Genomic DNA, 144,179 nt, shown 5'->3' with positions numbered 1-144,179 from the left:
GCTTCTACTCTTCCATAGGATGGCAAGGGGTTTGAAGAAGGAGCCCACAAAGGAATGAAAGAAGGATTTGTTTGGATGGGGAGTGGCAGACAGTCATCTTTGTGACGACATGGAAGCTACGACCCCTCCCCAACAGATTACATTTACCCTAAAGCTCATGTTTCCACTTTCCCTAATCGTGGGCATGAAGGCTCGGGCTCCTCTTTCCATTGTCTCTATTCCTGGGCATGAAGGCTTCCTCCTCTATTTGGAAACAATCTGTTGGATAGAGCATAACATCTCACATCCCATCGAAAGGCATCGGGGTGATAATGGCATGGCTCAAGCAATTTTGCAAGTTGTATAGTCATTGGGGTTCCTTTTCTGGTTCTTGAAGGAGTTATATATAAATTTATTTTGTGTATAATTCTCTCTCTTTCAAATGATTAGAATAATGAGATTTAACTTTTTTCATTTGTTGCATTGTTATGGTGTATGTAATTTTTCATTTAATGCTTCCTAATCCTATTATGCACAGGAATGCAAAATTTTTGTTAGTTTGGAATCATATTAAGGATTCACCTCATTGTAATTGGTGGGCGGATTATAGACATAGTCATAGAAGTTACAACACCTCCATATATATTACATAAACATCCATAGCATATAAAATCATAAGAGTATTAAGAATGAAAGTATTAAACACCACAATAGATAGGAATACAACATAATTAGTAAAACATCAAGACAACAGACTAGTGCCTTATCCTAGGGCATAGAGTCACTTACAATTCAAAGACAATCTAATAATAAACTTCAATAAGATTCATTTGCAGATAAATAGGAATGAAATTATGAATAATGCCATAATTGCCTTTACATACACAGCCCAGATTCATATGTAAACTGAAAAACCCTTGACCATTCAATTCATAGTGAAAACATAAATTCAACAAAAACATAATTATGTGAAATTCTCAAACTACAAATGATATTGATATTATATTCATAATAATATCAGAAAGTAAATTCACAATGCGATTCAAGTTTTCAACTATGTACTTATCAAATTCTTGAACAGTTGAGCTATTATAAATTTATAACTATATAAGAGTTTTCAAGTTCAACATCAATAAAAGTGGCCAGCTGGCCATCCCTCTCTACCGATCAAAAAGAAAAAGTGGCCATCCCTCTCTACCGATCAAAAAGAAAAAGTGGTCATCCCTCTCAAATTAATCTTGGAATCCTTTTATAAGATGAGGATTCAACAAGCTTAGGATTACTGTGAGGAATCTTGGGTAGCAACCTCAACCTGAGATTTCTTCTTTGGCTTTAGCATGGCTTGCCACCTGTCCACCTCTTTGTCTGTTGGCCAACTGAATGCCTTTACCTCTTCCAACTTTGCAACTGAATCTATCCATCTGGCATCTGTAACTGCCCTGGACTCAACAATAAATTTTGCATGGTCAACCTCAACCTTGAACAGTGAATCAAGCATATCGTTAAGGAAGTTAGCATCAACCTGTTCATTTACATGCTTGATTATTTCTTCTTGCTCCAGAATCAAATCAAATTCACTGGTCCAATCAGAAACTGATTTCAAATGTCCATTACTACCATAAATTGAAGGCACCAATTTACTATAACCTTCCCCAAATGTCTGCAATTTTTCATTTATAAGCACATCCTTCCCTGTGAAAAATGCATAAGTTGCTTTCATTACCTCCACCAAGTCTTTGGTGTCACTGATCTTGGGAGGGAACTCGTCACTATACATCATTGCAATATCTAGCTTATCCATTAATCTGCTTCTTCCTGACCAAACATTGAACAAAGGTCCAAGAAAAGCGACAGCCTTAGAGGATGTTTTACTTGCCTCTTTCAAAGAAATGTGCAAATCATGCACTACCATCAATTTTCCTTTCAATACATTAATCTTGTGTTTCAGAATTCCTGACACAATAGAGATAGCCTTGACATTTTGTTCCTCTTCAAGCTTTTCAATTTTTCCTATGTATTCCTCCATTTTTACTGTCACATCAACTGGTATTTCTTGTACTTGTTCTGTAATTTGTATTGGAGGGGGCTCATTTGCAATTTTTTCTTTCAACTCCACTAACTCTTCCTCCAGAGCACCCTTCTTCATCAGTGTCTCTTCATATTTTTTAGACAATGCAATCAATTGGGTATATGTTTCTATGTATCTTCTTGACAAATCCTCTGTTTTTGATAAATTCATGAAAGAAAATTGAGTAAAAAAAGAGGCAATCTCCGTGTCAGTTGTGTTTTGCAAGTTCCAGATCATTCTGTCAGCTTTCTTTTCTACTTGGATATTTAGAAGGTGGGGCTTTTGAGTGAAAGGGGCCAAAGACCAAGCAGCAAGTGTCTTTGACTTAGGATTAAATCTTGATCCTCTTATTACATCTCCAATTTCAAATTCAGTTTTGAACATTGGGTCCTCTTGCTTCCTAATCTAATCAATAATAAAAGTATACTGGATATCCCAATCAGGCATCATAATCATACCAGTACTCTTAATCAATTGTCTTGCCTGTTCCACAAATATTTGCTCCTTGTCAGGATCATATTCCTGTAGTGCCTTGATGATCTCCTATTTCTTTTTTTCATTTGCCTCGTCTATGATCAGATTTTGTCTTAGTTGTTTTTGTTTCAATCTTGACAAAGAACTTTTAAATTCATCTAACTTAATAAAGTCATCGTCTTTCATGAACTCATTTGACAACATCACACGCTCATCAAAGCCTTGAGCAAGGGCTTCGTTTGTTTCTCCTTGTTCTTCATTCTGCCCTACTTCTCTAAGATGTGTCCTTATTTGATGAAAGTATTGTCCTTGTTCTGTAACAATTGCTCTAGCAGGGTCTCTCCTCACAATTGTACCAACCTCATTGGTTTTTTGTTTCTTTGCAGTTGGGGTAGATTGAACTTCATCCCCACTTTCTACGTCATCAGCAGACGCACTAAGTGGCCTCTTGCCATGTGAAGAATGTCCATCTTGGGGGTCTTGCTGCTGAGCAGCCACTTCTGAATCTGGAATTTGAGGCATTTGTTCCATAAGAGTTTCATATAAACTCAGCATTTTCTTAATCCTCTCTAGGTACGGGCTATCAGGGCAAAAACCTGAGAAACTAGGGTCAGCAGCCTTCAATTTTGCTTCAACTCTCATCAAATTTTTCCATTTTCTTCTCCTTTCTTGTACTTCATCTTTTATCAGCAAATTTCTAACCACATCTTCATCATCCAATGGTTCATGGTCCTTTATTGTGGCCCAAGGTGTCATTTTTGGCATTGCAATTTTAATAAATTGTTCCGGATCACAGAATCTAGACACATCATTAACCAACCTATATTGTTTAAGGAAATTGTTTACTTGATCAAAGCAACTCCTACCAATGGTAAAATCAGACGCAACCCAAAGCCTAGGAAGAAGAGAACCCTTCCTGTGTTTATCAAGGTATTCTTTTTCAACTAGGGTCAATTGCCAGATAAACTCCATAAAAGCAATCCTAATTGGAACAAATTTTGGTAAAATATGGGGAGGCTGAGGACACCCATAGACTTTAATCACAGAAAAGATCAAAAAAATAAAAGTCCCCCCAATTATGTGAAATAGACCAATTTGGAACAAATTGGTAAGGTCTCAAAACTCTCCTAACATCAATTGACAATTGTTCCCTAATTATTCCTAGCATTTCCATAATTGGCGAAACAATCCAATTTTCAAAGAAAAGGAAAGAAGAATGGGGAGAACTACTGTCCCAAGCCTAGGTCCATCTTTGTATTGGCATTAAGACACTGAATTCTTCTTTGAAAATATCCAATTCTTTATCCAAAAACTCAACATTATAGAACAAGATTAAATGCATCAACAATGAATAATGCTTGAATGTAGGGTTGGGTGCACCACTCTGAATTTCAACTAGAGCATTATGAATTTGTTCAACCACATAGCCCACATAATCGTAATCTTTGTTAACATCTGGGTGTTGAATGTCCATAGCCATCATCAGTAATTCAGCTGACACTGTTGAATCTCCATCAAAACCCGACACTCTGCATAATACATAGATTGTACAATGCATATAATGGTGGAAAGGTGTGATGTCAAATGGTGGTTCGATACTCTCTAGAATTATAACCGGCTTCCTATTCACCCTAGGCATGTATCTTGGGATTGCATGCTTCTTGATAACACCTTTGTATTTGTCATAATCCTCTGCAATCTACTCCAAATCTATATCTGTACATGCAGCATCAGTAATCTGGAAAGCTTCAACAAAGCTAGCTCTGTTAATTGAAACTAGGGCAGACTGGTTCTTTCTTTTGATTACCCTAGATACTGGGCAATAGCGTTTGGCCAACTCTTTGATCAAATCCACATCAACATACACATCTGACACAATTAACTTTGCCATATTAAAATCCCAAGGGTTTGACATCGGGACACCCTTCACCCTATTATTCCATAAATAATTAAACAGAGCAGAACCAGTCATATTAGGCATGGTAGGGTTTCTGCATTGGCTCCACAAATCTCTCCATGCCAAATGATTTGTATTCAAAGCAACAATAGTCCCTGGCATCAAATCTATAAATTCTTCTTTGTATTTCTTAACCATCATTTCCTCAGTAGCAGTAGCCTTGGAACCTCTAGGTCCTCCTGCTCCACTTGTCGTGGCCTTGGGCTTGGGCTTGGGCTTGGGCTTGGGCTTGGACTTGGAACCTCAAGTACCACTCGTCACCTGCCTCATTTTAGCTGTAGGAGAAAAACTTAACCAATTTTCTAAAATTTTCTCACACCCAACACTCTGAATTCTCCAACATTGTTGCAGAGATCAATTCACTGGATTACCTCGAAGATAGAATGCATTAATGCAATTATACAAAACCTCAGCTCAATCATGCAATTTATGGTATTTACTATTTGGGCGTCGTCACTTCTAGTTCTCTCAAGTCTCAAGTCTCATTAATTGCCACACTTGCATGAACTAGCTATTGTGGTATTAATTCAAACTTCAAACTGAAGTACTCGAGCGAAATTTGAATTCATGCCCTTCTATTTGATTGGCGATTGGCATTTAAAACTTTTACAGAACCCGGCAAACAAGTCCACGTGTTAGCGAGTTAGCGACAATGCTACCAAATCCTCTTAATCGCAAGCTCGCAACCCCTTTTACGAACCCTCAAAGAATCTCGTGAGTGAGTGACAACCGTTGATCTAACAAAACAACTTATTTCATCGCAAGCTCGCAACTAGAAACTTAACTTGACTTAAACCCTTGCGATCCCGCGACAACAAGACACTTAATCGCCATCGCATGCTCGCAACACTTTTTGACTTAAGACTTACAAACCCGCGAGCATGTGATGACCACAAAATCAGACCAAAACTTACCTGTCGCCAGATCGCAACTTAAAAATGCTAAACAACTTTAAAACCTACGAGCAAGCGACTTAACTGCATCGTATGATCGCAAATTAAAATGAATTAAAATGACTTAAATTGTCAAACATGAAATTTATTTGTGAGTTAGAGATGAAACATTAAACATGTCTGACCAACTGTTTGACCACACTTGATGATGACATGGACAAATAAATAGAGGACAACTCAGATTTTCAACGCACGACAACTTCGGTTTACTAGCCAACTAAGACAAAAAAACAAACACAAAACCCTAATCGCCATAAACATCATTTTAGCATTTAATGTAGAACAGTAGAAAGGTTCTAGCAGTAACAGTTATGCAATATGAATAATTTTATGGATCTTGTGACACAAATTGTTGCATTTCATGTTCAACATAATATAGAACCAAATACCAATTTACTAATAATTCAATTGTTTAGTAATAATTTAAATTCACAATTTAAAATATGAAATAAGTATCCGTTCTACTTCTGATTGACAAATTCAAGGAATACAATATCAAAAATCATCAATGACAACTATAGTATTGCAATTTTGCAAATTGAAATTGTAATATGACTCAAGAACTGTAGTATAATTATAAATACCTATAAACTAACTACTAATTCACTTCAATGACTCAGTCCGACTGTCTGAGGCTTCTATATCCCAAATGGACTCAAGATCTGGAAACTGACTAGTACTAACAGGTTCATCTTCATTCTGAGTCGAGTATTCAAAAATGTCTTCGTCTTCATGCTGACTCTGAGTCTACAATCCATCATATTCATTTGTCTCAGCACTAGCACTAGCAGTAACACCACCAGCTTTTAAAGTGTTGCACACCCCTCGTCTTTCACGCATGGAATTCCAAATTGCCAGTGCCCTATCATATGGAAAATCTCTAACATTATACTGGGATACAAACAACCTCAAGCAAGTTTCCAAATTCTTGTCTAATTTGTTTCTGATCTTTGATTTCAAAAGCCCTAATGCACTAAAAACTCTCTCATCTTCCACCGACCCCAATATCATTGTTTGACATAAATCAGCAAGTTTCAAATATTATGGTATTGCAATACACAATGATTCACTTTGATCTATCCTTTTCCAAAGCCTTATGATTGATCCAGGTTCAAATGGATTCTCCAAGTTAACCAACTGCTGTTTCATAACCAATGCAAATTGTTTACATTGTTTTCTAAGATGATCTGAATTTAAAATTACTTCTATTGGCTATCCATTGCAATATGCATCTTTTGAAAATGTCAATATCAATTCCTCTAGTTTTTTATGATACATCTTTGCATCATTTGGATTATCTCCAATTGAATGCCAAATTTGAGGATACACACAACCCATGGCTTCAAGTATTTCTTCTCGAGGGAATGTTTCACGAATCTTAGTTGAAAGTTCATATGCAATAGACTTCAAATTATCACTAACAGATTTAACAATCCTATCAAAATCTTCCTTTTTAACTGGTAGTGCTCTGCCTCGCTTGCCCGTCTTAGATTGGTGCATCGGTATCTGAAATCCTTTTACAAAGACACATAGCTCATTTTTGGTATTGAAATGTAAAAAAATTTCAACATGATTCAAATTTGTAATTATCTGCCACCTAAAAAAATTTGGGCTTCGCCCTGTTAGATCTAAATATAGACCATCTAGGCTCAAGCATGTCATTTTACGTAGATTGCTATAATCATTGATATACATAGTTCTGTCTTGGGCTTTCTTAACAAGTTTGTTCATTGAATCCAGCATGGGGAGAAGACTAGCTAAAGTTAACAGAGTCTCTATATCACTTAACTTATGTAAGAGATTAGGAGCTTTGTCTACTGTGAGGCGTTGCTCATACATTAGACTGATCAAGGATTGATATTCTGTTAGAAATCGTTCCGTTGGTCCATGCAAGGAGATCCATCTGGTCTCAACATCCCTAAGAAGCTTATTTCCTCTTGTTACTCCCTTAGCAAAAATCTGAAATTCTGCAAAACGTTTAAGACTTCGGCAGAAGTATGAGTGGAGCTCGAGGACCAGATCTTCAACTTTTGACACTGTAGGGAAATTGCTTACAATTCTATATGCTAAATTCATTCGATGGGCCATGCAGTGAATGCCAACCATGTATGGTGCAATACTAGTTTGTAATCTTGCGCAAAGACCGATACTTTGACCTTGCATTACTGCAGCTCCATCAGCTCCAACACACACCAACTTCTTGGCAATTGTCAAGTCATCCATACCAGCAATTTCATTCAAAGCTTTCTTAACTTCCAAATATAAATTTTCTGCTGTTGAATTGCGAGATTCTTGATAAGGGTTATCTTCTACCTTTAAATGATAAGGGTTATCTTCTACCTTTAAATGATAAGGGTTATCTTCTAGAATTTAAAAGTGGAGTGTGCGAGATTCTTGAAAATAATGGAGAATTAATTGCTACTGGAAAGCAAAGAAGAGGTAATCTTTTTCATCTGAATATTAATGTGAATAGTTGTTTGGTGGCAAAAATTGAAGACAGTTGGTTATGGCACAAATGATTTTGTCATGTTAATTTTGACAATTTGATAGAGGTTAGTAAATCAAGTATTGTGAGAGGTTTGCCCCACCTTGTTAAACCAGATAATGTGTTATGTAAAGACTGTAAGATGGGTAAGATGACTTCTGTATCTTTCAAGAGTAAGTCTTTCTCTTCAGAAAATATCCCTGATTTGGTTCATACTGATCTTTGTGGTCCTATGAGGACTAAGAGTTATTTTGGTGATAGATATTTCATGATTTTCAATGATGATTTTTCAAAGATGATGTGGGTAACTTTTCAAAGAGAAAAGTCAAAGGCATTCAGTAAATTTAGAGCATTCAAATATTTAGTTGAGAAAGAAACCGGGAAGAATTTGAAATGTTTAAGATCTTATTGGGGTGGAGAATTTACTCCTAATGAATTTGTGCAGTTCTGTGATGAACAAGGAATCAAGAGGTAGATGTCAGCTCCTAGAACTCCACAATAGAATGGGATAGCAGAGAGGATGAATAGAACAATTGTTGAAGCTACTAGAACCATGTTGATTCAAGGTGAAGTACTGGAAATGTTTTGGAGAGAAGTAGTTAGCACTGCTATTTACACTTTGAACCGGGTACTTGCCAACAGAGGTAACAATAAAACACCTTATGAATTATGGCATGGCAAGACTCCTACTGTAAGTTACTTTAAATTTTTTGGGAGTGGATGTTTCATTAGACGTGATGATTACACTGGAAATTTTGATGCAAAGTGTGATGAAGGTATTTTTCTTGGTTACTCTACAAAGAGTAAGGCTTTAAAATGTTATAATAAGAGAACAAAAAATATAATTGAGATTGCTAATGTGAAGGTAGATGAACTCTTTGAGAAATCTGATGAGACCAGCAAATATAAACCTAAGAAAGATGAAGATAAACTTGTGTTTATTGAATCGAAGGTACAAAAGAATGATGAGCAGAACAATGCAGAAATAGGTGCTCAACTGGTAAATGAAGATAGAGATGAAGAAGATGAAGAATGTGAAATAGAAGGCACAACACCAAAACAAGTAATACCAAGATATGTCAAGCTAAATCATTCAAAAGAACAAATTATAGGAGATAAAAATGCTAGTGTACAAACAAGAAGGAAAATCAGTGAAAACTCCTGTTTGATTTCAACTATAGAGCCTAAATAGTAAGAGAGGCATTGAAGGATGACGATTGGATTAATGCCATGAATGAGGAATTGGATCAGATTGAGAAGAACAAGACATGGACACTTGTTCCCGGACCAGAAGACAAGAATGTGATCGACACTTAATGGGTCTTTAGAAATAAGTTGAATGAAGAAGGCAAGGTTGTGAGGAATAAAGCAAGGTTTGTATGCAAAGGCTATGCACAAGAAGAAGGAGAAGAATATGGAGAAACCTTTGCACCGATGGTGAGATTGGAAGGAGTCAGAATGTTACTTTCTTATGTTGCATTTAAAGGATTTAAGGTCTACCAAATGGAAGTTAAATCTGTTTTTCTTAATGGCATCCTTGAGGAAGAAGTGTACATAGAACAACCAGATGGATTTGCTTTAACTGATAATAAAGATATGGTTTACAAGTTTCATAATGCACTCTATGGATTGAAGTGGGCACCAAGAGAATGGTTTGAAAGATTGCATGCACATCTGATCAAGATAGGATTCCAATGTACTGGTGAGGACAGTAACATATATCTTAAGACTGATGGAGACAAAATATTGCTAGCTGAAGTATTTGCAGATGATATAATTTTTGGAGGTGATGATGATTTATGTATGGCGTTTGCTGAGGAGATGAAGAAATAATTTAAAATATCTCTTATTGGTGAAATTAAGTTTTTCATTGGGTTGCAGGTCCAACAATTGGATGGTGGAATATTTATCTATCAAAGTATGTAAAGGAAGTGTTGAAAGCATTTGGTATGGAGGATTGTAAACTGGTTGATACTTCGATGGTGATAGGTTGTAAACTGTCTAAGCAAGATGATTCACCCTTTGTTAATGAAAAGGAATATAGGTCCATGATCGGTAAGTTGCATTATGTTGTTCACAATAGGCCTGATATTGCACATGTTGTTGGTTTGGTTGCTAGATTTCAAAAGGATCCTAAGGAGATTCACTTAGTAGCGATGAAAAGGATATTCCAGTACTTGAAAGGCACAATAGACTATGGTTTATGGTATCCTTATAAAAATGATTTTTCTTTGGAAGTGTTTAATGATGCATGATTGGCATAACTAATGCAGATCAAGAATGGTGGTTGAACTGGTAAAGGACTGTTTGTGATGGAATTATGATGAAGAGATTGAGATTGCATGATCGGATGACATTGATCAATTATTTGCATTGTCATTGATAGTAACTAATGTTTACTATGTTGTATTTTGTCATCTAAGTCTTTTGGGTCTACCAGAAATGCCTTACCGGTATTATAGATAGTGAACTAGGAATTAGGACCTTAACCAGTAAATGAGGAATGTTTTGATTTGATCTAGCGATTGGTGATGATTGAAGTGTTGTGGTTTGGAATGTGATCTTGTATCATTGTAATATGTATTTGATCAGAACCGCATCATGTTTTGGTTATCTCAAATCATGTTTATGATTTCTGTTGTATTTTTGCTAGGGTTTAAGGACCGGTAAACAATTCTCTTAACCGATAATAATTTTTGGTTTGGCGGTGATCTACATCGAGTTTAAATGTTGGTGATGGCATGGCATAAACCCTGTGAAGTGTTTGAAAGATGTTTTAGTGCATTTGGAGAGCGAATTTCTTGGGAAAATGCAAAGTGCTTAGCGGAGTGTTCTAAGGGTTTGACTTTGTATCAAATCGAGATGTGATGATCGTTCAACGGTTGTAATTGATTTATAATTGATTATAATGATCCATATGATGATCTGTAATGAGCTGTAAAAGATTTGTGATGATCTATGTTGTAAGTCTTAGGGTTTTGTAACTGACTAAGTTGTAAAGGTTATTTATGTCGGTACATTTTATGTTTTGTGTGTTGGTGGTTTTGAGAGAAGTGTGAAGCCGAACCAAAGTATGAGATCTACCAAAGAGTAGTAGATTTGGAGCTTAATTGGATCTGATCAAGCAAGTAGTTAAGTGTTGTACCCAAATCATTCACTGTTGTTCTCTAACAATTGCAGCAAACAAAATCCCTTAACCGGGTATGTCCTAACAGGCCTTACATTGTAAATCCCTTAACCGGGTATCTCTATATTAGAGTGTTAAATCCTCTTGCGAGTTTGATCCTAACAAGTCAAAGCTCCTAACAGGGCTTATCATCTAAATCCCTTAACCGGGTGACTCCTAATAGGATCTGCTCCTAATAGGGCATCATTGTAAGCTTCTAACTGGGCTAGGCTCCTAATAGGGTGCATTACAAAAGAGTGCACAATATTTTGTAGGTACCAATTCCCACCATGGTTTTTCCCTATTTGGGTTTCCACGTGAAAATAATGGTGTTCATATGGTGAATTTTTTTATGTGCTGTTATATTTTACTTTCAGTTTATGCATATTGATGAACACTTAATGAGTTGTTCTGATAAACGGGTTTAACAGTTGGTTATCAGTGATTATCAGTAATGGTAAAGAGTTTATTACTGGTTTATGTTTGATTTGAAGAAGTTTTATAAGTTCAATTTTTAAGATTGAAATTATTGTTAATACTGATTCACCCCCCCCCCCCTCTCAATATTAACTGGATCTTCTAAGATTATCAGTCCAAATAAGAACGATGTATCCAAGATAATGAACAAAGGTTGATATGATCTAGTTTCGTGATAAAGGATTTATTGTATCCTGATAAGAAACTGATGATGACAATTTTGCACTTGAGATGGTTGAATCAATAACTTGTTGAATGTTTATGATTATGAAAGCCTTTGGAAATGACCTATTTGATTGATAAACCTGATTGTTTGACTAGTTTGAAAGTTTGTGACAATTGAAAATGAATCTCCTTGAAAAAGGGTATCTGAAACTGATGTTGAAATTTTGCTTTGATATGGGGAAATGCTCGTTGTTACCGAAGTGCTGAAACAGATACGCTACCATGTTGAATAGAAGCGTTGTCCTGTGCAATAAATGTGTTGTACTGTGATAGTAAAAGCATTGCTCTGTAGTTGTAAAGGCGTGAACCCAGAGTGTAAATGTGTTGTCTATGTTGCAAAAGCATTGTCCCATTTTAAAATTGTGTGATCCTATGATTCAAATGCATTGTACTATTGAGTAAAAGCGCTATCCTAATGTGCAAAAGCACTGCTCTACATTGCAAAAGCGTGATTCTCACTATTTTGATTGAAGTTCTTAGTTTTCTAGCAAGTTATCAGATTTTTTGACTCATTTCAAGATGATGATTTTTCAAGTTTTTGACCATTTTGAGAACATTTTGTAGACACAAAAGACACAATGTTTTGAAAATCAAAGGGCACAAGCAAGTACAAGTCCTATGGTAGGCCGAGACAATAATTGTTGAATCTCACGTGGGGTTTCCCCCAAGGCTACGCTATTAAAAGAGGATATCTATGTGCTTGATCCCACTAGCTCCACCCTCAATACTCACTTCTCTGGGGTAGCCAAGCACCAGTCTCCATGAAAAATCCCCATGGCAAGCTGCATATCTCTACTAGGATTCGTATGTGTGTGAGCTGCTTCAGAGGTCCGACCTACTATGCCAAGAATTAGAAGGATTTTGGAAACTAGACAAGATGGTTTTTAGTAAGGGTTTTCGGTCATGTGGCCATACATGCGACACTTATTACACTCTGTAAATACATAAGGTTCCCAACCTATAGAGTTTGAGCTCTATAGGGTTTATGGGGAAACACAGTGTCAATATGAACTAATCAACACATGTTGCCCATGATTTTCATCATAGACACGATTTATTTAAAGTGGATTGGAAGGACTCAGTATTATCCCATTTTTCACTTGGTCATTCCCCTCTCACTGGCCCCCTCAAGGCATCTTGGGAAGGCAGACCCTCTAAAGGTAACACATAAGATAAAAGCAGGTCTAGCTTTTTGATCATTGTATTAAGGTGAGAGCATACTCACCTACTACTTTTAACAAAACATGGTAGACAATGATTCTTTTTAACGTTTAAATCATCTATGTGCAACTACCTTACTAAAAACACACAATGCAAGTTTACATGTTGTTCATTAACCCCTTAGTTAAGCTAGATGAAAGATGTATGACCTTTTACTTTCCAAAAGAACTCCTAGTTAGACTAAGTGAGAAAATGTATAAAAATTGCTCAAAATAAAACCCTGCATGCACACAAATCAGTAGTTTGCAAAAATTGAGTCTTGGACAGTCAAACCTGCAAAGATTTGTTAGCTGGCAAATTGTAAAATTCCAAAATTTATAGAAAATCAGAATGAAAGTGCTAAAATAGTAAATGCGCTATTCGAGAGTATAAAAGCGCTACCCTGCAAAATAGAAGCGTTAACCTGAGTCATAAAAGCATTGTCCTACAAAGTTATGAGTGATTTCACCAACACAAGCACTAACCTACGTAATAAATGCATTAACCTTTGCAATAAAAGTGCTAACCTATTGAGTAAATGCACTGCCAAATTGCACACAGACGTGAAACTGGCTTATAAATGCATTAATTCAATTATTACGAGAATTAGATAGGATATTAGAAGGAGATGTGCGAGGCCTCAACCCCACTGTGGGCGCCAAAAATGTGTCGACTTAAGTTTTCACCTCAAAAATTAACCTGCAACTTGTTAGTCCATTATGAAAAATAAAAGCTGCAGGAACTCAAGCTTCAACCAATGGAACAACATGAAATAAAGTAAATAAAACAAATTATACCTTCATGGATTGTGTCTCATTGTGTCCTAACCCCATTGTTCTTGTTTGCAGATTAATGTTGCTCTCAGACAAGCACTAGTAGCTTCCAAGATGGCAAGTGTGGAATGGACTGATAGATGATATGCAAAAGCTATGTGATAATATGCTAAAATGCTATGAAAATGATTTATGTTTTTTTGCTCAAAAACTCTAAAATTCTTAAACAAATGAACTCACGGATGCAAAGATTAAGACTCCTAGTTAACTTAGACTATTGGACATTGGGCTCAAAATGCACTAGAACTCCTCTATTTATAGATTTTTGAGTGCATAAGCCTAGGTGGCAGAGATCAATGGTCATGATTAAATCTTGCTTTTTGGATGGCTATGAGCAAGAGGCTGAAGGTTGAGAGAAAGGGGGGAGGAGAAGACAAGTGTCACTCATCTCACCTTGAATGAGGGGAAAACTGAGAGAATCTAGGATTGGTTGGAGAATATTTAGGGATGGGGGGACAAGTGGAGATGGACTAGGTTTAGGTGGACAAAACCTCCTCCAAGAATATAGGAGTGTTGGAGAAAATATAGGAAGGTTTCAAAGATTATGTGCACGTACACATTTTCTTCATGAATATGGGAGTTGGAGATAAGTGGCTCATAAATGATTTATTTGTATTTGATTTTATTGATTTAAATTAGCCACATGATGGATGAGTTGGCAAAGGTGGAGATGAAGGGTGAGTTGGAAAGTGGTAATTAAATAATTATGAAATTATTTAATAATGGAACTATAGGATAGTGAATAGTGCACAAATATGATAAGGGATGATAATTAAATATTTAATTATTTGGCTTAGAAGAAAGGGGGTAATAAATGAATTAATTAAATGTTTCAACTCAATTAATTAATAAAAGAATATTAAATACTAATGAATTAAATAAATTAATCTTTTCAAATTAATTATTTAATAGAAGAATAATCATTAATTTTAATTGCTCATAGCCAATTTTATGTGTATACAACTATAAATTAGAATTTTGTTGCCATTTGTGGGGATTCACACTCATAACAGTTCTTTAGCTTTGCAATTCAGACTTTGGTATTCTATTTTACATTTTGACATTTGGACTGTGTCTGGTCTCGACCTTTCTGTATAACTCTTTATGCTTTATAATATGCATTATGTCATTTTGAAAGAAGGGTAATATTCTATATTTGTTTAGCTTTTTATAATACTGAGCATAACTTCTACTGGTTGAATCATGTTTTAAACTCTTTTGATTCAATTTTAATTGAATTTTGGAATGCATTATGCTATTAGTGAATCTAGAATAAATGTTTTGATAATGGAGGATAGTTTAGCCTTTGAATTATGCATTTCGTGTATTGTTTATTTTGCTTCTCGAGTTAAGTTTTAAATTCTGGCACATCGCCTGGATTAGTTTAATTTTCAGCATTCTCTTTCCCATGGATGAAGAGTCAGCTTCTAAAATCCTAAAGGTCATTCATTAAGGTGCAATAGGTCCCCTGCTTAATGAACTTCCCATAAAGTTGTTGTCTTAAAAGCAATTTTAGGCATCAACAATTATTATCAACAATAGGTGGTGGATCCAATTTTGTAGAGGATGAAATAAGAGATGTGGATGTAGGAGGTTGACAATTAGCCTCTTTTTGTAACCGATTTCTCATATCATTATTAGCCTCATTTGTATGGATCTTGTTGTTATGTATTAACTTTGTATTTTGATGAAGAGTAGACTGGATTGCCCTTGTGACATGAATCCACAACTTACCAAGAAGAATATTGTTTGAAAGACCTTTGGGCATAACATGGATGAGAATAGGTAAAGTCAAGGATCCTATCTTAACCAATAGTGTGATTGTGCCTAATGAATATCAACCCACATTATCAAAGGCACAAATAGAAATAGGTTCGATTTTAATGAGAGATGTATCTACACCAATCTTACTTAAAAGGTCTTTATTACAAATATTTTGATCCATTATCAATTAGAGTATGCTTTATTCTAGTTCGAATAATTATGCTCATAATCATAAGAGGATTGTATTGTTGTTAAAATTTTGGGGAAGGTAACTCATATTGTGAGGAGATGATGTTCAAACTTTTCACATACATATAATATGATATATTTGTTACATCATTCAATCCAGTATAAGGTGACACAATGGCCCTCTATTTAAGGCCTCCTTGAATATTATGTGGTATGTGGATGAAGTTTGTATCAAGTCCCAAAGTGAGATCATAGTTAGAGTAGCATGAATTTGTTCAACAAGATCATGCTCTTTACTAACATGTTGTAAAAGATTGGGGAGGGGGGGGGGGAGAAAAGGTTGAGAAGGAAGAAGAACAATTGGACCCTATTTATTATTATGATTCTTGTATGTGTGAGTGACCACATGGTAATGAGGTGGTTGTGACACGTAGATTAATGTTATTATTTTAAGTTATTTTACAGCATTGAAAATGTAACCCTAAGATAGATGTAAGTTCTTAGCACCTCTAACAATAATTATGTCGAAGGTGTTCCCTTATTTGAAACGGAGGACCTGATCTCAGCCATCAACGATGTGTAATAGATGAGGAGGGTTGCAAGACGATTCAATCGTTCATGGCTGTTAGATTTTTTGAGAAGTTTTTTTTCACCGGTTTTATTGTTTTCGTCGCTACCGTACATCGGTCTTTGCCCTTTTTCATCCTCGTTGTTATTTGAGTTAATGTGAGTTTTTCACCGTCCTTTCACTTACCTAAATTTTTTTAGTGCATTTATAACACACTATTGTTGCCCGTATGAAAACATTCTACGTTGCACTTAGATCCAAGAATTAGGGATGATAAGTCCATCCCGTGGGGCCCACTTAACCTGACCTATCCGTTCCGATCATTTCCACTTTTCCATTTTCTATAAATTAGTTTTTGTTATCTATTTCATTCCTTCGTTTTGGCATCAACCGTTTATGTTCGAATGGCAATTTCTGTTTGGCATTAATTGTTTCTGTTCGAATGGCAATTCAACACAGGTTAAAATAAGATGGAATATATTTCCTATAAATGTTTGACTACATATTTTTAAATAAGGGTAGTTGTGGAGGCTTTTTCTTAAGGTATGAAGCCATAAATTACTATATCGCGTAAAGCACACAATAACATTTTTTTTTCAATTTATCATATTTTGTTGCCTTTAATATTAGGAGATGGATTGTTAAGCATAATATGATTAGATCTAAGAATAAATAAAACTTATATCCATGACTTGAAAAAAATAATAAAGTAGTATGGTATTTAATTTGTTTTATAATATAGTTAATTTTATTTTATAAAATAGAATAACTTTAAAACAATTTTTAAATAGAATCAAAATCATAAAATAATTTTTGTAAATATTTTTTGAGAAAATAAAAAATTAAAGAATTTTAAATAGTTTTTTTTTTAAATGTTTTTTATTTTGCAAGGTGTGCGCTCTTGGTCTCCTTGTGTTGTGCAGTGCAACGCTCGGGTTTGTGACATGGATTAACTGCCTCCTATGGATTCTATAAGTCTAGTGGTTGTATCGAACATTAATAGGTCGATCTTATGGTGCAACGGCTAAGTGTTGAGAACTGCATACCGAATCAAAAGAATTTCTAAGGCTCCCCCTTAGACAAAGAATTTTGAGAAGGAAGAAGAACAGTTGGACCCTATTTATTATTATGATTCTTATATGTGTGAGCGACCACATGGTAATGAGGTGGTTGTGATGTGTAGATTAATGTTATTATTTTAAGTTATTTTACAACATTGAAAATGTAACCCTAAGATAGAGGTAGGTTCTTAGCACCTCTAACAAAAATTATGTCGAAGGTGTTCCCTTATTTGAAGCACAGGACCTGATCTCGACCATCAACGATGTGTAATAGATGAGGAGGGATGCAAGACAATTCAATCGTTCATGGCCGTTAGATTTTTCGTGAAGTTTTTTTTCACCGATTTCATTGTTTTCGTCACTATCGTACATCAGTCTTTGCCCTTTTTCGTCCTCGCTGTTATTTGAGTTAATGTGAGTTTTTCACCGTCCTTTCACTTACCTAATTTTTTTTAGTGCATTTATAACACACTGGCGTTGCCCGTACGAAAACATTCTATGTTGCACTCAGATCTAGGAAATAGGGATAAGTCCAGCCCGTGGGGCCCACTTAACTTGACCTATCCGTTCCGATCATTTCAAATTTTCCATTTTCCATAAATTTTGTTTCCGTTATCTATTTCATTCCTCCGTTTTGGCATCAACCGTTTCTGTTCGAATGGCAATTTCCGTTTGGCTTCAATTGTTTTTGTTCGAATGGCAATTCAACACAGGTTAAAATAAGATGGAATATATTTCCTATAAATGTTTGACTACATATTTTTAAATAAGGGTAGTTTTGGAGGCTTTTTCTTAAGGTATGAAGCCATAAATTACTATATCGTGTAAAGCACACAATAACATTTTTTTTTCAATTTATCATATTTTGTTGCCTTTAATATTAGGAGATGGATTGTTAAGCATAGTATGATTAGATCTAAGAATAAATAAAACTTATACCCATGACTTGAAAAAAATAATAAAGTAGTATGGTATTTAATTTGTTTTATAATATAGTTAATTTTATTTTATAAAATAGAATAACTTTAAAACAATTTTTAAATAAAATCAAAATCATAAAATAATTTTTGTAAATATTTTATAAGAAAATAAAAAATTAAAGAATTTTAAATAGTTTTTTTTAAAAATGTTTTTTATTGTTGCAAGGTGTGCGCCCTTGGTCTCCTTGTGTTGTGCAGTGCAACGCTCAGGTTTGTGACATGGATTAACTACCTCCTATGGATTCTATAAGTCTAGTGGTTGTATCGAGCATTAATAGGTCAATCTTTTGGTGCAACGGCTAAGTGTTGAGAACTGCATACCGGATCAAAAGAATTTCTAAGGCTCCCCCTTAGACAAAGAATTTTGAGAAGGAAGAAGAACAGTTGGACCCTATTTATTATTATGATTCTTGTATGTGTGAGCGACCACATGGTAATGAGGTGGTTGTGACACGTAGATTAATGTTATTATTTTAAGTTATTTTACAACATTGAAAATGTAACCCTAAGATAGAGGTAGGTTCTTAATACCTCTAACAATAGTTATGTCGAAGGTGTTCCCTTATTTGAAGCACAGGACCTGATCTCGACCATCAACGATGTGTAATAGATGAGGAGGGCTGCAAGACAATTCAATCATTCGTGGCCATTAGATTTTTCGTGAAGTCTTTTTTCATCTGTTTCATTGTTTTCGTCGCTACCGTACATCAGTCTTTGCCCTTTTTCGTCCTCGGTGTTATTTGAGTTAGTGTGAGTTTTTCACCGTCCTTTCACTTACCTAATTTTTTTTAGTGCATTTATAACACATTGGCGTTGCTCGTACGAAAACATTCTACGTTGCACTCAGATCCAGGAATTAGGGATGATAAGTCCAGCCCGTGGGGCCCACTTAACCTGACCTATCCGTTCCGATCATTTCCACATTTCCATTTTCTATAAATTTTATTTCCATTATCTATTTCATTCCTCCGTTTTGGCATCAATCGTTTCTGTTCGAAAGGCAATTTTCGTTTGGCATTAATTGTTTCTGTTTGAATGGCAATTCAACACAGGTTAAAATAAGATGGAATATATTTCCTATAAATGTTTGACTACATATTTTTAAATAAGGGTAGTTTTGGAGGCTTTTTTTTAAGGTATGAAGCCATAAATTACTATATCGTGTAAAGCACACAATAACATTTTTTTTTCAATTTATCATATTTTGTTGCCTTTAATATTAGGAGATGGATTGTTAAGCATAATATGATTAGATTTAAGAATAAATAAAACTTATACCCATGACTTGAAAAAAATAATAAAGTAGTATGGTATTTAATTTGTTTTATAATATAGTTAATTTTATTTTACAAAATAGAATAACTTTAAAACAATTTTTAAATAAAATCAAAATCATAAAATATTTTTTTAAGTATTTTTTGAGAAAATAAAAAAATTAAAGAATTTTAAATAGTTTTTTTAAAAATGTTTTTTATTGTTTTGGATTTTTTTATATATGATAGTGACATGAAATTTTGTATTTTATATCATAGAATTCTATCAATCTAATCATTGCAAATCTTTTTGATATATATGATCTATTTATATTTAAAATTTGTTTTACAATAATTTTTTTTACTTTATTAAATCAACTATTTTAAGCACAATCAACATATATTTTACTTTACACAATAAATAATTTTAAACACAATTAATATATTTTTGGAAAAAAAATAAAATTATAAAACAACTTAAGTAAATAATTGAAATTATAAAACAAATTCAAGTAAATAAAAAATCAAATAATTCTTAGATAGTTTTAATTTTTTTAATATTATTTGGTTGTATTTTGATTCTTTTAGCTTATATATAAATATTAAAAAAAATAGACATAAAATTCATAATATATATATATGGACGCTTCCACAGGTACTTAAACTAGATCAAATACTGATCTAGTTATCGATCTCGAACTACTTCTGTTGCTGGGAATTGCCCGCTTATAGCACGACGCGCTGCTTCAATGGCTTGGTATGAGATACGACCGCTCGAGCATGCTTTCTGGAATACTCGTTTCCTCCCCATGGGGGACTATCGGCCTTTTGGAGATGGGCTAGCCATAGCAAGTTGAATTCTGTAGAAGATCTAGGAGAGATGCAATGGTAGCCATAGCGTCAGCGGCTTGATTCTGATCTCTGGGTATCTGCTCAAAAGTGATAGTAGTAAATGATGTTTTTAAATTGTCCACCATTTTTTTGTACGGCATGAGTTTATCATCCTTGGTTTGATATTCATCGGTTACTTGTCGGATAATATATATATGTGTGTGTGTGTGTATAAAAAAAAATTAAATACTAATTGTATGATCACTTGTCAATTTATAATTATATTAAAAAATATTGGACAAATATTATATTAAAAAATATCTAATAGTAATTAATATAGATATATTAAATACAACTTTCCAAAAGATATTGAAAGATATAGTCTCATCATATTATACAAGTATGGCCATATCCTTTTTGAAGAACTATAAACAATTATAATGTAAGGAAAAAATTTAATATTGATTGTGCATGTAATAGTCCTTCCCAGTACTAATTAATATTTTTCATTTGTTGAATTGACATTTCCTATACTAGACACAAGACTCTATAACTAAATTGTGATGTCATTGTCATTCCCTACCTTAATAAATAATTCACAAAAGGTTTTATTTACAATCCGTTCACATAAGTTCCTATCACAAAACGTTATTAATAGAGTTCAACACCTACAAGGTTTTAAGAGACTAGCATCCATCATAACATCATGCTAGAGGATTTTGTTAGATGTTATTGATGCAATTTGAATTATTAATCTCTTTAGATGAAGTTTTAACTATTAATCTCTCCTCTCTCAATGTCACTTTTCCTTTATCTCTCTTATCTTTCTCCCTCTACCTCTTCGTCTCTCTATCTCTCTAATCTATTTATCTATATCTCTCTCTCAATGTCACTTTCCCTTTATCTCTCTCATATGCCAATATATCTCTCTATCTACCTCTTTCGTCTTGGATATCCCTCTCCTTCTTAGGTCCTCTCTCTTTGTTCTTTGTATATCACTATAATTTTTCTTCTATCTACTTACCCTTTCTCTCTTGCAAACATAACATGAGCCTATTGATTATCTACTCATTCAAAGGTTTTGTTACAGACATATTTCTATCCCTATTTCAAGTAGCATCACTACTCCACTAAGACCTTTGTTGCACAAAAATCACTTGCTAAATGGCCTACCAATTGACCTTACATGTAATCTACAAATTTATGTAATAAATAAACCAATTTTTACCTAATTGACCTTCCACACCTTTTCGGCATACTTATTGCACACCAAGGTGCAATTGCTAGGTTGAGGAGAATCAAGACAAAGATGAACAACAAGTGGAGGTTTCATAGGTTAATTTGTATGACTAGAAACATAAATTCTATTGACTATACTTTGATTGGGCTCTTTATTAACCAATGCTTTATCTCTAGAAGGGAGAGCATTGAGAAAAATGCTAATGATACAATCCTCTTGTGTCTGAAATATTGTCTTGAGTAGAATAAATTTTGGGAGAGTTACAAGCATGATCCATATCAATGAAAAGAATTGTTCAAGGGATTTATAATCAAGAAAAGTTACCCACATCATCTAAACATAACACATGCAATAGAAATGTATAATCAAGTAATCAATGCAACCATCTAATTAATTTATCAACAAATTAGATCAGATATATGCATGTACATTTGAATGCAATATAAATCAATCAGAATAATTGCAAGCGTGAGCTAAGTTAGGTTCACCATAATGTAATATGTAAAACTGCTCCTAGGTTAGCATGTGCATGAACCTAGGTCAAATCATTCTCCCATACAACATTAGAGATGTGAGTGGGCTTGTCTTACCACCCACAAGGAAGAACTCAACGATGTCTTGGACACAGCTTTATTGATTGCACATGATTGGTATTGGTTGTATGTGTGCAAAAAACTAGGTTAAAGAAGGCTAAGTTGGACAAGTTTTACAAAATACAAAAAATATAGAAGATAACTACAAATCTAGAAATGAGATACAAAGGAGAACTTGATGCTAAGATCTAGTGTTGATTGTGTTGGACTAAATTTCTAGATGCTTCTATCATGAAGGTTGTTCTGACACAAGTTGTTATCAAAAATGGGGTTAGGAGGCTATTGGGTTTCTATCCTCCAAATTTTAGGGAAAAATGTCCAAACACTAGTGCCCAAATCTATTGTCCTATGGCTTTTAGTTGTTCAAAATTTGAGAATATCTGTCACTATCTACTTTGTCCATCTATATTGAATTATCTTGATTGCAATCCTTTGGATTTGCACCTACACACATTAATGAGGGGAAAAGGTTGTGTTATATAGGGGCTTGCTTAATTCAAACCCTGTGTTAGTGGTCCCACCTCCACAACATTGAGGATGATAATGAAAACTATTGCATGCCCCCTTAGGAGTAGAGGAAAATAAATAATGTAAACTAAAATGTTACCTTGGGCATGAAACCCTTGTTTGAATCTCATGTAAGGTAATCTGACTTTCTCCCACAAAGTCCTAAAAGTTAGTAAAATATGACAATAGTTATAAATTATAAACAATAAATGATACTTAACCACAAATCCATGTATTCTTGATAGTGCCTTCAGATTTCCTAACTTGATCGATCTTGAATTATTAGGATTAGAGAGAGAGGGTCTTTCAAATGGGAAATGGAGTTGCTTTTATGTGCAACTAACATCTTATTACAAGATTTTTCTTGGGAGAGGTTGACATAAAATTATATGCATTAAGGGCTCAAATTTGAAATCTAAACTTTTGAATATGGGGCCAAATTAAGAGGACATTAGTGTTGGGCACTAGTACATAGAATTTTTGGTAGTTCAAGGGTCTAAATTGAGAGGAAACTAGCTCCTACCTCTAGTTCCCAACCCAAATTGATAGTTCCAAGGGCCAAACACTATAGGATTTCATCAGGTTTACAAATCTAGTCCTAAGACATGCACATTTTCATATGATTAATCATAAGAGTAAAAATGAGTGCTAAGCAATATGTGAAATTGTGAGGGTATACACTTAATGATGCTACAACAATGACAAAGAAACTAAATATCAATTAAGGAATATAAATAAACAATATCAATTCATAGAAAGTGAAAAGACTCAATCATCTTCTATATAAGTCATTTCAAAGCATACTATAATGGAAAACAGAGACAAGAGAATTCAAACATGAATGACAACTCTAATGGTTGGGCTAAAAGAAATGTTGATATGATGACACAATTGCTTCACAAGATAGATAGTAATATTAATATGCCTAGATAGTCAAATTTTAAAGCAAGTGCTTTTGAGGGTAATAATCTGGATTCCACTCACATCCACGCATAAATTGTTGTTTCAACTACAAGACCAACCTAACCTACCTTTATTGATAAAGAAATTAAATCTTTGGATTTTGAGGTTAAAAACCACTAATTGATGATATTAGGGCTTGTCCTACAAAATATAGAGCTCTTCCTCAGGAGATACAAAGTAAAATGTCACTCACTAATTATATGAACACCAAAAAAACCCATAATTACATACTTGATCCTAGGCCATGATTATTTTAGAGAGATTTGTAACAAAATTTGGGGAAGTTGACACCCTCTCCTATGATGTATCTAATAGATGATCAACTTGTGTGTGGGTGTAGAAGCTAGACGGATGCCTATCCCTCAAACCAATTGACCAAAGATGAAGCAATCAAGTTTGCCACCTCACATTTAGAGGGTACTACACATGAGTGGTTGTACCATGACCTAATTACTTAGGTAACAAATCCATCACCTTATATGTTGAATTTTGTAGAATTTTGATTGAGAGATTTGATTAGAAGGATCTTAGAATTTACTTTAAAGGTCTGTCTTAGCTCAAATAGTGTAGTTTAGTGGAAAATTATATAACATAGTTTCAAAATTTGTCAGTGATGGTTCCTAACATCATAGAGAGAAAATTAGCTATGCCCTTCACAAAGGTTAATGAATATCTCAAGGGAATGGAAATTAGCTATGCTCTTCACAAAGGTTAATGAATATCTCAAGGGAATGGAAAAGGCTCTTGAACAACCTACCCTACAAGAGCCCACCAAGTGTTCTTGGGCACTAAAGACTCCCATTCCAAAGAATAAGTTCCAAACCAAAAAATTTCATTCCAAAGAAGCCTTTTCACAAAAAAAGTAGAGAAAACTAAGAGTTCCCATTAAGATCAAATATTTAAGAAAGGACTACATTTAAAGGGAAGAAGTTATGATTCATTTGAAAGGAGCCAGTCACCTAGACATAAATACCTTAGGAAATGACAAATGCATTACACTAAGGTAAGGTTGTATGATGAATTAGGGTCTCAGGAACCCAATCCATAGAGTGAAGAAGAACCCAAGTAGGATATGGGAGAAGAAAAGGAGAAATCAAAAGAGGAAGGGGTTAGCTTGGGACGAACTCCTACAATGTTCTTTATTACTTCAAGATACAATCCCTTCAATATTCATGGATTCTAGTGAGGTCAAAGGTCATCTATACGCATTGAAGCTAGTGCTAATAATAACTTAACTGATGATGGATTTGTGGCTAAGTGAGGCCTCATAATAGAGGAATTACAATGATTTTTTGTTATGGTGGCTAACAACTTCACCATCCAATATAGTAGGAAGATCTCCTCGCTAAATCTTAATACAAGCTTAGATTTAATATGAATGATGAATTATATTTTGTTAATATATAAGATAAAGATACGGTCCTCGACATCAAATGGCTACACTCATTAGGAGAGATGACATAAAAATGAACCAAACCATGGAACTAAGGTTTTAGTTAGAGGGAAATAAGTGGTATTGCAATGAATGATAAATAGAGTTCCAAGGATTTTATCAGCTAAGAGAATGTAGAGAAATTTCTATCATGGGTAAGGAACATGGGAAACAAAGTGTTTGGTGACTATTTAACAAAACCCATGAAAGTAAAAAAGGCATATCATATGGATGTGCATAGTATCTTGGAAATTCATAGTAAAGTATTCAACAACATTCCTCTAGGGAGACCTCCAAAAAGAGGCTTTGAGCATAACATTGAGTTGGAGGAGTGTGCTAAGTCGATGATCATTACTCCCCATTGCCACCTTAGGAGACACAAGGAGGAAATAAAGAATGAACTTAAGGAACTACTAGAGATGGGGAACATCACATACAAATCAATCCCTTTTCTTGCTTTGTGATTTTGGTGAAGAAGAAGGATGGCACAATGTAGATGTGCATTGATTGCAAAGAATTGAATAATAAGACTCCCAAGAGCTGATCCACCATCCATAGATCAATGAATTGTCAGATGAGCTTCATGAATTAATCTATTTATATAAAATAGATCTCAAATTAGGATACTATTAAATTAGATTCTAAGAATAAAAAAATGTTCACAAGATGACTTTTTGGTGTCACTAGGAACACTATGAGTTTCTAGTCATATTGTTTGGTTTCACAAACACTCCATAAAATTCCTAATCATGCATAATCAATTTTTTAGAAATTAATTGAGAAGGATCCTCCTTATCTTATTTAGTGACATTTTAATCTATAAAAGAGCATGGGAGGAGCACCTATACAACAATGATGAAGTAAGCAATTTTGGAAGTGCAAACATTATATGCCAAGGAGTCAAAGTGTAAGTTTTCTATGACATGGACATTGTCTTGAGATTATCCTCCCACATGAACATGACACAACTATGATGATTCTTCAACCTTTATAGCTATTCTAGGTGATTTGTTAATGGTTTCTCCCAACTAGTTGTAACAATTGAACTTAAAAAGAAGGGATCTTTTGCATGTACTTAGGATGCACAATGAGCATGTTTGATAGGCTAAAATAAGTAATGATCTCATGTCTTATATTATCATTTTATATTTTAATCACTCTTCCTTTCACATTAGAATACATTTGTAGTGTCATAAAATTTTGACCCTTGCAATTTTAACCACATTTGGGGTCCTCACCTTGGCGACGACATCCCCTTCCTTAACTGGGACCTATTTCTACATTTTCAACCTTTCCCCCTCCCTCCTTCATGCCTTGTATTTGCTCTAGATCCTGTTCGAGCCCCAAAATAGGGCAGGATAAGGGTGTGACACCCTTTTCCCCCTAAGACAATGGTGTGGCACCCCTATCCCCATCTCCTAGGGTGGTCCTATGTGTGGGTTGCCCGATCTCCTATGCACTTCTGGTCTTCAGGGTTTGTTATTCCTCTTTGTTGGCCTTCAGTGGTTGAAAGTTAATCCTTGAGGCATGTATAAAAGGGAATTCAATAGCCTCATTCATGGACGGATGGTGGATGGATAACAAAAAGATAGATAAGGAGCATAAGGAGAAGATACAAGATTTCAAGGTCATCATCAAGCATTCAAGTCTTCTTCATTCATCCATTGGAGCAACATTACAACATTCATTTGCAAGTATTTGCGTGTGTTAGGGTTGTGTCATGTTACATGCCATTTCATACAACATTTGTGGTTACATTCAAGAAGCAAAGCAATCATCATCAACAAGTTGCAAATCTACAAGGTATACATCTCCATTGTTTACATTCAAGCATTTGCAATTACTTTCTTTCTAGGTTGATTCCTCAACCGGGGTTTGACTAAGGCAAACCCCTATCCACAACCCCCTTTTCTTCTCTTTCTATGTGTAGGTTGTAGGTGCACAACTGTAATTGCAGGTTTGGGTTTCATTTGTAGAGACATAATTGTAGGATTTGAGAAATACAAATCCACATAACCCAAAAGAAACCTGCATGCAAGAAACCTATCACAGAGAAAGAGAGAGAACGAATACAAGGGTTTTGGCTCTGACAAAGAGAAAAGATGTATTATCAGAGAAAAAATGAATCAAGAATATGAATAATACAAGAGATCAATCCTTATAAAGGAGATCAACAGCAAAAGGAAAACCTAACCCTAAGGTGTGAGCATTTAATAATTAAATATTAATTATTAAATGACTAATGTATGCATAAAGAGAAATCTTAAGAGGAGAGAAAAGTTAATTAATTACTTTACTCTAACACCCCCCCTTAAGATGAGCTACAATGCAGCTACAAACAATGCAGAAGAAAGCAAAGGAACTACAATGCAAAGGAGGGTCCCGACAACAAGGCCTGATGAGGTACACGAATACAAGAAAATCTCTATAAAGTGGAGTAAAGGAGAAAACCCAGTGGGAAAAAACTCCTCTCCAAAAAGAGATAAAGAATCATGCTGAAAAGAAAACATGAAGGAAGGAAGGCCTCACTGAGACCCCCCAAGGACAACTTCCTTCACCCCAAGCATTGAGCGCAACTGAAGATAGCGTGGAGATGCCAAAGGTTTAGTGAAGATGTCTGCAACCTGCTCCTCTGTAGGAATATACTCCAAGATGAGAGAACCATCCTGAATCAACTGCCTGATGAAGTGCATGTGGATTTCAATATGCTTTGTCCGCTGATGCTCCACTGGGTTGCGAGAAATGTGAATGGCACTCTGGTTGTCACACCAAAGAACAGTGGGACAATCTGGAGGAAACCCAAACTCTGTCATCGACTGCCGAAGCCATAAAACCTCCTGACTGGATAACACTGCTGCTCGGTACTCAGCCTTTGTAGATGATAATGCAATAGCGGACTGCTTCTTGCAAGACCATGTAATAGGACCAGAACCAAGGCAAAAAATGAAGCCAGAAGTAGACTTCCGATCATTGACATCACCAGCCCAATCGGAGTCAGTGAAGCCAATGATATGAGGGGATCCTGAAGAGTAGTGAATGCCATAATGTGTGGTGCCCCGAATATATCTCAAAATACGTTTGGCTGCTTGCCAATGGCTCTCATGAGGATCATGGGAGAACCGAGAGACAAGGCTAACCGCAAAGGAAAGATCAGGATGAGAATGTGTCAGGTACAACAGACTGCCAACCAACTGCCTGTATAAAGTGGGGTCTACTGAAGGAGTAGAGCAAGTGGAAGACAAAACAACACCTGACTGAAATGGAGTGGGGGCAGACTTGCAATCAAGCATGCCAAATCGCTGAAGCATATCAAGAGCATACTTCTCCTGAAAAATGGAAATCCCATCCGAAGACTGAATAACCTGTAGACCCAGAAAGAAGTGCAAGAGACCAAGATCTGTCATCTCAAACTGCTCCATCAAAGCTCTCTGAACACTCTGAATCATGGAGGATGAGCTACCTGTAATGATGAGATCATCTACATATAGCACTAGAATAAAAAGATCACCCTCCTGACGCTGAATATAGACTGTGTGATCGGAATGACAACGTGTGAAGTGCGAGGAAAGCAAGAAGGAGTCCATCTTCTCATACCAAGCCCTGGGGGCTTGTTTGAGACCATACAATGAACGTCGAAGTCTGCAAACCAAAGAAGTGTCCTGCACAAAACCCTGAGGCTGCTCCATATAGATCTCCTCATGTAGGTCTCCATGCAAGAAAGCACTCTTCACATCCATCTGAAACACTGTCCATCCCTGTGAAGCTGCAAGTGAAAGTACCAGGCATATAGAATTCATCTTGGCGACAGGAGCAAAGGTCTCAGAGTAGTCAATACCCTCTACCTGAGAAAACCCCTTCGCAACAAGACGAGCCTTATACTTATCAATAGAACCATCTGCAGCATACTTGGTACGATACACCCACTTGCACCGAACCAACTTTCTTCCCTTAGGAAGAGGACAAAGATCCCAAGTATGATTCTTCATCAAAGAAGAATACTCCTCATCCATGGCCCTATCCCACTCTGGGTGTCCTGTCGCCTCTGAAAACTTTTGAGGATCATCTGAAAGGGTATGACTCAAAAGACTAGAACTAGATGTCTGAGCACGAGTGCGACGAGTATCTGAAGGATCACCTGCCAAAGAACCAGCTGCTTCAATAGTATCACGGGCCCACTTCGGCAAAGACGGAGCAACTGGTGGTGGTGGAGATGGTGGATCATGATCTACATCATCCTCAAGAGATAAGTAATCCTCAAGAGATGAAGAGGAAGGAGTAGGCAATGAGGGAGAAGTCGGTGATGGAGAATCCATCTGAGGATAGCACTCATCAAACTGGACATCCCGCCGAAACAAGACCTCTCTGGAATCAGGATCAAACAACTTGTATGCCTTAACATCCTCACAGTAGCCAACAAATATGAGTGGTCGGCTCTTCCTCTCCATGGCGTTTCGTTGAGCATCAGGAATAAATGCCCAAGCCTCACTACCAAAAACTCAGAATGTAGAAACATCAGGCTTGACATGGGTCCAAGCCTCCTCAGGAGTCATATGTCGTAATGCCTTATGGGGCATCCGATTCTAAATATAATTGGTACAATTGACTGCCTCAGCCCAAAATGAAGAACTCATAGCTCGAGACTGTATCATACAATTTGCCATCTCCCGTAAGGTTCTGTTCTTTCTCTCAGCAACACCATTCTGTTGAGGGGTATAAGGAACTGTAAACTGATGCTGTAAACCATGCTCAGTGCAAAAATCTTTGAAAGCCTAATTTACATACTCCCCCCCATTATCTGTGCGTATCCTCCTGATAGAAAGTCCAGATTGCTTCTCCACAAATGTCTTAAACTTCCTGAAAGAGTCAAAGACATCAGACTTGTACTTAAGAAAGTACACCCATGTACGTCTGGAGAAGTCATCAATAAAAGTGAGTACATAACGGGCCCCTGAAAAAGGAGTCGGAAAGGACATAAGATCACTGTGTACCAACTCTAGGGCTGCCCTAGCACGAGAGGCTCGACCCTTAGGAAAAGGATCTCGATGATGTTTACCAAGGACACAACCATGACATACACCATCTGTACAAGAAATCTGTGGAAGCCCAATCACAAGTGCCTGTGTACTCATCTGCTGTAGATATCTGTAATTGACATGACCAAAACGCTCATGCCAAAGCCTGCTCATTGAATCTGCATGTGCTATAAGAGAGGAACCAACAGTGTCTGAACTCTCAAAGCCATCAAAACTATATAAGTGAGATGCAGAATCCACACTCCTAGTAGCCACAACCAAGTCAGGATCATGAAGATCTCGAATAACCACATCATGTGGAGAGAACTCAACTGTCTTACCAGAGCCAGAGTGGCAAATCTGATAAACGGATAGAAGGTTTGTCGAAATGTCAGGAACCAAAAGCACATCCTGAAGACAACCACCATCCAATGAAACAGTACCAGAACCCTGAACGGAAAGTTGTGCTGAGTCACCAACTGCAATATGTCTAGTGTCTGTAGGAGTAAGAGCAATGACCAAATCCTGTGTGTGTGTCATATGGTGAGAGGCACCAGAATCTAGAATCCAAGTGGACGCTAAGGACAATGCTCGTGCAGAAAGAGCATGACCTTTCCCTATGGGCTGTGAAGGAGGCTGTGGTGCACTGATATTATGCTGCTGCATGGCTTCCTCCAAAGCCTCTAAACGTTTCCAACACTTGGAAACAGGATGTCCTTCCTTGCCACAAAAACTGCAAGGATCACCTGATTTCTTCTTAGTCTTGGAGGAAGACTCACCAGACTTTGAAGATTTGCCCTGTTTAGAATTGAATTGTGGTTTTGAATCAGACTTAGGTGGTGGCTTGGAGGGATTCTCACTAGCCTCTGAATCTTTCTTAGGCTTTGGTTTCTGCTTCTGTTTTCCTTTGGAGGACTGGGCTACCAATGCTTGGTTCTGTGAACCTGAAAGTGAATCCAACTGCTTAAGCTTAGCTTGCTCACGAGTCAGACGATCACAAAAGACCTCAAAAGAAGGCATGACATGTCGAGCACCCAAGGCATCCATGGTGGAATAGAAGGTCGAAGAGAAGATCTGAAATGGACCCCGAAGCTTGGAGAGAATCAGGAAAATGCACTCTGTATCAGTCTTAGTCTTACCACAACCCTGCAAGATAGATCTTTGCTATTTGAACTTCATCAGAAAGTCCTCAATAGAAGGAAATGAATTAGGTACCAAGGAAGTTAACTTTGCCTCAAGCTGCAAAGCTCTGAACTCGTTGACAGTACCAAAAAGTCCCTCAAACTTGGTCCAAATGGCTCGAGGAGTGATACAACCCTCAAGATGAAACTGGAGACTGTCGGAAATGTGTAAAGCCATCAATCCCATAGCCTGATCCATATTGTTCCTGTGCTGCATAATCTCAAAAGGACGCGTCAACTGAGGCTGAACCTCATCCAAACAGGACCATAACCCTTTTGACTGGAGAAGAGTCATCATGCGACCCTTCCAAGTGTGGTAATTATGCGGTGTGAGAGATTCAATAGGTCTGTCTGCCATCCTGTGAACTATGCCTCAACTGGTCTGAATTTTTAATTATTATTAAGTGGTCTTTCAGAACTAGACAGAAGATGCAGAAGGGGGTTTGATTTTTTTGTATTGGTGTTTGTAAATTCTAGTTTTCTGATGTAAATAACAGAAAGCAAGAGAAAACACCCCCCCACAATGCAAAAAACTAATCCCCAGTACAAACTGAAAGCCAGAAAATGATAGAAAGCAATAATGGGTTGAGACAAAATTTGGAGCACCTGAAGAATTTTATGATGAAATAGACTTTAGATCTGGAAAGAGCACAGAACCACCTTTCCGATGCCTATTCGCTTGCGAAAAACAGAGTCCGTATGTAAAAGATATGGCTCCTGGAGTGCAAAAAACTTGTTCTGACTTTGACTGGCAAAAAACACTACAAAACGACAAAATCAGAAAAAAAAATCCTCCATTAATTAGATCAGGCTCGAAACCAGCTTTCCAACGCCTATTCGTTTTCGAAAAACGGAGATCGGACGCCCAAGTTATGCCCGATTTTGTAAAACTGCTCCTAAAAGGACCCAGATGGGCCTTTAAGCCCTCAAGGGCTTAAAAAAAATAAGCCCCTGGTCCTCTGGGCGACCAGGGGCGGGCGTAGGGGGGCGGCGGCGCGGGGGCAGTGTTGTGGCGGTGGGCAGCGCGATGGCTGGGCGCGGGTTGAGCGTGGGCCGGGCGCGGGCTGCGGGCGGGTGGCTGGCTGCGCGCAGGCGGCAGGCGGCGCGTGGGCGGGATATCGCCGGCGGCGGTGGACGTCGGGCTGCTTACCGGCAGCGCGGCGGTTTAAACTGGCTGCGCCTAGTTTTTTTGAAAAAACCGTGGTTTTTATTTTTATTTTTTGATTTTTTTCGAATTTTTGCCTCGGTTTTCGTGCCCTAGGGTCGTACGGCCTTGGGGCCAAATTTTTTTTGCCTCCTGGTGCAACTGTGTCCAAATCGGACGAATTTTATATGGAAATAAGGGTTTTTGGGCGCTACGAGCTCAACGGTGAGGTCCGTTTGGGCTCAAAGTGCACCGAAAAAAAATACCCCTTATTCCAAAATAAAAAACAGAAGACAAAAACAGATCTGATGCAACCAAAACCTGGATCTCAAAATCTTTCAAAAGTCTGAACAAGCTGCAACAGATCTGGCTCTGATACCATGTAGGATTTGAGAAATACAAATCCACAGAACCCAAAAGAAACCTGCATGCAAGAAACCTATCACAGAGAAAGAGAGAGAACGAATACAAGGGTTTTGGCTCTGACAAAGAGAAAAGATGTATTATCAGAGAAAAAATGAATCAAGAATATGAATAATACAAGAGATCAATCCTTATAAAGGAGATCAACAGCAAAAGGAAAACCTAACCCTAAGGTGTGAGCATTTAATAATTAAATATTAATTATTAAATGACTAATGTATGCATAAAGAGAAATCTTAAGAGGAGAGAAAAGTTAATTAATTACTTTACTCTAACAATAATAACCCTTTTCGTTTTGCAGATTTTGTGGCAAACCATGTACATTCCTGCCACAATCCTAACGACTTTTCTCCAAATTTGCAGGATAGATCTGCTTTAGTTTAATTAGCTCAGATCCGAAGTTACAGTGTGAGCCTGAACTGGTAGCACCTCATTTCACTCATTTCGTCTCTCTTTTCCACATAGTCAATAAGTCAACTTTCTCATTTACAAAAGAGGGTAAATCACACATCAACCACTTGCAATCCACTTAGTATTCAGATCCTTGTCTCTCTTGGATTTGGATCTAGTGGATTCAACCCCTCTTTTGAATGTAAAGTTCCTCCCAAGTGAAAACCATCCTAGTGGCTTCCTTTTTCTCTCCTAGGTGGGGAGTCACTAGGATCCAATTTTCCACTTTACAACAATACATTAGACAAAGAAATTAGGGGCGTTCTCATGTAGAATAAGCACCTGATTTTAATTTGAGAGTCAAAAGATCATAGAGGTGCAAATATTAACCCTTGCTGGGCGCGGGCTGAGCGCGGGCCGGGCGCGGGCTGCGGGCGGGTGGCTGGCTGCGCGCAGGCGGCAGGCGACGCATGGGCGGGATACCGCCGGGCTGCTTACCGGCAGCGCGACGGTTTACACTGGCTGCGCTTGGTTTTTTTGAAAAAATCGTGGTTTTTATTTTGATTTTTTGATTTTTTTCGAATTTTTGCCTCGGTTTTCGTGCCCTAGGGCCGTACGGCCTTGGGGCCAAATTTTTTTTGCCTCCTGGTGCAACTGTGTCCAAATCGGACGAATTTTATATGGAAATAGGGGTTTTTGGGCACTACGAGCTCAACGGTGAGGTCCGTTTGGGCTCAAAGTGCACCGAAAAAAAATACCCCCTATTCCAAAATAAAAAATAGAAGACAAAAACAGATCTAATGCAACCAAAACCTGGATCTCAAAATCTTTCAAAAGTCTGAACAAGCTGCAGCAGATCTGGCTCTGATACCATGTAGGATTTGAGAAATACAAATCCACAGAACCCAAAAGAAACCTGCATGCAAGAAACCTATCACAGAGAAAGAGAGAGAACGAATACAAGGGTTTTGGCTCTGACAAAGAGAAAAGATGTATTATCAGAGAAAAAATGAATCAAGAATATGAATAATACAAGAGATCAATCCTTATAAAGGAGATCAACACCAAACGGAAAACCTAACCCTAAGGTGTGAGCATTTAATAATTAAATATTAATTATTAAATGACTAATGTATGCATAAAGAGAAATCTTAAGAGGAGAGAAAAGTTAATTAATTACTTTACTCTAACAATAATAACCCTTTTCGTTTTGCGGATTTTGTGGCAAACCATGTACATTCCCGCCACAGTCCTAACGACTTTTCTCCAAATTTGCAGGATAGATCTGCTTTAGTTTAATTAGCTCAGATCCGAAGTTACAGTGTGAGCCTGAACTGGTAGCACCTCATTTCACTCATTTCGTCTCTCTTTTCCACATAGTCAATAAGTCAACTTTCTCATTTACAAAAGAGGGTAAATCACACATCAACCACTTGCAATCCACTTAGTATTCAGATCCTTGTCTCTCTTGGATTTGGATCTAGTGGATTCAACCCCTCTTTTGAATGTAAAGTTCCTCCCAAGTGAAAACCATCCTAGTGGCTTCCTTTCTCTCTCCTAGGTGGGGAGTCACTAGGATCCAATTTTCCACTTTACAACAATACATTAGACAAAGAAATTAGGGGCGTTCTCATGTAGAATAAGCACCTTATTTTAATTTGAGAGTCAAAAGATCATAGAGATGCAAATATTTTTACCCAACTATGATAAGAAAATATTGGCTATCACACATGCTTTGGCCAAATTCAATGAATGCTTGGTGGGTGGCTAATTTGTGGTTAAAATTGATCACACTAGTTTGATATTTTTCTCAACAAAATATAATTGAATGAGCAACAAAAAAAGTGGTTGGGCAAAATTCGAGTATATAATTTTGATATTAAGTATGTTAAGGGAAAAATGAAATATCATTTTTGATGTAGTATCTAGATGTTGGAATCTATATTTTATGTCTTAGATCTTTGTGAATTGGAAGATTAAAATATAACAAAGTATGCTAAGAGTAAATTCATAGATGATGTGTTAGAATGGAAGCTAACATATGATAGGTACTCCATCTATAATTAACTCATTGTCTACAAGGGGGGAATCCACTTTGTGCCATATATAATAATAGAAAGGAGGATTTTGATACAAATTCATAATACTCCCTTGGTGGGTCGCCCTGGGAATTTCAAAACCTATAAATGGACCAAAGAAATATTTGCATGAAGAGAACTCAGGGATTAAATCCTTACTAACATCAAAGAATGTGTTATTTTTTAGAAAAATATATTTGATAAAATATTATCTATAGGCCTTTTCTAACCCTTACCGATCCTTGAGCAAAAGTGGGAAAGTGTTTCAATTGATTTCATCATTGGCCTTTCTAAAGTACAAGGTAAGGAGTGCATATAAGTTGTTGTAGATAGACTCATAAAAATTGCATATTACTTTTCTATTTCTATATATTTCAAGGCATTGTAAGTTGCTACTCTATTCTTTAAGTGTCAAGATTCCATGGATTACTTAAGGGCATCATAAGTGACATAGTTAGCCACTTAATGGGCTCGTTTTAGCAAGATTTTTTCCTATTGGCAAGAACTAAGCTCATTTGCAATAACAAATACCACCTAGAAATATAGAGACTAAGACCGTGAAATTATGGGTAAAAATTTATTTAACAAATCTTGTTAATAATCAATAGAAAACTTCAATCAAGTGGACTCATTTGAGGTATCATTATTACAACACTGCCTACAACATGTCATTCAAGATGACACCATTCGTGGCTTTGTATATGTATGAAGATTGAAGCCTCATCGATCTCATTCTAGCGGATAACATGTTACCAAGAGAAAGTGATGTGCTCAAACAAAGCCAAGACATTCTAACATCACTCAAGAATAATCTCTAGCAAGCTCAAAACCAATAGAAGATGCATGTATACCATCAAAGGATCAAAAAAACATTTGAGATTAGTCACACAGTTTTTGTGAGATTGTATCCATACAAGCAATCTTTTGAATAATCTCTAGCAAGTTCAAAACCAATAGAAGATGTATATATACAATCAAAGGATCAAAAAAATGTTTGAGATTAAATACATGGTTTTTATGAGGTTGTAGCCATACAAGCAATCTTTCTTGAAGGTAAGTTGGGTGAAAAAACTCAAACCATATTTCTACGGGCCTTACTTGAGAATCATTTGCAAAGTGCCCAATCAATTGGAGTTATTGAAGGGAATCAAGTTACACAATGTCTTTGACATGTCTTACTAAAAAAAGGTGCCAAGAAAACATATATAGAACCCAAACATATGAGTTAACTCTAATTGATGATGGCAAACTAGGTTTGATTATGGAAACAATCATATATGTAAGGGAGATGCAAATTTGAAATATAAGCACCAAGGTGTACAGATATAATAAAAATATATTCTAATGGGTGATGCAATGTGTGAAGCCCCAAAGATATTTAAACATCTAAACTTGCAATTGCTCGAGGATAAGCAATCTTGAGCAAGGTGGACCTATCATATCCCATTACTATTAATCTTTGTATATACTAGGTCTATACTTGTGCCTTCTCTATTTTCATTTGTTGCGTGTTTTCTCTTCCTAAGTATGCCTTCTCCAACATTACTCTTCCCTTATTCTTGTCAAAGTTTCACAGTTCTCCAGCATGTCATGCCCCTTACTCAACCCTTGATGCCTTTTCTTATAGTTGAGTCTCATGATATAGTCAAACCCTAATTTTTTAATTTTTATTCCCTTATTAACTTTCCAACACATTTATTATTTCCAGTAGTCTATTTTTGGTGCCATTATTTTCAAAATGGAATTTTTCCCCCTCATGACCAATATTCAAATTTGAATTTGTAGGTGTATTTGGTAGCAAACTTGTTTTACTTGTGGAGGGTATAAAAGAATGAATGTTTCCATCCAAGATTATCATCTACACTTGATCAAATTCTTTTCAAAATTAATTTTGAGCACTTAGTTTGAGTATGGGAATCCTAGGACAAAAACCCTAGTTATTTCAAAGGATGATCTAATATCAATTTCATATTTGAGCTTCATTGGATGTAGAATCTATTCATAGTATATTGACATGCATTACCATAATTGTCAGGATGAATTCTTGTTGTAGTAAATCATATTTTATAACTATTTGAATGTAATGCAACCATTATTGTAACAAGAAAGTGATAAGGATTTACACCTATTATTTGTTGAGTTGTTATTTAAAATGCAATGGTAATAATGTGATGTAAACAATGACTAAATCTAAGTTTGATAAGATTCAAGTTAAATGCTAAAACCCAATATCACTTATCCCAAATACTTAACATTTGAAAAGGGTTAAAATCAATTAAAGTCAAATTTACATAATTATGTTTGGATCGAGACATTAGATTGCATCTGCCTTAGTAGACATGTATGCAAAATGTGAATTCTAATGCCAATTTCAAGCTTGTTAAAAATGATAGAGGAATTTTATCAAATATTAAACTTGCAATTTTACTGGTATATTACTTATGGAACTTACAACTACAATTTGTGCAACTTGTAACTGTAGACAATATAAAAGATGTAGTAAAACTATATATTGATTTATTTAGCCATTTCATTGATCTTACATATATCTTTAATTGACTATAAACAAACATTAATTTTTCTCACTTAATTTCCCTCCAATTCAAAAAGAAATTTTGAATCTCTCAACAAATGAATGCATTTTATCCTTGTACAACTTTCAAAACAAAGTAATTAAACAACAATAAAATACACTAAAGACTTTAATATCAATATGTAAACCAAACATTAATAACTATCAATATCAACAATACTGCCATATTATTTCAAACATTCCACCACAACTAATCCCTACAGAAACCTTATTTTTAAAAAAAATTCATAAAATTCAACCAAATTCTATTCTCAATCTAAATATTGGTCAAAGATTTGGTGGCCAAGCAACCTGACCGTTAGTGACCTTTTAATACCTTTGAACTTCTACACCTCTCTTGATTCTTTGTTAAGTTAATAATTTCTTCACGTGCCACTCCAGACAAAGGCTCTTTCTAAGCCCACATGACCAGGCGGCTACTTTTCACCCGCTAAATCTAGCAGGCGCTGACAAACGGCATATCAAAGTACACCTTAAAAAAATCAAAATCTAAGATTGTTATTGCAGGTGGAGTGATTGCGGAATTCGGTCATGAAACCTAACAAGCTGAAAATGCAGAAGCAAATCTTTCAGAGCGTATTCGTAGGAGTGGCGGTTCTTCTGCTGCCTCTGTTGCGTCCACATCTTTTCAATCCGCTTGGAAATGCTATGCCTTCACTTTTCTCGGTATGATTCTGCTTAATTTTTCTTTTTTTCTTTTCAAGCCATTTCAATTTTCGCGAGATTTGAACTCCCGACCTTGGCATATCCTCTGATCCGCGAAATAGATAGTTACTGTAGTGTGTCGAAATCGCCAAACTGGGAGGATATTTCTCTTTGCCTGGACCGAGCTAGAATAATCCCAAGGCAAGGTTCGATGAAGCACATTTGTGCTTCTAATCCCTTTTTTTTTCTTTTCTTTTTGGGTTATGGGTACTTAGCTAAGAGATGCTGTCGCAGTGGGTTAGGTCGTGGTTCAAACCTGTTTCAATACGATAAATTCTGTAGGATTTATTGCTGGACTACAGCCTTCAGGTCCTTTAAGTTATGCCAGTACTAAACACCTGGTATTGTTATTTTACATGGACTGCCTAGAACTAGAACCTGAGGACTTCCCATTACTGCGCTGAGGCACTCTACTAGTGAATTGTCTGGAGTGTGAATTGTTCTTCCAATAGCAATCATAGATTTTGCTACCGAATTCTCTGTAATTAATATTGTAGTTTTTTTAATTTACTATTAAATACGAACTGTCAACCGCCTATTAGCATCCTGGGGCACTCTATGACACGCAGGTACTGGGCCCTCTGCACTTTGGAATGCTGATTGCATTTTCAAAAAAAGAGTCACATAAAATTCCCAAGTACATTATTGATTCCGTTCCTCTTTGGACAGTAGAATATGAACACAAGCTCCAATTAGCAATGTCCAAACAGGTCCGTGGCATGTATATTTTGGAATTAAGTTTTTGGCAGAAAGACATTTGCCAAAGCTCTTCTAGATAACGCGTGGAACTATACAGGTTATCCAGACGAGCTTTTGCAAAATTAGGATGCTAGCTTTTCCATGTCGAGGAAACAGGGCAAAGCTGTCTTTGATAAACAGAAACAAAATCTTGCTCAGATATCTCAAATTCGTAAAAGTTATTTTCCCTCAGAAAAAGAAAGCACTTAGATATCAAAAAAGAGGCATGGCTGGACAGTTTGGTAGGAGAATAGAGAAAATATGATAGTACAATGCATACCTGTTACTTTGAAACAAAATTCAGTACAACATTGGGTTAATTAGTGTACGACAAGACTGAAACCCTTTCTCTGGCATGCGTCCTTGACAGCAGCCCTCTCTGCTTTGCGTCCTTTAACTGCATCTTTTGGCCCTGGTTTGCATCTTTCACAACTATCCCTCTTTCTATATACTTACTCTTCTCCTTCCTATTTCAGTTAACTAAAGCATAAAAACAACAAGAATCCTAAACTTGTATTGTAAGTAACATAATAACTATCCTTATTGCTAATGTAGTTTCCAGTGACAAAATGGCAGACATATCATATCACACAGAAGCACAACATTCTGATGTAAATTTACAGGAGTGAGGTTGTACACAGTTAAATTTGAGATCGTTCTTTTTTGGGAGGTTGGATCTTCTATGTTCCTTTGCCTTAGCTAGTCTCTCTTCAAATGCTTAACTGTCAAGTTGGCATATTACAGAAAATTTAAAGGAGTGGAATTTTTTTGGAAGTGAAGATTAGAAGGTGAATCTATTGAGCTCAAAAAAGACGAAAACGTAAGAAAACTTGTGTATTTAAGCTAATTCTGAGGACTTATAATTTGGCGAATCTAAAGAGGATATAATTTTGTATGGAAAGTTAGCAAACATTATTTGAAAAATTTGTTGATTGGCGTATTTATGTTCTCAATATCACTATAGGCAAAGTGCTTTATCATGCTATGCTATTGTAGCTTCACCAAAGGTGAAAACAAATAAAAAATTCTATCCTTTTCATCCTTAGGTATTGTATATCTATTAGTCTGACATTTGAGTTGGTCTAAGATAGTTCTCAATCATGCTCTCAACCATAGTTCATAGACTCAGACTCAGAGAGCACTCGGCAAGCCCAACGTTTTCAACTTCGCCCAAACTTGGCAAAGACTCGGCAAAAACCAAGGTTTATTTGAGGGGCAAATTCAAGGTTTTAAACTTTAAGAGAAAAAATCCTTGTGAAATAGGCATTTTAATTTTTAACCCATGTTTTAACTTGCTACAACACATTTTAACTTGTTCCAACATGTTTTAACCCACGTTGGCACATTTCAATCCCACATCGTAATTTTTCACCTCTGAATAGCTTGAAACCTGACAAGTACTCACAGGGTTTTCTATTTATGCTCCCAACATCATCATCTTCCACTTGATTTCCACCCTTATAGAAGCTTTATGATTGTGTTTAGTATTTTTGTTTCCTTCCAAGTCTCTTTGTCCATGTGGTTAGCCTGATTTATATTTTTGTTGGAGGATTTTGTATCAAAACCACAGAATCATTTTAGCTACCCAATATGGTAGAACGAGCCTTAGACTGAAACCTCTTCAGCTTAGAGGCAAGGACTAAGGGTATCCTTTCTGCCAAAGTCATCTAAGGCACAATCTTGACCTCATCCCTTATGGTATCAAGGTTTTGCACTCACCCACACTTGATCCTAGGTGGGCTCATTTAGAACCATTCAACTTTACTAGTAGACCACGGGCCCATTGACTGCTTGAATTTTTCTATTACATACTTCTTGATTTTCTGATTTTATTGACAACATAAATCTCTCTGTGGGCATTGACATATTAATTATTAACAAATTTATTTTTATTGTTTGAATAAGTGGTAAGTTATCTGCAATCGGGCAAATCTTGTAATGTTGTAGACTTGAGGTGGTAAGTGTTTAGTCAGAAAAATTCAAAATTGAAAGCAATAGTGGACAATTTGCTTAGGTAAGCTTGGGAAATTTTTCTATTACATACTTCTTGATTTTCTGATTTTATTGACAACATAAATCTCTTTGTGGGCATTAACATATTAATTATTAACAAATTTATTTTTATTGTTTGAATAAGTGGTAAGTTATTTGCAATCAAGTAAATCTTGTAATGATGTAGACTTGAGGTGGTAAGTGTTTGGTCAGGAAAATTCAAAATTGAAAGCAATAGTGGATAATTTGCTTAGGTGAGCTTGGGAAATGCTCTCTAAAATGGGGCCAAAACGAGTTCAGTTTCATTTTACAAACTGGAGATGATTAATCTATATAGCATTTCCTTTTTCTTCTTCTATGAGATCAAAAATCCAATTAGTTACTCGAGAGCTTCCCTTCCCTTATAAAATTTACAGTTTTCTCTAGAGTGTTGTTGGGTGAATATTTTGTCACTAGCGTACCAATGACAAAATATATAATTCACACACGGCTGTGTTGAGAAATTAATCTCTCCTCTCAGCAAGGGGAGGTTCCCTTTGAAATTTCTTCTCTAATTAACAAGAAACTAAAATCCGTGGGTAAGTTTCGGGCATATAACTCTTTTTTTTCGGAGTTTATGTATTTTCCCTCCACTGTTACAATTGTCTATCACTTATGATACTTAAAGAAATGAACAAACTACTCCAACAAATTAAACCAAAACTTACAATCAAGAAGCACAGAGTCTTTCTTGAATGTAATTCTAACTAAGCTAATGATTACAAATGATAAGAAATTTAACTTGCAGCTCAAAGTCTTCAAGTATAATTTCTCAATCCCTTAAAACTACAAGTAATAGTAGCAATACAAAGCCTATCACTAATCACTTAACATCAAAAAATTTCCCAAATATGCAAATAGCACTAAGTCTACTTATCACAATTGGAAAGCTCTATTACTCACATAAACAATATCACCAATACCAAGGAAGTAAAGAACATATATAAGCAATGAACATAGGAACATTAACTCATATAAACAATCTTTGATACAACACAAAGTTTGAGATCAAATAGTATTGCTTTCTTTATTTTCTTGATTGAATCTTTACAACAAAAAGCTCAAAGTCTTAATTGAGGCAAAAATTCGGCAGAGTCTTGCTTAGCATAAATAAAAGATAAATATTTACAAATAAGGGTCCCCTTTATATAGAAAAAGAGTGGAGAATAATGTGGGCACGATTGATTAATTCAACTACATAGTCCCACTTGACTACAACTTATGCATAAAGAAAATGTGCAGCTGCGAGTTTTCTCGCAGCATCTAAAAATGCAACTACATGAAAACTTAGTGTCGATGTGACCACTTTATTCTTCTTTCCCCTCCTCATTACTTTTCTTGAATTCTTCAAACTGGGACAAGACAACTTCTATTTCGGCTTTGTTCGGCATGATGGTGGAACTGGAAATGGCTTACTGATTATTAGAAGAATAATATCATTAGGCGAGATGAAAATCCAGAGTCAAACGGGACTTATGAAAAAGATTATAAAAAATTAGCAGGTCAGAGAAAAAAGTCCGACATGTCAATTAGAGGAATAAGGCTCACTGCATGTCGGACTTTAAAGTCCGACATGTCAGTTAGGGGAAAAACTCAGTTTGGTAGGTCGGAGAAAAAAGTTCGACTTGCACTCTAAAGGTTTGGGAAATTCTATTGACACATCGGACTTTAAAGTCCGATGTGTCGACTAAAAGTCAGTCGGTTGACATGTTGGGTTTTAAAACCCGACCTGTCAGTTGAGAAAGTAACAAAGGACTGACATGTCGGGTTTTAAAACCCGACCTGTCAGTTGAGAAAGTAGCAAAGGATTGACATGTCGGGTTTTAAAATCCGACTTGTCAGTCGAGGAAGAGCAAAGAAAAACCCTCGCATGTTGGGGTTTATAACCCGACATGCCGGTTGGGGGTATTTCGCTCGCATGTTGGGGTTTATAACCCGACATGCCAGTTGGGGGTATTTCGACCTCACATGTCGGGGTTTAAACCCCGACATGTGAGTTGGGAAAGTGGCAAGACTATGCACATCGGACTTTAGAGCACAAACTAACTCCTTGCAGGTCGGACTTTAAAGTCCGATTTGCAGGCAAATAAAAGCTACCCGACTGCAAGTTGGACTTTAAAATCCGACCCGTCAGTCACTTAAAACAAGGGAAACTGACACATCAGACTTTAAAGTATGATATGCTGACATGACTCACTGAAGGTCGGACTTTAAAGTCCGACCTGTCAGTCAAATCATAAAAACTTTCTAATTTCTAAACGACCAAACATAAAGACAAAAAACGAAAAGCGACTAATCGACTAGGTCGATTAGCCTGTCCCAAAGCTCGTGAGGTACGAAACAGATGAGTTTCGTAGGGTTGCTTCATGATTTTGGCCGCGCCAAAATCGAGGACAACAAGTGTTTCACTTAAGTTGAGAAGGAAGCTAACTTATCACACTATCATAACCCATGAGGTCTAGGTTAATTGAAAACCAATTCTTCTGGCATTAAGGCAACCAATTTACCATTCCATCGTTGCTGATCTGATTTAGGATTTGTTGAAAACTTGAAAGCCACCTCTTCTGCTAAGAAGGTACCCTACTCACAACACCATCGCAGTTTGGATCTAGCACTCATTAAATTGTACTGTACTGTTTGAGTAGGTAAATTTTGCTGCTGGTTGCTGTGTATTCTCATCTTGACCTTTTTGGTTCATGGATGTTTAATTACTTTCTGAAAAGTCTCTATGAATATGATTTTTGTCTTTATTTTCTTCATGCCTTTGTAATTTAAGGGCTTCTCAATGTTTGCAATTTTTCTAGAAGAAAAATGTTTTGGATATCAAAAGAGTAGCTTTGCCTACAATTGGCTCACTTGTTCATCTGGTTATACTTCCTGATGGGGCTTCAGTCTTCCCTAGCAAAAGTTTGAGGCAGTTGCATAAGTATTTCTAGCCAAGTTGGTCTTTTGATTAACTTGCTGTATGATTTTGCAGGAATGGAAAGCACCTAAAGCTAGATATCCTGCTTTACTGGAAGCTGTTTCAAAGTCTAGACTTGTAAGCATGCAATTTGGTAAACTTTAATTTCTTTGTAACTAAACTTCCTTAAAGATGTTAATAAGTTCCTGAAAGTTTTTTGGTTCTTTTCACTTAAAGTTGGAGGGGGAGCCTTCTGATCTTTGGGAGACATTGCCAAATCAAGGCTGGCAACCTTGTACTGAAAGATTGACCTCGTCCAGTAAGTATTGTAGAGTGTAAAGTAGTAAGCCTTTGTGGAAAGGTCTGGAATGCATTATTTGTGGAAACAGTTGATTTGCATTGATTGACATATTGATAATTTAGAATTTACAACTGTTTCAATCAAAGGATTACAGACTTGCAGTTGACAATTTTTTAGTGGGTACAGTAATGTTTCTGGTTGTACTTTATTCCATTATAAGGGCATTGATGTGAAAGACTAATGATAGTGAATATTGCTGCATAACTCGAAATAGAACCTCCTGGAAAGACGCAAGGATATCTCCAAGTTTTCCTGGAAGGGGGTCTCAATCAACAACGAATGGGGGTCAGTGTGCTATGCTTGCAATTAATTTGTCTATTGTGTAGTTTAATTTCTATGATTAATCTCTGAAAGCTATCTTTGGTTATTTTTGGTCAAAGGCTGGCATAATTATGTTACAAACAGAGTGCATAAAAAATATTCTCATTTGTTTCTTGTTTGTTATGAAGATATGCGATGCAGTTGCTGTTGCTTGTGTAGTTTAATTTCTATGATTAATCTCTGAAAACTATCTTTTGTTATTTTTGGTCATAAGCTGGCATAATTATGTTACAAACAGAGTACATAAAAAATATTCTCATTTGTTTCTTGTTTGTTATGAAGATATGCGATGCAGTTGCTGTTGCTAAAATCTTGAATGCTACATTGGTTGTTCCTCATTTTGATATGAATCCTGTTTGGCGAGATTCAAGGTATTTTGTCACTGTTTGTAACTTGTTTTCTTTTACCCTTACAATTAAGAACACAAATTTTAGACATTTGTGTGGGGGTACATGTGCATTTGCACAAAAATTTATTACAAATAATGAGGGGAAATGGTCAAGATGAAGTCCATGATGTTTTTGCAGCTCATTTGCAGATATTTTTGATGTGGATCACTTTATACAAACTCTAAAGGATGATGTGACTATAGTGAAAGACTTACCAAGAGAATTTCGCTGGAGCACTCGAGAATATTATGCAACAGGAATTCGAGATACAAGGGTGAAGACAGCACCTGTCCATGCTCCAGCCAACTGGTTTCTAGAGAATGTGCTTCCTGTATTGAAGAGGTAACAATGAAATATGGAATGTCTTAATGTGTACTGTTCTTCTGTTCGTACGGTAAGAGTATTTGTTTTATGATTGTAACCATGCCAATGATTGAAGACCAACACATTGTCTGCATCTAGCAATAAACAACCTTAGCTAGACATCATTGGTGACCTTGTCAATAAAAGGGGTTCAGTTAACAGAGTCTTAGTTTATCAGGATAAATTTTAAACCAATGCTTGGCTACATCTTGTAATCAGACAACCTTGCTAGACATCATTGGCAACCTTGTCAATGAAAGGGGTTCAGCTTTAACAGAGAGCCTTAGTTTATTAGGAGAAACATTTTGTTGCACCACCAATACCATAGGTTAGCAGATACAATTTTTTCATTAGAGTCCTTATAGTTGCTCTTAGTAATGAAAAGCTAAGTTGCCAAATTGGATACAGGTATGTAGGTACAACAAACTTTCTGGGTGTGTTTGGGTACGTCCATAGAAAGACATATATAAATCATAAATATATACATATTTGTAGCCTGAAAACAAGAATTAAATTTAGAATACCACATATCATGCATATTGTAATGTCCCCTACTAGGAGTAAGCCTATTTCCCATAATTAAACCATATTTCACTGCACTTATCATGCCTTCAATCCAATTATTGAAACTAGAGAGCAATCAATTATTCATAATACGATCATTAATTATTTTTAGGCCTCATTGTTATTTCCTCCTAACCCTAACGAAGGACAGGGATTTACTGTCATAGCGCTTGGAAACCAGTCTACAATAGGTTCCCATAAGGTTTCAGGACTCCCTCCATACCCCATCTTGGGCTTACCTATCTTGTGAGGATTTACTCCACCTCTCACTACACAAACCAACCTATCCTCTCACAGGCAATAGCGAATGATTAAAGTCTAGGCTATTAATATAATAGTTTTTCATGTACTATGAATGTATATGAAATTAAGTATGACTGTCATAGATATTGCAGTCTATATTAATATTACTATTAAATTCTGCATAAGAACATTACCAGGCTTCATATATTAAGCATACATGTTAAGCACATGCCCACACATACTATTGATGTGTTTTTTATGCACTATGCAACATTGAATAAAAACTAAGTATTCTATCCTCTCTTGAACAAAATCTTCCCAAGTGCTAAATTGTGTGATCAAATGGGATGACTCCAAGGTTTTGAATGTCAGGTCTTGACGTGCTCTTAGATAGACTCAGTGTATGGGATGTGATATTGCTGGATGCACAAGGGGGACGTATGTTGATACTTGAATGTTTGAATGCTGCTGGAACGTAGAAATTCATTTAACTTAAAAAAGATAAAAAGGATGAGGGTTTAGGAAGCTAATCTAATCTTAAAAATGTAAGAAACCACAAATGACTAAGTGAAATTCAACTAGACTTTGCTTTGCCATGCAAAACAACAACTCCACAAAGTTTAGTGCGATCTTCTAAGAAGAGCAAAATGATGTTCAAATCGCTACTGAGGACATAGACACCATCTAGACGATGCATATCATTGAAGAAGTAGCAATTGAAGTTAAGCTCCACTAATGAGTTTAGTTGACTACGCAAGATACTTCACAATCAATGAAATACTAGTAGTATGAAAATAAGAGCTTCACCATCAATCATGCACAAAAATCTTCCATCCATGTAATTATCACCATATAACATGAGGATATAACGAGAAACAATGCAATTATGTAGAAGAAACAACACATGCCACCATAACTTCAATGAAAAGGATGTTTATTTACAAACTTGGCAACAATTTCTGCCTTCTCCTCCTCTACTTCTAACTTCTGCTCTTGATCTCCTAACTATTGAACTATTAACCTGCTATTAACCTTTACAAATGAGGAAGTGAAGCCTTATATAGTGCTCTTATTACAATTGAATGACTCAGATTGATTCACAATCAATGGCCAAGGTTACAAGATGAAAACCCTAATTAGGGTTTGTTACACCCATTACAAAGAATTTAATTCTCGACCAATGATAAAATTACAAATATAGGACACACCTTGAATGTTTTTGACCAATGAATGATGAGGGTAGGTGCATCGAACTTTGTGCCTTCATGTGGTAGTCATCCAACTCGTTGGATGAGCTAGGTGCATTGAACTTGGACACCTTATCTTGAAATGATATGATTGGATAGGTGATGACTAGGTGCCACCTCAGCTTGCTTTTGTAACTCATCACAAGTGGTAGGTGATTTAGGCATATCTCTTGATACTCAACATTTCCAAGCTCATTTATGAATAAGACAAAGGTAGGAGATATTCCCAAATTGCATCATCCTTGGGGATCAATCTTTCTAACTTTGATTAACTCTTTTAGAACTATCTCATATCTTGATCACCTTTGCATCCTCTTCCTCTTCTATAATAATTCCTTCCTTATGATGTCTTTAACTTGTCTTTGAACTCTTCTATGTGGCGAAATCTCTCTTTTCATGAAGCTAGCTGGCATCCTCACATTGCATATAGCTCCCTAGCTTGAAGTATAATGTTTGGTATTTTGGTCCCCTTGTTTTCCTTCTTTGTCTTCCTTGGTTGGTCTTTCTTTCTTCTTTGTTTTGTTTTTTTCCCTCTTTTTTGTTTTTGTTTATCCTTGTTTTTTTGTTTTTGTGTTTGTTTTGTTCTTTTTGCTTTAACTTTGGTTCTTATATATATATTTATTTGCATTCAGTTTGCTTTATTTTTGTTTATTTTTTCTTCCTCTTCTTAGTTGTAATTGTGTTATTTGTTGGTTCCCCTTTTGGTGTTTATTTTATTTATATTTTTTTGGCTCCCAGTTCTTTGTGCTTCTGTCCTTGTGCTTGTTCTTCCATCTTTTTTATCTTGTAGGTCTGCTAATATCCTCATATTTTGTTCTCTTGCTCTCTCACTTTCTCTTTTGCCTTGATGATGGATCATGGTGTTTGATTCGAAATGTTGGCAACATTAAAATCTACACGGTCGAATCGAGAAGAATAACAAGCATATTATTATGGATTGTCAAAATTTAAGGAATTCAATGTTGAAAGAGTGAAGTATATGTGTTAGCTTCCTTTGATGTTGTGCCCTACACTTGCTTTATAGTGTCACTAGAGGGTCGGGGATTTAGATCCCAATTGGAAGTACCTAAGAGATGGCCGGTCTTTTTAAGGGTCATTGACCGTGAGTGAAGGCAGGCCGGGGTTTTGAGGGGTCATAGGAAGTGACCTCTCTTGTTCAATTTCGTGAGTTGTGGCACTTACCTTACTCATTTCAAGGGTCCTTCATCATTAACCAAGCCTCCTGATGATTGCCTCAGCCTTCACACTGATTGGCATTCATCAAACATCTCAATTCTTATGACTGACCTCCACACTTACCCCTATCATTTCTATCTCTGATAATGATGATCAAATGAAATGATGATCAAATATCATCCATTGCTAAGGCATTGAAAAGCTACATTGAAAAGCTACATTGAACTCAATTTTACTTAAGAGAGGATGATTTGATTACTTCCTGACAACTTGGGGCACTATATTTCCTTAAGTAAAAGGTAAATAGCCAAAGACACTACTAGATGACTAAACTAAGACAACTAACTTAGAAAACCGAAAAAAGTGAGGGTCCCCATTTGCAATGGGGCAATGTGTGAAAGCATCACAACATCTAGCGCCACCTTGAACAAATGTTTCTGAACATTTCAAAGATTAATACCCAATTCACTCTTAGAACCTCCGGAAATTCAACCCAATCTATCAAAAGACTAGGAAACATACTCAAGGTGGAAGAAGAATCTCGAACCAGATCAAGGCACTTAATCTTTGATTACCCACATGTGTGCAAATGCATTCAATTTGACTCACAAGAACATTGCGACTCGTAGAATCCTCCATGACTAGCTACATAGTTTATCCTAACTTCATAAGCATCTTGGATAGAGCCTTGCTGCCAGCGAGCGTCTATAGCCTTGACGAGGTTATTGCTGTAATCTCACGAATATTGCTCCATTGCCAATCGGGCGTCCATAGCCCCGATGGAGTTACTCGCATATTCCCGAAGCCAAACACTTTGATATTTTATTTTCATTTCATTTCTTCTCTTCTTTTGATTTTCTCTCTTTTTTTTGGTACTTTTATCTTTTCACATATTTTCCACATTTGGCTTGTAAGCAGTGAAGCTCACTTGGGTTTGAGAAATACAATGGCGTTGAAGCAAGATTTTAGATTTTTCACTAGCCACGATTTCACCTAAGAAACCACAATGACTTAGAGAAATTGATTAAGTGTGTAAAATATGGTAATTGAAAGATGTCGGTATCAAGACGCAATAAATGATTCTCTTCCAAGTCAAGTACAAGTCCTAACCAAATGATAAAGTTGAAGAATGACCTCGAATTCTAAAGCACTTCATAATTAGATATCTAGGAAATGGACCAAACATAAGATTCAAATGAGCCAGCATGTGAGAAAACAATGCAAATGCCTTTCTCACAAATGAAGGCTCCCACTTATGACACCTAAACTAAGCAAATCGATCAACTCTTAAGAAAACTAAAACTAAAGCAAACTAAATTAAGCTTAAAGAAAGCTAATGACTAACCTACTTGAGCCACCGAAGACTCTTAAGTCAATTGACTCAAGGCAAACTAAGAACCTGGCTCAACAAAGGCAAACTAACTAAAACACACAAAAGAAAACCTACCTAAACTATATACAAAACTCCTAGAGCGGAATCGACTCAAAAAAGCGAAATATATACATCTTTACATAATTTCTTAGGATATGCATCAAGAGCATGGTGAAGGTGTTGGTTTGAAGACGGGAAAACTCATCCTTAAATTTAGAGAGGTATGCTCTCACAATGCAAGTCTCATACTCGGGCAAAACTCCACTCAAAATGAACAGTTGGGGTAATTCATTAGGTCCATGATCTATCCATATGCAAGTTGTTTTCCCAAAACCCCTATAATCAAAATCATAATAAATTTCAAAACTAGGATTAAGGAAAGAGACAACTTGATGTTGTTTGTGCTCGGATGGAAATTCTTGTTCACCCTCTACCAGTGCATTACAAGAAGAGAGATCATTAGCCACTTGAGGAGGTCACCATTGGTGATGGATTACTCCACTTACATTTTTGACATGTAAATTCTTACTTGCTGGTCCCCTTTGAATCTTTAGGAGTGAACTTAGCACAACCTCGAATTGCTCTTCACCCTTCACTTCCATGGTGACAATAGGCCCAATATCTTGCATAAACCAAGTCTTTATGAAACTCCATAAGCATATGTTTAAAAATGAGTGTCTCCTTAAGTGGTTGATCTTCAAAAATTTCCTTTGATGGTTGCTCAAATGCTGACATTGATGGTAGCACCACCTCAAAGTGCCTTTCGCTCTTTAGCTCCATTTGTTCATCTTCAAGGATGCCTGAATGTTCTTCCTTTAGGACAGCTTGAAGCTCATCTGATTCCTCTTCTTGTAGCAAGGATAGATGCTTATTTGAATCTTCATCAAGGGTTACTTCCTCTCGAAGTTTATTGAAGTCACTTGTTCTTGGAATGGTGAAATGTCAAGCGATTGTGAATCGTGATGCTTCTCTAAGTATCTATGCCTTCTGCTATGTTTTCCTTCTCAACTTCCTGGTAATCTTCACAAGTATCCATGTTTTGTAGAACTTCATGCCTTGGTGTCTCCATACATTGGTCTTCACTTACCACTATCCTGCTGACTTGAATGTCTTCCACTTTTTTCTTCAACTTCCTTGGAGACAAGGTTACCGTCAACTATGATGTCTTGATTACTTAGCTCATCAATACCATCTTCTTGCAATTCATCCAATAATGCTTTAGGAGGTCAAAGTTGATGATGAATCATGCCTCTTGCAGCAACTCGCTTGTCTTGGAACAATGTCGACAGTGACTCCTCTTGAACTTCTTCCATGAGATCCTTTAGCACCCCCTCAAATAGCATGATGGTGATGAGTCTTTGAGCTTTCCTCGATGTTCTTCATATTTGGGCTCACTTGTGATGACTCGTAGTTCTCCATTCAACATCTCCATTTGATTATTTTCTCCTTCAAGGCTGCTACTTGAAATTTTTTGCAATTCATTCTCAAAGATCTCCTTTTGTTGCATGAATGAAAATTCCTCAAGGAATTCCTCCTCCTACAATGGATGTGAATCACTGTCTTCCTTGATTGCCGAACTAACAAATTGGTCATCATTTACCACTATCCCACCAGCTTGAACATTCTCAATTATTTCTTCAACTTGCATTCCAACGTACTCCTCTTTAGGTGCAAGGCATGGAAAGCTATCCATTGCAATACATTGATCATCAGGTCGACTTGTGTCATCGACTTGCAATTGGCTTCCTTCACTGTCAGATGATGTAGCAATGCCTTGTTCATGTATTCTTCTATACTTGTTAGCTACAAGGTAGGCACTCCAAATTTTGTCAGTGCTGCACTCATTTGATGCCTCAGTTATTCCATATTGACACTTAACTTGATTGATAACCTCCTGGCATAATGGGCAAGTAAACTAGGAATGAGGTTTGTTATGAATCTTACACCACTGGAGTAGCAATATCCTTTCCAAGCATAATTTCTTGTCGAGGCTCAACTGATTTTCAATCATCCCCCTAAACCTTGTGAAGTTGTCATTGCATTGTGGAGCACTGAAATTGCTAGATTCTATGAAATCCACTGGCTTAGCTATATCCCAAAAGAAGATTTTTCCTTGTAATGCTAGCTCAATTCTTGACAAGAATGTCAAGTAATGCAACTCATCATGTTCATTTGTCTTATGAATTCTACATTGCCTTGGTGATGCAAGCTCAGATAGACACATTGTGAGGATGAAGTTGTGCATTCAGTCTCCACCAAAGTTGGGGAATATCAACTTGCTGGTCATCTTGGCGAGACTATTGCTGCTCAATTGAGAAATCTTATCCTTCGGAATTTTTTGATTTTTTTTTTTTTTTTTTGAATAAGAGAGATCTATCAAATCTCAAATCTGGCTTTGAAAGCTCAATTGGTTCCAGCTTCATGAACTGCTTCCTTTCTTTTGCAAGTCCAACTGATGACCCAATGTTCTTTCCTTCCTCCTATGACAACTCTATCAAGTGTTGAGGATGACTTCCCACTGATCTTCCATTGGATTCACTTGTTCAAAATTTCACATTCATGTATTCACTGTTGGCCCTCCCTCTAGTGCCAATTTTGTTGATGTGTTTTTTATGCACTATGCAACACAGAATAAAATACTAAGTATTCTATCCTCTCTTGAACAAAATCTTACCAAGTGTTAAATTGTGTGATCAAATGGGATGACTCCAAGCAACCGAATGTCAAGTCTTGACATGCCCTTGAAATGATGTGATTGGATAGGTGATTACTAGGCACCACCTCAGCTTGCTTTTGTAACTCATCACAAGTGGTAGGTGATTTAGGCATATCTCTTGATACCTTAGATACGGATTCTTTGCAAAAATCTCTGGGTTCGGGTTCTGATTCTGCCCCGGTCCTAGTCTGAGCCTGATTTCGCTTGGGCAAGACCCACAGAGGACCCAACCACCTAGGAAGGACCCGAGAGGAATCCACGGGGAACCTAGGCGGACCTTGGAGAACCAAGGCTTGTAATTTTTATTTTTATTGTGTCATGACATTTTCACATTTTGAAACTTGAATATTATCTTTTTTGCAAATTATGAATATGATATTAGTAATTACATTTACGATATATGAATATTTATTGGCTTTGGCAAATATAGATTTATGATTTATAATTTATCATTTATGTATGGAAAGTCACATTGTATATTTCATATTTGTATGGATTGTATCATTGTAATAATCAATAATGGTAGTGATAGTTTATAAATCATATAATTATATTTTATAATTTTGATGTTTAAACATATATATATGTGTGTGTGTGTGTGTATATACATATACATATATACATATATACATATACATATACATATACATATACATATACATATATATATATATATATATATATATATATATATATATATATATATATATATATATATATATATATATATATATATATACGGATGTACCCGTACCCGTACCCAATTTTTTTTTTTTTTTTTGCTGAATCTGCGAATCTGTACCCGATTTCGTATCCATATCCGTACTCGAATCGGTAACTTAGATTGATACTCAACATTTCCAAGCTCATTTATGAATGAGACAAAGGTAGGAGATATTCCCAAATTGCATCATCCTTGGGGATCAATCTTTCTAACTTTGATTAACTCTTTTGGAACTGTCTTATGTCTTGATCACCTTTGCATCCTCTTCCTCTTCTGTAATAATTCCTCACTTATGATGTTTTGAACTTGTCCTTTATGTCTTCTATGTGGCGAAATCTCTCTCTTCATGAAGCAAGCTAGCATCCTCACGTTGCATATACCTCCCTAGCTTGAAGTATAATGTTGAAAGAGTGAAGTATATGTGTTGACTTCCTTTGATGCTGCACCCTACACGTGCTTTACAGTGTCTTTGCTTGATGTCGTGAATGCTTTGATCATACTCCTCCTTGCCTCCAATCTCACTTGTCTTTAACTTGCCATCACCTTTGAGCTGATCTTCATCATTTCTTGCCAAGTTCTTCCATACCTTGAATCTCTCTTCCTAGCTTCACCTTAAGTATGTTGAAGTGTGAATGTTGTTCATCTTCATCGTGTTGTTTTCTTTGTACCTTACTTCCTTGGGCTTGGAGACCATGGGCTGATCTCCTGGATGTCCATATCTCCCTCAAGTGATGAAGTTCCTCCTCCCTTGCTTTCATAACCTGAAAAGAAAAGAAACCTTGATTCCTTGGTCTCCTCTTACATTTGCTATTCTTTCCTCTTTCAACGGCTGCTCTTCTCTTGCTGTTCTTCAGCACAAGTTTGCAAATGTTAGAAATGAGAGTTTTTTTGGTAATCAGAAGCAACAGTCGGGAAAAAGTCGCGATTATACCCGATTAATTGGTAATCAGCGCTGCAAGCGGTTAATTCCCCCAAACAAATGGTCAATGTTTTTTTCCCGATTTTCAACGATTTATTCCCGTTTAAATCGTGTCTATTTCGTGTGTAAAATCGCAAATATAATTGGACCCCTAAAAACCGCAAGAAAACCCTAAAACGACTGCAAAACAATAAAAAATGCTGCGAAAGTTCTATGAATCATGTCGTGCAATGTGTTTGCAATATCACTGATCATAAAACGCAGTATCCCTGATCACGAAAGGGAGAATCGACAAATTGTAGGGGTTTTTGCAGGGAGCAACGCAGTGTCGAATATGGCTTCTGTAGTCAAAATTTGGAGGAACAATGTGCGGCAGAAGAATGTGCGACATTCTAAGAAATCATTTCATATTCAATAATCGTTTGAAACATTTAGTTTGTTTCAGATTTTTTATTTGGTTTTGGAAATCTTTGTTTTGTTTCATAAATTTATGGAATTTTTTAATTAAAAAATTTAGTTTTGTTAAAAAGATATTTTTAAATAAAATTAAAAAATACAAATGAATTTGTTGATATTAAAAATTTATATATTTTTTATTTTGTTTAATATTTTTTATGAGTATTCTTTATAGAACACCCATTTTTGTGTTTTTATAATACAAAACATTATTTAATATTTTAGTTGAACTTAATCAATTTCATTTATAATTTTAATATATATTATTTAATAATTATTTATTACACAAAAATGTGTATTTTTTTTAGACAATTTGGAAAGGATAATAAGAAAATATATTAAATAAATTAAAAAATTAAAAAATTAAAAAATTCTTAATTGATATCAACAAAGTTTTTTATTTTTTTAATACAAAAATTTCATTTAAAAACATTTGTCATCTTCTATAAATAGTCTATTAAATATTTACCTTTGAATTTTTTGGAAGTTTTTACTTAGTTTATTGGTTAACTTTGTACAAAGTCACAAACAATTACATCACAAACTATATGGCAACTGTGATGTGCATATAAACAACGGAAATCTATATGAATTGTATTGCAAGTGACATTTTGACAACTATGATGTGCATATAAACAACGGAAATCTATATGAATTGTATTGCAAGTGACATTTTGACAACTATGATGTGCATATAAACAACGGAAAACTATTTTCTACAATTCATATGTTGAAGTCTATTTTATTTGCTTTCAATATCTCTATGCTATGGAAATGCCCTTAAATATTAAAAAATATAGTTTTTGATTATTTTTTTGCAATTTTTTACATTTTTTTGTAAATCCGATTTTTTCAAAAAATCTTATATTTTTGTTTTGCTGATTAATTCCCCAAATGATTAATGCTACTATGGTTTAAAGGGGTGGGGAGGTCCTTGTGGGCCCACCCATCTTTTTTTAAAACTTAAAAATGTGTTTTTTTTAAAAAGCATTTCAAACTTTGCTGGTCCATAGGTGATGGCTAGTTGTCCCTGGGATGCCTAGCCATCTTGGGCATGGCTAGCCATCCCCTAAAGTTTCTGAAATGTTTTGGAAATGTTTCCTAAAAGGGGCACGAAAAGGGAACAAGGGATATTTCCTAGGTGTCCCTGAGTCCTTAAAACCAAAGTTTAAAAACTTGGACTCGACAGCCCAAAACACGACTCTGACTCAGGACTTAACAAAAAAAAAACCGTAGTTCTACATAAAAAAGAAGAAATTAATGCATTTAGAGAAATTAAAAGCCTAATTTGACTATCAATTTGTCATAATTCAAACATTACACATGTCATATGATCTTCACACACTCAATATTTGAAATTTTCATAATTCATAGTCATAGTTTCAAACTTTCAAATGTATAATAACATCATAAGCTTATAAATTTTTACAAATGGTGGTATGTCAAAATGAGAAAAACAACCAAATACAATCTACATCTTCCTTTTTTGCCTCCTTATGTAACTCAATTTGTTAGGCCTCGAATTAAAAGGTTGCTACAGTATCAAAAAGATGATGAATTGTTTATTTAACATTTTCTTTTTGGATCTCAAATGCTCTTCTCCTCTCCTTCCTTTCCTATTTCACTGTTCAAACCTGTTTTGGACAAAATAGTGAAGAAAAAGTCACATTTTTATGTTTTTTTTTTACCTCCTTGGCCACACCCGAACTCAAGAGTTTGAGTCTGGGTCTTATAGAGTCTTAGGGCAAGACTCGGATGACTACTCCTCAAAACTCTTTCGGACTTGCCGCAAGAATTAGTGGCAAGTCGACTTGGCAAGAGATAGGACTTGAGAGTTTGGAGAGTTCTAGAGAGTGGAGAGCACTCACAGATTCCTTAAACTATGCTCAAAACACTCCCTAGAGGAAACAAGGGTTCCAAGGCAGGGGGCACATCCCCGGGGAGCATTGGAAAAGCAGCCTAATTATTAAATAAGACGAGGAAGGAATATGTATGCATGCATGCATACTTATCTACATAATTGGGTGTTATTTTATTCATGTGCATATAGGCCTAGATTTGCTGTTACTAAAGTGTGCCTCTACTAAAACATGGAGTGAGCAACTATTGGCATATTCCATCATTATCTCCATATGGTTTGTTTGTTTGCATTTGTTACTATTTGGTTTGGGTTTGTTTTTGTTTGCTAGCTTATTTAAGCTAATTGTTGAACCTGTGAATATACGATTATATATTTCTTTCGTGTATATCTCATAATGCAAAGTGAGGCATTCGATTGCTCTGGAAATTCTAATATTTCTCCACGTAGCTGAAGGAATATGGAATTTGACATCAATTAACTACAGCATACACACCTTAGCAAAATGGAGTTGCTGAACGGAGAAATTGCATCATCATGGGGATGATTCAAAGTATGTTGAAAGATTCTCACTTGGGACATGCATATTGGGCTGAAGTTGTACACTGTAGTTTATCTTTTGAATCGTGCACCAACCAAAGCCCTTGATGGCATCACACCAAAAGAAGCATGGATAGGGGTAAAGCCTTCAATCTTTCATCTTCGTGTATTTGGATGCACTGCCTATATGCACATTCCTAAACAAAAAAGAAATAAGCTTGATGAAAAATCAATGAAATGTATTCTTCTTGGATATAGTAATGAATCTAAGGCATATCGCCTTATGGATCCCAACACAAAAGATTTACATTAGTAGAGATGTAATTTTTGATGAGAAGAATGATGTAAATTCTTCTCCCACATCATCATCTACTTTAGATAGTGCTCCTATATGCAACATGAATGGAAAAATTGATGGGTACATTGATAGTCAATTAATGCCCACCAATGTCACAAAACCTTTACCAAAGTGGTATACTAGTACCATTCGAGTTGCAAGGCTATATGGTGTACCAAACACTTCCATGTTAGGTCCAAGGACTTGCATCATGGCTCACAATGAGGTAATCCTTGATGACTTCAGTTGTTGATAATTTTGAGTCGTCTACTATTCAGGAAGCATTTGAATCAAAGCCTTGGAAAGAGGCTATGGATGCTGAGCATCAATCTCTGATGAAAAATAATACATGGGAGCTTGTTGATCTACCACTTGGTAAGAAAGCAATTAGATGTAAATGAATATTCAAAACTAAGTATAAATCAGATGGTAGTATAGATAAATATAAGGCTAGACTTGTAGCCAAGGGTTATGCTCAAAAAGAAGGGATACACTATGAGGAAACATTTGCTCCCATTGCAATAATAAAAACAATTAGAATGCTTTATGCTTTAGCTGCACAATTTGGATGGAAATTGTATCAAATGGATGTAAAAAGTGCATTTCTCAATGGAGACCTCAAGCAAGAGGTCTATATGATCCAACCAAAGGGATATATTGCACATGGTTAAGAAGAAAAGGTATGCAAACTTATCAAGTCCCTATATGGTCTCAAACAGGCTACTCAAACTTGGTATATAAAAATTGATGAACATCTGCTACAACATGGTTTCACTAGGCATCCATATGATCCAAGTCTCTACCTCATGGATCAAGAGGGGAATATTGTGATAATTAATGTATATGTTGATGACTTAGTTATCATAGGCAGCTCAGAAGCAATGGTTGAAATAAGCAAAAATGATCTCAAGGAGGCTTTTGATATGAAATATCTCATGCTATTGCACTATTGTCTAGGCTTAGAGGTATGACAAACAAATCAACATATTTTTGTAGCTCAAAGGAAATATGCCAAGACACTGCTTGAGAAATTCAGAATGATGGATTCCAAACCCATGCCTACACCTATGGTATCAGGACTGTAGTTATCTACATCTGATACATCTCCTTAGGTGAATGCAACTCTCTATTGACAAATGATCGGAGGTTTGATTTACTTGACTTATACCGGACCAGATACCAGTTTTGCTGTTAATTATCTATGAAGATTCATGCAAGAATCAAAAATGTGTCATTGGAAAGCAGCAAAACATGTACTAATGTATATCCAAGGTACAATGAATCATGGTTTTAAATATAAAAGGAATGATTAATTCTTCTTGACAGTGTACACAAATGCAGATTATGCAGGATCGGTGGATGATAGGAAATCCACTTTTTGGATTTGTTTTCTTCCTAGGTTTGGGACCTATTTCTTGTGGAAGTAAGAAGCAAGTCATAGTTGCTCGTTCCTCAACAGAGGCAGAATATCGTGCAGCAGTTTGTGAAGCTATTTGGCTACGTCGGATATTAGAAGGATTGGGGGTACCTCAAAACCAACCTCTAGTCCTCTATTGTGATAATTAGAGTGTTTTCAAGCTTGTTCATAATCCAGTGTTTCATGAACGGACCAAACATATTGAAGTTGACTGCCACTTCATACGAGAACATGTTCAACAAAACAACATTCAGCCTCAATTCTGCTCTACTTAGGAACAGCATGCAAATATCTACACCAAGCCTCTTGCATGTGTGAAGTTTGAAACTTTTCAGGGTTCTCTCATTAGTACTTTAAATCAATGATGTAATAAGGGGGGAATGTTGGCATGTTCCATCATTATCTCCATATGGTTTGTTTGTTTGTATTTGTTATTATCTGGTTTGGGTTTGTTATTGTTTGCCAGCTTATTTAAGCTAATTGTTTAACCCGTGAATACACCACATTTACATATTTCTTTCATTTATAAATATATCTTATAATGCAAAGTGAGGCATTTGATTGCTCTGGAAATTCTTATAGCAACTAGGTATAAACTTTAAGGCAACCCACTTAAACCCTTGTAGGAGGCTTTGGACCAAGTCAAAATCTATCCTTTTCCTTCATCAAGAATAAATTTTAGTTCTTAACTAAATTCTTAATTGATTTAGTGACAAAGAGCGAGTCCTCAAAATGTGTTTCTTTCTTCACTGTCCTTACCCTTGCCATGTTCAAGTTCACAGTAAAAGTTACAATAGAAATGGGAGCTTAAGCCAGGGAGTGACTGATCAGCTACATGTGCTAGCAGTCTTCCATAAATGCTGGATTTTTCTAGGATACAAGGGGAAAAATTTGGGGGATGTGATTGAAAGATTGTGATCTTCTGCACTGCAATGATGAAATATCTGGGGTGCAATGGAAAGATTGAGATCTTCTGCATGCTTTTAAGGGATGCAGTGATGAAGTATTTTTTCCCCTTATTGATAACATTCTGCTTGCTTCTATTTTGCTTGCTCTGTCCCTCCCCACTTTTTCTCCCTTTATTGTCAAACAAACTCCCATTGCTGGATATTGTTCTGCTTTGTCAACTAGTAGAAGAGGTAAAATAACTGGCCATTCTGATATATATGTGTACTAGTGATCAAAGATAAGATAGACAAATCAACTTTTGTTACCTAATAGATCAGGTGGTTTATTGGCTTCTCTATGGCAATGGTTATAGAAGATCAATCTAAATCTTTTTGTTAGACTATATGTTTTTTTTAAGAGTTTCTCAAGATAGCAGCTTGGCATGCAGCCTTCACCATAGCCTGGATAACGATAAGGTAGCCTCCTTCAATTACAATGGCCTCACAGCCAAGGAGATAAGCCATTTTGAAATTTCTCAAGAGAGCCAGTCTCAGCTTCATTGTTAGTACCAAAGGGAAGAAAACTTGCCATGGTAGATATGAAGGATGCTTTATCACCCTTTAGGATATTATCAGCACCCAAAATGCCTGAGTTACCTCTGGACACACCATCATAGTTTAAGTTTGAATCCTTCTCTAGGAGAAGACCAATGCATCACCCCATTTAACTTTCTTGGTGTTTCTTAACGTGTTAATGGGTGATGTGGTTTAACATTATTAGAAGAACAAAATTTGTAATTTTCTGATCCTAGAACTGGCATTTAATGATTCAATTTCCTAATTGCCAACTCTTTTTACAAGGATATCATAAAAGATAAAGGCTAAAGTTGGTCTTTCTTGTTGAGGACCTTAATAATTATTGCCTCCTTTTGTATTTTGGAGATTTTTATAGCTCACTTGTGTATTTAAATACCATTGAGCCCACATATGGTCCACTTGATCTTCCAGTCCATGACATGGATGCAATGGGAGGATGTTTCAGATTTGCTCCACATGACTTTACAATATACATACACAATAGATAATATAAGTCAAATACTCTTGGACTTCAGTTGTACCTGCACTTAAAACACCCTAGTTAGTAATCCAATCCTGACAGGTCTAGGCCAAAGGAGGATCATCTTCAAACTGTGCTGGAAGACAGGTGTCCCTTGATGTACATTATTGTAAAGCTTCACTAATTTTGGACTTCAATTAACTCAGTCTCTCCATCTATTCCAGATCAAAATATAACAATTTTAAACAATTCAGTAATTCTGTAGAGTGCAGTCTATTTTGGACAAGATTTTTGATGGTAGAGGTGGATACATCTCAGTTCAGAAAAACAAAGCCCACCCAAGGCTTCATCCTGGGAGAGGAAGACTATCCCAGAAATATGTATTGCCTCCAAAATTCTGAAAAATCATCATTGTAGTGGAGATTTCATGTATAATTTGATTTGTCAGTTAGCTTAGATTTAACCATGTAGTTTGGAGTTATTTGGAACAATTTGATTTCAACAATGACAAAGTATTTTGAGAAGGGGTTTAATCATAAAGAGCTTTTAAAATGATACACTCAGTTTTGAATTTCTACAATCAATTCACTTGCCAAAATCTGTTAAACTTACAAATAAGGTAAAATTTTAAAGGAAAAACCAATTAAATGTAGTTCACCTCACTGGAATGAGTCTAATGGTTTCTTTGTGTACATAAAAGCCTCAGCAAGAGAAAATAAGATCTTCTTTTATGTGCATCATTGCAACTGATGTTGCTTGGGAAAACTATGGAATTGACTTTGGTAGATGATTTTCATCCTATAAACAGAAGGCTTTGAAGCCTCATGAAAGGCAAAGTATTTTTCACAGACAATTCAGTTTCTTGAAAATAGATTGTTTGAAACTTTACTGTAGCTTTATGTTGGTGAGATGAAGGATGTGAATGCTGATCTATTTAAAAGGCTAAGGCATACCTGTCAGTGGATTAATTTTTGCACCAGCCTTAAAACACTTAGTAAGATATAAGTTTTTAGATTTAAAAAAACAAAAAAAAGTATTGCTGGATGCTGTATCAGTAAATTAGGGGTTTCTTCAGTTTGATTCATGAGGGCAGTCGCTTCTAAAACAAAGGGGGATACGTGCATCAAACTCTATTGCTATCTCCCTTGCTGATAACTTCGCTTTACTGACTGTGTGGTCTTTCATCAGAATTGTTTGGGAGTTCGTGAAGTTCCTTTTTCTTGAAGATCTTCTCTGTTTAATAAGCGATGACCTTTCAGCAGTCATGGTATCCAAGCATATCATCTTTAAAAAACTCTCATGATTTTTTTTTTGGTAACTATCTTATTTGGCTTTTCCATCATCCATCCTTTTGTTAGTGATAATTGCAAAACTTACCTTTTTCACAAAATTTATCACATGCATTAAGTTCCATTCTCTCTAGAGATCAAATAATGGAGTTTTTCCCATTGTTTTAATTTCTTATTGAGAGTTTTTCCATTAGGGAGCTAATCTATTAATAGATTATGATGAATTAGGGCTTTACATATTTTCTTAATGATTGCTGGAAATATGTTGATTTGCTTTGCTTCTGTGGGAATTCATTTTAGTAAAATTTTCTTTGGAGGTTCATGTAAGTTATTGTAAATTTTCTTATTGAGAGGTCAGATGTTTCCTTTGTTTCTATTAGGGAGCTAATGTGCTGATAGATTATGATGAAATGGGACATAACATATGTTAGTAATAATTGCTGGCAATATGTTGATGTTGCTTTGCTTCTGTGGGAATTTGTTTGATTAAAATTTTCTTTTGAGGTTCATATAAGTTACTGTAATCATCAAATGGCAAATGTCATGAAGAATTTCTTTCTTCAAGAAGGCATTTTAATGAAATATGTTGCTTGATTAAATTTGAAATATTGCTAATTGTGTTAGTACTTTATTTGAATTATTGTGTTTGATTTTTGTCTGCCCATGTTATCTTAGTGAAGACATTTTAAACTTACAAGCTCTGCTGATTGGGTTGTGTTTGGCACAGTTATGGAATTGTTGCAATTGCCCCCTTCTCACATCGACTGGCTTTTGATAACATACCCGTAGAAATCCAACGATTACGTTGCAAAGTTAATTTTCAGGCCCTAACTTTCATTCCTTACATTCGTTCTCTTGGAGATGTGCTTGTAAGTCGCCTGAGATCACATTCTCATAGCATCCAACGAGCAGGTCAAAGAAACTTCCAGGCAGAACCAAATGGAGATGCTTATGCAGGGTCTGGAAAATTTGTGGTCCTTCATCTTCGGTTTGACAAGGTATATATATAGAACTGGCTTTTTTGTTAAACTGCTTCATGCATGTGCACATTTTTATTACAGTACTCTCCATTTTTTTCATATTTACATGTGCTGTAAATGCTAGGTAGACAGTCAATGACAGAATGCTGGCTTCCTTCTTAATAATACATACCGACAATGTTTGAAATTACTGGCTGCTTACTTCTACCTTGAGGTCTCTGGCATAATATATGATATGGGTGAATATAGGAGGCAGTATACAATCCTCTCCATGGAAAAGGCATATTTTCGTCTGTCCTGACTTGAATGTGTAAGCAATGGTATCAAAGCCAGATTAGAAGGAAATCGTTCCTAATTTTAGCAATTGTTCTCCAGCATTAGGACTAACAAAAGTTCATTGTTAGATTTTTTAGTTTATGGAGCCTACCAAAGGGGGCAATGGTGGAGACTCTCCTACATACAAGGCTCCATATGCTTGTTGTAATGTCCCCTTTTATGAAATGCCCCAGTTTACCCTAGATTTCGATTCTTAACAGCTAAGGGTGGGTTAGAGAGGGGATACTTTTATTTTCTCAAAATAGGAAACCCTTCTATCTCTTTAATAGGGAAACCTGCAACACAAGTTAGAGAATAATTCACCCATCATAACATATAAGTGTCTAAATACTGTAAACTGATTATGCTGATACAGAAAATAAAGAATAATAAGTAAAGATAGACTAGTTATGATTCATAAAGTAAAGAAAGTCTAACTATGATTTAGAAGTATAAGTAGAAAGACTATATAAATAAAGAAGACTAATTATGATGAAACTTAAAGCAGCCTGCAATCACAAACAACTGTAAATGAAAAGATCAGGATCCTGGATCATAACCGTAGGAATCCCAATCATAGCAAGCTAGGATGGATAACTTGATAGGGTGCCTTAATAACCGTTCTCCCTTAATCAAGCCCCACTTGTGAGGGTGTCTAAACCATTCTCCCTCTTTCAAACCATACTTGTGAGGGTGTATTTATCAACCGGTTCTCCGTCTTACTAGAGAGGGTGTCGAAACCGTTCTCCCTCATATGCTAGAGAGGGTGTCTAAACCGTTCTCCCTCGATGCCTTTCCTTGGAGTGGTTGTTATGCTGTATATAAACCCTCGATTTGCATGGAAAGTTATGTCTTTTCAAATGGTCACTATCCTTGCAAAGGTGGTGACTCATATCATTAATAAATGAGAAGAAGTTTCTGTTAGAAGATGGAGTTAACTGGTGAGATGATAAATAGAAATTAGTTCTCATTAATATAAATTATGAAATATTATTTAATTTATGGATAAATAGATAATGGAAAATAGTAATAATTAATTAATAAATGGTAATTGTAATAATTAATGGTAAATGATGATATGATAAATTGTAATGACATAATGATAATTTATGAATGATTAATTAATGGCATGATCAGTATTCGATGTTCAGAAAAATATTTTAGTAGGTACATAGTCAATTATTAACTTTTGTAACTTCAATGCTGCTTGTGTATGTAGCATTGATGTTAGGATTATTATTTTTTTTTTTGATAGGTAATGGGCTGAAGCCGATAAGGTGTACATACCCTACCCCCTTGTGGGATTTGAATTTGTGACCTCTCTTTCAAGAGCACAAATTCTCCACCACTAGGCCAACTCAGGCTGTACAATGTTAGGATTATTTTTTTAATATTTCTAATATATTATATATTTTATATACTGACACTTCCATGATAACATATACCTAGGGCTCAAAAAAATTGGTTATTCCTGTACTCATGCCTGTTTTTTTCCCCTGGAAATGTAGCTTATGGTGATAACAGAACATATTTCTACACTTGTCAGCATCTCTGTCCTTGTGTTTTTTGTGTATTTACTCCATTGAATACTGGTTTTGATTTTGAATTTCATGCTTTTCTTATCTCAACATATACACCATGGTTGAACCTTCTTAATCATATCAGTCATGCTGACCTTGTTTTTCTTTTTGCATGTTATTGTACATTTCTACTAACAGAGAACTTTTTAGAGCTTAATTGACTTATTTTTGTTTCAATAGTGTGATTCATAAAAATCTTTTGTCATTTGCAGGATATGGCTGCTCATTCTGCTTGCAATTTTGGAGGTGGTAGAGCAGAGCAATTAGCCCTTGCAAAGTATAGGCAAGTACTTTGGCAAGGGCGAGTGCTGAATTCACAATTTTCTGATGAAGAGCTTCGAAGTCAGGGAAAGTGCCCCTTGACCCCAGAAGAAATCGGATTGTTATTAGCAGCTTTAGGATTTAACAATAAAACCAGACTTTATCTTGCTTCTCATAAGGTAGGTTGTCTTTGTTTGCTTCAAGTAAGTTATTATGCAATTTGATGGGATTTGAAATGCATATGCATTATTTTATAGTGTTTTGTATTTTTTAATTTGGATCTTGGAATAGGTCTATGGAGGGGAAGCAAGAATTTCAATACTGCGACAATTGTTCCCTTTGATGGAAGACAAAAAAAGTCTTGCAAAAGAGGAGGAACTTGCACAGCTTGAAGGGAAAGCTTCTGTTTCAGCTGCTGTGGATTATTATGTTAGTACACAGAGTGATATCTTTATTTCAGCATCACCTGGCAATATGCACAATGCTTTGGTAATTACATACCCCACATTTTATATTGTTTATATGTATTCATGGTTTGCATGTTAGAAAGGATGATAGATACTTTGTGTTTCATATGCTCCAAACCTATAAAGGGATCCAAGGGTTAACCTACGTTAAATGATGGGATGTGTTTCTGGGATGGCAAAATATATATGTACATACATACATACATGCATACATATACATATACATGCATATATACATATGTACATATATGTGTATATGTATGTGTGTGTGTGTGTACACACATATATGCAGATACGTGTTGTGATGTTTTCACACATCGCCCCATTGCAAATGGGGACCCCCTACTTTTTAGGCCCTCTCAGTCTTTTGACTTTGTTTGTGGGGTCTTTTTGCGACAGTCTCGTCAGTCCTCTCAATTTGCAAATGTTTGGGGGTCAGTTTGATCAAGTCTGCAGCTCGTTTGAGCAAATTTGGCTAAGTCTAGGGTTTGTTTTGTCAGTTTTAGGGTTTTTTCCTTGACGTTAAATGATGGGATGTGTTTGTGGGATGGCAAAATATATATGTACATACATACATACATGCATACATATACATATACATATACATGCATATATATATGTACATATATGTATATATGTATGTGTGTGTGTACACACATATATGCAGATATGTGTTGTGAGGTTTTCACACATCGCCCCATTGCAAATGGGGACCCCCTACTTTTTAGGCCCTCTCGGTCTTTTGGCTTTGTTTGTGGGGTCTTTTCACGATAGTCTCGTTAGTCCTCTCAGTTTGCAAATGTTTGGGGGTCAATTTGATCAAGTTTGCAGCTCGTTTGAGCAAATTTGGCTAAGTCTAGGGTTTGTTTTGTGAGTTTTAGGGTTTTTTCCTTCAGTCCTAGATTTTAGGGTTTTCCTTTACGGTTTTTGAAAAACTAAAAGTTGCAATGGAGTCAAGACCCTCTAAGGAGCTAGCACGTGAAATTTGAGCGAATTCCGAGCAACTTTCTATTTTTAGAAAGTTCCTATTTTTTAGGGATTTCACTGCCTCCTGGATTGGTCTAATTTTGCTGAAAATCAAACTTACTATTTTTAGTGCCCTTGCGTCTTGTTTTGCTCTAACGTTGACATCCTAAAGTAGTTTCTATTTTTGGAAAGTTTATTTGTGGTAGGCTCCTCACAGGTAGACACTGAAAACTAAGCACTCACGATCATTCCTAAATACGGAGAGTTGGAAAAGCAAGCTAAAGTGATCAGAATTTGACTAAGTGTGGGTTCACCTTCCAGGAATGGAAAGCATCAGGAAATTACCTAAGTCTAGAAAATTACCTCAGTTCCTCAAGTGGCATTCGAAAACATTCAAATTGGCAAAGTCAGTTCATCATGGAAAACGAAGAAAGTCATGAAATTCCATCACCAATGGAAATTAGTGCCCAAGGAATGGATATGGTGCCAAACAGGGATCCTCATGGAAAGATAGAAAATCATGAAATTCCTTGGCATGTGTGTTTTAGCGCTATTGCTGTTGGAAATAAGCCACACCTGGACCGACGATGGACTGGTCTAAGAGGGGCCAGTAGCTCAGTGGTAGAGCACTCCAGCAGCGTATGGAAGGTCCTAGGTTCGAGTCCTAGCTGGTCCATGTCTCACCATGGTATCAGAGCCAGGTCCAGGCTAGGAGCCCCAAGCACACGAGAGGTGTGGCTTAAGGGGGGGTGTTGGTGTTGGAAATAAGCCACACCTGGACTGACGATGGATTGGTCCAAGAGGGGCCAGTAGCTCAGTGGTAGAGCACTCCAACAGTGTATGGAAGGTCCTAGGTTCGAGTACTAGTTGGTCCATGTCTCAACAAGCACCCAAGGATGGAGTAGGGTGCTAAAACAAGGTCCTCATTGAGAACTCAAAATTCAAGATTTCCTTCCCTAGAGCATTTCAGCTCCCAAGTCTAGGCTAGGATGCCAAATTGACTTGAGCATGGAAAATGAACAAATGCCAAAATTCCATCACCAGAGGAAATTAGTGCCCAAGAGGTGGATAGGGCACCAAAAAGAGCAAGGCATGGAAACCAGGAAAAAATCAAATTTCCTTGGCCAAGGTGAATTAGGGCCCAAGGATAGGATAGGGTGCTAAATCCATGTTGACATGGAAAATGCACAAAGCATGAGATTCCACCATCAAGTCAAAAATGCGCTTAAAGAAGGAGAAGGGTGCTAGGAGAGGGGGGTCAGGGAAGATTCCAAACTTTTGTAAAATTCCTTCCTCAAGTGCATTACATGCCCAAGAAGCTAGGAAGGTGCCAAAATCACAATGTCAGGAAAAACATTGAAAAATCAAAATTCCTCCTTGATGAAGAAATAGCGCCCATGCTGGAAGAAAGGCTCCAAAATGATTAAGACAAGGAAAAAATGATAAAATTGAAAATTTCCTCCATCCAGGTGAATTCTAAAATTTCCATTTTTAGTAACCAAATCTCATTAGAATTTGAAACTTTTTACAGATTTGGACTCGTGAGATAATTCTTTCTCCTGGACTCGGGTCCTGTTGTGACCTTTTCACACATCACCCCATTGCAAATGGGGACCCTCCTTGTTTCCTACTTTCTAGGGTTTTTGTTAGAGCCTCGCAACCCTCCCGATGCCCATTTTTGTCAGTTTTGAATGTTTGGTTTTGGAAGTCATAAGTCAGTTTGTGCAAGCCATGGTCAGAACAGAGTCTAGACATTGTCATAGTGCCTAGAAAGTCCAAAGGACGAAGATTGCAATTGGTTTGGGTCAATTTGGACAACTTTCTATTTTTGGAAAGTTTTGCTTTTTCGCTTTTTCCTATTTTTAGGAAGTTTCGTTTTTGGCACTTTAAGCATGATCCCCGAAATGGCTATTTTTGGAAAGTTTTTCCTATTTTTTAGGGATGCTTGCTTTTTCTATTTTTGGAAAGGGGATCTAGGGTTTGCACTGTTAGCTTCGAGTTACATTGAAAATGATTGACAAATTCCTTCAAAATTCAAGTTTTGTCTAAAAAAGCTAGGTTCCTAAATTTTAGGGATTCAAAGGAATTCGAAGGATAAATGGAGTATGAATTTCAAATCTCAAGAAAATCCAAGTTAAAATGCCTAAGTTATGAGGATTTTGAATCTGGCTTCCATGGAGATCATCTCTCTCCAAGCCCGTCCAGCAATAAGGTTCATATGGTCAAACATCTCTCCAAGTCTGTCTACCCTTGGTGCATAAGATTAATGAAATCCGCTCATGGTGTGGTTCCAAACATTCACCAAGTCCAGCCCATTAATGGGCATGGCTGGGTTTAATCCAGCTCCTTGGTGCAGCCTAAAGTGATGTGGGAAAAGCCTTCGGAAGGTTGGGTGAAGGTAAATTTTGACGGTGCCTCAAAGGGTAATCCAGGACCGTTAGGGGCAGGTTTCATTGTAAGGGATTGGTGTGGTAAGGTTTTGTTTCTTGGAGCGAAAAAACTTGAATCAGGGACTAATAATGGAGCGGAAGTAAATGCGGCATTGATGGTAGTAAGTTTTTGTCGGCAGATGGGGGTGAGGAAACTACTTCTTGAAGGTGATTTGCTGGTGATCATACAGGCAATCATGAAGGGATCGATTGATGCGTGGCATCTGCAAAACCACATTCATAACATTGTGGAAGACTTAAATAATTTTGAGGATTTTAGAGTTAGCCATATTAAAAGGATGGGCAATATGGAAGCGGATGTCTTATCAAAATTGGTGTTGGGTTTTAATGAAATTGGTGAAGTGAGAATTGAAGACATGAGACAACTAATGGTTGGAATGGAAGGCGACGCTATTTTAATGCCGCATAGAGTCTTAAAGAGGGAGTACCCTGAGATTAACGGACAAGGTGATGATGTCAGTTGAATGCAGCATTGAGTACCCCAAGATTGTGAAGAGTACGAACGCGGGTGATGGATGGAATGGAAGGCGACGCTGTTTTAATGCCGCATAGAGTCTTAAAGAGGGAGTGCGAGCCGAGATCAAGGGTGATTTAATTACTTGCCTCATGCCAATTAATGTGCAAACAAAGTAGGGGACGACAATAAAGGGTTTGAAGCAGAATTCGAGTGCAGCGGTGAATTTGTAGAGAGGTGGCGGACGGTGGTGAAATTGCAGAGAGGTGGCGAACGGTGGTGAAATTGTAGAGAGGTGGCGGAGGAGATTTTATGTGCAAGGGAACGAGGTGGAAGCCAACTTCACCCTTAAGACACAAAAGCAACTATGCCCGTTCCATGGAGAGCTAACTGCTTGCAGGGTGAAGAGCTTTTTTAAATTTTGGGATGAATGCCTGGTACCCTACATTTATTTGATTGTGGGAAGTGCTTTCGAAGGAATAAAGCACCGCTATAAGACCAGGATGGATGTTTATTCGTTAGTGATGGCTTGGGATTTGCAGAGTGGTGATAATATAGCAACGGTGAAGCATGTGACGGAAGGCTTAGTTCCTGTTGCCTACCTGGGTAAATTGGATTCACTGCTTGATTGGGTAGTCTCGGGAGTTGGCTTAGACATTGGGGAGGGAATAAAGCAAGAAGGTGAAGGTATTAAGTAGGTAATGAAACTGTTTCTGAGATGGGCACGAGGGCAGTGCAAATACCACCGCAGTTTGGAGGCACGACAGGGTTGGGAAGCTCTTAAGCTTTTGATTGAGATTAAAGAGCTGGAAATGGTGATTGAGCAAGCGAAGGCAAAGGAGGCGAAAGCAGGAAGGCGTGTACTTCATCCGAGGAAGGCTAAGTTTGGCTCTGGTCCCGATGGTGTGGCGTGCTCCTCTCGCAGGGGTTGATTCTACTGCACATTTCCTTTTTTGATTGCCTGTGTATCGAGGTGTGGTGTGCTTAGTTTATGTCCGCCTTCCTTCGTTTGAACTTTGTGGTGCAATCCACACTTCATTATTTTGGTTGTTTACAGATTTGACAGTTGTTAAGGATATGGCTAAATCTGTAGTTAAATGTATGATGGGGTTATTTTGGGTATGCTTTTAGGTAGATGATCATGAATGTTTTTGTAGATGTCTTGTTTTGTTATTGCGCTGGTTCGGGTAGAAGCCATAAAGGCAATTTTGATTTGGTGGTTTGGAGGGTCTTGATCTTTATACTTATGTACTTTATTTTGAGCAATAAAATCACAATTATTACCGAGCAAAAAAAAAACATTCACCAAGTCTGCCTTGACTTGGTCATATGAAGAGCAAAGTCCGCCCTTGATTGAGTATGAAGTGCATGAGTCTCTTAAACTCTGCCCATGGAGAAGGTGCATGAAGTTAAGGAAGTTCGCCAAGTATAAGGTAATGAGGTGCATAAGTCAAGGAAAGTCCGCCCCAAGGAGAAAGGAGATGGTGAGTTGTGCAAGGAGATGATAAAGTCTGTCCTCACCTTGGTGCAAAGAATGAGTGAAGTCCGCCCTCCTACAAAGACCAAATGCATAGGATGAATGAAGTCCGCCTAGGGGAATGAAAGGCATGAAGTCCGCCTTTCTACTTGGGAAAGAGAATTTAAGAAGTCCGCCTAAAACATGAAAAGTGGTGCAAAGGTTTGAGTCCGCCTTAATGAAGTGCACAACCTTGATAAAGTCCACCCTTTAGCACTTGCAACATGGATTAAATCACATGAAGTCCGCCCTGCTCATTGGGAAAACAATTGCTGAAGTCCGCCTTGAAGAGCTCACAGTTATACTGAGAGGGGGGGGGGTGAATCAGTATAACAACAATCTTTTACCAATTTAAACTTTTTCAACTTCAATCATAAGTATATAACTTATCTCATAAACATATTCATTTCTTATCAACATTCATATGTGATTAAACACAAGTAGAGCACAAGATATATACGTGGAAACCCATACCAGAGAAAACCACAGTAAATCAATGCTTTTATATATTTCTTCTTTTACAATATTTGTAGGCATCAACCTATGAGAGGCACCAACCCCTAACACTGTTTGTGAGCACCAACCCATTGGAGGCACCAACTCCCCAATCTGATTTTGTGAGCACCAACCCACTGGAAGCACCAACTCCCACTTCTGAATTTTGTGAGCACCAACCCACTGGAAGCACCAACTCCCCAATCCAGAATTAGTGAGCACCAACCTACTTCATATAAATCTGAATTTCCATCTTGACAATGTTGCTATCTCAACTGATGATGGACAGTTTAATCTTTTGCATATATTCGTTCTTCACAAGCGTGTATTCTTCTTCATAAAACTGTTATATTATCTTCCACAAATCTGTTATGATCTTTTCATAAATCTGCCATAATTCTTCTTCAAAATCTGCATTAAAATCTTTCTTAAGAGTCACTTTTGTCTTATTTATTTTTGTTATTATGCAGCCATACCAATACACTGTATATCCTCTATCTTCTTTGATAAATCTGCTTCAAAGATTACTTTACAGTTTACTGTATAATGTTCTTCAATCAGTCTTCTTTCTTCACGTGGTCTTCTTATATTTTCTGTCCCTTGAACCCTCTTTCAAATCTGCACATTCATGTTCATATATCTGCTAGTATATATTATATGTCTTTAACACACAACACACCTACAAATCTGGAATGATTTTCTTTGATAAATTCTGCAGTGATCTCTCTTCTATGCCTTCATTTTCAGATCTGTGTATGTCTGATTGATATTTTCTTTTTCTACACAATTTAAATGTATTTCACATATCTCCACTCACTATATTTCTTGCACACTATATTTTTCCTTAAATATCTTCCACGTAACCATTCATGAAAAGGTCACATCTTTTTGGAACCCAAAGGTCGTGACTATAATTGCATCTCTCTTGGTTATACCAATTTAATAACTATCGGTCATGTTTTATTACTTTTAATTACCGATAAATAATTCTCTTGTTTTAATATGACCATTGGTTTTAATATTATAAACCGATAATCCTTTTTAATGGGTTTTGTTTGCCACCAATTTTATTATACTTACTACCGGTGATTAGTATTAATCATTTCATGACCAACAATAACTATTATGGATTAATAGTTCGGTGATCTTCAACACATATTACTTGCGTATAATTTAAAGAATCATCTGCTACATGCTCTGTGAGCCACGTACTGTCATTGACTACGCAGATGGTCTGAAATCGACAAATCCATAATCTATCATTTGGAGTCCACGATTCATCATTTGGTATCTTTGAAATACGATCTTCCATATAAATACGACCTGTCATTCTTTTTCTTCATTACTGCCAGAATGATGATTTTAGTCGCTCCTTATATCTGTAGCTTTCATAATCATGTATAGAGTCGATATTTTCACAAAGTCAACCACATTAATTTATATTTCATAATCATTGTCATTGTTTCATACTATGGTCGCTGCATATATAATGTTGCCGCTAAGACTTTAGTCGCTGTACTCTTTTATCGGGGCCGTCTTGGTAGTCGTATGTATACTTCTTTCCAAAATGCTTCTCGTTACTTACTTCAATTGCTGGGCATCTCCTAATACGAATTGTTGTATTGCTATATGCTTCTTTATAATCGCTGACTTTGGATTATACAGATCGCTGCATACTCCTATCCACGTCCTTCTCTATACTTCAAGTCACATGGAATCACTTTGTCATGTATCGCAGCCAACTCAGACCTGCTGCTTTGTCCTTAATGTTTTCGATGCTTTTCTGTTTTAATACATTAGTTACATTCCATAACAGGATTTCTGTTTCTCACCCGCTCCAATCTTTACCACAAGTCATGATCGCTATTTTCTTAATTGTATACACCATCTCCTAATTTCCCTGCCATGAAATATTTGAAATCTAATTTTGGTGGTCTACCATGTTAATTGAGTTACATGATATGCCCGATGTCTTATCACCTATCATTTCTGCATACATAATATTCGTGTATTCCAATTTGCTTGATATGAAACGTGTTTCATATTTTTTTTTTAATATAATTGGCTTTGTCAACCATTTAAATAGTGTCATGTATGATTCATTGCACAAGTGAAGACACCACTGTAACAATTATAGCCGCTGTCGTATAAAACATTCTTCTTCACTGTTATGAAGTCACTGTGAATATAATTTCTGTCTGATGATGAAGTAGGTTTGCAGATTTGCATATACAATCGTAGTTAGATATATATGAAGTCTCTCAATCGCAACTTTCCTTTGACCCCTTAATGAACGTAATCGCTGCTATCTCTATATTCAAGTTGTTGAAATTATGTAGCTAGAATCGGATTCTACTTGGTTAAATTTTAATGTTGCCTTTGGCAATTAAAATTTAAATTAATTGTGATAACTTGTGCGATCAATTATGTAATTGGGCTGGGCCCAAATATAATTAACTTGTAAATGGGGCCAACCTAATCTGGGCGTGCACACTTCATAAGGCAAGGACCTATTTAATATGTAACTTATAATTCAAGTTTGTATTTTGGCACCAAGGCCGACCTAGAAATAAAGTGTTAAGAGCATATATATGAAGAGCGACTTGAGGTCACAAATATACAATTCAAGTCAAGCGATCATCTTCTGCTTTATGCAAATTCAGATCTGCAACACACAAAGTCGGCGAACTTGGTCTAGAAGATAGCGAATTCACTATCTAGCCCAGCTAACTCAGTCTTATATATGGCGAATCTGATTTCATGCAATTCACAAGGGTTCTAGCCAAGCGAAGCTCTTCTATGTTATGCGAATTACTTCTATTGCTGGGCGAACTCAGTTAGACTGAAGATATCTGCTCCGACAATCAGAGAACTGGTTCTAGGGTCTGCACATCATCTTTCTGGAAACTAATTAAGTTCAGAACTAAGATTCAAATAAGTTCGCTCCTATTGTGCCCTAGCTGGGCAAATTTGTAATTGTTTATTTCTGCCCTAATACGATCAGATCTGAGACCTTTTGATGCTGGGTTTTTTCGTCCAAGAGGGAGGTTTTCCCAGGGTATCTGTTTGTTATGTGTTTGTTCTTCATTGCATTCTGGTTTTCTGTTATATATTGATTAATCTGATTGCTAAAATTAACACAAGTCCCTGCTCCTCCATATGTATATTCTGGTACTGTATAGTCACATTTTAGGCCCATACTTGTGCCATTCTCGTTATTCTCCGTATCACACATCGACCTCTTAATATGATAAATACATTTAACATGATCGGCCCTTATAACTGGGTACATGTATGCATGATGTTTGTATTCAAAGAGCATCTATATACAGCCACACACACTTGTAAATATCTTCTTCCAAACCTGATAAGATATCTTCATTTACAGTCTTTCAACAATCTAGTATAGGGATTAATTATCTTCAAAGAACATATACAGTCATATATATAACCTGGTGTATACTGTCAATTCATTTTGTTCTTATTCACTTTATATTCTCAGTCACTATGCTCTGATCACTGTATACCTACATCTTGTATATGAAGTTCATCTTCAATACTGATCACTAATCTGATCATGGAGATGCCTTCTGGATGTCTTCTTCATATAAATCACAGCTATTCAATTATATAAATCACAGCTATCCAATTCTTTAATCATCACCTTTGAAACTACTAATTGTCTTCTTACATCTTTGACATCAAATACATCTAATTCCTTTGACAGCAATGACAACATTTCCATCACGCCTTAGCCAAGAAAGGAAACAATTTGAAATTATAAAGAATAAATTCTTCAAGGTTCGATTTGGAGACAAGAATAGAAAGTTTTGAAAGATCAAATGAAGTTGCTAAAATATGAAAAGATTTGAAAGATAAATTCAAACTTGAATTCAAAACGAAATCAGAACTTTCTTAAGTGATTTAACTCAACTAGAATTCAAAATAGAAAGTTTCTTAAGGATCAAATCAAACTCAAAATGAAGATAGAAGTTGCCTTTAAAGGACTGAGTTCAACTGAGCATCAAAATTGGAAACTTTCCAAGAGACTCAAATCAAGTTCATCCACTGAATGTCCAGGTTTGATGTATGAAGGTCAAATTAGAAACAAATCAAGTTTGATTTAGGATGCATGAGCTGTATTTCTAAGTGCAGAATTCAAACTCTTTCAAGGTTTTATTTATAATGAAGTGCTCATTCATTTCATTCATGATAGAGTTCAAACTTTGGAGAGCAAGTTGAGAAGATTTTGGAGAGTTTTTGTGCAGCTCTGAAGGTTTACAGCAGGGTTTAGGGTTTAGGGTTTAGGGTTTAGGGTTTAGGTCTAACTTAACTTTGTTTAAATCTTGTAGATTTGGATGACCTCAGGAACTGGACCATCTCGCGAAGTCGAGATGAAGTTCCAAGTTGATAAGGATTCCCCTCCGGAATCAAAGATGAAATCCAAATGGAAACAAGTGGGAGATACAAACCTCGGGCACATCAATCTTCGAGAGTTCAAGAAGAGGATGCACGACGCAGATACTGAGTTACTCACAACAATTGCACGGAGAATGATGTGAAATGGGATAGTGCAAGCCGCTGGTTTCCTTCCAGCAGCCCAGTGTACCAAATTAATCGTAGAATGTCCAAACATTATAACCCGGAGAATAGAGAGATAGTTGCTCTTGATGGAAGGATACTTGCAAATATTGATGAAGTAGCAATCAGAGAGGCCTTCCGCATCCCTGAATACCACAACTTGGTCTATATGACCAGGGATGAAGCAACCCAATTATATCAGGATAATATGGAAGAGTATGAGGCTAACATCAACCATTCATGGTTGGAGAAGATGCCTAAGACCCTCATTAGGCCTTATTTCAAAGAGGACTATGGAGACCTCATAGTCTTGTTAAACAGAGTTATGGGAAGCCAGCAAAGTGCACCTTTCGAGCCATGGATGTACTATTTTATCCATGAGGTGACTGCTGGAGTGAAGATGATTAACTAGGCAAAGATCATAAGCGACAATTTAGATGATCAATTGAGAAATCTGGAGAAGAATGGAACATTTTATATGAGTTCCTATTTGATCTATTCTTTAGCCCGAACATACAGATACAAAGGCCTTGTGTGTAGAGGGGCTGTTGGAAATAAAGAAAACCAGTTCGCTGTCTACAATTGCTATCCACAACTGCACCTGGAGGAGAAGTTTCATTTAAAGAGAGTCAATGATGCATTCCTTATGCATATCACGAGAACCCTTCAGGGGTGTCTTCATCAGCGGCTATCTCAAGAGTCAAAAGATTTGATCAGCAGGTTCGGGCATTGGTATATCCAATATCCCAGGTTCACCTACTTGAGGATTTGAGGATTCTCTGGATGCCCATGTTCCCTACAAACAAAATGATACTACTTGAGGTAGTAAGACAATTGGAAAATTTTATAATTGTGCAAAGATGAAAACAAAAGACAGGAGTGTCTTTTCCTCTCTCGGTATTGGGAATGGATTGGAGACCCGTCCATCAACCCAAGCTGCAACACATGCCGACAAGGAGATTAAATGGTACCCATTCTTTCAATATCAAGCAAGGAGTCATTTTGATCCTTTTCATCGGATGGGAAAGCTGAATGAAGTAAAGTTTGAGCTCAGGTCGAACCTTGAGGACTATTGGGCTAACGCTGCTGATAACTTTGATGTGAGTAGACTGTGGTCCAGAATTCCATTGAACCTGATCAGGGCATCCGAGGTATTCCGGGTGGCTGAGCAAATTAAAGAAGAGGATGAATTTGAGCAACCACATTTTGCTAATTTGAAGAATGAACCTCTTGCTCTAGTTGATTGGACAAATTTTGAAAGATCTAACCTAGGTGATCTTATGAGGCCTGTGATCGAATACTCCAAATGGTGGGCAGCTCAGAGAACAAAAGAGCTCAAAGAAAGGAATGTTGCCTTCACCTATGATCTTATGGGGACTGATGGGTTCATGTCTTTGAATCACTGTGTGACATCCAACGGTCCAAGGAATCCAAAAAGTGTTGGATCAAGAAAGAGAAAGGAGGCCATTGAGAACTCAATAAGAGAAAAAGGAAAGAAGATTACTAGAGAAGTAGATGCGAGCAAACGACAAAAGTCAAGTGAAGGTCATTCAACTATAAGTGCTTCATCCACCGCTCCAGTTAGAGTTTTGATTGATGAGAAAGAGTTGGACAGTGAAATGGGAGGCAACGAGATGAGGGTTCCTTCTCCCATAATTGAAGAAATCATGGAGGAACCAGTTTAGGAACCCATTATCACCAAGGTTGTAGAAGTTGAGAACCCTGAACCTGAGACAAAATTCCTAGATGGCATAGTCATTGCACCGAAAGGAGTTGAAGATAATTTTGATGAAAGTGGTATGGAACAATCAACCATCCCTGATTAGTTGAAGGAGAGGATGAAAGCCAAGGTTCTTGAGAAAGTTCACCAAGTAGATAACACAGCGACACTCTTGGCTGAATTAGATTAATCAAGTAAAGCGAGACCACCCAAGCCGGCCAAGAAGTTTTCTTTGATTCAAAGAAACAGTGCAGGATTCAAATCAGTTCAGTGTTGGTGTTATTACATTAGTTTAGATTTAATTAATAAAACTACCGACGATTGTGTTTTTAGTTGTGCAGTTACACAACCATTTGCTGTTTTGTATTGCCTATTTAAAGGCACACATTGAGAATGAATGTGTATTTGATAATATATTTTATCCTACAAAATCAAATCAATAATATATTTTTCATTTGTGCCATTCTCTGCAATCATGGTTTAGTTTTTTCTGTTCTATGTTGGCTCTACCATTTCAACATGGTATCAGAGCGAAAACTTGTTTCTATGATCTGCGGCTAATGGAGGAATAAGATTGGGGTTGGCTTCTGCATTTGTTGTGTTGCAGAGGAGACAAAGCGGCTACTCGGCGTGACTTAGAAGAACTGTAGATGGTAGTGATATGATTTTAGTGTTTGTAATGGTGAGAGAGGAACAATAAAAGGAAGGTGGAAGTGAAAATAGAGATATGATTCAAGTCCAAACGCCAAACTAGAATCTTGCAATCATGTTTCAAGAAAAGAGCTATGAAATGGACTCTCTTTATAGGGTGGCATCACAAATCTTTTGTTATCATTTTATTTGTCTTTGAGTGATAAAGATTATGGATAAAGTAGTTACAATTCCTAAATTCGAAGGGCATGAATTCCACACATGGCAAATTAAAGTGCAACTGTCATTAATTGAGAAAGATTTGTGGGAGATTGTGGATGGGACTGTAACAAAGCCACAAGATGTAGATGCAGCAACGAAGTGGACGATAAAAGATCGTAGGGCCACGACATTGATTGGTCTTGGTTTATCAGATGCATACTTGCATCATATTGATTTATCAAAGACGTCAAAAACAATATGGGACAGGCTCAATGTCTTGTTTGGTTCTCAGGCTTCCAGTGCCAAGATGTCTATTAAGCAGAAATTGTTCGGGTTAAAGATGAATGGAGGTGATAATATTATTCAGCATATAAGCATTTTTCGTTCTCTCCTTAATCAACTTGCAGGTATAAATGCTAATGTCACTAATGATGATGCCAAGGCAATATTACTTAACAGTTTGCCTTCTAGTTTTGACCATATTGTCTTTACTCTAAACAAAATAAATCCTAGCTTGGAAACAATAATCTCTTCTCTAATTGATGAAGGAAATAGAACTAATAAGAACTATCAACTTCCTGAAGAATGTGCTTTGGTTGCTAGGAATAAATCTAATGTTTCCAGTAGAAGAGAATTCAAATGCTTTTATTGTCAGAAAAATGGGCATGTGTAGATGAACTGTTTTCAATGGGCCAAAGATCTAATCGATGGAAAGTTAAAGAAAGATACATCTTTTGTTGCAACAGAAGGTGAGGCCAACTTTTGTGGATTTGCAGTACATAAAAATGACTCATCTGATGGTGACAGTCCATAAAACATTATTTAAATCATTAAATCCCCCCCCCTCCCCCAACTTGCATTTTCCTACAAATGCAAGTTGCAACCACAAGTTGAAATAAATAAATTTAATTTTAATTTAAATCTTATTTTCCCTCACCCACCAAATCCACTTGCAATCCTAAATCCCCTTCTAGACCCTTCTAAGCACTTTCTAATCATTCCTAATTAGCCTAATCCATCTCCTAAATATTGTCACATCCCTAAGCAACTTGAAGTCACTTCTCAAAGACTCCAAAGTCTTTAAAAAACATTTAATGTTTTATGTGTTCAACAAGCTAACTTCTAAAGTCTTCCAAACCACCACAGATGATATAGGGGTTGATACAAGATTTCTACTTTAGAGAATAGTGAATATTGACAAGAGGTCGGAGGCAATGGAGGTAGGAGGATCTTTTATCATCTCGAGTTAGCTTCTCTCTCAAAGATGATCATTGCATGAGAAGCAACCTATCTGTGTCCCTGTAAAGCCAGGGCTTGGCAGATTTGTCCCTAAAAAGGGGGCGCGATTTATCTGTGTTCCTGAAGAGAAGAGGGAGCTTGGTAGTGTGATTGTCCCTTCTAGGAGTAAGGGGAGGGACAGGATTGTGTAGGCATAGCAGTAGTGATCAAGTTTCCTTAGCACTTGAGGAGGCATTAGACACACTCGGAGGAGATGTGGACTGGACTTTCAGAGGAAAGGTGTCTCATGTGCAACACTGGAGGAGGCATTAAACACACTAAGAGGAGATGTGGAATTTTAGAGGAAATGTGTCTCATTGTGCAGGGGAGGTGGGAACTTGTGTTCTTGTGTAGACAGTTCCAGGTTTTGCGGTTAGGAGATCCACTTATGCAGTCAGTTCGGTGTTTCTTGGGCGAGTGAGGATGATTGGTGAAGGCGCTTCATCAAAGTCACTCGAGGGTTGGATTAAAACCCTTGCAACTTCCACTCTTGTTTAGATTAATGTAATAAGGGGGGGAATGTTGGTGTTATTACATTAGTTTAGATTTAATTAATAAAACTACCGGCGGTTGTGTTTTCAGTTGTGCAGTTACACAACCATTTGCTGTTTTATATTGCCTATTTAAAGGCACACATTTAGAATGAATATGTGTATCTGATAATATATTTTTCATTTGTGCCATTCTTTGCAATCATGGTTTAGTTTTTTCTGTTCTATGTTGGCTCTACCATTTCAACATTTAGGTGGCAGTGCCAAGAGTAGATAAAGCTCAGGATAGTATCACTCCTGAGGAATATGAGGTCGCTACCATAAGTCTGGGTAAGACCACTAAGATCCAAGAGGTCCAAGAATTTGATGATTCTTGCAATACCATGAAGGAGAGGATAAACAAGGAAGTTGGAAAGAGAAAGAAGGTAGAGGCAGAAAATGAGCAATGGAGGAAATATGTCTAGCACCTAACAAATCCTATTAATCGAGAGGAAGTACCAGTTATTCCACCCATGCCTCTTCACAGGGATCGATGAAAGATTATGAAGACATGAAGGCCACTTTCAGAGAAGTCAAAGGATGGACTTCTGATGCCTCGGAGCGTGCTGACGTACTTGTTGAGAACCTAGTATCGACATATGACTCCACTTCTTCCTTATTGAGCAAAATCTAGGACATACCTGAAGCTTGGGAGGATTTTGAAGAAATACAAAACAGAATAATCCCATGCTTGAAAACCATTAGAGGGCTTTCCCAACAGGATCTAGTAGATGGAAAAGTCATTCAACCTGGTGACATATATGATTTCAGCACTTGGTACTCTGCTTTGACAACTAGGGTTGAATCTTTAAGGAAATAGGAGGCTAAGGTCTTCCTCGTAGCAGCCGAGATATTGCAGCAAGATGAAGTGCAAGAGAACATTTGCGTGCAAAGAATCTGAGTGCCAAGATTCAAGGGAACTTCTTCAAAGTTTCAGGGCCGATTCTCAAGGATTATCTCACCAGGATTTCAAGATTCTTACTCATTGATGAGAACTTCCTAGCACAGGCAGCTGACTAGGAGAATACTTTCGCCACATGTACTGATGACTTGGACATGGTTGATTACCAAATTGGCAGCTTGCACCATGGAGGAGGTTTGACCATTTGTGTTTAGATACATTGAATTTTCAGCTTCCCAGAAAAGAAACTAGACACCCACTTCATTGAGTTTAGCAGCTGTGCCACTTGTCCTGTTTTCTTTTGTTCAAACTAATAGAGTTTTTGGAAACCTTAATTAGGGTTTTGATCTTTCAATATAGGCCCTTGATCACTGCTCGATCTCGACCGTTCAAAAATATTCTGTGCCTATATAAGGTTTCCTCCTCTCATTTGGAGGGTTTGAGGTTTTTGAAACATTGTTGCGAGAAGGTCATTTTGGATAATATATTGCTTGTGTGCTTTTTAGGCTTTGTAATCTCTATTATCTGAATGATTGGCAAGGTTTTCAATTTCTTCAACACAATAGATTAGAATTTACTTCAGGGTGTTAGATGAATGCAATATTTGATAAGTATTGATTTGTGGTGTATCTCCGCTCATACTTTTGATGAATAGATGATTTTTGTTCATTGTGTAAAGTTAGTTTGAACTTTCTTTTGTGTATGCTTAATTTCCAATCATAAGCACATCCCTTGAAGATTGCATTTGCTTTGTGTAGTTATCCTAAGTGAGGCAAAGCAAAGTGTGGTTATTGAGTTCACTTGGTCAATACCGTCTCTTGAATTCCTAGGAGTAGAGTAGACCTTCTGAACCCTTGTCCTTTTATCCCTTTTTTTTGAAAGTCTAAACCCAAAAATCTAAAATGAGAGAAAATTTAGAAGAAAAGAGCATCTATTGTCAAATTTGTCTAAGTCCTAAATTCGTGAACCATTCTACGTAAGTCCCCCTTGTATTTCAACAATACATCACCAAGGTCGCTTGTTCGCATATATAAACCTTGGAGTTTGTTGACGTGTTTTTTATGACAGCGCCTAACACAGAATAAAGTTGCTTAACGATCACTTCACTCTCTCTTGATCAAAGTGCGATTGCATGCTAAGATTGCAGGAAGTTCAAACAATCAACTCCAAGGTTCCTTTATGCTACGGACGTGACTCAGTTGGCGTATGTGATTGCTGGTAATCCAAGGGGCCTTATGTTTGCATCGTTCTTTCACTTCTTTGTTGTGGTTGGAACTTCATCATCAGATATAGCAATTTGGTGATGCTTTTGCTTTGAACGAACTAAATTGAACTGAAAATAAGGGTGGAAGGGTTAGAAAGGCCTAAATCTACTCCTAAGGGCAGTGATATCAATAGTTAATGCTTTGGTGGACAAATTCCAAATAAACCAAGCTCTGCTTCGCCAAGTTTAACTACAACTCTGCAAGAATTGGTGCAATCTTTTGAGGATGTTGAAGTATTTTCAAATTGAGAAAGTGCATTTGAATACCCAAAATGAAGCAATCCAAACGATTGTCCACAACCGAACTTAGCACAAGTTTAGTGGCTCGGGCTAACTTTACACTGCAACTTACAATCAACAAGATGCAAAAAGTATGAACCATGGAAATTCATCAGAGACCATTACATTCTCCATTGAAATCAAAGCACTTTATCTAACAACTGAGAAAATAAAATTCTACTCTAAGTGAGGAAGGTGAAACCATGCAAGTTTTGAAAAAATAACTTAAGTAGACACCATCAGAGAACAATGTTTCACTGTTATTTTCTCAAAAAAAAAACTTATTGCAACAATTTCATACAAGTCTCCCTCCTGTTCAAATGAGGGGGGTCACCCCTTTATATAGGCCTCAAGCCATGATAGCATGCAAACCCTTATTAGGATTTCCCCAAAAGATTCTCCACTCAAGATGCAACAAGGTGGGAATCAACAGTAAATGCTTATTATGCCCATATACAATTAATTACAATCTTGCCAAAAATGGCACCCATACAGCATCAATTAACCATTACATTCAAAAAGTGCTCACTATGCATTGAATGCACCCTCATACAAAAGATCGTCCATTGTGCAATAAAGATTCCCCCATGCAAAACTGCCCCATCATGTCATAAATGCACCATCACCTCCACTTGCGACGACTGCATGCAAAAGATGCTCCATTAATTCATCATGCGTTAACTCGGTTGCCACTTGGCGAGAAACCCTTGGAGAGAGAAAACTTTATCTGGGAAGAATTTTCCTAAGATTTTGAAATTTCCTTGCCTTAGAGAAGATTTTTCATCAATTTTGCACATTTCCTATTTTTTAGGAAAATTTTCAATTTAGGGTTCCACGGTCAAGTAGAGAAAATTTCCTCACGACTCCAAATCTATCATCATTTTGAAATTTGGATGATTTTTGATGCATGAAAATGGATTTTTCAAAACTTTTCCCGAGGGGAAATTTCTTGTTCAATGGTTGGCAACATTGGCAAATGTGAGATGTGGAAGAATTTTGAATGAGCCGAGAAACCATATCTCATCATAAAATTGTGACTCCTCTTGAATCTAATTGGTACCAAATTGACTATCATTGATCACAACTTTAGGCGTCCTATCAAATATACCAATATCCTTTGTCTGAAGATCCTTCTGATAGTTTAGATTAGAAGAAATCAAGTCTCGAATTGGACATCCTTTATACAATTTGTGATTTGAAGACACTTGTGTAGATACAATGATTGAATCTTCTTCTTGAATGTCAACTTCCAGGAGCATAGGGTCATCTTTTATCAGAATACTTTCCTCTTCATTTGTCATTAGAATTGCAGAAAACTCTTTCTCCATAGAATATGAGAATGAAGAAGAAGGGAGCACATCTGCATCTCTAGAATTATTTGTAGAAATGGATCCACTAGATGGCTTCAAAGAATCTAGGTAGCTACCTTCACGACATAGCAAATCATCTTATTCAATAGTTTCCAAAAATATGTCATCAAAATGGAAAGATTCAAAAGTTGGGCAATTAATCACCTCCTTTATCAACCTTTCTTTATTATTATCTTTGCCAATGAATTTGAATGCTTTATATTTAAGTTGCAAGCATGATGAAGAATGTAAACTTGATGATTCATCTCCTCGTGCTTGAAGCTGATTTTTAGCTTTCATGTCAGCTATGCCACTAATCAAATCTTCATCATCTTAAAAAATGAAGGTCTTCATTTCTGAAACTAAGGAGGGTATTTGCAAAGGTTCACTCGTGGCTTCCTCTCCATCAATTAGAGAAAAATATTGACTACTAGTCTTCAAATCTTTGACTTCATCAATGGAGCCATCATCTTCTATAATTAATGATGAGCAAATAGGAATATCTTCTCCACGAAGGAAGTCATCATCAGAAGCACGAAGACACCAATTTGGAATAACAACCGTATGAGATTCATCTTTATTCCTCTCCTCTGTATCATTTTCTTCAAGCTTGTGCTGCATGGAAGTCTTGAAATCATTTACTTCTCCTTCAAGCTCCCTGTTTTCAGGTTCATGGAGGACTTCTTCCTTGTTATGGTAATCTTCATAATGCTCATGGCATACACAAATGCAATATTCTTTTTCTTCTTCACACACTTTCTTTTGATCTTTCTTTTGACATGTATCCTTGTGAACCGATATGGCTTCATCTTCATCAACACATGCATAATGTGATGGATCTTTTTCAAAACTTGGATCACAAGACATCTCATCAGGAATGTGCACATCTGCAAGAAAATAATTTTCTCCCATCTCTTTTTGTTCAATCATTTGCAATTTTTGAAACAAGGAAGGATGCACTTTGTTAGGATCAAGTTGCCTATTATCATAGAAGCTTTTCAAAAATTGAACTTGTTCAACATCATTAAGATCTTGATTTCTTTGAGCAGCAAGTGAAACAGAAGGATGTTTTTCTTCATCATTGTTGTTTACCTCTGGTTCAAGTGAATGATCATGAGCAAGAAACAATTTTACCCTTCCTTCTTTCTCTTCAATTACTTGCAAAGATTGGAGTAGAGAAGGATGAATTTTATTAGGATCAAGTTGCTTTCCACTATAGAAATTTTTCAAGAAGTCAACTTGTTCAGGATCATCAAGACTTTGATTATGTTGAGCAATTGGTACAGGAGAAAGATCACTTTTATCTTCATCTCTTTTGATTATTGTTTGGGTAAATGATCATAAGCAAGAAAACCAATCTCTTTTCCATGCTTTTCTTCAATATCTTGCAACACTTGACATAAGGAGGGGTGAATCTTATCAGGAGTAAACTACATGCCACCATAAAAGATCTTCAAAAATTCAACTTGTATGGGCTCATCGGGAACTTGCTTCTTTTGATATATAGTCTTCATCATCACTTTCACTGTCACTTTCCAACTTTCCTTTGTACCAAACCATTCTTCTGAATTTGATCTTTCAAACAGAGTCGCCAACCTTCATTCTGAAAAAGGTACCTTAAAATTTCTGAGGAACAAAACACATTGGTATTTTGCTCCCCAGCAGAGTCGCCAAAAATCTGTTGGTAAATAGATTTGTCACTATGAATTCTCCTTCAAAATTGACTCTGTTTGCCCAAAGAGTAGTGACAACTGTTCCAATAGTTGGAGAGATTGCAATCAAACTGCAATCTTCCTCTGCGTTTGAGAGGGGTAGCTCCCTCGTATGATGGGGGGTTTTTGGGATTTCATGTACTTTTGACCTGAAAGTACAAAAAGGAAGGAAAACACAAAACTAAAGAAAGTAGATAACAAAAACACCAATGATAGACACATGAATGCACACTGAGATTCCACAATAGATAACCATTACAAGGGGGTTTAAGCATAAGATGGGTTTAAAATATGCAATGATGATGAAAGAAGCACAACAACTCTCAACATACGAAGAGATAGGCTTTACTAGCACAAACAAGTCAAGATACCAAGAAATGACGTGTTTCATCAAGTTAGTTACATAGATTATTAAACTGAAAACCAATAGATTCCACTGATACACAAAGGGATTACTAATTAGTAATTTAACATACGAGAAATTGGTAACAATAAATCATGAATACATTCAACGCATACGAACTCAATGCATTCTTCATTATTTTTTTGAAAATATACAAGTCCAAAGCTTTGTATACAAAAATGTGAAAACCAAAAGTTCTCAAAAAGTTTCTCTACAAAATTCTCTAGAGTTTCCCCTCTATAAGAGTCCCCCTTTTACAATGCAAAGCCTTGTATTTATAGGCATCCTACAATAACTACCTTGATAACCAACTCATAACCAGTTTGAATAACCACCTTAGGGAACTACTTAGGATAACTACCTGGCTAATCCACTTAGGATAACTTGCTAAGTCAATGCTTAGAATAACTACCTTTTTGAAGAAAAGTTAGGATTTACCTAACTTTTACAAAGTCAAAGTCAAAAGACTAACTTTAATTAAAATAAGTGACATAAGTCGCTTTTTTCAAAAGGCAATTTGAAACCCATTACATTGAAGAAAGAATCTCGATGTCAATTGTGTTGAGGTGGCCTCCATGTCTTCTTCTAATCTGTGAGTAGTTTGCTCATCAACAATTTGATCATGTAAGCTCCAACAACTGTGAGCTTGAATGCTCAATTCTTTTCTTGAAAGCACCACGAGTTACAAGTTAGCACTAATATATTAGATCTTGTATCGTGATAGCCTTTTACCGTAACAAAGAGTTTGCAAATACCCTCAAATAGTGAATTGTGATCCATCAAGTTCACTATGCCTGGTAAGAACAAATGCAAAATAGTTTTCAATTCAACTAGATGAAGCTAGTGAATAAATGGAGCTTCGTATATAAAATCATCTCCATCTCTAAAAGTGGACACCTTCACCGTTGACTTCATGACATCACGATTTGCTTATCACATATCCATTTTGTAGAACTCATGATGCTAATGGAAAAAGCTTTAACCAGTCTTACCAATGAGGAATTAATGACTCAAACACTTCCACGAAAATGTTCTATGAATTTTGTTGGCTCATTTTATAACAATTGCTTGAAAAACATCATCATTTATGGAAGTTGATTATAAAGCTCCAATAGAAGCCTTCTAGTGTCGTGCCTTGATAGAACAACATTCGCTGATCAATTAAAAAGACTCCGAGAGCTTCCTTGCACAATCCATCCAATAAACATTTTGCAGTTATTTAACTTCATTTCTTGAGGAGACAGTTTCTCGAGGCACTCTATCAGACAATTTGGCTGCAATGCCTGTGATTCAATATTTTACATGCATGCTAACAAACATCATTGTATTCATATTCCCTAGATTTGTTTTGAAAGTCTACTGTATCACAAGCATGAATAGCATAGTGTTGCTAAAGCTGGCAATAACTATAACATCTGATGAAAGTCTCCCCACTTTTTCTCTTTAACCTATTCCATACTTCTTCCGCAGAGATCTTGAGGTTACACGTCCAAGTAGAATACTCGGGATATCCATTGTGTTAAGCTTCACAAACCGATGTACTTGCATATGTTTGAAGGCTTGTGAAGCTTTTTCAACATTATCAGTTCATATTCATGTAAAATCTGCATGCACCAAGAGAGGACGTCCGCACAATGAACCACATTTCCATATGGCACCGGGTGTCCTCAAGAGAGCCAACACGAATATGAAGGTCAACTATGGATACTTGGTTGTGCTTCCACATTTTGCACGTAATTATACCAAAGCATTTTCAACTATAACCTGACAAAATTTATAATGATGTATGCACATACGCTGTTCCAAATACTTCATTTTGGCATGAATGGAGAGAACACCAGCATTGTCAAATACATCTTCTTGAAAACCCACAGTCGTTGTGTCCCACACAATGAAATATTTCTCTGTCATTTAGGCATTATGTAAAACATTTCGGTTGCATTGTTTATGCTTCTCCATTTTGCAAACATGTCTTTAGCATATTCAATTGTAACATTGTAGACCATGAGATAATTCTCATTGAGGTACTCGGTTATACAGTTCAGGTACACGGTCTGTGCTTCTGCATTTGACATGAATATTGACCAATTGCTGCCACATTTGAGACCATATACTAAAGGAGATGAGTAAGTTGGTGTGGCTAATCTACCGAGAAAAGCATCAATTCAGGAGAGATTTGAATAACACATTCAACTAGATCTGCCGACCGACACTCCTGAGAGTTTTTAGTGACCTTGAACAAGCACATCTGAAGCGTCTCCTAAATCCAGTTCAATCTCGAGCTAGTTTTCTCCTCGATCCTCATGATTAAAACAACTTGAGTGCAGCCTAAACCCGAGCCACCTCCATCAAATTTTCATTGTCTTGTGAAAAAGGTTAAGAATGCTCCAAAAGGGAGCATTTCTAATCTTTTCATGTAACTCATAAAGCGGGCCCACACAAGGTTAGAAAGGGAGGTTGGAGATGCTCCATTTCGGAGCAATCCTAACCTCTTCTTTTTGAGGTTATAAATTTGAGTTTGGAATGCTCGAAAACAGAGCATTCTTAACCTTAATCTCTCAAAGGTTATGATTTTGACTTTTGGAGCCGTTGACCACGAAGTGGGAGAAAGGGAGATGAAAGGTATTTTTAAATAACTTTTCCCCCGAAATGATCACAATAGGAAATATATAGAAACCAATTTAAAATATTAAGTTATTTTTGAAAAATAATTTAAATATTTCCCATTAAAATTTAATACCCAAAGTTAGGCTCTGAAATTTGAAACATGCTTTCAAGGTGGGACAATGAGCATATACCATCATTTGATCCTCATGACGAAACCTAGGGTGAGGGATTCTATTTTTTTTAAGACGAGGGACATCAAAATTTGAAAATTTAAAATATTGCAAACTGTGAACTGGGTTTAGACAAAAATTGGTCATATGGCACAAAATGATGCTTAGGACATGTTCACAAAGTGATTTCCCTCAATTCCTTGTAATTTTCAAAACTCATCCCTTTTTCACATTTTGACTGGCATATTTATGATTGACCACAATGCAGATTAAAAATGACAACCTTGGATCACATGCTCACTCATTTTGCAGAGACACATATTTGAGCCTTCATACAACATTAGGACCAATTCAAAGTTCAAATTTGGGTATTTCAAATGTGGGGCAACAAAACTTTAGCGCCCAACTCCATTGCATGGCGCCATTTCACCCTGTTGAAGGATTCACTCATTTTTCAAACTTTCCAAGTGCACTTAGATTTAGCGCCCATCTGCATATCTGAGTGCTAAACTCATATGATGGAGGATTCTTCTTTATTTTATGAATTCTGGACTCAATTGGATTTGGCGCCTTGTTCCGAGTTCATGTGTGGATTTCTCCCTGGCATGGAAATTAATCATTCAATCTTCCGGGCTTAGAATATTTTGATCTCCTTGTGATTTACGTGTCTTCCTGGGCTTGGATGATTTTCCGAACTTTCCACCCAAAGAATAGAAGCAAACATTGCCATTTTGACCGATCTTGTCTACTTTTTGACTTTCCAGAAGTAGAAGTAGTCGTGGATGCTTGATCTTCATCACCTTGCCTGAATGGTCTCTCATCACCTTGCCAGAAATAAACTTCCAAAAATAGAAACCTTTCAAAATGTCAGTGTTAGAGCCCTAAAATAGGACACATAATGACTTAGTATAAATAGAAACTTACTAAATATAGTAATTACTAAAAATAGTAAGTTTGATTTTTGGCAAAATAAAGACATTCCGGGACTCAATAAAATCCCTAAAAAATAGGAACTTTCTAAAAATAGAAAGTTGCTCTGTTTTGGCTCAAATTTTATTGGGAGGCTCCTTGAAGGATCCCGACTCCAGTTACATGCTCAGTTTTTCTAAAACCCTAATAGAAACCCCTAAAATCTAGGACTAAAGGCATAAACCCTCAAATCGACAAAACAGGCCCTAGACTTCATCAAATTCACCCAAATGAAAAGCAAACTTAATCAATTTGACCCCCAAACACTTGCAAAGAAGAGAGATGACGAGACTGCCACCAAAAGACCCCAAAAAACAAAATCAAAACGATCAGGAGGGCTTAAAAAGTAGGGGGTCCCCATCCAGAATGGGGTGATGTGTGATTAGGTCACAACAAAGTCACTGTATGGTCTTTCTCGTGCAATCTTGGCATACGTAGTGATTTTGATCAAGAGAGGGTAGAATGTCCTAGACATTTTGTTCTAATCTTTGGTGAATGATAAAATGTACACCAAGTCCTAAATTTTAGGAAAGTTCCTAAAAAATAGGAGATGGTGGAAAGACGTTGAAAATCTCTCCCAGAGCAAGTTCGAAAAAGTTCAAGAAAATTCTTCATGGATCAAATTCTTCTCCTGAAGTTTTCTCTCTAAAGGGGTTTCTCGCCAAGTGGTAGTCGGGTCAACACATGTTGAGTCAATTAAGCATCTTTTGCATGTAGTTGTCACGTGAAGGCATATAGTGGTGGCACATTTCTTGTTGGAATATTTTGACTAAGTGGTGGCCCGGTCAATGCATGTTGAGTGCATGGATAATCTTTTGCATGCAGTCGCCATATTTATGGTTTTAGGACAAATTCCTTCCACATGTCACCGTCGTATGGAGGAATGATGGGCATTTATTTCTGCATGGGGAATATTCATTGTATGTTGGGCAAATTTGATGGAAATGGTGCTGGTGCATTTAATGCACAAATGGATGCCATTTTGGGCACGTGGAATTAATTGTATATGGGCATCATGGGTATTTATTGCAGATTCCCACCTTGTTGTATCATTTGTGGGGGATCTTTTTGGGAAAACCCTAATTAGGGTTTGCATGTCCTTAGGATTTGGGGCCTATATAAAGGGGTGACCCCCCTCATTTGTAAAAGGAGGGAGACTTGTATGAAATTGTTGTGATAAGTTTTTGAGATAATAACATTGACATTGTTCTCTGATGGTGTCCACTTAAGTTATTTTTTCAAAACTTGCATGGTTTCACCTTCCTAGTAGAATTTTATTTTCTCCGTTGTTAGATAAAGTGCTTTGATTTCAATGAAGAATGTAATGGTATTTGATGAATTTCTAGGGTTCATACTTTTTGCATCTTGTTGATTATAAGATGCAGTGCAAAGTTAGCCCGAACCCCCAAATTTATGCTAAGTTTGATTGTGAATAGTCGTTTGGATTGTGCCAAGTTAGGTATTCAAATGCACTTTCTCAATGTGAAAATCCTTCAACATCCTCAAAAGATTGCATTGGTTCTTGTGGAGCTGTAGTTAATCTTGGCGAAGCAGAGCTTGGTTTATTTGGAATTTGTCCACCAGAGCACTATCCATTGATATCACTGCCCTTAGGAGTAGATTTAGAAACTTCTTAATCCTTTCCCCATTAATTTCAGTTGATTCTAGTTTAGTTCATTTGAAGCAGAAGCATTGCAGAATTGCCATATCTGATGATGAAGTTCCAGGCCACAACAAAGAAGTGAAAGAATGATCCAAACGTAAGGCCCCTTGGATTACCAACAATCACATCAGCCAAGTGAGTCACGTCCGTAGCATAAAGGAACCTTGGAGTCGATTATTTGAACTTCTTTCAATCTTAGCATGCAATCGCACTTTGATCAAGAGAGAGTAAGGTGACCATTGGTAACTTTATTCTGTGTTCGACGTAGTCATAAAAACATGTCAACAATACGGAAACTCAATTTTTTACTAGTTTACTATGCACGACATCAAAATCTAAGTTTAGATGCTAACATAATGTATTGAATTCAATATTAAAATTAAATTGAAGTTTCAAAATGTAATCCATATGGCTGATAGTAGCATGGCTGCATTAAAAAATTAAATCTGTAGGTGATATGATAGATAGAGCAAATGTAACTTATAAAATTGATAGAGATGACAAATGTAACTTTTCAAATCTGCAGGTGATGTAATTGTATATGGTACATTAGGTATGATAGATATATTTGCATTATCATATCAAATGTAATTTTTAGATGATTTCAGTAATTTGCAAGTGTAGAGAATGCTAACAAATATAATTGAAAACAGCCATATCCAATGTTCAGTGATGCTAAACGAGACCTCTTTGCAAGGAATAAATTCCTAAATGTTAAGAGCAGATTCTATAACATCATAGATGAGTCATATTTTAAAAAAAAAAATGGTTTCTTCATTGAGCAGACTGTAGTTATGGAAGTTAAAACTAGATTGCCACACTCTTTTTGTACTTTTTAAAAAGTAATGGGAATTTTTTTACCATTGGGGTGCTTGGGTGCCCTCAAGATAGTTAAGGTACATCTTAGATGTTCATGGCTGCCCTGAGGATGGTCAGATGTCCTAGTGACATTCCGAGTTGTTGAATGGTGCCTTGGGGATGTTACTGAAAATTCTCAGGTTGGATTTTCCCTGCCATTGTGAAGTCCTGGATACAGCTATGGAAAGGGATGGGAATTTCAGAGGGGGGCCATGTCTCCATGTAACATATGGGTTAACGAGATTCTTGTGTAAAATTGAGGTGGTGTTAGAGTATAATTGTCTTGTTGGATGCAGAAGTGTGATTGACTGCTATACATGATAGAATAGGTAATTAATGCAGAGCATGAAACTCATAATAGGGTAGAACTTGACATGCCACCTCTAGTGGATGTAGGACCATAGGCTTTTTGTTTACTAAGCATGTGTTCAGGATTCTTTAATTTGCCTATTCTTACAAAGTAAATTTAGTACACAGACTTTAATGTCAATGCTGGGCATGATGGATCCTTTATGTAGCATCCCTTCAATCTGCATATTGATTTCTATGTTTAGTATTATCAATGACCTGTTTAAAGAAGTATAAGGCAACACCATTTTAAGTGCAACTGGATGATATGCACAACTTATTGGCTGCCAATGGGGAATTTGTTTAAAAACTTTGAAAGATAATTTGTTTTCTTAATACTGAGATAAAAAGTTTACAAATACAAATGGTGATAGGAGACTGCATGCAACACAAAACCATAATAAACACAGCTAAAATGAAATTGTTATCTATGAAAACCTAGTAGTATGATAATAAAGGCTACTATAAAAGTTGTGGAATTATACAAGGCACCCACCAAAATGTGGGTTATCAGTTTCAAGGACTTGTACAAGATGTTGAAGTGAACAGTATAACGTAAACTGGATAATCAACCAAGAACATAAAACATCAAATAGGGGATCATCCCCTTTCCACATCATCCATGGTCTGAAAGGTCTAAAGATCAGCAGGTCTTTAAACTGGAAGATTAGGTCCTCCTCTGTTAGCAGGAGTTGGAAGAACAATTGATTGAAGCTCTACAATTCTATCACAAATACTAGACATTTCTAGAATCATATCATCAACCCTTTGATATATCACCTCTGCTTCCCTGGGAAGAAATTCCCCTTACATTTAAGTTCGAAGTGGAATATGAGCCAATTCCATATCAGAATCATAAGACAATGAGCATCTCTAGTTGGATGCCTCAGTGATGCTTTCATCAGAAGAAACATTGGGAACAACTACTGCTATAAAAGAAGCCTTTTTCTCTCCATGTTATTTGTTGCTTTTACAAGTACATTATATTTAGGGCTAGAGTTTGCAACTTGTTTGTGAGAGCCGTGAACTATTGTTTGCCAATGAAGAACAATTTGCCCAGCACTAGCCCCTGTGTTCTCTTCTTTCTCCTCAACAATCAAGAACCCCTTACTAACATCTGCTCCATCAGCTGAGTCGTTAGTTGTCCTTTCCCACTTGTCCTCATACTCTTATCACTATTGGAGATTCTAGTTAGGCACTTGCTTCACACTACGATACTTACCAAAGTTAACAAGAGAAGAAGGGTTAAATTGCAATTATCTCCCATTAATAAATCTTCTTTTGGTGTTTTTTTTGTACAAACCCTCTTTTGAGTAATCCGTACTATCATAGATGGATTCCTTAGGCCCCTTTTAGTTGTTGCTTCAAGTTTTGGATCCCTCTTGAATTTGTAAGATTCTTCTCCTTCAATTATAGGGTCATACTTGTGATCCACATGTTTCAATATTTGAGCTGTAGGTGTCAACATGCCTGTGAATCATTCCTTTTGGCTCCAAGTGCCTTGGTGCCACTTGTGGCATCCATTTGTGATTTTGGCGAAGTCCTTATCCTCATTGCTGAAAAGCTTTTGTATCTCATCCAACAATTCTAGAGGTTTCTTTGCTCATGATTGCATGACCTAATATTTGAGTTGTAGGTGTCATGGTGTTTGTGAAGCCTTCCTTTTGGCTCCTAGTGTCGTGGTGACACTTGAAGCCTCTGTTTGTGATTTTGGGTAAGTCCTTAACGTCCTCTTCTAAAAGCTTTAGTGTTGCAAATAGCAATCATAGAGGTTTATTTGCTCACCCACCTCATGCTCACACGGACTTTGCTTCTCTTCTGAAAGGTTTTGCAGTCTTATTTGCCCCTTTGGTGTCTCAACAAGATCAAGTTCCTACTAGCCATTTATTGTTTTATCCAACGATGTGTGTTTTTTTCTTTGGAATCATTGCAATTATTGTGAGCCCCAACAACCTATCTTCTCTTTTTTTGAAGGTTTATTCTAATTGTCACTACACTAGCATTTGTGAGACATTGATTTATGATAGCATCCAATAGTATGGTTCTTCTTGCATCTTATTTGAAAGGTTTTGTAGTCTTATTTGTCACTTCGGTGAAGATCGTATTCCTAACCATTTATTGTTTTATCCAACAATATGTTTTTTCTCTTTGGAATCATTGCAATTACTGTAGTCCTCACCACTCACCTTCTCTTCTCTTCTTGAAGGTTTATTCTAATTGCTGCTACACTAGCATCTGTGAGACATTGATTTTTAATAGCATCCAATAGTATAGTTCTTGCATATCCTCCTCTATGTGCTATCAGGCTTGACTTCGTAGTGGGACCCCATCCAGTTTAGCTCCTCAAGTCTTTTGGAACTTTTGAAATCCTAGTATGTTGGCATTTCTTCGATTGTGCTAACCATTGATGTTGAAAGTGATCTTATGGACCAGAGTTTCTTGGGCTCACCTGTGCAAAATGAAGCAGAACTTCCTTAAAGATATTCATGCAGAAACTATCTAATGTGGTTCTTTCTCCCTCATGTTCAGCACATGCCTCCACTACTCTGATGACCATTAAGCATGCACGTCCATTGGATATTTGTTGTAAAAGGTTAGCATTTGTTCTTTGCTAGATTCCATGGGTGCTTTACATCGTGACACAATAGACGACACATGCATTCAACAAAGGCCATCATGGCCTTGATTAGTTGTGGTTGACCATTCAAATACTTGGGCATGCCTCTTTTAAACTGCCAATTTGGTATCATCTTGTAGATGCCCTTTTGACATTTATTCTTTCTCTTCTTTTATTCTTCATTCTTTGTAAATTTTCCTATGCTACTTAGTTGGTATTGTATAGGGATTTGTTGTAGATGTGTAAATGGGCACAATCCTCATGCAAATATCTTTTGACTTTTAATGTAAGAATTCCTTTAAATTTTTGTAGTAAATAGGTTATTTGGTCTTTTTGATCTATTAGCTCGTAATGAATGTAAGTGTGTTTTAGCTCATTTTTTCCTTATGCCTCATCTCGGAGTATGTTCCATAGTTCAAATCTGTGAATGTGTATGGGCTTGTTTTTTTATGCCCTTTGAACTGAAGTGAATTATTTGTATGCATTTGAATGCCCTTTGGCCATAGATGTTAGTTAATTTTGTTCTAGATTTAGTTAGGTTTGTGTAATGTAAGTTAAGGTAGCCCCACCATATACCTATGCTTATTCGCAATGGAGAGTTGGTTGTGTGTTGTAGAGAAAGCTGACCTGTCACCCTTCTTTGGCATTCCTTCACCCTTGTTTTCTCTAACCCCATCTTTCTTTACCCTATTGTCCTTAACCTTTTTCTTTCACCAATTAGCGTAGGGTAGGCTAGTTGTTAAAGTAGTTTTCTGTTCTGCATTGTCCCATAGTTATATCATAGTTGTAGATTAGTTTAAACTTTAATAGTTATTGTAGAATAGAAGAGGAAGTCAACCTTCTTTGGAGGTTCTTGCATTCATTTTCTAAAAATACAGTTTATGAATAGGTTTTAGTTTTGTTGGAGCTTCTCAGGTATCAACAAGAGCTGTAGGTGTAATTCATATTTTTTCTTGATTTGATAAGTGGTGGTTGTGGCCTTAAGGCTTGTACACCTAGGAGAGTTGGTGTCCACACTGGTCTGTGAATGTAAGCTTGTAAGGACCATTGTATCTCCCCTCTTTGTGATGTCATTTCCCTCAACACTTGTTGAAAATCCACCTACAAACACTTTTAAACATAGATGGAATACTCACAGAGTACTCGACGGGTTTTTTGAAAAACCCGCGAGTTTTTTTGCTTGGTGAGTATTTACGCCATTAACTCACAGAAAAAACTCGCACGAGTTTTTCTCAAAAATTCGGCTGCATAAAAAAAAGAGGCCCAAACACTACAAAAAATTATCTTTTTTTTTTCTTCAAGTTTGTCTCATTCTCTTCATTAGTATATATACATGAAATATAACATTTAAGAAATATTGAAATGTGACTTATACTTTAAGTTATATTTCATGTGTATATTGGCAGGATGTTTGAGAGTGGTTTCAGATCTCTAGGAGTTATAATGCAAATTCTAGGTTTTAGAAGATCGTTTAAATTTTTCAGACTCGGTCAAATTTCAATAATTAGAAGGGCTCCTATCAGCATTCTGTCGCTCTCTCTATCTCACTCACTTTATCTGCCTTGAATTTTAGACCTATCGATCTCCCTATCACTCTTCCTCTATCCCCTCTTTCTACCACTCTCTATCTCACTCTCTCCTCTTTCCCCCAAGATCTAGACCTATCTCTCTACCCCTCTCTCTCTCACCTTCAGACCCCTGCGAGGGTTGCTACCCTGACCTTATTTTGGCGAGGTGGAGGAGCCACATCAGACTCCTAGGACTAGACCCTCTAGTTCTATCTCTCCCTTGGTTTTCACTAGAGCTAGGAAGAGGAAGATGTAAAATGTTTTGATGTAGTATTTACTTTTAATTTTACAAAAACAATTGGCTATTTTATTTTGTTTCAGTCTATCAGCCATCAACATTCCACAAGAGGATGCCATTTTGTACCCAATTTGCATTTAAATCAATCAAATATATCTAGACTCAGCTTGTTTCTTTTGTGTACTCATTTATTGATGCATCTCATTGAATTTTGCAAAAAAAAAGCATTTCTAATTAAATTTAAGCAATTTTTTAAGTTGCTGAGCTTTTGGCCGAGTTTTTTTTTGGGCCTTGGCGAGTTTTTGCTTTTGGTGAGTAGTTCAACTATGGTAAATACTGTAGGTAATGTAAATGTTACGACCTACCCTATATGTAAGTCCTCTTCTATCCCTGATGTAAATTGCTCTATAGAGTGACGTATAGACAAGGCGGCCTCTTATGGTTTCTTGATGAGAATTCTTCCCTTGATTCCCAATTCCTTGAAACAATTGTGAAAACACATTATGACCCCCAAGATATGCTTCCAGTGAAGGAGGAACTCTCTCATTCCCAGCTTGCAGCTGGTCCCTGTATTTCTATTCCTCTCACAAGAGTAGAGGCTCTTTCTTAGCCTCTACCTTAACCGAGTTGAAAACTTTCCAAGAACATTCGTCTAAAGTTTAAACACCTTCAATTCCACACTCTCAAGAAGCAATGTGTTTTTCTTCCTTGAACTCCAACCCATTGCCTCCCAAGGTCCCCATTCATAGGCTTTTGTCATTTGTGAGGATGGAAACATCCATCCCAAATGTGAAGGCTCATGATGAATCACCATTGGATAAACCCCTTCCTCTCCTTCAATGGCGACATCCTTAAATCAAACCATTGCGCTCTTCTCTATGGTTTCATCCTCTACCATACCATCCTTCATTTATCCCTTCCGCACTCCCACTTGGAATTCACAACCAGGCTCTGCTCTATTTTTCCAGTTTGTGTGGCAGTTCAGCTCCCTGCAATTGGAAGCAAAACAATTTTACAACATTTGACCCATTACAGTATTGCACCAGCTAAAACATCAGAACCAGAAGAGTGATTATATTGATTATGTTGGGGGTTCTTACCTCCTTGTTTTTGATTTGGAAAAAGGTTTTGATAGATCTTGAAATTAGCATTCTAAGGGGTGATAGGCCACTGACTGCTTGGAGAAGGGTCATCCTAAGGCCAAAGAAACATGTCTATAAATAACTATTATTGATCCTTAGGCAACTGCTGTATGACCTTGTTATATTCCTTTCAAGTCTTTGTATTATGGCCTCTTGTTTAATGAAATAATGTTTTTTTTCTCAAGATTTGTAGTCACATGGCCTAAGGGAGGTGTCAAAGTAATTGTTTTTAGGGAATTGACTAAAGTGAGTTAGTCATTCCCTTGATAATGGTTTATGCAATAAGGATAATCAACAACGTTCACTGTCATGTTTGAATGCATATTTCTCTGAGTACTGTTATCATTGAGGCGTGACTATTTGAAGTTCAACAACATTATCAACTGCACCAAGCACACTAAATAAACATCCAAAAATGGAGCTCAGAGACTGGGGGCCAGGGCTATGAGATTATTGATTTGTAATCTTTGCATATTTTGCTGAACTCACATATACTTGTTGTTACCATAACTTAACGAATATTAGAAGTATATGCTCATTGTCATAATAATAACTAGTATTTCATGGGGATGCATCCTCATGGGTCCAGGTGACATCCCCAATGTCTTGGGGAATTGGGAACTTGGAGGGTATGTGTTGATGTGTCTTTTGTACACGACCAAACATTGAATAAAATACCTAAAGGTACCTTATCCTCTCTTGAACAAAGTTTCCCGATTGCTGAAGATCTCGCCGAAGGATCAGTCGGAGTAACTCCAAGGTTCTGATATGTAGGTTCTCTACGTGTGGATAAGCTTCTCGTGGTATGATGTGATTTTGCTGGAATCACAAGGGGACTTACGTTTGACTGCCTGAACGTCTGATTTGCTTTGGATATTGCTGGAACGTGAGATTTTACTGGCCGTTGATTTTGAAAAAAAAAGGAAAAAAGAGAAAGGTTGAAACGAGATCTATTTCTAATACTAAGAATGTAAGAGCAATGAATGACCTTTGATGAAATTCTAACTAAGTCTTGCTTTGACATCCTAGGACCATCTCCACAAGTTTAGTGCGATCTTCTGAAGAAAGCTTTATGATGTTCAGATCACCGCTACAGGCATGTACACCATCAGGCTGATGCATATCAATGAAGAAGCGACAATTGAAGTTAAGCTTAAGCTGAATGATTCCAGTTGACTACGCAAGGCAAGTCTGCAATCAACAAATTGCTAGTAGTATGGATATACAAATTTCACCATCGATCATACACATTTCTTCCACTTATCTAATAACATGAAATCAAATTTGAGAAGTATAGAGACCATGCAAATTGTTGAATCGACCCATAGAATTCACCATTTCTTCAATGAAGTTTACAAGTCCTTTACAACAACATCTTGGCAACAATCTTTGCCTTCTCTTTCTATTCTACTCTAACTATTTCCTACTCTCTGACTATTCACTACTAGCCAACTATTAACTATTAGCTATTAACCTTTACAAATGAGGAGCCAGGGCTTATATAGAGAAACCCTTTACAAATAGACGACTCTGATTGACTTAGAATCAATGGCTAGGATTACAAGATAGAAACCCTAATTAGGGTTTGTTACAACAAACATCTTTAGCCAATTAGAAAATTACATTCCAGGAGTGAGGACCAATAGGAAGCAGGGGTAGGTGCCTCGAAGTTTGTGCCGCCTCCAGTAAATTAGGTACATTGAATCTGTTCATGCTGAGGTGGACCAATCCAACTGGAGGAATGATGACTAGAATGCCACCTTGTCTGACACTTGTAACTTGGTTGATGTTGAATTTGATGATGCTGAGAAGCTAACTTTGATTAACTCTTCTGAGACTATCTACTTCTTCAACGGAACCTTGCACTGACCTTATTTGATTCTCCTCTGTCTTTGACGTGATGGACTTTCCTTGAAATGCTGGCAACGCCTTTCATTGTCATCTTGTGGTTCCTTAGTGTAGCGAAGTGAAGGTTCTGGAGGTAGCTGGCAATTCCTTGAACACCTTGAGTCTTCCCCTTTGCTTGTGGAACGTCCTTGACGATGATGGACTGGAATTGGTCGTCCTTGATGATGCTGGACTGGAAGAGGTCGTCCTTGCCCTGGTTTTCTCCATCTGCAAAATAAACCAAAAGGTGATTAAGTACATATGACATGTTCATTTCAACAAAGCAATTTCCACCTTAAATCATCAACAAGAAGACTTCAAAATAGAGTTCGCTCAAAATCCTTCCCAGGGACAGGCCCTATAAGAATTTCGCCTTGGACCCTTTGGAAGGATCAGGAGCGAAATTTGCTATTTTGCCCAATTTATACCTCTTATCAACATTATCTCACAATTAGTTCTTCGCCTGGCCCAAACAAGGTGAAAAATAGGAGTTTCAAAAGATTTCGCCTTGGACCCTTTGGAAGGGCCAAGAGCGAATTTTGCATTCCAGGATAATTCTATCACTTGTTTACTCCAAAATTCCTCCCAAGGCAAACATATGATAGCTTTCCTTCCTCCAAAGCCTAGGGATCCATGCTTTGACCTTTATCATGAGCAAGTTAGGTGAAATTTATAATTTCGCTTTGGACCTTTTGGAAGTGTCAGGAGCGAAATTCATGATTTGAGCTTATTCCTCCATCTTTCAACCTCAATCAACTTCAAAAGGGCAAGAACACCTCTCCTCACACTCATCCAAGCTATAAAAACTCAAAGTTTGACTTGACCTTTAGGGAAAATAGGTGATTTTAGAAATTTCGCTCTGGACCCTTTGGAAGGGTTAGGAGCGAAATTCATGATTTGGCTTAGTTCCTTCAAATTTGATAATCACTGGCAAGTCAAAGTCACACCTAAGGACACTCCCAATCCTAATTCACCTTGAACCACCCTAGACTTGGCATAAAATTGAGGGAAAAGAGAGGTTTGGAGAATTTCGCTCTGGACCCTTTGGAAGGGTCAGGAGCGAAAATCTCATTCTAGGCTTGATATTTCATCTTTTATTGCTTTCCATCATTCCTCAAGGCAAGAACATGTCTATCCTTCCTCCAACATGCCTTGGACACTAAGAACTCGGCCTAACAAGGAAGATAATGAGGTCCATGAAGATTTTCGCTCTGGACCCTTTGGAAGGGTCAGGAGCGAAAATCATGTTTTAGGCTTGATTCTTCATTTCTCCAACTCAAAACCACCTCAAGAGGTAAAGACATGCTATCTCACTTCCATCCACGCCATAAAAAAAACAAGGACTTGACCTCCTCCAAGGAAAAATAGGTGTTTCTAGGAATTTCGCTCTGGACCCTTTGAAAGGGTCAGGAGCAAAATTCTTGTTTTTGGACAAAATCTCCACATTTTGATGCTTCCATTCACTTCCTAAGGCAAGAGCATGTCAAACACCTCCAAACATGCCTTAAAAAACTAAGAACTTGGTTTGGACAAAGAAGAAATTGAGGATTATAAGGATTTTCGCTCTGGACTCTTTGGAAGGGTCGGGAGCGAAAATCACTATTTTGGGCAAAATATTCATCTTTCAAAGTGTCCAACTCCCTCTCAAGGCAAGAACACACCAATTCACCCTCCAACATGCCAACGCCTAGCCAAAACAAGGAAGAAACTAAGAGCTATAAGGATTTTCGCTCTGGACCCTTTGGAAGGGTCAGGAGCGAAAATCATGTTTTGAGCTTGATTCTTGATTTTTCCAACTCCAATCCTCTTTGGGAGGCAAACATAGATCATTCTTCTTGCATCTCCACCAAGATCTTGACTTTGGCTAAGGGAGAAATGAGTGTTTTCAAGAATTTCGCTCTGGACCCTTTGGAAGGGTCAGGAGTGAAATTCACCTTTTGGGCTAGAATCCTTCATCTTTTCCACATTTACTCACTTCCTAAGGCTAGAACATTCAAAACACCTCCAAACAACTGGGTCTAGGCAAGGTCAAACTAGGTCTTAAGCCAAAAAGAAGGTTAAATGGAGGATTTCGCTCTGGACCCTTTGGACGGGTCAGGAGCGAAATTCTCCTCCTAGGTTGATTTTCATCATTCCAAAGCCTTAAACCTCCTCTTCAAGGCAAACATGTGTTTAAGGCCTCCAAACCATGTCTTAGAAGTTACAAATTTGGTCATGCTAAAGAGCAAAATAGAAGAAATATGAATTTCGCTGTGGACCCTTTGGAAGGGTCAGGAGCGAAATTCTCATTTTAGGCTCATTTCTTGATTCCCATCTCCTTTCCTTGGCTTGGACATAACTTGTTAGGCCTCCTTTGATCTCTATCAAGCTCACCTTGGCATCCATTTGGAGACTTTGTGAAGGAAAATAGGGTTTTATATGAATTTTTCTCTGGACCCTTTGGAAGGGTCAGGAGCGAAAATCATCCTTGGGCTCAAATCCTGACTTCATTTTCACATTTCTTCACTCCAAATAAGTGTTCCGCCTTCACAAATGCCTGGGAATGAGCTAGTTCATGACTTTGGGCAATGTAGAATGTCTTATGGAGAACTTCGCTCTGTACCCTTTGGACGGGTCAGGAGCGAAATTCGCTTTGGACCCTTTGGAAGGGTTAGGAGCGAAATTTGACATTTTGGTCTCTCCGTCAGGATTCGTGTATGGAATATAACATTGAAGTATAATATTATACTTTAAGTTATATTCCATATATACTGTTAGGATGTTTGAGAGTGGTTTCGAACCTCCAGGAGTTATAATGCAAAATCTAGTTTTTGGAGGATTCTTCAGTTTTCCAGACTTAGTCAAATTTCAGGATCAGGAAGACATTCCAGACTTAGCCAAATTTCAGGGTATTTGAAGATCAGGATGACATTCCAGACTTCATCACTCACCAATTTGACCTAACTCAGACCTTCAAGGATGATACTCACTCACCAAGCAAGACACAATTAGCAATAAGAGCAAAACCAGGCCCTAAGGAAGACTCTCAAAGAAACCCTAATTCTGGGGCCCTGTGGACTCACCCTGGCTCAAGTAGAGCCTGCCATCCTAGCGATCCCCTTGGGGACACTCAAAATGCAAAGGTTAACAGACAAACCCTAAAAACTTAGAAAGCAAACCCCAGAAAGCAAAAAAGTAGGGGTCCCCATTTGCAATGGGGCGATGTGTGAATACGTCACAACAGTATGTCCCCTTTATTGAGGACCGGATGCATCCTCATGGGTCCAAGTGACATCCCCAATGTCTTGGGGAATTGGGACCTTGGAGGGTATGTCCCCTTTATTGAGGACCGTACTGCCTGCAACATTTGGAACATGAAAATAAAAAAGTAACTTATAAAGAAAAATATGCGAAGAACCACCCCTAAAAGTTGAAAAGAGGGAAAATTGCAATTGCAAATTTCCAATGCTTTTATTTTGTTTATCTATTTGGTCTCTGTTACCAAAATTTGAGAACTTTTTGTCGTTCCTAAAACCTCATCCGTATGTCCCTGCATCCTCTGTCCTGGAAACTGAGAGAAACATTGATAATAATTGGTAATTCATAACAACTATAACCCATATCATTTCTAACTGTTCAATTGCAATTGATAATGCATTAATTAAATTCAAGTCAATTTTAAACCATAATTATTAGAGAAAAATCACAGTATCAGAAGAGTTAATTAATCAACTCCTACATCCAATTATTACAATGGTATGGGGTTAAGCTTATTATAAATGTTTTATGTCTGAGGGTTATTGCAAATGGTTTAATGGCCATGTACACTGAACATCTGTTAATCAATGAGATGACCAAGCTGGGGTATCTGATATTCTAAAAAAAATTCCTTGAGAATATTTCTCAGGGGTATTTGATGGTAGTTTTTAAACATTTTTCGAGAATACTTCTCTATGCATGCTTGTTTTTCAATCTGAAAATTTGCACATCTCTCTGTCCTACAATTTGCATTTATGATAACTGTTTGATTTGTTTTATTCTTCTTACTTGACTGTTAGTATTCTTGCCTAACAGGTGGTACAACACTCCTATATGATTAAACAAGAAAACATTTTGCGAGTCTTGAAGAGCTCTAAAATGTCACATAAATTTATAATGAAAATTTGAAACTATCAAGGGAGTTTCGTTAGTACAAAATCTATAATTGTTAAATGGCCACATACACTGTAGATTTCTTGATAATTAGATGGCAAGGATGGGAGTTTTGATACCTTTTTAAATTTGTCTAAAAATGTTTCTCCAATCCTGTTTTGTTTTCAATGTTGTGGAAATTTGCACTTATCTCTCCGTCCTACAGTCTTTATTCATTATAATTATTTGATTCGATTTATTCTTCTTACTGGACTTTTTGTATTCTTGCTTGACAGATGGCACAACGCTCCTATGATTATCATAAGAAAACAATTCGTCCACACATGATTTTATTGGGTCAATTGTTCCTTAATAGGACTATTGAATGGTCAGACTTTCAACAGAGTATTAGAATGGGCCATAAGCAAAGACAAGGGCAACTCAGGATACGGAAAGAAAAACAGTCAATATATACATATCCTGCTCCAGATTGCATGTGCCAAGTGAGTTAGTGGTTTGAGAAGGTGATCAGGTTCTCCAACAAGTATACTGATCTGGAAACTTGGGTAGTTGGGTGAATAGTTTGCAGGTCATCAATTTTTGTCCTATTGAAAATTGTTAGAAATTTCTGCTCAAGGCAGTGTACAGAATAGGAATCTAGATGCTATCTTTTGAAAACTGCTACAATCATTTGGTACATACTTTGCCTTCTACATAGAAGGTTATTATTCTTTTTAATCTATTCTATCTTATGTGAAGCCTGTGTTATTGCATCTCAATTATTGTACCTTCCATGCATTGAAGATGTTAATTGTGCTTTTCTGTGCTGTGGTTTATTAAAAAGAATAATAACCTTATATATAGAAGGTTATTATTCTTTTTAATCTATTCCATCTTATGTGACATCTGCGTTATTGCATCTCAATCATTGTACCTTCCGTGCATTGAAGATGTTAATTGTGCTGTGGTTTTTATAGCATATTTTTGTATGTTATTCGAATAAGGCATTGACTGCATGAAAAGTAAATGCAGGAAGTATAATGTTAACCTGTGACTTTCACATTTGGAATTGTTTTTTATAGCATATTTTTGTATGTTATTCGAGTAAGGCACTGCATGAAAAGTAAATGCAGGAAGTATAATGTTAACTAAATGATCTACATATTTTGTTCGACATTCTTTCTTTCCTTATTATTAACTTGTTTATTACACTTATTTTCAAAACCTTAGAATCCCTAGGACGGTTGATATCCCCATGCCCAATAAATATAGTAACATGATGACCAAGCAGCACGCTTAGTGTCTTAACGTGTTGTTTGGTGCTCATGTTATTTATTTATTTATTATTTATGTGGTGTGGGGTGTGTTGTCTCCAGTGTTGAGGTTGTTCCTACTTAGTATTGTGCAGCCATTATAAACAACTATTAGCATAGTGATCCATTCTACATCTGTAACAACCACCTCTTATTCATCTCTTTGTTGGAATCTATTTCATACTACCCCATATAGATATCCACAGGGATTTGTTATATTCTAGCAGTTGGACTAGTTTGCTTGTGATTTGTGGTTGGTGTTACTTGGTTGAAACCTATTTATTGCCTATGCCTTCATGGTTATAGTTCTGAAATAGTGAAGAATATTGCGATTGTGGCCTCTTATACTTTAGTAGATTGTATATCTCTTTCTTATTTATTGGCCTTAATTAATGATCTGACAGTCTATTTACCTGTCACATTTTAATCCCAAAAATATATTTTTTATATTTAAATCATTTTCCTTCCATGCCAAGGCATTTACATGAAAAACCATGTAAAATTCTCTTAGTATTGAGTGACTACCATTGCACCTTGTCTCATATTCTAACTCCAATATTTTCTTATTAATTTTTTTTTTGGGAGCTAATACTTCCAAAAAATAGTTAATATATCTCTACCATATAGCGTTCTATCGTTTCACTTGTAGCTCTATTTTCTGGTTATTTGTAATGTCCCCTAATTGGGAATGCCCTAATTTATCCCTAAATCTCAATTTCCAAATAAACAAGTTGGGTTAGAAATGCCTTTGACCTAAATGAAGCCCTGCAAAATAGGTTAGAAACCATTTACAACAATATTCACTAAGCAGACTATCTTAATTAAGCACCGTTAAGTTCATCTCAGAAATATCAAATTAACCATAAAGTATTTTAAATATATTTGGAAAGCTCAACCATAGGAGAGGATAGGATTAGATGGCTTCGATAGGGTGTTTTGGATTCTCTACCCTAGGCCCAAGAGCAGATATACCATCCGTCTTGGCCTCATGTGGCCCGTGCCATCCATATGAGGTGGTGTACCAATGAGGTGTCCACATCCTATTCCCCCTTATCTTGCCATCATTTCCCACTCCCTATGATTGGACTTTTTGTTGATTCACCATGATAGAGGGATGAGCTTACAACAGGGTGCCTTGGAAGCCCATCTCTTCTAAGCCCAAAGGCAGTACCTTCTGTACCCCCTTGACCTCATGGGATCATCTGGTCACCACCATGAGGTGGCGTACCTAGAAGAGTACCCCATCATCGTACCCCTCTTGCCATCCCTCTTTTCCTCTACCATGGCTGACTTCAATAAACATTCAGAACACATGAAAAATTTCAGTATTATGCATACCTTCTAGATATAATAAATAAATTGCAACAAATCATTAATCAGATACAATTAATATTCGCTATGATATATTTGCAGTTATGACCAGTAGTGCATTGTTAATCATCAGTATGTAGAGATATATGTATATATTTATACAACATTTACTAGGTTATGTACAGGAACTCATACCAAACTATAATAATCAGTCGAATTGCCTGTGTATTCAATTTCTCATAAAATGACAAGGCTCATTCTTCGATGCCTTCTTTGAGTGATAAGATTGTTGTATAAGTATCTTCTCCTTCATTGGTGAATAGCTATGACTTCCCACTCATAAAGTTACAACCCTCCTTTCAAAAGACATCTCTATATCTCATGTATCCCATTCTTTTATAACTGTTGGGCCCCTTGGTGAAATCACACTTAATTGGTGATTAGTTAATACATCAATTTGGGCACTAATCGATGGATAAATCAGTTAGACATTAGTTAACATATTAATTGGATACTAATATCTTTTACATAAGATCGTTGCCCTTGTTGTCATCTCACAGGGGTCTCTTGGAGAGCATTCCTTCGTAAATCAATTCCTCATAATTATCATCAACTAGTTCGTTCATTTATTCCTATTGCTGGTGCAAATGGGGATTTTTGAGAAAATTTTGAGGTCTAGTCTCCAAGACAATTTTCTCCTAAGGGTGTGAGTATAGGTGTCATGATGGGGACATGACAATCTGTGCTTCCCAAGTTTGCTCGTCCTTAAGCAACTTTAGATTTGTATGACCAAATATCTCAGCTCCTTCCCACGTTGCATCTTCAGTAGGTAGACCATTCCACTTGATGAGGTACTTCTTAATAGCCTTGTTTCTTAGTCTCTTTTCTTGCACATCAAGGCTAGTCTCTGGTTCCAAGATCAATTTGCCTTCATCATCAAGCGATGGTAATCCCAAGCATGGGATAACATGGTGTCCCAACACCTTTTTAAGGCGAGATACATGAAACACATTGTGAATTCTACTATTTATGGGGAGCTTCAACTCGTAGCACACTTCCCCTATCTTCCTTAATATTTAATATAGCCTATAAAATCAAGACTTAGGTTTTTCCACTCCACTGACTTTGAGTGATGACTGTTTGTATGGTTGCAACCTCAAAAAGACCAAATCTTTGATCTCAAATGTTTGTTTAGTTCTCTTCCTATCTGCATACACATTTTGTTGTTTTTGTGTTTGGTGTATGTTGTCCTTTAGTGCATTCATGATGCCCATATTTTGTTGTAATAAATCCCTAGCTCTCGACACACGACTCTTTGAATGAATCAAATCTCCAAAGGATGTTGTTGTGTATCCATATAATTCTTGGAAGGGGCTCATACCTATGGACATGTGGTGGGTGGTTTTATAGCTATTCTCCCCCAAATGAAGCCACTTAATTCATGCATTCTATTGTCCTATAACACATTTCCTTAAATACCCTTCCAACCACTTGTTGACAATTTTGGTTTGCTAATCAGTTTTGGGATGATAACTAGTACTAGGAGTTAACTTTGTTCTGGCTAGTTTGAATATCTCTTGCCAAAATAGACTAAGGAAATGCCTATTTCGATCACTCACAATGTTTCGGGGTAGTCCATACAATTTGAAATTTTGTTTAAAGAAGACTTCAACCACTTGAGGAGCTCTAAAATCTGTTGAAATAGCCATGAAGTGTGTCTATTTGGTTAAGTGATCCACCATTACATAGATGCAATCTTTACCCTATACTTTAGGCAGTTCCATTATGAAGTCCATTGATGTGCTCTCCCATTTCTGATTGGGTATGGGCAAGGGTTGGAGTAGACCTGCTAGATATGTATGTTCCTCTTTATTTTTTTTGGCACACCATACACTCCCAAACATGTTTTAATACATCTCCTTTGAGGCCTTTCCCATGAGAACCTCTCTTTAATCTATTTGTAGGTCTTGTAATATCCTTGATTTCCAGTTGATCGGTTGTCATGATAGGTTTTCAAAATTTCCTTATTTACCCTTGACCTAGGTGTGATGTATATCTCGTTCTTATAAAAATGAGGTCTTCAATAACTTGATACCTCTCATCTTGTATCTTCTCTTCTATTATGTCACTTGAGAACAAGCCCTTAATTCTACGAGTATAAATGTTCTCCATTCTATGAATATTGTTGTCATTGAACCAAGGTGGGGTCTTCGTGACTGGGCATCAACTATGACATTGTTTTTGCCCTTCACGTACTCAATGTCGAAGTCGTATGCTTGTAACTTACCCATTTTTGTTGTCTATCTTTAAGTTATTTTGGTTGAAGAAATACCTTATGCTATTGTGGTTGGTTCCACTATGAATCTCCCACAGATCAAGTATTGTCTAAACTTTGCAAGGGCATGCATAATTGCTAGCATCTCTTTATCGTAGACTGAGTATGTTCATTCTATGTCTTTGAGTTTCCTACTCTCAAAGGCTATGGGATATATGTTTTGCAATAATAATACTCCAATGCCTTCCCCTCAGGCATCACAATAGAACTCAAAGGGTGAGGATACATCTAGTATTGCCAACACGGGGCAAGAACTCATCACGTAATCTTTTCAAAAGTTGTTTGTGCACCTTCTTTCCAAGTAAATGCCCCCTTTCAAGCTAAATTAGTGAGTGGTGTGGTTAGCTTTGAGTATCCTTTTACAAATCTTTGGTAATAGCTACAAAGTCCTAAGAACCCTCTAAGTTGTGTTAGAGTCTTGGGTTTTGGCCAATTTCTAATAGCCTCACTCTTTTCTTCGTCCACCCTTACTCCTTGAGCACCAATTTTGTACCCTACGTACAAGATTTTCTCCATACCAAACTCGGATTTGGATAATTTGGCAAATAAGGAATATAGCTCAAGTATTTCTAGTACTTCATCTACATGCATTAGGTGTTCCTCCCAGGTTTTTCTATAAATTAGGATCTCACCAAAGAAAACCAATAGGAATTTTCCTTAATTGCCTTCTGAAGATATGGTTCATGCGAGATTGAAAAGTGGCTGGTGCATTGGTTAGCTCAAATGGTAGGACAAGAAACTCAAAATGACCATAGTGGCACCTAAAGGTTTTCTTTGGTATATCCTCCCTCATTTTCCTAATTTGGTGATATCCTGATCTTAGGTCAATTTTAGAGAAGTAGAATACTCCATGGAGCTCGTCAATAAGCTCATCAACTTGAGGAATGAGATATCTATTCTTTATTGTTTTTTTATTTAATGCCCTATAATCAATACACATCCTCATTATGCCATTTTTCTTATTTGAAAGTACAATAGATGGGGCAAAGGGACTAGAGTTTGGTTGGATATGTCCCATCTCTAATAATTTCTTTATGGTCTTTTCAATTTCCTCCTTATATTTGTGAGGATGGTGGTAGGGGGTGGTGGCATTTGGTTTTGCTCCTCCTTCTAGTTCAATAGAGCATTCAAAACCTCTTTTTGGGGAAGTCTAGGAGGAATGTCACTAAAAATCTTCTTATGCTTGTTTAGTAATACTTGTATGTTAGCTTGGATTGATCTCCCTTTATGAGAAGATTTATTTAGGATTAGACATTGAGCCACCCATTCTACTTGGTCATACTTAAGGCTCCTTCCCATTTTTTTCGGAAGAGACTACCCTAGGAGGCCCATTAGCTAGTCCTTGCAATAAAAGCTTTTTGCCATTATGTTTAAAACATATCTCTAATTTTGGGAAGTTTAGATTGACATCTCCTAATGAGTGCAACTAAGGGGTGCCCAAAATTACATCAGTAACCCCTAGTCCTACAATGTAAAACTTGTCCTTGACTATATGCTTTCCCAAGGTGATGTTAACTTGGGAGATCTTCTTTGTATATAGTGTAGTGAATCTATCAACAAAAGCCACCTTAAACCCCTTTAAATTGTCCATTTCTAACTTCAATCATGCAGCTAAGTTCTCATCAATAAAATTGTGGGTAGCCTCACAATCTGTAAGGGTTGTTACTTTTTTCCACTTAATCACACCTCGGATTCTAAAGGGATGATGTTTTGATGCCCTTGAGATGGAGGCCAAAGTTCCTCCTTCCTCACTCTCTTCTTAATACCTTATTCTTTTGTTTGGACCTTCTTCATCTTCATTTCTCATCACTTTATTAGATCTTGCTTCAATGTTGTGAGCTTGGCTCCTCTTTCTTCCACATATATGTTCAGGTTCCCAATCTTCCTTGCACTTAAAACACAAGTTTTTCCTTCTAAGGTCATTTCGGTTGCACAAATGTCTTAACTTCCATATATTTTTTCATTTAAAACACAACTTTCCTTCTTGGTTTTCATCTTTTCCACAAGTGTGTTCTCTTTCCTATTTTTTCTTGCAATCAAGGCAAAGACCTTTCTTCCTTAGTTCCTCTCAGTCATTATAAGAAAGGAATGGTTTCTTGCACCCTTCCTTTCCATTTAAGTGCTTATCTTTTGATGTCATCTTCTTAGAGTGATCCTTTTCCTTTGCTTGGGCAGAATCAAGACGAGTGGCTTTAAGGATTGCTTCTTGGAGCCTAATAGGATCCAAGGGACTTATTAGACCTCGGGTGGTATCCGATAGTCCTTATATAAATAAGTAGAGGAGTCTTCTCTTTGATATTCTAGGTACCATGACATATCCATGCTACCACCATTCATGGGCTACTCCCTCTAGGTGTAACATGGCAAACTTAATGGCATCCTCCTCTAGCATCGGGTTAAGAGATTGACCGCATCAAGATTTTGGAGCCATGCTTGGGTTGTGATCTTACTTGATCCATCAAAATTTGGGAGTGTCAGTTTGCCTACCTTGTGCTGCAAGTCCCTATTAGTTTGGCTTTTTCCTCTTCTTTGTATACTCCCATTTCTAGCCTCACAAGATGTTGTAAAAAGGATATTTTTCTTAACTTCTGGATCAAGTCTTGCATATGCTTCAACAAGATGATCCCAATCAGGATTTTGTGCATCTATTTCCTCTTCCTCCCTTATTGACCCTTCCATAGTTAAGAAGGGAGGCCGAGTTATCCTAGGGGTAGATCTCAACGTGTTGTCATTTTCATCTTGGTTTTGGGTAATTTCCCTCCCATTTCCTTGGTGTGACCTAAGATAATTTATGGTAGTATTTATATTTTGTAAGGCTTGGGTTGTTTGCTCCATGAAGGTCCTAAATTCATGTTCTATTTGCTCACTCCTTGTGTGGTCTTGGTTGTGGTGGTTGTTTAAGGCAATTTCCTTTTTCTCTCTCTCTAGGGCTCTCAAAGTTCTTTGGCTAAGCATCAACTATTCTTTATCCCTCGTTGAAAGAATCATGCTCTGATACCAATTGTAATGTCCCCTAATTAGGAATGCCCTAATTTATCCTTAAATCTCAATTTCCAAATAAACAAGCTGGGTCAAGAATACCTTTAACCTAAGTAGTTAGAAACCATTTACAACAATAATTCAATAGACAGACTATCTTAATTAAGCATCATTAAGTTAATATAAAAAATATCAAATTAACCATAAGGTATTTTAAATATGTTTGGAAAGCTCAGCCATAGGAGAGCATAGGATAAGGTGGCTTCAATAGGGTGTCTTGGATCCTCTACCCTAGGCCCAAGAGTGGATATACCATCCCCGTTGACCTCATGTGGCCCATGCAATCCATATGAGGTGGTGTACCCAGTGAGGTCTCCACATCCCATTCTTCCTCAACTTGCCATCATTTTCCACTCCCTATGATTGGACTTCTTGTGTTGATTCATCATGATAGAGGGATGAGATTACAACAAGGTGTTCTAGAAGCCCATCTCTTCTAAGCCCAAAGGCAGTACCCTATGTATCTTCTTGGCCTCATGGGACCATCTGGTCACCACCATGAGGTGGCATACCTAGAAGAGTACCCCATCACCGTACCCCTCTTGCAATCCCTCATTTCCTCTACCATGGCCGACTTTAATAAACATTTAGAACATATGAAGGATTTTAGTATTATGCATACCTTCTACATATAATAAACAAATTGTAGCAACTCATTAATCAGATACAATGAATATTCATTGTGATATATGTGCAGTTATAAACAACAAATCATTAGTATGTAGATCTATATATGTATATATTTATACAACCTTTACTAGGTTATGTACAAGGAACTCATACCAAACTATAATAATCAATCGAACTACTTGTGTATTCAATTTTCATAAATTGTCGTGTCTCATTCTTTGTTGCCTTCTTGGAGTGATAAGACTGTTGTATAAGTATCTTCTCCTTCACTGATGGAGAATCATGACAAAAGTTCATAAAGTTACAATCCTCCTTTCAAAAGACGTCTTTCTATATCATGTAACCCACCCTTTAATAACCACCGGGTCACACTTAATTGGTGATTAGTTAATACATCTATTTGGGCACCTGTCGATAAATAAATCAGTTAGACATTAGTTAACATATTAACTGGATACTATATCCTTTATCTAAGATTACTGCCCTTGTTGTCATCTCATGGGGGTCTCATGGAGAGTATTCCTTAGCTGAATATCTTCCTCATAATTATCATCAACCAGTTCGTTCATTTCTTCCCATTGAGACAATTTTATTTTAAGGGTGTAATGACAGGGACATGACATTATCCCACTTAATAAATAGTCACTAAAAGGTCTATATAGTCAGTAGATATCCTACCTCATGTGAGGAGTTCTAAAGCTCAAAACATTTTTTCTTCCCTATAATTCATGACTTGACATCATCTTCGAGCATTATGAAATTAAGCTTTTGAGGATTTATCCTTTTCAATTCCTTGCATATTGAATGATGCTCTGTTGTTGTCCCCAACACCTTTCATATTTTCTTGCTTCCAGTTGGCATGTTCCACACTAATAGAATATTATTCATCAATATCCATTCCAAGGATATACTAATCTCACAAATATATTATATTGTTTTCTTGTTGATATCGTTGACCTTGAATCTTATCAAAGCCTTACTATAATGCAACCGATACTTTAGGGTTTTGACAAGCATCACGAGGCTTTCATTTAAGGTCATTTGCTACTCATCCTCTTAACCATTGTTATGATTTAAATTCACTATGAAAATTAAAGGTATTTGTGGTCTCATCTATTAGAGATTTACTCATTTTTGTCATGGCCTCACCATTCCTCCTACTTGCCATTGAAAATTTCTCAATTTTATTATAAACAAAGAAAAAGTTAGTAGCACTCAAGACACCCAAGTCATGGTATTCAAATTTGATTCTATAATACAAATATGTGATTATGAAAAATTCAAAATTAAATAATTAAAATAATAATTATTATTAGAAGAAATTATATTTTTGCACTTCAATTTATCACTCATAAAATCACACCAATATATTATAATGTTACTAACAAATTCCAAGTTGATGAATGTATCTGTTTGGTTAAGTCTTTTTATTCAAATAAATGTCTTATGAAATAGTTCAATAAAATCTAAATTATTAAGGGTAACTCCCATTTCGTTACAAGAATGTCTTGATTAAAAAAGCTATTAATTGCATTGAAAGAAAAAAAAATATTAACAAAAATACCAAGAGGATTTAAATAGAGAGATACCAATTGATATGCGATGACATGGACTCTTATATAGTCATACATGCATCCCATTTTACTCTTACTTTAAAGAAGATAAGTTCATGTATAAATAAAAGGTTTGGTTTTATTATTGCATTGACCATAATGACATTCAATCACCAAATCTAAACAATGTACATCTCATATATCTCATTACTCACATTCATTGGCTATGTTTTAACATCAACAATAAAAACGACTCGCTCTTTCATGTTTATAAATTAGTAAGATTGGAGGGTTATTGAAAGGCATATCATAGTCAACTACTTCTTAAGATCCATCATTTTGTAACATTTTGTTATTATTTACAATCTTATTCTAAGTTTAATAATGCCATTCTTTGGTATTGGTTAAGAATATCCCATATTTTTTTTATTTTTTTATGTTACATTCAAATAAGTATCTGTTAAATAATGTTACAAAAAGTTATCCAAAATAACATGTGACAAATAGCCCATATATTGATCTCTACAATATAATGTGACAAAAATCCATATTAAAATTTTATTTAGAATAAGAATATTTAGAATAAGAAGGTATATATGTATATATAACATCATTTCTCCCCGTGTTGGTATAAAATTGATACCGTTGCGATGTTTGCTTTATGTCGACTATTCCTACTCAGCAGATTTCAAACGATGCTCTTGCTTCTGTTTTGCTCTTCGTTTCGCCTCAGCCTTTTGTTGCGGGTATTGGTGCCCAACATTGTGTGTACCCCACCTTTGGCTGCGACTACTACTCCCTCTGCGACTGTGGCGTTCACTCCTGTGGTGACTTTTTCTCTGCCTGGGGTGCCCCTTTCGGGTGGGGCTAGGTCTAGGCCTGAGTCCCCTTTGTCGATTTTGGGTGGTGGTGTTGCTGCTCCTGCTGCTTCATGCTTCAAATGGTGGGCACGCTAAGGTTTCAGATGATGGTGGTCTTGCCAGGGCTACTACGGGTGCTAAGGTCCCTCCTGGACCTTTTTCTATTGTTGGTCGGCGGAGCTTTGTCCATGTTGCTAGATCTGTGGTTGCTTATCCTCCCATGGGAAATCTCTCCTTCTTCCTTGTGCCAAAACCTCCCCTTTTGTGATTTGTGACCAAGATGTGGTTGAAAATGTTGATCTTGACCAATGTAGTGGGTTGGTGTGCATATTTGTTGGGTTCTGACCTTCTCTCCCCGATCTTCATCATTGAGTGAGTGATAGACGGAAGCCTTTGGTTGTTGGCAACATTGAGATTTTCCCTTGTGATAGGGGTTTTTTCATTGCTTCCTTTGCTTCCTTTGATGATCGTGATTTAGTGTTGGGTAAGCTATGGGCTTGGGGAGTTAACTCTCTATCGATCAAACCCCAGACAACTTCTTTTAACCCTCTTATTGAACCACTCAATGTGCATCCGGTGTGGGTTCATCTTCCCAATCACCCTCTCCATTTTTAGGAGCATTCTTGTTACGAGGCCATTGGCAACTCTATCGTTTGATTCTTGAATGTTGATGATTCCATGTCCTTCATGGGTCATTATACTTTTGCTCACATTTTAATTGACATTGACATCTCTTTGCCTCTATTAGAGATGTGGTTCTTATGGTTGGGGACAAGCCATGGACTCAATCATTAGATTATGAGGCCCCCCCTTTCATTGTCATAGATGCTTCTCAACTAGCACACTTAGCTTTAAATTGTTCTCTTGTTGTAAAGGTTCTACTACTTGGTGGAAAGATGCTAGTGTTGATCATTTGATTGTCAAGGCTCCTAATTCTAAAGACTCTTCAGATGTTGATGATGACTCCTCCTGCTATGAGGTTGTGTCTCTTATTGCTGGTGTAGCCTCTACTGCCCCCTTGGATCTTATTGGTGTGGCCTCCTCGGGCCTTGAGGTTTTTTCTCCCATTGCTCATGTTTTGCAATATTTGTCTGCTCCTATTGAGTCTACTCTAGGTGTTGTTCTACAACAATAGTTTTCTCCAGGTGTTGACAAACACTTTGAGGGGTTTTCCTTGCTTGTTCCCTCTTGCAATGATGTTCCTAATAATAGTATTACTTGGAATGTTGTTTTTCATATGCGTAAAGGTGAATCCCCCCGCCACCCCCAAAATTTTTGTGTCAAGTTTTGGGTGATTCTCCCCACTCTTGAGGTGGGTTTTTCTATTGTGTTGTTGTTGGTTGGGTAGGCCTCTTTACAATGCTTCTCTACTATTAGTGGCCTACTTTGACCCAAACTTGTATAAGGTCAGCACCCTTGTTTTGATACCTTTCTTTTATGCATCCTGTTGTGACATTGTCACATATCACCTCATTGCAGATGGGAACCCCCACTTTTTTTTGTTTTCTAGGATAGTTGTAGGGTCTTTTAGCTATTAGCCTTTCATTCGTAAGAGGTGTATTTGGTCAAGAGATAATCAAGTCAAGTCTCTCTCTCTAGGATGAAGTAAGGTACAACACTTCCTTTGCCCTCCTAAGCCCCCGACCTGCCTCTCCTAGCATTGCCAGTGGATGCCCAAACTCCAAACCTTCCACCCTCCTATACCTTCACCACATACTTCACCTTTCCATCTTATCTCCCTAGTCTTCCACTTTACCTTCTCCCATCGTCCTTCATCCTCCTTGCCATCCATCTTCTTTTCCTTTCCATCTTTCCTTTTACCCTCCATCTTCCCTTCCATTTCCCTTAGTTTCACTCCTCCCATTTCCTTCTCACTCCTTCACCCCATATCCCTTACCTTCCACCCATCCTTCCTCCTCTATCCTCTAATTTCAAACCGTGTACCTTTATCAAAATTAGATGGCCACATCATGATATGTATAGGCTTCGGAGATATCAACAAAGCTTGTCCTAAGGATAACTTTCCTTTACCTAACATAGAGTTAATTGTCGATCTCATAGTTGGACACACGATGTTACCACTTATTAATGGATTCTTTGGTTATAATCAAATTAAGAACACACCTAAGGACCAACAAAAGATTGCTTTCACATGTCCTTGGGGAACATTTTGTTGGACTGCCATGCCTTTTGGCCTTAAGAATGTTGGTGCTACCTATCAGAGAACTATGACCACAATCTTTCATGATATGATGAACAATTTAATGGAGGACTATGTAGATGACCTCTTGGAAAAATTTCTTACAAGAGAGAACTATTTGGATGTTTTAGAGAAAAACTTCACTTGACTAGAAAAATACAAAGTGCGACTAAATCCCAAGAAATGTGTCTTTGGGGTAACCTCCAGGAAGCTCTTAGGATACATTGTGTCACAACAAGGTATTGAAATTGATCTAGTGAAGGTCAAAGCTATTTTAGAGATTCCCCCACCAAGGACCATTAGATAAATGAGATCTTTACAAGGAAAGCTACAATCAATTTAAAGATTCATTGCTCAACTTGCAGACAAGTGTCATCCTTTTACACATATGCTACACAAGAACATTACATTCAGATGGGATGATAAGTGCTAACAAGATTTTTAGACGCTCAAATACTATCTTAGAAATCCTCTTGTTCTCATGCCACCTATCAAAGAAAATCCCTTGCTTCTTTATGTTGGAATCCAAGAATACTGAGAGGGGGGCAGGGGGGTAGGAGGGGAGGGGCGGGGGGTGAACCAGTGTTCTACTAGTGTAATAATTTATGAACTTATTGTTGATCAATTGGATGACAGAATATAAAATTAAAGTGCATAAATAAATGAACACATAAAGCAATACCATAACACCAATATTTTTACGTGGAAAACCCTGTAAAGGGAAAAACCACGGTGGGGCTGGTACCCACAATATCTATATACTTGATCAAGGCATACAAATATTACATAGAGGGGTATGCACATGCATACAGTTTCACCGCCTAGATTTCACTACTCAAATAAACATATATGGAAGTCTCACTGACTTACAGATCATTACATAATGATTTATAACAAAGTTGAACTTAAATAAAGCATCTGACCATGCTGGATAAGTTCCGGTTGTAGCTCTGAGATCCTTCACTGAACTGGTGATACTGATACTCTGTTCTGCTACCGGTTAGGATTGCGCATGTGCAACTGCGCACATATGCTAACATTCGCTCATCAATTCTCACACTATCAATCACTGAATTTTTTGCATCTCAAATTACATCACATCAATATATGAAATCCATCGCTAAGTGATCTCCCTTATATACCCTTATAACTTGTTCATCATGTTGGCCTTCATAATGAAAATAAGCCTATCGGCTTCCTCCTGGATCATAAAGTATATTATAAATTATCCTGATGATCTTATTTGACGTCCACCTGACACGCTACCTTCAATTCCTCAAATGACTTAACCGAGTCCCATAATATGAATTATTGGTACCAAGAATAACTGGTTAACAAGTGCAAGGTGTATACTAGTTGGCCTTATCTAGACAAAATGATAAAGCGATGAACCTGGATGAAGAAATACCATCTCTTGAAGATGAGTTTCCATCAATGACAACCCAAAAATGCAATTTACCTCAGAAGGTGACTACCGGATGAGTGTTAATTGCCAACAATCCCCCCCTTTGGCATTGATGGGAACACTCATGTGAAAAATGATATTATCTCTGAGTGTGCTCCCCCTTTCCTATACATCCATGCAACTATTTACATTTGTACTCCCCTCCAGTGATATACATTCATTTTTCAGTGTACTCCTCCCCCTTTGACATCAATGACAAAGTGGGGTGTCCATCAAAATTGTTGCACACATATAGATATATATACCGGTCCCTATACATATTTCAGAATGTCCGTATACAAAGTCTTTAAGATTGAAAAGTAAGTATCCCATCCTTGCTTAAGTGAATCTAGAATGGAGTTGAACCCATTCAAGATACTAGCATAGTATTCAATAGCCTAGGATTTAGTTGGATCCTCCTGCTGCATATTTGCTATACACTTTGTTTTATGACAAAGCAGGTTGTCTAACTAGGGACCTATAAAGTTCCGGATCTCTATGGCTCTCTTTATCATACTATCCCTTTCCTTTTATAACTTTAATATTTGATCCATGACTGCCAAAATTGGACCTTCAAAAGAACTTGTTAGGTTTGATACCAGATTGTAAGAATGTGAGATTTGAAGCAATTGGCCTTTGCAATCCATAATCCATTTGTCTAGAGAGGCAGTGAGCTTTGAAAAATCTAGACAAGTTTTATGTATTTTACCTCCTTCCGCTAAGGCTCATCAATAGACTATAGAGATATGAGAAGTTTTTCCTTTTCTGTTGACATCATTTGCAAAAATGTTTGTTTCCTAGCCTCAAGAAATTTGTCTTTGGCCTCAAGTGCATAAATTTTATCCAAAGAATCATACTGTTTAGGAATGTACTCAATTATTTGCTGAAGCTTCCCGAAAGAGCTTGAGCTATTTACACATCAAAAACAACAATAGCACTAGGGGCACTCTTAGCACAATAAGATTATGAAGGAAAAGAAATAGCCATCTATTATATCAGGTTCAAAGGACCCTTCAAGTAATATGAACTTGAAACTGTATGCGGGAAAAGCAGGTCGATAGAACTCAATATGTGAAAAACGGAGCTCTATGGAGCCTTGCTCACACACCCATAGGACTTCTTGGTGCAAGCTATGGAGTAATGAAGTATCTCTCAGCTTCCCAAGGTTGGTCCCATGGTTCTCTATCTTACACGGTCCCTCAAACCAATGTTTTTGCTCTCAGATCACTGAGCAAAATGGTTTAGGGATGGCAAATGCAAGAACGAAGGATGCTTTTGATAGATTTTAGAATGAAATGCATCCTAAGCTATGCATGATTCTAGAAATGCAATAAACTAACTATAAGATGACAAGGTTAGTAAACAAACTATCCTAGCATACTATATTAGTTCAATGATTTAAGCTAAACGATAAAGAAAGTATTCTAAACATGCATATTTAGACTAACTCCTATTTTAAAGAGAGGCTAAATGATGAGCATAGATGAAATGAAAGCTTGAATGTATTTAAACATAAGTATGATACTACAAACTTGGATGGATCTCTAAAAATGGAGGAATGAGAGCTCTATTTATAGCAAAAATAGGGCAATGGATGGTCAGGATTGAAAGGGTTGATCAAGGGTTGAGTTTGAAAGTTGGGGATCCATGTTTGCAATTTGCACCAATGAAATGGTGACAAGTGTCAACATAGGGTTGGGTTGAGAGAAGGGGTTGGAGGTATTAAATGCCTGAGAAGACCTTATGGTTATCTAGAGATAAGGGTTAAGCTTAAGTTAGGCTTACCCATTGGATTAAGAGTTAATCCAAGGATAAACTCTTGTGCAAATGATTAAGAAATAATCATAGTCAAAGCATTAAAGGCTTGATGAGACCCTTGGGTTGGATGAAGGTTAAGTTAGGCAAAAAGTCTCTAACCATGTAAGAGGGTTGAATTAACCATTAATGGTTTGGGAGACTTTGGGGATATTAAGTGGTTGAAGATTTGAAGCCTTTAATGGTTATCAAAGACTTTAAGGGTTTGAGAAGTGACTTCCCTTTGTTTAGGGATGTGCCAAAGTTTAGAAGATGGGTTAGGCTAATTAGAAGCGATTAGAAGAGTCTAGAAGGGATTAGAAATAGGTTTTAGAATGCAAGTGGGAGATGTAGGAAAATGCAAGTGGATGGAGGGATAATAGGTTTTAATTGAAATAAAGTTAATTTAATTCAATTTGGTTGAAATTTGGGGAAATTAAATAAGTTAGATTTATTCAATTTAAGATAACTATTTAATTAAATTTGAATTTAATTAAAAGTGGATAGGGGGGATTTAATTGAATAAAATGATTTATTCATTAAATGGTAAAAAGAAGTCTAGTGAATTTAATTTAAATAAATTGAGTAATTTATTTAATTTAAATAGAAGAATGTGGGTAATTTAATTAAATTGGATTTAATTAAATAGAGAAATGAACATAAAATATTCATTTAGGAATATGGTCATTTTTATATGTCTACATTTTGCCCCTCTTTGAAGTGACGTGTGTGCACATGTTATTTCAAAGAAAATGATGCATTATCGTGATTTACGATCAAATGCAATTTTTGTGTCGCTCTTATGATTTGTAAGTCGTGCCCCAGATTTGATTTGATGCGTGATGCCCCCTTAGGAGATGAATCAATTTTTTGAAAATTTTGATTTGATTTGGCGATTTGTATTTGGTGTGTATGATTTTGTCTATGGGAAATGTGTGTAAATTGATTCATCTCTCGATAATTTATAGATTTTAGGGTATAAGGGAGACCGCGACCATATTACATGCCCGGTTGGCTAACCCTAATTTCATTTTCCTCCTATAAAAGGGGAAAAGTGGTTTAATTTGATTCATTTGTGCATTGTTGACTTTGGAGAAAGAGAATTTGGTCTGAAGTCAAAATGCCTATCCCGTATTCCAGGCATCGTTTTGAGTGCGTTCGGAGGTACCAGAGACCTGCCGCGTATGGACCACCAGTAAGTCAACACTTTTGACCCTCTTTTGATTTTTAATTTGGTCATTTTTGGTCATTTTTTGATTTTTGAAATTCGGTTTTAGCGTTTTAGCGCGTCAAAGTCATAGATTAGCGCATATGAAAATTTAGGTAGCGCATCAAGCTGATTTTTAGGTCTGCGTCTGAAACCAAATATCGTAGCGCATAGAAAATCTAGGTTAGCGCAGCGAGTGAAAATAGCGCATGCCAAACGTAGGGTAGCGCGTCAGGTTAGCAGGGTAGTGCATAGGGTAGACCTAGTGCATAGGGTCCATAGGGGTTCGCATGGGTAAGGGGTTTTAGCGCGTAGGGTAAACCTAGCGCATAGGGTCAAACAGGTAGCGCCAACGAGGTATAGATTAGCGCGTCGGTAGGTTTTAGCGTATAGTGTAGGTTAGGTGGCGCATGGGGGGAAAGATTTAGCGCGTAGAGTCAGTCTAGCACATAGGGTGAATAGATTAGCGCGTAGGAAAAACAACCTAGTGCGTGGGTGGATTTTAGCGTAGTGAGAATATGTTTTAGCGCATCCGAAATTTTTTTTGCGAGATGAGTTGATTTGTGAAATTGTTGTGTCGTGCTGTCATGATTTTTATTGATTTGTCCAATATGAGTGTCGATATAACTTGTTTTGATTTGTGATATGTCAAGTTATACATAGATATCAATGTGTTGTGTGAATCAAAAGATGATTTGTTTTTGCACTTTGTTTCAAGTTCAATGTGTGAAGCTTGATTTGTGTTACAAGCTGATATGGGTTGGAAACTTGAGTTGTTTTACAAGCTGATATGGGTGGGAAACTTGAGTTGTTTTACAAGTTTATGTGTTTTGGAGACTTGAGTTGTGTTACAAGTTTTGATATGGTTTTTGAGAACTTGAGTTGTTTTACATGTTGATATGAAATGATAAGATTTTGAACTTGATGTAGATGAGCAAATTGTTTCATGTTGTTGATGTGAGTTTGATTTTGATATCTGTGTTTTGATGTGGAAACTGATATTGGATTTGTTTTGCTTGTTGACAGGAGCGATTGGGTGTGGTTCAGTCGCGGGAGCGATTTTCGAGGCCGTGGACATTGATACTGCGGTTGACCCAGGCCAACCTTGATATCATTGATAAATGTGGGTTGACGTCTCTATTGGATATGCCTCGGTTCACTGTGAACCAGGGGCTACTTACAACACTTGCAGAGAGGTGGCACAATGACACGAACACCTTTCATTTTGCCACAGGTGAGATGACAATCACACCAGAGGACTGTTATAGGATCCTGCGCATACCAGTAGTAGGTGCACTACTACCATATGAGCAGTCAGAGGAGGGTGGTATAGAGACACTTCGCCGCATTTTTCAGGATGAGACAGTTTGTGAATATGAGATCCCGTGGCAGGAGTTCTTAGACTTGGATTATGCACCCCTTCCATCAGTACTGGCAGGGTTTATTGGTGGATTCCTTTGTCCTGATCGCAGGTCAAAGGGATTCTCTGTGGGATGGGGGCTGGTATTAGAGGAGACGGTGACACAGGGCTGTAGGTTTTCATGGGGATCAACTATGCTAGCCCATCTGTACAGGGGCTTGCATGAGGTGGTATACCTTGATTATGACAGTTTGTCAGCTGGCGTGACACTGTTACAGGTATGGTGCTGGGAGCACATTCCAGCTGCGAGGCCATTAGCAGACAGAGATAGGCCCGTTGGAGGCGCATATGCTTATGGATATAGGGGTCTAGTTGTCCAGCGAAAGTTAGGCAAACTAGAGCATTGGAGGAGAGTTTTGGATGACATCGATACAGTCACATGGCAACCGTATACAGGATGTGAGGTGTGGGTGGAGGACGGGTTGGAGGTGCCCTATGTGTTCATGACTAGATACCTGATTGGGAGGACCCCATTTGTTATTGAGAGGTTTGTGGTGACCAGAGTTTTGAGACAGTTTGGTCAACAACAGGGTATACCTCAGGGGGCTTGCTTATATGCATGACGGAGGCAGGACGTATCAGATTGGGGCCCGACCATTGATAGCACAGTGGAGGTGGAGGAGTTTGTCGGGTTGGCGAGTTAGATATGGGATTATGCCCCAGAGATTTTGGATGTGGGCATGACTGATGAGTTCGCGAGATTGTTTGCTGCGCGGGCGGTGGCCAGGATAGCTGATCCTGAGGAGATGCGACCGACATTTGATGATGATGATGAGGAGGGAGAGGGAGATGACAAGGATGATGGAGATGATGGAGGAGGATGACGAGGGAGAGGAGTTAGAGGCAGGAGGGGAGATAGAGGGAGGAGAGGGGATAGAGGTGTGGAGAGAGCAGTTAGACAGGCGGTGATAGACAGGGGGAGAGGCAGATTGGCTATTGGAGCCGGTGGAGAGGGGAGGGTGTGGGAGGTGCTAGCTGTAGTGGGGGGTACTGATGAGGTGATGCGACCAATGCAGAGGAGGAGGACGAATGTGCTCCCACCTCTAGCACTGAGGACAAACAGAGGTAGAGGGGATGCCCCTGCACAGGTACCACTACGGGTTCGGGTCCCTACTCATATTAAGGATGCTCAGATTTGGACCCTGCAGGTGACTGTATAGCAGCTGCAAGCACAGGTTTTGACATGTTAGCAGTAGATTGCGCAGGTGACCACTGAGTGAGATACAGAGATAGAGCGGAGGGGGCGAGTGGAGGAGCTTGCAGCCAGTGTGCAGAGAGCAGCAGCAGGTGGTCCGATGAGAGACATCCTGAGAGAGCTATCATTGAGAGCTCAGGAGGCGAAGTACTACCGACAGCATTATGAGGCTACGGTACCCAGGGATCGCTGAGTACAGAGCTTCACACAGTCGAGATCTAGTCGATCTCGAGATACTGGGTCGCGGTCCGAGAGCCGAGGTGTGATAGGGCCACCGAAACAGGACCCTCCTGGAGATCCAGGGGTGGGGACATCTAGAGCTAGACCATCTCCGTTAGGGGATAGTCATACTTGAGAGAGGTGGTCTCTGTTGTATTTTTGATCATTGTATTCTTTGTACTAGACACAGTGATGATATATTTTGTATATTTTGACCATTTTTGAGATATATATATATATATATATATATATATATATATATATATATATATATACGACACCATTTTCTTTGATCATGTGGTGTGTTATATGGATGGATGTGCTTATGTGCTCTTTTCGTTTATGTGATGATGATGCAATGCTTAAATATATGATATAATGTATGATGCAGGATGTATGTTTTTATATGCTGTGAGATGTATCTTGAAAATGAGATGTAAAATGTAAAATGATATGCAACTATGTTAAAATGATATGCAACTATTTGTAAAATGATATGCAACTATGTTAAAATGATATGCAGCTATTTTAAAATGATATGCAACTATGTTTTTGGTAGCATCCTCATTCTGTATTTGCCATCCAATATAGCCATATGTTGTTTGCTTTCTTTGTAGGTATCATCATTGAGCATTGATTTGTTTAGGATATGTTGAAAATTTATACAAGCATAATGGTATAATTGAACCATAATGACCTGAGAAAAATTTACATGATGTTTGATTTTGCAAGATAGCACAAGCGTCAAGGTATAATTGAACCAGGACGACCAGAGTGCGGATTGCATAAACAGATAAGATTAAATCATTTGTATGCGTGAAGTGGAATCAGGCCTTCAGTGATATTCGATGTATCGCGTCTCGAGGCAAGTATTCACACAGTACAAGTGATCGCCTCCCAGACAGAAGACTAAGAAAATATTGAAAGTTCCCCATGATCTCTAGCTTTGAAGCATTTAGTGAGAAAATGAAAAGAATCCAATAATTTAAAAAGTTCAAAATGCAAAAATAGTCAAGATTTTTATGCGATAATGCAACATTTAGTACTTCAGAAAATCATCCATCCTTGGTATTTCTGTGAATGGTTGTTTTTGTTTTGCGATGAAGCGTAGTTTTGGTTGTTAGATGCCATGCTTCTATGTTTTGATATCTTGAATGTTCGCAAGTTGTGACGTTTTTAATGCCCCTAGCTGAGTGTGTCTCTTGATGTGAATATGTACAGTGATTTCCAAGCCATGGTGGAATGTGGTAAGAGGATACATATGGATAACCCAGGATAGTGACTACGCTAAGTATGTCCTGAATGGATATGTGTTAAGTGTCGGGCGATGGCCGATAGTGTTTTTATGGATAAAATGATATGGAGATAGATAGAGGAGCCGTTCTTTCACAAGAGCGCCTGTTTACCAGGTTTTCACCATTTGTTTGTATTGTACTTTATGTTTTTGCTTTTTCTGGATTTTTTGATTTTTTTGTGTGTTTTGGCTTTTTTCGTGCACTAGGCTACTTAAGTGTAGTACTTCTTCAGATGGATGCTGTTAGTTGGTTCGTCGAGCACATCTCCTTCTGAAGTTGTTAGCTGATAGGCACCTAATCCATAGACTGATATGATGACATAGGGACCCAACTAGTTAGGTTCAAACTTCCCTTTCTTTTCTCGATCTTGCTGATTTCTTGGATTTTCTTTGAGGACTAGGTCACCAAATTTGAAGTTGCGAGGGATGACCTTGTGATTGTAGCTCCTGCACATGCGTTGTTGATATGCTTTGAGATGAGTGTAAGCATGTTGACGTCTTTCATCTAATAGTTTGAGTTCTTGCAGTCGGTTAACTCGATACTCTTCATCTGGGATTAAACCTTTCAAAGAGACTCTGAGAGATGAGATTTATATTTCTAGGGGTAAAATGGCTTCTGATCCATATACCAATGAGTATGGTGTTGCTCCTGTAGGTGTGAGGATGCTGCTTCTGTATGCCCATAGTGCTGGATTGAGTTGTACGTGCCAATCCTTGCCTACATCATTCACTGTTTTCTTTAGGATTTTCAAGATTGTCTTGTTGGAGGCTTCTGCTTGACTATTTCCCTGTGGGTAGTATGGTGTAGAGAACCGATGTTGGATTTTGAATTTTTCACATAGTTCTTGTACATCTTTGTTTTTGAAAGGTCATCCATTATCTGTGATGATTGAACTTGGAATACCATATCTGCAGATTAGATAATTGAGGATAAAAGAGGCAATTTGCTTTCTAGTCACTATGGTCATGGGAACTACTTCGATCCATTTGGTAAATTATTCTGTTGCTGTTATAATAAACTTGTGTCCATTTGAAGATGAAGGATGAATTTTGCCAACTAAGTCTAGTCCCCACTGACAAAAGGGCCAGGATGTTGTAAATGGCTGTAGTTCCTGTGTTGGTGCATGTATCAGATTGCCATGGATATGGAATTTAGGACATTTCTTAGCGAAGTGATATGAGTCTTTCTCCATTGTAGGCCAGTAGTATCCCATTCTGAGAAGCTTTTTAGCAAGAGTAGTACCACTTGAATGTGTGCCACAAATACCTTTGTGAAGCTCGTGTAAAGCGGAATCAGAATCATTACGATCAATACAACGAAGAAGAGTACCATCTAGACCTCGACGATACAAAGTATTAGCAGTAAGGGTATAACGGACAGCTTGTCAGATAAAATTACGTTTTTGGTTACGGGATTGGTCAATGGGTAAGATATTGTTCTTAAGGTAGTCGTATATTGGTCCATATAACGGAGAATCTGAACCTGTCAAGGCATAGATAACATGGGATTTAGAGTGGTCATAGGTTGGGGAGAACAGTTGCTCTACCAGAAACTCATAATGACTTTGTTGCTCTGGAATTTGTAGTAATGAAGCGATTGTAGCCATTGCATCGGCTGCTTTGTTGTTTAACCTTGGTATTTGCTCGAAGGTGATGTGCACAAAATACTATTTGAAGTCATCCACCATTCGCTTGTAGGGTAGTAGCTTGTCATCCTTTGTTTGATAGTTGTTGTTGATTTGATGGACGACTAGTTGTGAGTCTCCATAGACCTTTAACTCTGTGATTTTCTATTCTACGGCCATTTTGATGCCTATAACCAATGCCTCATATTCAGCCACATTATTTGTGCATGGAAACATAAGCCTATATGATCTTGGTATAGTGTGTCCTTCAGGAGTAATGAACAAAATGCCAACAACTAAACCATGTTGTGTGTAGGATCCGTCAAAGTATAGGGTCCATTGTTTGGTAGAAAGAGCAAGAACGTCCCTGTCTGGAAATTCAATCTCCATGGTTTGTTTTCCCGGTAGCGGTGCTTCAGCCAACTGATCCACAATTGCTTGTCCTTTGATGGCTCATCTTTATGTGTATTGGATGTCGAATTCACTGAGAATCATGACCCATTTAGCCAATCAACCTATAAGAGTTGTCTTGCTGAGTAGATATTTGAGAGGATCAATTTTTGCGACTAGCTTAATGGTGTTTGCAAACATATAATGTCAGAACTTCTGAGATGCGAAGACCACTGTTAGGCAAGCCTTTTCAATGAATGTATAGTTGAGTTCATAGCCATTCAATGTTCTACTGATATAATATATGGCCCATTCCTTTCCTTGTTGATCTTCTTGTGCCAATAGTGCCCCCAACGATATATCTGTTGTGGAGATATATAGGATAAGTGCCTTTCCTGCGACTAGTGGTACTAGAACTGGTGGATTCATCAGGTAATGTTTGATTTGGTAAAAAGATTCTGCACACTTGGTCTCCCATCTGAATGGTACATTTTTGTGTAGTAAATGGTTAAATGGTAGACTTTTATCTGCTAGTTGAGCGATGAATCGCCTGATTGATTGAAGTCGTCCTTGTAGAGATCTGAGTTGATTGATATTCTTTGGTGGTGGCATGTCCATAATGGCTTGTACCTTTGTTGAATCTACTTCAATACCTTTAGCTGAGACTATGTAGCCTAGTAACTTACCTGATGTAACCCCGAAGACACACTTCTTAGGGTTGAGCCTGACTTGGAATTTCTCCAATTGATCAAAGATCTTTGTTAGGATGCTGAGATGTTCTGCTCTGGTGAAGGATTTAGCAAGTAAATCATCCACATAGTCTTCCATAAATGTGTGCATCATGTCATGGAATATTGTTGTCATTGCTCTTTGATAAGTGGCCCCTGCATTCTTTAAGCCAAAAGGCATAACATTCCAACAATACGCTCCCCAAGGACAGGTGAACGCGGTTTTATCTTGATCTTCTGGGGCTATTTTGATTTGATTATAGCTTGAGAAATCGTCCATTAGTGAGAGCATTTCATGGCCTGCTGTGAGATCTACAATTATGTCGATACTGGGCAGAGGAAAGTCATCTTTTGGACAAGCTTTGTTGACGTCTCTGAAGTTAGTGCATATTCTGATACTACCATTTAGTTTTGATACTGAAACGATGTTGGAAATCCATTCTGCATAGTCAATGGGTTGGATGAATCCGACATCTAATAGTTTCTTTAATTCAGTTTTGACCATGAGTGCTACCTATGGATTCATCTTTCGTAGCTTTTGCTTGATTGGTTTAACTCCTAAAGAGATGGACAAATGATGCATGATTAAGTGTGGATCCACTCCGAGCATATCAGCATATGACCAAGCAAAGTTAATTTGCTATTCTTTAAAGAAAATGATGAATGCTGATCTTTCCTCCTTTGTCAGAGATTCTGCAAGGTGTATGTGTTTGACTGCCTGTGTGGTACCAATGTTGATTGACTGAGTGGGCTCAATCAATATGGGTGATCGCTCATGAAAGTGCTCAGGAAGAGTGTCAAGTTTCCCATCATTAGGTGCCTTAAAAAGGTTTTCACCCTCAGATGCGTCCTTTATTTTTACTTTTTTGTGATCTAGAGCTGCCATTGACCGATTTTCAGCATTAGATCTTTCTTGTGATTTATTTTTGTGACTGAGAGACTTGGCACTCCCTGATTGGCAAACATCGTTACTTTGTTTAGTGGTAGAGCCTATTTCTGGATTTACGATACATAGGTAATGGATAATAGATTCATTATCTGGGAAAATTGGTATATCATGGATTTCAGGTTCATCCCAGTTGATGAGGTTAGGAAAGACAAGCGGTAAGGAATCGTTAGGTGGATCAAGTTATGCTACTGTAAGTGTTAGGACAGAGTTTTCATCGTGATTATTCTTGGTTTTAAAGAAATCCAAGATTTCGTCGAGGTCTTTGATGGTATTATCCTCCATATAGACTTGTTCATAATGCTTCTGTTCGCTATCCTTGGTGTCATAGATATTTTGTGGTCCAAATTCAAGAGGTCTATCTTCTGCATTATGTTCTTCTTGAGAAAGGGATATGGAATCAGTATCATCAGGGATATCTGTAGTAGCATTGGAGCAGGTACCCCATTCATATTCATTGGAATCAGTCTCTGAGGCCTCATCCCAGATTCTATCAGTGCTGTAAACTGCTATGTTGTATGGTGAAAAGAAATCTTTGATGATGGATACCATTTTGATAGTTTTTGTTGATTCTATGTCAGATCCGGCTTCTACTTTCTGTATTTGTTCATAGACTGTGCTTCCTTGGGGAGGAATAATGGTATCCAGAGATGATATGATTTGTTCTTGCGATGTTGGTGTTGGAATATGAGCTACTGCTGCAGATATGGCTTTCTTGTGATGTAACTTCTGATCTTGACATTCCCGTGCCTTGCGGATTGTTTTTGTTGATTCAAAGAGTGCTTCCTGCCAGGATTCTTCTTTGTACTTCTTTACTTTCCATTGAGGTTTTGTAGTTATGCTGGGCGGCCTTTTTAATAGGAAAGTGAGCTCACAACCCAATCCTGCTTTGTTTCTACTGGGTTGTGAAGGAAGATCTATGGGTTCAGTGACTCCTTCTTTGCATTTCCCAATAGGTCCTTTACCATCATATCCCATTTGTTGCATGATCAAGTATCCTTTTCCATATAGGTGTGTTGGTAGAACAATGTCTAGAGCAGCTGCTCTGTTACCTTCTTCCTTATCTTTGTATAACCAGCTAAGAACATCCCTGTCTTATGATTCATGTGCTAGAGTGCCCAATTGGATGAAGGTACCATCAAATTTGGTGATGGGTTGAGTGGCCAGATGTGTTGATGTAGTAGGCAATCCATGAGATCTAGGTGATGTTGGCAATTTGGCCAAACATAAGGGTTCCAAAGAGTATTCTCCTATGCCTTGGTCTTTGATTTGCATTTTCTGTTTGAAATCTCTAGATAAGGAGTTGGACTTTGTTATTTGTAGATTTGATGTTGAAGATCGCTGCTTTTCTCTATTATGAGGAACCAGACTGTCTTGGGCTGCCCCCATTGCATTGCAATGTTGAAATGGATTGTGATCAGCAGCTATGGAGATTTCTTGTCCATTATACAAAAATTTGACACACTGGTGATACGTAGAAGGTACTACTTGCATTTCATGTATCCAAGGTCACCCTAACAAAATATTGTAGGTGAGATCTATGTTTAAGACCTGACACATAGTATCCTTTTGCACTGGTCCTACTTGAATGGGTAACATCACAGTTCCTTTAGAGGACCTTTCCTCATCATCATATGCCTTTATGGTAATTTTCTTACAAGGATCAATAGACTCTTCTGAAAAGCCTAATGCACGGATAAGCTTTAAAGTACATATATTAAGTCCGGCTCCTCCATCTATTAAGACTCTTTTTACTCAGTGTTTGTAAACAATGACTTCGATATGGAGAGGAGTATTATGCGGATGGCTCAAGGAAGTATTGTCATGCTCTGAGAAGGTGAGGTTATGAGGTCTAGTCATATGGGCAACCATGGCTTGAAATCTATCTATATCCAGATTTTGAGGTACATTGGTTTCTAATAGTGCTTGTTCCAATATATCTTTGTGCTTCGGTGATAGTTTCAACAATTCTAGTATAGATATCTGAGCTGGAGTTTTGCGTAGTTGGCTAACCAAGTCGTATTGGATTTTTGGTGTAGTAGTCGCAGGTGACATATGTCCTTTTAAGACATATTTATGAGTTCGGGTTGTTACATTGACAGATTCATGATTACGCTGATCTCGGATGGTGATGACATTTACTTGATGATCTTCAGCTGATATGTGATTTATGGTGTTGTTGTAGATATGATTGATATGAGCTCCATGTGTATCATCTGAGGTTGAAGCTCCATCTTTGTTGTAATTGGGGAGAGGATTTTTAAAGGCTCCGTGATCACCATTTGTTTTGAGACCATCTACTGTTAAGTCACCTCGATCAATCATGTCCTGCACCATGTGTTTCAATCTCATGCAATCGTTCATTCAATGACCCTTGTTAGGATGGAAATCACAATAGTGTTAATCATTCCACCAAGGTGGTTTGATTTGGGGTTCATAGTTGCTAATTGGAGGCAAAGAAAGAATCTTATTTGCCAAAAGTTCTCTGAATGCTGATTCTAGTGATTGCCCCAGTGGTGTGAAGATACGCTTTTGAAAATTGTTCGTGTTGTTACGTGAATTGTTGTTAGGTCCTGGATTCATGTTTTTGCTTTGAGTATCGTTGGTGTTGTTTGTGTTGAGTTGTCCTTGATCGGTGTTTGGTGCATATGTGTTAGCATTTGGATTAGCATTTTTAGAATTTTTCGTAGCCTGAGAATTTTCGGATAATGCAAGCACTGGTTGCTTAGATTTGGGATCATATGATTCATTGTTTCCTTCGTTTTTGTTTCGAGTCCAAAATCGAGATTTGTTGAGGTTGGTGTTGTTTTGGTTATTGTAGTTTGATGAGTTTGTTCCTTCCTTGTAGAATTTGAGTGTTCCCTTTTTGATACATGCTTCCTCTACTTGAATGCCATTTTCAATCAATTTAGCGAAAGATGGTATGCATTGAAGTTTTATCCTGTAACTCATTTCACCATTCAAATTGTCAATGAAGATTTCCATTTTTTCCTTTTTAGGAATATCTCGAGGATATCTGGATACCATATGTCGCCAGCGTTGAAGGAACATCATGAATGTTTCGTTGTTCTTTTGTTTGGTGTTGCAAACATCTAGCATGGTTATGACATTTTGAATGTTATAAGACTATTGGGTTATGAATTTATTAACCAATTCATCAAATGATCTGACAGGTGGCGTAATTTTGGATAACCATTCCATTGTTTGCCCTCCCAGGCTTCTTGGGAATAACCTCATCAGATAGGTGTCATCATGAGCAAATTCAAGGCTCATTGTGCAAAATTCTTGAACATGATCTCGGGGATCACTTTTCCCATCATATTTATCAAATTTGGGAACATCTGAGTTTGGAGGAAAAGGCACCATGTTCAATCTTTTGTCAAATGGATAAGGACAAATTTCGTTTAAAGAGTACCGCACTGTTGTCCCTTGTTGCATATCCTATATTTGCCTTTGTAACATTTGCATTTGTTGAGTAAGAGCAACCAAAGGCGCATTATCTTGTCGAGGGAAAAGTTCTTCCCTTGTATTAGTTCTCTGTTGAAAAGGTGTGTTAAATGGTATATTTTGCTCTGGAGTTTCTAGCTTAGGTATACGCATTTCTGGTATACGTTGTTCTGGAATATGTTGCTTAGGTATGTGAGTTTCTTCTTCTCTTTGTTGTTCTTGATACGCATATTGTCGAGATCTGGTTTTAAAGATGTTTGTGTCTAAATCTTTGGGAAGTTTAATGCCTTTACTTGTGAGCATGAGCAGATACTTTTCTTTGTCATTTTCTATGAGCCTTTCGACAAGTTTTTGGAATGAAGGGTTTTCCTGACATTCCTGAAGAAGCGCTTCAGAAATTTCAGTCTCTTCTAAGTGTGGAACTTCAAAAGGATTTGATAATCTTCGATTCATACTAGACTTTGCGTGTGTCTCGCTTTGTTGGTTTCTTTGAGAGCGAGTAACAGGCATTTTAGTAGAAACTTTCAGTGATGAAGGGGACGAAGCCTCGTTGATATGTTGCTTGGGGGTGAGTGGTTCTGGTCGAGATGTGTTATAAGTGATACACTCGTCGGGCAAGAATGCTGGATTGATTTTTCCTCCGCGGTTTATGATTTGATTAAAAGCAGACTTTTGACAGTAGGCTTTTGTTTTTAAGGGTTCTTTGTCAAATTCGTTGGATTTGTTTTGGATATAACGTTTGACGTGATGAAGGAATACCCGATGAGATTTGAAGAGTTGACGATTGATGTATAAAAACTTATTTCTCTTGATGAATTTGGAAAAACTAGGTTGTTGTTTCTTCAACGTGATGTTACGATAAAGGTTCTTTCTTCTCAGAATATGGAGATTAGTCATGCATGAGTGATCAATGGTTTCCTTTGATTTGTTTGGATTCAGTTAATTTTGTTTGGAAAATTTCAAATCTTACTCTATCAAAGTGAAGGTTTAGATGCCCCTTCACGACAAAGCGTGTCAAATGATATGGATAAAAGCCTCCCGATATGGAGACTTGATTTGACAACTTGAAAATTTTAAACAAGTGTTTTTGAGATGAAATCCATAAGATGGTAAAGGATTCTGTTGACACTGATGATGAGGTTTCCGGATTATGATAAGATAGACATGTTTTATCATGCGATCAGTTTAGGATTTTTACAATGTTTGTTTTGACACAAATTTAGCTCAAGAAATAGTTTTTAACGGTTTGTTTTTGTCACTCTGCTTTGATGAAAAATGATGTTGATGGAAAAGGGCTTCTGAAAATGTTTTCAAATTTTTTAAAATTCCTCACTGTTTTGTCCTTTGTTTATATGTTTTTGATCATGCGCTAAAACAGAGACTACATGCGCTACCAAAATTACTCCACACGCTAAAATAATGACCACACACGCTAGGCTACCCCCAGACACGCGCTAAAGTTTTGACTGTTCAGAAATTGTTTTCTATCTGTTTGGAAAAAGCCATGCGCTAGCCTAGGCCTATAACGCACTAACTTTTGAACCTGATGCGCTAATGTTTGATTTTCACGCGCCAAGCTGATGCTTCCACGCGCTAGACTGTTTCTCTGATGCGCTAAATGTTTCAACACTGGTTTGATTTGGGATAAAACGCTACTATTTGGAACCGACGTGCTAACTTGATGGTTGGATGTGCTAACAAAAGTACCTCACGCGCTAAGAAGTTGCTCTTATGCACTAAACTGCCCTGATTTTGCCTTTGGTTGGTTTTTTGCAAATTTTGAATTTTTTGTTGTGAATTTTTCAAGTTTGATGGATGATTTGTTGAAGTAGTAAATGCAAGCACGACACAAAAAGTACAACCATTTTGCCTAATCTAACAAAAAGTGTATGTTCTGCGAGGATGTGTTCAAATCCCCAATATTTTAACAGGTCTGGATACAAATAATACACTTCAGAAAGACTCTTTATTCAAAGGTCATAAATAACATTATAGCCCACTAGTCTCGATACTCTGTCAGCTCAAACAACCGTGTCACCCCTTAGAGGGTGCCCGTTTTTTTGCCTTTTGCCAGAAAGGAGCTCAAAGTGAATCGCTTCACAGTTGAGTAGTTATCTTGGGAGATATATGGTGAGTAATCTTGGGGGCGGATTCTTCCCCACCCTTGCACTATGATGTTATAAATGTTTGGTTACTGACTCGGTTCAAAGCTTCTATTTCTATGGTTCGTAATCAGGCTTCCCATTCGGTCATCAGTGATAAACTCTCTCAGGAGGCTTCCCAACCTTTAGAATAAAGACTTTACATATCTCAAGGATACTGGGGGAAGGCTAATCGCTGCGTGCAACCGTTGAAAAGGACTTTTGTCACTTTCCATGTTTGATTATAGTGGGTTTGGAATTCTTGGCGTCAAAGTCGTTCCCCACTTAGGTCGTTCCCTTCACACCGACCATAAATGGCTTTAAGAGTTGATTCCAACTCCTCAAGAAGGCAGGCCTGCTAAAGGTTTTATGCTTGAAATACAGAAAGCTTTAAGAGTAGTTTGGCTTTTTGATCACCCAGTTAAGAGGAGAGCATATACCTTCCACTTTCGAGACAAGGCAATCAAAGATCTTTTTAAGCCTTCAATTCAGTGATTTGCTAATCTCTACTTGGAGATGTTGCTCCAAAAAAAAGCATGGTGTTCTTTTTAGTTCCTCAAAGTAATGATTTTTTAATCTAGTGAAGGAACTTGGTCAACAAAGCAAAATTTTCGATATGGTCAACAAAAGAAAATTGAAAAAGGGGAATAACTTCCCTCTTTTGATTGCAACAAAACTTCGTAAGTGAGGTTCTTTCCTTTGAAAAAATTGAAAATGAATCCTTTTATAGACCAAAGGATGGTGAAGTTCTTTTTATATCTACTTTTGCAAAAGGAAAGTTTGTATTGTTCGTTTTAGAGCCTAAAATAAAGTTTTTCTCCTATAAAAGCAAGAAAATTTCTGATAGTGGTTCTTTTTATAGCCCAAAAGAAATAAGTGAGTTCAATTTTAAGAATAAAAGACATTTAAAAATTTAAACTAACTCAACTAAGTTAGTGAAAATCTTAACCATCTAAATATTCTAAGATTAAGCTCCTTTCTGCAACAAATTTGTTAGAATCCTACAAGAAAACCAGAGGAAAAAGTTAGATGATTTGGTGGACTTCCACAAGTCTAATTTTTAATTTTCAGTTACAAATTTTATTTTATTTTTGTTTCAGTCTGTGATGCGCTATAGAACAAACTGTACGTGTTATAATATAACAGTGATGCGTTAAAATAAGGTTTCAACGTGCTACACTATTTTCGGGATGCGCTACTCTGTGCGCCGAAAGCGCTGCTCTGTTTTTTCTCCCGCACTGAGACCTACAGGAAAATATTAGTGGAAGTCATGCGCTAATATATGGACTTCAAGCGCTAGATGATGGACTCCACGTGCTGAATAGTGAACTGAATGCGCTAGGCTGTTAACCGGATGCGCTAAAAAGTTAACTTAACGTGCTAATTCATTTTTCCCGTGGACCTGCAAAAGTGGTTAAATTTAAAAAATGATTTGATATATGGGGTAAAGCCACACGGTGGGCGCCATAAATGTATGCGGGAAAAGCGGGTCGATAGAACTCAATATGTGAAAAACGGAGCTCTATGGAGCCTTGCTCACACAGCCACAAGACTTCTTGGTGCAAGCTATAGAGTAATGAAGTATCACTCAGCTTCCCAAGGTTGGTCCCATGGTTCTCTATCTTACACGGTCCCTCAAACCAATGTTTTTGCTCTCAGATCACTGAGCAAAATGGTTTAGGGATGGCAAATGCAAGAACGAGGGATGCTTTTGATAGATTTTAGAATGAAATGCATCCTAAGCTATGCATGATTCTAGAAATGCAATAAACTAACTATAAGATGACAAGGTTAGTAAACAAACTATCCTAGCATACTATATTAGTTCAATGATTTAAGCTAAACGATAAAGAAAGTATTCTAAACATACATATTTAGACTAATTCCTATTTTAAAGAGAGGCTAAATGATGAGCATAGATGAAATGAAAGCTTGAATGTATTTGAACATAAGTATGATACTACAAACTTGGATGGATCTCTAAAAATGGAGGAATGAGAGCTCTATTTATAGCAAAAATAGGGCAATGGATGGTCAGGATTGAAAGGGTTGATCAAGGGTTGAGTTTGAAAGTTGGGGATCCATGTTTGCAATTTGCACCAATGAAATGGTGACAAGTGTCAACATAGGGTTGGGTTGAGAGAAGAGGTTGGAGGTATTAAATGCCTGAGAAGACCTTATGGTTATCTAGAGATAAGGGTTAAGCTTAAGTTAGGCTTACCCATTGGATTAGGAGTTAATCCAAGGATAAACTCTTGTGCAAATGATTAAGAAATAATCATGGTCAAAGCATTAAAGACTTGATGAGACCCTTGGGTTGGATGAAGGTTAAGTTAGGCAAAAAGTCTCTAACCATGTAAGAGGGTTGAATTAACCATTAATGGTTTGGGAGACTTTGGGGATATTAAGTGGTTGAAGATTTGAAGCCTTTAATGGTTATCAAAGACTTTAAGGGTTTGAGAAGTGACTTCCCTTTGTTTAGGGATGTGCCAAAGTTTAGAAGATGGGTTAGGCTAATTAGAAGCGATTAGAAGAGTCTAGAAGGGATTAGAAATAGGTTTTAGAATGCAAGTGGGAGATGTAGGAAAATACAAGTGGATGGAGGGATAATAGGTTTTAAATGAAATAAAGGTAATTTAATTCAATTTGGTAGAAATTTGGGGAAATTAAATAAATTAGATTTATTCAATTTAGGATAACTATTTAATTAAATTTGAATTTAATTAAAAGTGGATAGAGGGGATTTAATTGAATAAAATGATTTATTCATTAAATGATAAAAAGAAGTCTAGTGAATTTAATTTAAATAAATTGAGTAATTTATTTAATTTAAATAGAAGAATGTGGGTAATTTAATTAAATTGGATTTAATTAAATAGAGAAATGAACATAAACTATTCATTTAGGAATATGGTCAGTTTTAGACGTCTACAAAAACTAATTATAAAAGAAATCAAAGGACCCTTCAAAGGAAAAGAAATAGTCTCAAGGAAAGGAAATATGTTGAGTGAAAGGTCATCAAAGGATAATTTATCGTAGACCAGTTAGCAGATGTACCTATTATAGATGATCACCCATTGATTTAAGAATTTCCAAATGAATCCATCTTAGCATCACATTCAAGATTATGGTAGCTCTATTTTGACAGATCATTTACACAACATGGAGCGGGAGTAGGAATCCTTTTTATTACACATCAAGGGGATTTCATTCCAAAATCATATAGATTGTCATTGCCTTGTACAAACAACATAGCAGAATATGAGACACTCACTATAGGTCTATGAATTGAAATTCAATGGAGGATTTAGGAACTCCATGTTTTTGGTGATTCCTAGTTAGTCATTCAACAAATAAACAATGACTATCAACCAAAAGATGATTAGTTGATGTCTTATGAGAAGATGGTTGATGACTTCAAGAAATACTTCACAAACATAACCTTTGAGCAGAATCCTTTAGACAACAACAAAGTTGTGGATGCTGAAGAGGATAAAAATATGAAGCTAACTAAATGCATAAACACTATAAGCTAATGTAAATACTAACTTTATACCTTTATTTCTCCTTGATTGAGCTAAAGTAGAGGCACTCCACTTAATTTTCTCTTTTGACCTTTATGATGTGGATTACTCTTCTTTGTTGCACAAGGTATAAATTTGGTAGCATAAGATTAACATAAATAATTGGTAGCATAAGATTAGCATAAGATTATCATACTATGATAGGGAAGAATCTTGTCATCTTTTGTTTGATATTCGTCATTGACTTGTTTTATGACAAGTTGGGAATCACCATAGACATGTAATTTGATATCTTTCATTGGATAGCCAAGTGTAGTCCAGTAATTAGTGCCTCATACTTTGCGATGTTGTTGGTACATGCAAAGGCTAGCTTGTATGATTTTGGGATGCAATCTCCTTGAGGTGTGATCAACAGTATTCCTGCCCCTGATCCATTTTGGGTGCAAGAACCATCAAAGTACAACTGCCATGTGGAGGATGTGGTGACAGTCAATATGATTTTGTCTGGCAATTCTGTAAGAATCAGATGGTCACCTGGAAGTGGAGCGTCAACCAATTGGTCTACGATTACCTATCCTTTGATTGCTTTTTTGTCCACATATCCAGTGTCAAACTCGCTTAACAACATTACCCATTTAGCAGTTCTGCCAGTGAGGGCAGCTTTTGACAAGAGATATTTGAGAGGGTCAATCTTAGCAATTAGTTTTGTTTTGTTGTTGAGCATGTAGCGCCGAAGTTTTTGTGTACTAAAGACAAGTGCTTAGTGTGCTCTTTTAATGGGGGTATAATTGAGCTCATACCCTACAAGTGTTCGATTGATGTAGTATATAGCATGCTCCTTTCCCTGATCATCAATTTGTGCCAATAATGCCCCCAATGCCACTGTAGTAGCAGATATGTACGAAAGAAGAGGATTTCCACGAGTAGGAGGTATAAGAATTGGAGGTGATGCCTGATATTCTTTGAGTTTTTCAAAAGCCTTTTGACACAGGCAGTCCCATTTGAATTTTGTGTCTTTGCACAACAGGTGTGCAAATGGATGACATTTATCTGCAAGCTGCGAGAGGAAGCGCCTAATAGATTGGAGTTTCCCTTGGAGGCTACGCAACTGCCTAAGGGTCTTTGGGGGAGGCATTTCCATGATAGCTTTCACCTTTGCAGGATCAACTTTGCTACCTTTATGAGAAACAATGAAACCTAGCAATTTTCCCGATGTGACACCAAAGACACACTTCTTAGGATTGAGGCGTAGTTTGTATTTTTCCAATCTTTCAAAGATTTGCCTTAAGATAGGTATGTGCTCATGTCTTGTCTTTGATTTGCCTAGAAGATCGTCCACATATTCCTCCATGATTTTGTGCAAGAGGTCATGAAAAATTGTTGTCATTGCATGTTGATATGTAGCTCCTGCATTTTTGAGGCCAAAAGGCATGACCCGGTAACAGAAAGTCCCCCATGGTGTTGTGAATGCAGTTTTGTGTTGATCTTCCTCCACGATCCCGATCTGATGATATCCAGAAAACCCGCCAATAAGTGATAGCATTTCATGTCCCGCTGTGAGATCTACAATCATGTCTATGTTGGGGAGTGGGAAATCATCCTTAGGGCAAGCCTTGTTTAGATCTCGGAAATCATTACAGATGCGGATGCCCCCAATGGGTTTGCCGATAGGTACAATGTTGGATACCCATTTGGGATAGTCTATTGGTTTGATGAATTCTGCATCCAACATCTTTTGAAGTTCTGCTTTGACCAGGAGTATAATATGTGGATGCATCTTGCGTAACTTCTGCTTTACTGGTTTTGCTTATGGACGAACAACGAGATTGTGAACTACCAAGTCCAGATCTAGGCCTGACATGTCAGCATAGGACCAAGCGAAGTTGATTTTTGTCTCTATGAGGAAACTAATGAAGTCCTCTCTCTCTTGATCTGTGAGGGACTTGGCAATGAGCATGTTCTTTGGAGTGTCTTCGGTGCCCATATTGCTACTGTCTGTTTCCTCCATTAGTAAAGTTGATCTGTCTTGCTGAGGAGGAACAATAGTAGGGAGGTCAAGTCCCTCATCCTCAAGTGCTTGATCCAAGTTTTCACTTTCGGATACGCCCTTTGTTTTTTACTTTTTCTTCAACCAAAGGTTCCTTGGAGAGGTTTTCACCTAGGGAATCATGCTTTTTCCTTTTATTATCTTTTTTGTGACTAAGGGCATTGGCATGACTACCAAAGTATCATTTTTCATGTAGCTGAATCCCATGAACTTTGTTGCAGTCTTCCAAATTGCGCATAGTCAGGAGTGATGAGAGCATTGTCATCGGTGCAAACATCTAAAGCGGGTTTATCTCGTTGGCCCCAGTCTATAAGTTTGGGATGGACAAGTTGTAGCTCATGCAGAATGGGAGGGGTTATGGGAGTGATGGTGTTGATGTGGGTGTCAAAGAAGATGTCATATTCGTATTCAAAAGGCATTTCATGAAACTCCTCTTCATCGGAGTCTTCGACATCCAAAAAAGGACTTGAAGGGGCACTAGTGATAGTGGTCTTAGGCACTAGAGTATACCCCAAGCCCCTGTTATACTTGTATGAGATAGGATTTATTGGCACTTTTATTCCTTTCTCCTTTGGTCCTAGGTCGTGTCCTTTGTAACCCATATTTTCTACTATAGCTGATGCTTTTGGATACATTTTCTTAGGTATTTTTGTTGGGTCTCCAGCTTCTTCCTGGTACAACCATGAAGACACATATGTCTCAAGGCTCTCCTCGTCAAGTGGACCCCATTGCTGAAAGGTGGTATCTTTGCATTGTATAATAGGTTTTTGATCTTTTTTTATTTCTTTTGGTTTGTCGAATTACTTGGGAGACACAGGGAGATTGCCTATTAGTAAGACGTCCTCGAGTTTGTATTATCCGCAACCATTATCCAGGATCTTGATTTCGGGCTCTGCTTGGGATAAGGTGGAGGCGACGTTTTATGTGTTAGATGGAGGAGTTGGAGAGGGTCTGTTTAGTGGGAAATGATATGGATGCTTCCCCTCTAAGAGCTTGCAATATTGAAAGGGTTGTGGATCACCTTTGATAGTGATCTCTCTTCCATTGAAGGGGAATTTGATGCATTGATGATAAGTGGAAGGGACGGCCTGAAGGAAATGAATCCATGGTCATCCAAGGAGGATGTTATAAGGGAGATCAAGATCCAGGACTTGGCAAGTGGTCTCCATTGTAATAGGGCCCACTTGAAGAGGCGAGGTGATCATGCCTTTAGAAACTCTTTCTGCATCATCATATGCTTTTATTGTGATTCTTTCTAATGTATCTACCAGGTCCTTAGAAAGCCCCAATTGTTTTATTAACTTATATGTACACAGATTGAGTTCAGATCCACCGTCTATCAAGATACGTTTAACCTTGTGCTTCTGGATAAGGGCCTCAATGTGTAAAGGTTTATTATGGTCTTCATCTACAGGAGCGTCATTGGAAGCGAGCACAAGGTGTTGTTGGGCAGCAAGGTTTCCAATGAGAGCTTGAAATTGGGCAACATTGGTATTATCGGGAATGCGAGACTCAAGGAGGGCTTGTTCCAAAATCTCCTTGTGGATAGGGGAAGTCTTGAGAAGTTCTAGGATGGAGATATGCATGGGGGTCTTCCCAAGATGGTCAAGTAGGTCATATCGGCAGGTGGAGGACATGGGGGGAGGGTTTGGTGGGGGAGGGCTCCTTGGACAGTTACTTTCCCATGATAGGTAGTTACATTATAGTCATTCCAAGAAGAGGGAGGTGAGGCGCATTGAATGACTATCTTGGAGAGAAGGTCAACTTTTTGGCTAGGATGGAGCAGGACCACCTTGGATAGTGATCCTGAGTCTATTTTGGGGCGGGGGATGGTTAGCTCCTTGTATAGTTATTACATTAACATGAGTATTTGCAGGCTTGACGCGACCTACTAAGGAGTCAAAACCTGTTATGTGGTTGGTATAATCATAGTTCACAACGTTAGATGATGAGACTTTTCCTTTATCATGTTTTGGGAAGGTTCCTAGTACATTTTGAGTTTGTCATTGTTGTTACCAGGTTTTGAAGTAGCTACCTCAATATCACCTCTATCAATGAGATCTTTTATGTATATTTTAAGCTTCATACACTTTCATGTATCATTCCCATTGATACGATGATACTCACAATACTCATTCTCATTATACCACCTAGGTTTGGGTTGATTGGGGTCGAACGGGCGAGTTATTGGGAAGACCACTGTGCCTGCTTGGACAAGCTTTTGAAACACAACTTCAATGGGCTCGGCAAGAGGAGTAAAGTCTCTTGGAGTTTTATTATTGGATCGGGGTAGTTGCCCCTAGACTGAGACATTGTTATGAGGCTCTTGAGATTGATTTTGATTATTTTGATTGTT

General features: G+C 37.2%; 1 protein-coding gene across 1 annotated transcript; it reads left to right on the top strand.

Moving 5' to 3' along the window:
• Positions 1-38,426: 38,426 nt before the first annotated feature.
• LOC131033785 (O-fucosyltransferase 31) lies at positions 38,427-105,919 on the top strand. Its single transcript, XM_057965074.2, has 10 exons — positions 38,427-38,685; positions 44,471-44,533; positions 44,633-44,714; positions 44,971-45,041; positions 45,360-45,448; positions 45,605-45,808; positions 63,359-63,629; positions 65,719-65,946; positions 66,059-66,256; positions 105,458-105,919. Exons 1-10 carry the CDS (start codon positions 38,551-38,553, stop codon positions 105,671-105,673), a joined length of 1,557 nt encoding a protein of 518 aa, XP_057821057.2. The 5' UTR covers positions 38,427-38,550; the 3' UTR covers positions 105,674-105,919.
• Positions 105,920-144,179: the final 38,260 nt, after the last annotated feature.

Source organism: Cryptomeria japonica, chromosome 3 (genome assembly GCF_030272615.1).
Source record: "Cryptomeria japonica chromosome 3, Sugi_1.0, whole genome shotgun sequence".
NCBI lineage: Eukaryota > Viridiplantae > Streptophyta > Pinopsida > Cupressales > Cupressaceae > Cryptomeria > Cryptomeria japonica.
The sequence above is the reverse complement of the archived record's forward strand: the minus strand, read 5'-3'. Positions and strand labels throughout refer to the sequence as shown.

Excerpts from the sequence above, each read along its gene's own strand:
- LOC131033785 (XM_057965074.2), top strand. The coding sequence starts at position 38,551 with ATGAAACCTAACAAGCTGAAAATGCAGAAGCAAATCTTTCAGAGCGTA. Across the intron at positions 45,809-63,358 it reads GTGCTTCCTGTATTGAAGAG|TTATGGAATTGTTGCAATTG; the intron begins GTAACAATGAAA and ends TGTTTGGCACAG. Across the intron at positions 63,630-65,718 it reads TTCATCTTCGGTTTGACAAG|GATATGGCTGCTCATTCTGC; the intron begins GTATATATATAG and ends TGTCATTTGCAG.